The 132930-nt window shown below is 44.5% G+C and overlaps 1 protein-coding gene across 1 annotated transcript; it reads left to right on the top strand.

Moving 5' to 3' along the window:
- The first annotated feature begins 12788 nt into the window (after positions 1 to 12788).
- Positions 12789 to 117123, top strand: LOC311056262 (inactive phospholipase C-like protein 2). Its single transcript, XM_084072747.1, has 6 exons — positions 12789 to 13561; positions 78761 to 81247; positions 91153 to 91356; positions 94192 to 94267; positions 104963 to 105072; positions 115049 to 117123. Exons 1-6 carry the CDS (start codon positions 13244 to 13246, stop codon positions 115553 to 115555), a joined length of 3702 nt encoding a protein of 1233 aa, XP_083928873.1. The 5' UTR covers positions 12789 to 13243; the 3' UTR covers positions 115556 to 117123.
- The last annotated feature ends 15807 nt before the right edge of the window (positions 117124 to 132930 follow it).

Here is a 132930-nt window from a genome sequence, read left to right as displayed (position 1 = left end):
TTTCAATCAATTTGAAATGTGCTGTTCTTAATCACGTGTGCTTTGTAAGGCTTGCCAGTGCAGAGTGCCCTGTCCTGCTGAGATGAATAGGCTCTGTGCATAAATGTAGTCGTGGATTTCCAGAAGGTGGCCTAGCCATTTCCTGTTGGTTCATTTTCCCAAGCTTTGTTTGACTGGCTCAGCAGATTTGACCCAGAGATACATGAAGATGTCATGTGTTTCCTTTTTAAATCTGCTGCTGAGCCAATCAAATGAAGCTATGGGAAAATGAACCGGAACAGGACACGTGAAAAACCTGGGACTACAGATATGAGCAAAGAGCCTAAGGCTTAATCTATGATACTGGATGTGTGTGTGCAGTGCTAATTCTGCTCAATATTTACAGTAAGGTGTGAATTATAATTATGTATCTACTAGGCATTTACCTAGTGTGGTCATTTGTATGAATGGAACTGTAACTGACTGAGCCAACTTCTCTGGGTTAACATACCATTGGCATTGACACAGGCCTGCGTTAATGCATAATGCTTATGAAATAAACTGAAGTCCTTTCTACTTTGTGTGTCCATCCTGTTACATCTACAGTATAGGTAGCCTACTAATTATTTGCCATAGCCTCATTTCTACTTTGTGTGTGTCTGGTTCGTGTCCATCCTGTTACATCTACGGTAGGTGGCCTACTAATTCTTTGCCATAGCCTAAGCCTAGTCTCCCAGTCCTATAGACCCCTTTCAGATCCCCTTGAGAAATCAATTGTGGGGGTCGGTCATCCAATCCATATTACAGATAACAGATAGGGCTTTGTGACCAACTGCTTGGAAGTCTTCATGAATGTTCACTGCCTTGATCAGGTAGCCTAACAGGCTAAATGTGTGTCTAAGTACACTGCATTTCAAGTAGTGCAGACTGCACATCATTTATAAACACAAAGTTAGACAGGCTGACATATTTATTTGAGAGTTTAAATTTAAACCACTTGAGACGAAGTTCAGTCTTTAATCCGTAAACACAAGTTATTTTGGGGATTATTAGAACCTCACTCTGTCTTTGTTATTGCCTTTTACACATTAGAATCATCAGTGTTCATTTAACCCCAAGAGTGTACAAATGGATGGATGTAAATTTAAGTGTTGAGCAAATGCTATTTTCTCCTTGTCTCTGCAAATGAATAAACAAATTATTATCCATTGCCCTTGATCTGGGGAGGGTGTTCTGTCAGGACTCCGCCTGTCACCAGACTGGTCTGCCACACTGGAACACTTTCCTTTGACTGACTGTTATTATTATATTATTTTGGATAAACAAACACCCACATACTGTACACACATGCATACAAACACAGAGAGAAACAGAGAGATCCCTTTTTGTACTTCTCTAGAGGAGGCCCGCCCCTGTATTCCCTGTTCACTCATGAATTGTGTAGCCACACACAGCTCAAACTCCATCATACATTTTGCATAATGACACCACTGTCATCGATCTGATTAGAGACAACAATGACACGACCTACAAAGAGGAAGTCACAACCCAGACATCATGGTGTCAGGATAACAACCTCTATCCTAATGTCAATAATATAAGGAGTTGAACATACAGTAGCTGTATCGCTATGGAAGATGCTGGTCCCACGACTGCAAAGCTCTGGTAAAAACAGTGCAGGATTGAGGTGCCAGCAGGACTTCTGTCTACACCCAGTGGAGTAGCAAGGGTTCCCAAACTTTTCAGGCGGTGACCCCCCAAAATAATGATATTTGAATTGGGGTCCCCCCACCCTGGAGTTGAGGCACTACATTTAGTTTGACTTATCGTTCCACAGATAAATATTGTGAAAATAGCCTAACTACAACCTCACAACGCCTCGTAATGTGAGGCGTTGTGAGCTTGTAGATCGGCTATTTTCACAATGTTTGCCACTTTCTTATGTATTATTTGACAATTTGGCCAATTTGGTGTTAAAAAGGTCAAAGTCATTAAATTGTCTTGTTTTTTTTACTGCTGAGAGACAAAACAATGTTGCACATTAAGCTAATCACCTGGGGACCCTCCAAAACCATTTGGGGACCCCCGGAGTAGGGTGAAGGGTGAAGGCCCAGAGGATAAGGGGTCCCAGAGCAAACGGTACCAGAGCATCGGTACTAGGAAACAAGGCAGCTACTGAACAGCTACGTACACAGAAAGGTGAACGGAAAAGATAAAAGAAAAATAAGATAACTACAAACACTTTGTACGTAAAAGGTTTTGTTACCGGAAAAAATTAAAGGAACCGAGATGATGCCTCTTTTTACCTAAACCTCATTGACACTTTTGTGGACAATAATTCACTACTGTCCATAAATAGAGAACAATATAACGTGCATCTAGAATGCAGTCCATACATTTTATGCTCTGATTGGGCTAAGAGACTGTGGAAAACAAGGGAGGAAGCTGCCAAACTGTACATGCCCTTTTCTCTTTGAGTACAATTAATATTGTATCCTTATTGTAACCCATATGGAATATGGTGTCACTAATTCATAATATTCTGTCATTTTATGGTGTCACTAAATTCATGTTGCTGTCACTAAAGGCATACCTGCCAACCTCAGACAACCATAAGAACACAGACAAAGCTTTGAATGTAAAATAAATGTTTAATTAGTCAGCATTGCTAATACAACTATGTACACTTCCACAGGAGCTTACAGCAAACCTTAAAATGTGCTTACAGTGTTCCACAGAAATAACATCTGACTGCAAAAAAACAGTCAACAGTAATAAAATGCTCATTAGAAAGTTTCCAAACCCCTACAATATTTGTTCATAATCATTACCATTTAGTTAAGGTGAACTTAAAGTGGCTGACAAAAACTTAAGTAGTGCAGTCATAGATTTGATAAATGTACTTTGTGTGTGTGTGTGTGTGTGTGTGTGTGTGTGTGTGTGTGTGTGTGTGTGTGTGTGTGTGTGTGTGTGTGTGTGTGTGTGTGTGTGTGTGTGTGTGTGTGTGTGTGTGTGTGTGTGTGTTAATAAAACACAAAAAGCCAACTTAGATATAGTAATTCAACGCCAATTCACATGTTGACCAGTAGAGGGCACCTCTGCGTTGTCACTCCACTCATTCTTCACTTATCATTCCTAGAGTAAAACTGACAGGGAGAGAGAGCTCCTGCTCGTTTTTGAAATGTAAAGAATTAAGCTACATTTCTGGTCAATTCTTAAGCAGAGTTGCAGAAAAGTACTTCTGTGAGCAGTACACAAGTGCTGCTTGTGAGAGCCCAATTCCTGTGGAGTTTTACCGTGTTATTGTTGATGTTGAGAACTCCAGTAAGTTTGATTGTTTGTGTTTGCCCACATGGAAGCCAATCTTATTGATTACAATAAGTGGATTTTGTCAGAGAACAACACAAACACAAGGTGGCAGATACCATTCAAAAAACAATTGGAGTAATGTGATGTTGTTGTGAAAAGTTGACATGTTACATTTGTGTTTGTCAAAGAGAGGTTTTGCTTATGATTACTGTGTTCAGCCGTAGAACCAGGAACAGTAGAACCGCATTCATGTCATGCTGCTAAAAGGGAACAATCTGCATTTCATGTATTCATTTGATAGTTAAAATAATAATTCATTTCATTTGATGTTGCTTAAAAGTGATTTTATACAGTTCATCATTTAAGCTTAAAAATATAAAAACAATCCTTTAATTGATGTATTCATGTTTCAAAAAGGTGAAGCTGTTAAATGGAGCACAGTGTGTTCAGTTCACACTGTTCAGATCACACACAGTGTGAACTGAACAGTATTCATATCCATGAGTAATGGGTTTAAAATGAGCAACTGATTTCATTGATAAAAGAAAGGTCATGGTAGGCCTACCATATGGAAGAGAAATAACAAAAAAATAGTATTATAACTGATTCTATCCATTCTGCATTGCTATGTGCAGATTGTTTTTTTGTGAACCAGGTTGAAGTCTGGTTTCAAACCAAGCTGAGTGTGATGGCGAGCCTGTCCCACTGTCCCAGTGAGCAACAGTCTGCAGAGGGAGCGTTTGGATGCAGTGTGACCAGGCCAGCTGCATTGGTCCTCAGATTCTGCAGAGTGACTGACTGAACAGATTCACATCAGAGTCGCAAGTATTGAACTGAATCAGGATTGTATGTGATAAACAAATCATAGCCAGCATTCTGTTATACTGTGTGTGTGTGTGTGTGTGTGTGTGTGTGTGTGTGTGTGTGTGTGTGTGTGTGTGTGTGTGTGTGTATACACGGTATACGAGATATATGTAAACCTATATGTCATATATTATCATATGACAAAGGTATTGTATATTTCATTGAGCAGGGTTTAACCACATGAACCCTGTTGCATCCCTATTCAGGGGCGAACATTCAGTGGAAATAGCCATCTACAAGCTCACAATGATTTGCTACACGTTGTGAGCTTGTAGATCAGCTATTTTCGGTGAAAGGATTGAGGGGAAAAGGAGGGGGCATTAGTATAGGCCCTCTGTCCCCTGGGGCTGGGGGACTCCAGTCAATGAACTACTGTGTTCTGTTGTTGTTTTCCTGGGCTTCATCTCCCCAGTTCATTATGTCACCACTAGATGTCACCAAAGTCCAGGGAAATTCAGTTGTCTATAGCTATGGAGCAAGACAGCCTGGGGATGCGATGCAAATAAATGATTATATGAATAGTCAATGTGTCTACAAGTAATCTTACACAGCTTTGATGTGTAAATGAACATTTAGCATTTTTTAAGTGTCTATATTTATTTAAAAATACAGCTCTGTTGTACATTATTTCAGTGTTTACAAACTACCTGTGTACACAGGTCTCACAATCTGCCACTGCTGTTTGCTGGTTTGCTGAAACAATCATTTATAAGACTCCCATAAATCGCTGTGTAAACTATGGGTGACAATATTGCTGTCTGTGGACTACAGCTCAGCATTCAACATCATTGTCCCAGCAAAGCTTAACACAGAGCTCAGAGACCTAGAGCATGTGAGACTGGATGCTAGACTTCCTGTCAAACCAACATCAGGTGGTGAAAATTGGCAGCACATCTGACCCCCTGACCCTCAACACTGGAGCACCCCAGGGATGCGTGCTGAGCCCTGATTACACCCAATGAATGCTCTGATAAATCGCGGGTATAGGTCAGTCAGTATGTCACCTACTTCGCCCCTTTCAATGGTCTGATTCAACGTGATAATGTCCCATTCAATGCATTGATAGCATCCGAATCAGGTGTTTCTACTTCCTGTACACGTATGACCGCACAGCCACACATGACCCCAACACCATCATCAATTATGCGGATCACACGACAGTGATAGGTCGGATTGTCAACAATGACGAGTCTACCTATAGAGATGAGAGCAACTCTTAACGCTTAACATCAAAAAGACCTAGGAGGGGCGCCGCTGGCCTAGCGGTCCAGGCGCATACCACATACGCTGGCAATCCAGCTTGACAGCGTGTCGCAGGTTTGACTCCCGATCCCGACGACCTTTGCTGTGTGTCACCTCCCCATCTCTCTCCCCATTTCCTGTCAGCATACCGTCTTGTCAGATAAAGGCATAAAAAGCCCCAAAAATATCTTTAAAAAAAAAAAGACGAAGGAGATCCTCATCGATGGAGCTGCAGTGGAAAGGAGAGAGGAGGAGCTCAAATGGGAGACACACACCACACACGTGAGGAAAAAGGCTCAGCAGTGACTGTACTGGCTTCGTCGCCTGAAGAAGTTCGGGGGAGGACACAGGATCTGACCTCAGGCAGTACAACAGCTCAGTTGAAGGCTTTCTATCAGTCTGCGTAACGCCCTGATACAGAAACTGTACTGCCCGAGAAAGGAAAAACATAAAGCGAGCGGTGCAATTGGCAAAGCGCATAATGGGAGGCGAGCTCCCCGAGCTCCACGAGCTGTACAAGAAGCGGTGTGTAGTCAAAGCCCAGCGCATCATCAAGGACAAGCACCACCCCAACCACAAACTGTTCAACCCCCTACAACGATGTGGCCGGGCAAAGAGGCCTATACCGCGCAGTATAAGGGCAAGGCATGATCACCGCCTGTCGTCAGGCTGGTCTTAGACTTACTTTTCTTCTTGGGCCTACCTGTGGATTATACCAGGGAGACAGTTACCTTATGGGGACTATGCGGTCGACACGCACTGACACTTACAACTGTCTATTGTTTTTTCTCGCACCTTAACTAACGTCCATAGCATATCATGTACAGTTTATATCTGCTGTTATGCTCACGCACGGCACCTTTATGTCTTACCTCAGGTACTTACCGCAACCTCTTATGTCTTACCTCAGGATGGTGCTTGCACAAAAACGAATTTCACCCACTGTTTTACACCTGTAAACCTTGATTCTGGTACAGGTGTACCATTATGCAATTATGGGCTTTTAAAGGTGTAGTGAAATGAAAAATATGTTTTTCACACTTTTAGAGCATATCCGTGGTCATCATATGGGCATACCTAACAATAGATGCCAAAAAAATGAGAAAAAAACAATTTTTGTGAATTTTCACATCTAAAGTCCCTAAAAAGCCAATCTTAATTACTTCCTGTAAACGAAAACGTGCTGCGTGATGACATAATACAGCCTTCACGAATATAAATGAATCTTGATTACATGCACCTGTTTGATTCCCATAGCTGCACGTTCTTCAAACACAGCTGATTTTAATTACAGAGATACTCCGTTTTGAATCTCATTGAAGATGAGTGTATTACTCATTTTAAACTTCATCTGCACACTAAAATATGTATCTGAAAACATTATAGGTTCGAAATAAGCCAGGTAGTAGCAAACGTGCTTCACTGGCCGTCTCTCTCTCACTTGTAAACAAACACTAGCCGTGTGCCAACACGGCTGAAGTGATTGAGATCCAACGTCCCATAGCCTGAAGGGATGGGACCTTCTGATTGGTTTAGAGTCGTTGAGCCGACGTTTCGGGCTGAACCTTCAAAATAAAATGCCCGAAAATGTCACTTCAGTGCGTCTTTAAGTCCCTATTTTGGTTGTCATTAAGCTTGTTGTCTCCCAGCATGCTTTTGGCTTTGGCAGGCTCCGCCGTCAGCTCATTCTCCATGCCATGCTGTTTTTATTGTCTTAATTAAGTTGTGGCATTGCCTTTAGCCTAATTAACATCTAATTAATCTGCATCATCCAAGTGGTTAGCCTTTCCACTCAAATACTGTCACAGGGAGGTACAAAATCCTCAGTGTTAATTTATCCATTTGCAAATCCCAGATTGGATTGTACACTGAGTTAAATGGACACTGTGGATTTTACTGTGTAAAAGGCAATAACAAAGACGGAGCGAACCATACCAATCCCCAATACAATGCCAATGAATGTCGCAGAAAGCCCTTTGAAGGGCGTTGTGTGAATACTCCCCTCGGAGGGTTTTGTCATGCGAGCAGCCACAGGAAGTGCGGTGACAGAGCATGGGAAGGCACACCCTCACGTCCCCTGGTGTGACCGGATTCAAACTTCCTCAAAAGACATTCCCATTGAAATCAGTTTTTCATCCACCATGAAGCTTTCAACACACTCACACGTCTCTGTTCAGTGCCAGAGGTTCTGAAGGTGCAACCATGGGGACATGCTCTATTTAAATGGGGGACAATGTGACACAGTCTGCCCTTGCAGTCAGTGACTGTTACATTGATTAAAGATGCTGTAAGTTATTTTTGTTGTTGGTTAAAACAAAAAGGTTTTTGTTAAGAAGTTAAAGCTCTGTGTATATTACGATCATTGCCAGTATAGAGTGTTCAGTAAGAGGGGTCTCCGTCTCTCAAGCTCTTTAGTAAACAGAAAATAAATGTTCATGTGGCATACCAAATTCATCCAATCAGGAGAGAGAACCCCACAAAGATAATTGATTAGCTTGTGTTGTACTTATTCTGCTGTCCATTTTTTTAATGCTCATTTATTTTTGGGCGGTGCAACCGCCCCTATATGTTAGGTTTGGACATCGATCCAAATTGCACCCCCCCAACCCTGCGCTGTGATTGGCCACCAGTGTACCCCCCTAACCCTGCACCGTGATTGGCCACCATGACTCTATTCAGGACTGTGATTGGCTTTTTTAAGTGAATCACTTCCATCACTGTGATGACCACTGTTAAATAACAACAGTGACATAGTGCTCCAATTCTACATGCTGTGATTGGCTAGTGAGACACATGATGAAATTAATCTAAAACCACTTTGATGTGACACTAGTATTGTGATTAGCTAGCAAGACACCGCCCACTTCACACTGGGTGTGATTTTTTTCATCACTTTAAGTTTCAGTTGTTTATCCTATCATGTAGCCTATGAGTTCTCTCTCCGGATAAAATAACCCAACCTGAAATGTTATTTTCTGTTTAAGAGCTGGAGAGACAGGGAGACTCGTGTTATTGAACAAACACAATAATTATGCTATATGGGAATATGGAGCTAGTTAACTCTTATTTTGAACAAAGAAGCATCACTCGCTCCACCTTTAAGCACAGAACAAATACATCTTTTAAATAAAACTTGACTCTATAATAACTGATCCTGGGTGTGATGTGAACAAATGGCGAAGGATTGAACACATTGTATTGTAATGGATTTCTACAAGAAAAGGGGCATAATGGTAATAACCTCTGAGCATTTTACCTGCTAACCCTCTCTTCTAGTTCTGAGCGTGTATCCTCTGGTGCTTGGGGTTTTTGAAATTCTCTCTCCTTCATTCACCTTGACTTGATCAATAACCAGGCCTCATCAATACACAGTACAATCCTCAGTGGTAATGTAAATCCATTTGTTACTCTCAGAGCTAAATCATCCATTGTAGCAGGTGTGGGGCTGCTGTGTAGAGATGCCTATGGACTGTACCTGACATCCGTGCAGCAGGAGAGAGAGAGAGAGAGAGACAGAGAGACCTACAGTAGGCCTATAGTAGCACGGCACAGGCTCACATCCTGCCACAGGAAACTACTACCAACCTCAATGTGTTATTTACAGTGAGAGAGCGGCACTGCTTTTCCAGTGTTTTTGGAGTGCTGAGAATGTTCTTTGTCTCTCTCTGTCCCTCTATGCCTCTCTCTCTGTCACTCTATCTCTCTATCTCTCTGTCTCTCTCACTGTCTGTCTTTCTCTCTCTGTCTCCCCCTCTCTATGTATTTTTCCTTAACTGTTACTTTCTCCTGATTCCTTTCTGCTCTTGCAGGCTGTATTTAAAATGGTATATATATATATAGCATTGGTTCTCAAAGTGGGGTCCGGGGACTCCCAGGGGTCCTTGAGGGGGTTCCAGGGGGTCCCCAGCTAAATGATGGATAGGAACCAAATGGACCCTTATGGGTCTGTAACTCTGAGAGTGTCCAAATGGAACCAAATGGACCCTAACGGGTCCATTTGGTTCCATTTGGACACTCTCAGAGTTAAATTAACATAGATTTTACAATATGAATTGGGGTCCCAGAGATATAAATTCCGTTAAATGGGGGTCCGTAGCCTAATGGATGTCAAAGTGAGGGTCCTTTGAAGTTAAAATGGTTGAGAATCACTGCTAGAGAGCCGTAAAAATCTTCTCTTATGGGGGTCCCTGGCTTATCTTTTCAAATGGGGGTCCGCGGGCTAATAAGTGTCAATTTGGGGGTCCTTGACATGAAAAGGTTTGAGAACCACTGATATATAGTGCATTTACATAGCGCATTTATCCAAAACGCCGGATATCTTCCCTGAGCAAAGATCTGTTTTACAGAGCGTGCATGCTGCATATTTGTGGGCAGGCTTGATGAGAGACCCACTGTGTGTGTGTGGTTACATCTTGTGAACCAGTACGTGAGAAGAAGCCCCCCCTGGCCTCCGTCCACGTGGAGCTGGTGTTTGTTTGAGTGTGTGGAGTGTCTGCTCATCACAGGCATTTTTCCACATTGGAGCGAGAGGCGGCCGGGCCGAGGAGGGAGGCATGACTTTTGCTAAATAATTTCTGAGAATGCATAATGCATGACCCTGCGAGGCTGAGGGATAGAGAGAGAGAGAGAGAGAGAGAGAGGAGGAGGGGTATGCTATCTCTCTCCTCATTCTCTTAGACACCCTGTCATAGCTTGCATTCCATTCACATTCCGTCACGTATCACATCCACATATTATGAATATTATTCATACCTCCGACATTCATCCTACGCAGTCAAAATCTGTTTTTTTGTACTCTCTCACGTTGACATTGTCACGATGGGGGCATGGTTTGCTAAACTTGCGGGTGCAAAAGACATACATTCATATGAAATCAAGTCTCATGCTGCCTGATGTATACTTGTATACAACATGAGCTTGTAGATCTGCTATTTTTGGGACGGGACAGCGTTGTAAGCTGAAGCACAGTTTCTTAACGTTGGATCCGGGGATCCGAATGGACCCTTACCATCTATATACATTTGAGAGTGTACAAATGGAACCAAATGGACCCGTAGGGGAATTTTCTGACTCTTCCATACAGTAAAGTATAAAGCATCATTATATGGTTCTAGTGGGAACCAATAAACCCGGCGTTGAGAACCAGTTTGATGGAGTATAAATTAGGCAGAAGAGCGAGCTCGGCTTGGTCTGGCTTTATTTGAACACTATGAGCAGACACTCCAAGCTCACGCTCCCTGCTTCAAATGACTCCTCTCATACAAATGGACTGTAATTTGATTTGCACCCTCAGTGGGATTATAAATGGGGCTATATTATCTCTGGTTATTGCTCATGACTCGTCGTGAACTTGGAACTATTTGCCTGATGGTGTGAGTTGGCTTGACGTATGGGCTGAGTTGAGGGAGTCATCCTACAGTTAACAAAAAAAAAGCCATGGGTTTCCGAGGCTATCCTACAGTAGCCTGCATTACTTTTCTGACTCAGAGATACCCTACCCTTCTAGGAGGAGGTCTATGTCTGTAAGTGAAGTAGTATTGTGTGTGTGTGTGTGTGTGTGTGTGTGTGTGTGTGTGCGTGTGCGTGTGTGCGAGAATGAATGAATGTTACTAATTTTAAATGGTTCTGTTGTCCCAGGCAGTGCTGTGTGTTTTCTTTGTATGTGTTGTCAGTGTCTGTGCTCTGTGTGGGGGCGTATGTGTGGGCGTAGGTTTGGCTGCAATTAACCATCTTGGCTCACCTGTTCCCAGTCTCCTAATTCTCGCCAGTCAACACGCCTGCCTGCCATCAGTTCCTCAGACAGTCTCCAAGTATTTTTAAACCCAGCACTTCACTCCAATCATCCTCGGATCATTGAACAACCTGCTGTGGTAGTAGACGCTTCAGTATTATGGTCTCTCTCTAGTGTTTGTTCTTTATGAACTTCAGTGTTCCCTTGTCATGTGTAGCTCTTATGCTATTCTTGGAGGTTTTTGCCTGTTGGATTTTTGCTTGTATTCATTCTCCTCTGCCTCAGATCTCACTCACCTGCCCACTTGCCTGCCAGTTGCTCGGCTCTGTCTGCCACCTTGCCCCGCTCATTCTCGGTTTGTGTTAAACACCCTTGAACTTCTATTCTGTGTCTGTGTCTGCATTTGGCTCCGTCAGTTCTTGGTATTGTGACATCTTTCTATTTGTTAGATGACATTAATTGCCAACCTAAATATTGGGTGTATAAAGGGGAGGTGCAACAAGTATTGGTGAACAAAATCTTGTGTCCTTGATAAATCATCAAATCCCCCTTTATTTAGAGGGAGAGAAAGGGCAATAAATCTCAACCTCCTCCACAAGCTGATACACAACCTGGCATGGGCTTGAATAGGCCATATAGAGCATAGAAAATTAAGAAATTAAGTGATGCTTACAATGGATGAATGAACACGATAAGCATCAAAACACCTCTCATATCTCAAGGATAATGAGCCCTGTGCCTGCCAATATCGTGGGTACATCCCTAATTGGACTATGGGGAGGGACAGGGACATTTCCCACGACAAGTGCGCATCTTCAGCTGTCACCACTCTCTCATCCTCCCTATGCTCCATAAACTCCCCCTAAACAGACATGTGTGACCTTCCATAGACGAATGAGGTCAATCCCTACTCACTTTCAAAACTGCCCTAAAGATACACCTTCAGGAGGCTGCAATTCAAAAATGGCCCCTGTCCAAGTCCTAACCTACCCCATGTCCTAACCTAACCTACCCCCTCCCCCCCTCTCTCTTTCTTCTTTTGTACATATTTTTCACCCTTCATACCAGTAACCTGTAAACTGATTGTATGACATTCTGTATAGTAGTGTGTATATCTGTCTGTCTCTTATATGTCATCATGATTTGTGTGCATGGGGATCTCATCTTAAACAAGCTAAGTGCTTAATGAGCTATCCAGTTTAGTAGACCTTGTATTGCGAATTTGTACTTCCATGTACTGTTATGTACTGTCATGTACTGTTCTCATGTCTTACTAAATAAAGTACATCAGTCAATCAATCAATCATGTCATCAAACATATGATAGCCTATATATACAAACAATAATAGAGCTCCCTGCGCCTGTCAACATAACTAGGGTTCATATCAAGTTAAATTGAACTGTGTCCTTGAGCTGAATGGACAGCATGCAATGGAGCTGTTTTAAATCTGCACACAGTGACTGAGTCTAATTGACTTCTTCAACTCTGTTGCGTGCGTGTCGTGTCAGTGGCAGCAGCGTCGTGACTCGTGTGCTATTGTGTGCGTGCGTGAGCGCGCGTGTGCACCGGCAAATAATTGTGAAATCTTGCGCGCGCACGGTCTTGAATTTATCCCGCGGATGCACGTGGGGGAGAAGCGCTCGCAATGCATTCACAAGCAGCGAGTGGTCCAGCCGTCCAAGCAACGCGTTCCGTGGAGAGTCACCAGAACTGGACGCAGTTCATAACATGGGCGCTACATGCTGTAGGGAGCTCAAGAGAGACGAAAGTGTGAGCTACCAACAGAAGAGACATTGGTGCTTTTTATCATAAGGCACTGAAAGACAGTATTTCGTCTTAAGGGTTCGTCTGGACGTGCGCGGAAAGCTAATCTGGATCCGGGGACGCCATCTGCTCATTTCACGATCGAGCGGACTGGAAGAGTTTGATCAGCTGCACATTTTCAACCTCGCCGAGCCTCAGGTCCTCATACATGCGCCCTGATGATGTGCTGGTGATGATGAGCCCGTGAAAGCGACCCCTAAACGTCCGCAGACTTAAACGAGTCCTCTGCTTTGAGACAATGGGCAATTACATTGTGGCATTGCCGGTTGTACTGTAACACTGCTGGGTGGATCATGGCAGGGGTACATGCTTCTGAGGCTGTGTCGGGACGGTTTATAGATACTGCCATCGGCGCCCCTCCAGCTCAGGGCGCGACAAACATCGCGATTTTAAACAACGATGCCACCGTGGTGCCGGCGACTGGCACCCGGGCGTACTTGGACGTTTCGACCGCTGCCCTTGGTGCCGGGCACCCGGTCTATGGGGCCGAAGGAGTTTATACCAATGGACGATATAAGGACCACGGCAGCCCCAGGATTGGCGGTAGGAGCCGTGATAATTCTGCTGATCGAAGTCATGGAGGAATAAACACACCTTGCGGCATTATGAAGGTTGGTTGATATAGGCATTCTCTTCTTGAGTGATCAAGGTGACAGACCAAGGGGGTGATGATAACATGCATGCAAAATAATAATAAAAGCTTTGCAACGCAACACTTTGAGTGTTACACCTATATAGCAATTAAATGTTTACTCTTTAATTGACTTACTTTCATTCACAAGAAGTTGGTTTTTAGGTGCTTCTCATGGATGACACACGCCCTTACAAGGAGCAATATTGTTACAAGGATCCAAGTGTCCAGACATGTCTGATAGAGTTATAACAATGTAATGTCAGTGAAGCTGCTGCTGTCTGCCTGATCATTCTGTTCTAGTATGTTGCCAGCTGCTGCTTCTGCCCATTGCACATCAAAGCCGGTGAAATGGGCTAAAGGTCCTCCCAATGGTTTACCTCTAGGCTAGCTATTACACTCCTCTGTAGAAAACTTTGGCAAATTGGCACTAGGCCATGCAGTATTGATATGCCAAAAGTGTGTGTGTGTGTGTGTGTGTGTGTGTGTGTGTGTGTGTGTGTGTGTATATCTGGGTGTGTGTGTGTGTGTGTGTGTGGGTGGGTGCGCGGGCATGTGCGGGGGAGGGGGGTCATGCACACCAAATACTGGTGCGCCTTAGAGTCGAGCCTAAGGTGCCTTGGCACCTTTTTGGTGCCAAAGTACACCTGGCATAGCCAAAAGATCCCAGGGCACACCTATATATATATGTGTTTGTGTGTGTGTGTGTGTGTGTGTGTGGGGGGGGGGGCGGTCATGCACACCTCCAAATACTGGTGCACCTTGGCTTAGACTATAGCCTACCTTTAATTAGTAGCCTCAAGTAATGCTAATTCACACTATAATGCTCATTTGCTCAACCACTTAGAATAATGGTGATGTACACAAAAGTAGCTTAACAGTCTCTCAGGATGTTATATCCGGTTTCTTTACCCTTTATGCATGAGGATGCATTGTCTATTTCATAAGCTGAACAGAAATGACCTTGGATTCCCATTGGTGGTGTTTGAAGTATGTGTAGGTGAGACACACTGGAGAGTGGCATTCTATATCACTGCATGTCACTGTGCCAGTTTGCTAGGCAACCGCCACTTAAACCCAGGAAAATTCTCCCTTTCCCCCATTATTGGATTCCCGGCATGTGTGTGGGTGAACAGACAGCCTGCTGCCTCCCAGAAACGTGTGTGCGCACATGTTGCCTACACATATGCGGTGTGCATGTACCCACATAATGTATGTAGTGCAGTGTGGGGGTGGGACGATAGTCGTTATTATCGTTTATCGTGATTAAAAAACGCTCACAATAATCGTATCGCAGAGATTTTAATTTATCGTGAAATTGTCCTCCATCGGACACTGGGATCAATTCACCTTTGCCGAGCTGCATATCCGGTATCACTTAAACCCTCTATAATTGGTAAAACGGACCTGTAAAGAACATACTGGATACAGTCTTTTTTTCACTCTCTACCAGATCGCTTTGCCAAAAATAGCCGATCTACAAGCTCACAACTGCGAGGCGTTGTGAGCTTGTAGATTGGCTCATTTTGGCAAACGTTCACCCCAGAATATGGATGCTGTGGTTCAAGTGGTTAGCAAAAGTGGCATTTTAAGAGTTTTAAGCATATTTTGATTATCGAGATGATGATATCGATAAATCGCAATTATTTTGGTCACAATAATCGTAACATGAAATGTTCATATCGTCCCATCCCTAGTGCAGAGGTTCTCAAACTTTTATGGATCAGGGCCCACTTGAAAAACTTGAAAGAATTTGTGGCCAACGGCTGCCGTGTAATGGTCTGATGGGTGGATTTGTGTGCTTATTTTAATGGTCAGTCAATCGACTGTGTTCCACCTTGGATCAATGGAACCTACGTAGTATACTTTAAGTTCTTATTTATTGGTATCACTTTTTAATATTAATGGTTATATTATCATTAAAAGTTTTTTGCCAGTTATTTGGGGGCCCAGGTGCAATACCCTTGCGGCCCAGCAGTGGGCCCCCGGCCCACAGGTTGAGAACCAGTGTGGAATGCCCTGGCTTCAGCCCTGAAATCCCTAAATTCTCTTGCAAGATTTAAGAATGACCTCAAATCATGTAATGGCTTCATCTTAACACTAACTTGGTCATAGTTAGATCCCTACCCCGGATAGCTCCATCTGCTTTGGATTCTTCTCTTAGGGTACCTCTTGTCCTATATGTATTGCTCCCAACTCTTTATATTTAAGTATACATGACATGTTCCTATGTTTCATGGTTGTTTGTGCAGTATGTTGCGTGTTGTTGTTTCAAGGTGGACCACAATGGAAACAAGCTACAGCTTTTTTTGTGTATAGTCCAACTGCCAATAAAGTATTCTATCTATCTAGTGATGTAGTGGCAGGAGTATGCAGAGTGTAAAAATGTACCCTTATGAGATATTACTCCGTATTTTCGTATCCTCCAGTTTAGACCATGGGGTTCTTATGCTACCAGTGACTACCTTATTGCTCCCAGTGTTGACCGTGTCTGTTCTTTGGAATCAATATGCCTGTTCTGTGCTTTGGAATATTTGTAGTATCAAACGGGACAGAGGCCACAAGTCCCTCATCTTCCTCCAGAGCGTCCAGTCTAATTCACTCAAGTTTAGAAGAATAATATGACAGGAATGCTTCAGGGGATCAGGCTGTCTAAACATGACTGATCTCAGCTCTTTAAAAGCTGACTGTCTCACTGCCATGTTAGTGTGATCGTATTATTACACACTGCTCTCCTGCGGTGCCTGCTAAGCACAGTGTGCTGGGATATCGTGCCCCTCGTTCAATGTTGCTGTAGTCTTTCTAACGTGATGTCTGATTTATAGGCCTATACTTGCCCTGTGTTGTGTGCCAGAAATGGCCCCACTCCTTTGGGGTGTCTCTTGTCACTGTAGATTTGCACATACGTAAAATTTGTACTCTGCATTTACCCACCCTAACTATTATTTAGGTGCAGTTGGCACGACTAATACAACGGCCACCGATCTACAAGCTCACAACGCGTCGGTGCGGTGTGAGCTTGTAGATCTGCTCTTTTCTGTGTACGACACAGACACACAGCTAATGATGAATTAGGCTTCCGTGTAGACAAACCTCTGTGGATTCAGGGTAGAGACCTGAAAACTCTCCCCATGCACTGAAGCTGGATCCGAGACCAGCTGAAATGGTCCATATGATGCAATGTTCAAGGGTGGCTGTAAGATTGAACAGCTTGAATGACAGCAGTGAAATTCTGGCAGACAACTCATCTACGTGTGTGTGTATGATTGTGTGTGTGTGTGTGTGTGTGTGTGTGTGTGTGTGTGCGCGCGCGCATGTGTCTCTCTCTGAAATTGCACGGAGAGTCGAAGACCCATATGAGTCCGCCATGCTGTCTCTGAAGAATGCATTTAAAAAAGAAATGGAGGATTATAGATACTATGACTAACTTTTCTTTATTATATAAATAGATTTTAGTCATGGAACAATGTTCCCAGTCCAACGTAACCTTGTTAGGGTTCTAGCTGTCCTTTAGGGGTTCATATTAACAGTGTTCCGCCATACCGTGTTCTTAAATGTTTGCCTAAGTGCTCTGACTGCTTACCTTCATGACAGCTTTGTAGAACAGGTTTCTGCTTTCAGTACTGTATATATAATGTCCTGTGCGTGACAAAACCATTTTCAGAAAAAAGGCTATAACAAACGTCTACATCAAAAAGACCAGAGAGATTTTCACAGTTATGCTCGGCACATGGCCAAGGACACTGTTCCATCTCTTTGACCACCTCTGGAAAGGAACATTTTGTATCCCATAGCTGTGACGCCATGAGCACCTTAAGAGAGAAGCCACGGTGAGGAAACTGGGTCATCGTTCATGTAGGTTTAATTCATGTCTCGCTCCATCATAGACCCCGACACTTCAATAGCGAGGGGGTGGTGCTGGTGGGGGTGGTAAATGAGTAATTACATCACTGCATTGCCTCGTTAACTTGCACTACCCTGGGTGGACCCAATGAGAGGAGTCCGTCCCTTAAGTCAGTGCTGCTCAACGTTTTTAATTTCAAGGACCCAATTTGATATAATTCTTTAAGTGATAATTTAACTAATTGAGAGTGTACAAATGGAACAAAAAGGACCTGCACCTTAAGTGGGCATCCGAGCACTTGTCGTCTTATCGTGTCCACAGTGAGGTGTTATCGTGGATAGACTATAAAGTGGCTGGGGGGATGTCGGGGGGTGACTTGCAGTCTTGTTATGTAAGCCTGGACAGCTGTAGGGCCGGCTCCAGTCTGGCTGTCGGGTGTTGGGAGTGCACGCCAACTGCCAGCCAGCGTGCCCGGCGGAGAAGAACAGGATTTGCCTGAAGAATGTGATTATGACAGCCCAGTACATGAATTGCAACTCCTTAGTCCCTCCCTCGTCTCTGTCGTCCTAACGAGGATCGAAGTGAAGATCATGTGCAAGAAGGACAGAAATGTGTGCCTTCATGCATGATTACAGTGTTATGGACCAATTAGCATACGGATCACATGGTCACCAGTCTGTCTTAATGGAGGCCTTTCACACCCCCCTCCCACTTAATCTGTCCGCCCTTGAATGACAGGATAGACAGGAGACAGGAGAGTTTTTAATCTACGGAGCAACTACTGTAGATATGTAGCCAATATTTGGAGTTGCATCTCGACAAGGTAACTACACAACCCAAACCTCTACTAACATTTGTGCTTTAACCCTCAGATAGATTTAAGGCGTCTACACTGACTTAGCCACCTTATTACCTCAAGATTTCACTGAGATAAATGACACAAACACGACGACATGTACTGTATTGTCTGACTCAGTCCTGGGGATTGTGATGAAAGGTACTGTCCGAGGGTGTGTGATAGAAGAGTGTGTGAGGGGAAGATGATGTCACAATTAGAGCTGGACCAATGGCATTCCCGATTTTGGAGAGTCCTAGATCACTGATTATTACGATGTTTTGACAGATATTTTGTAAAAGAAAAAGAGTGCAAAATCTTGAAATCTCTTTCCAAAAGTTTCTATTTGAGAACATTTAACGTATAAGCAAAAAATAAACACTAATAATTTAAGCCCTATTCAAAGATTATTCTGAAAAAAGGTTAAATAATAGCCAATATATTATTGTCCAAAGCGATATATCGGCCAGACTCTATTTTCCATCTGCTGTAAAAATTTAAACAAATAAGCTCCTATGTTTTCATCCTCAGAATTGTTTACTTCCTTATTTACATCTAGGCCATCTATATATAGGGTAATATCGCTTTCATGGAAGGTTATAATACCCTGTTCTACTTGTTTTTAAATAACAGAAGATCCTGTGAGTATAAATAGTAATTTGAGATTTTTTCTTTTTTAAAGCCTTTGTCTCCAGACATGCCTCTGGCTAAATGACGCATTCTACAACATACATGCTACTACAGAATGCAAAATGTCCACAGTAAAAACCTTCTTTCGCCTGAATATCCTGGCCTTTCCCCATCGGGCCAATGACATCCTAAAGAGGCTTATGCAGATCTCTCCGAGGGCGTCTCAGACGAGGCCACAACGTCTGAACCGACTGCCCCTCGATTGATCCCCCATGCCTCGTTACTTATATGACCCGTGGCAATGGAATTCTTTCCCTAATGTGAGTAAGACCCTGACCTGGTGCTGCCCGGATTTAGCTGATCCACCTAAATACAAGCCTCAACTAATAACACTGATTACATGTAGCTGGATCATCTAGCGTGATGAGAATAACAACCGGAGGAGTTCCACGCCTCAGTGCTCATTATCAAAGGCTTTGCGGTGGAAGGTGCATCAGACATTTCTTTCTCTGACCGGTATCACACATTTAATTAAATATACCGGAACTACGATGGGCAAAGTAATCAGTCCCTTTTTTTTTTACTGTGCCCTCAAAAGTAGGCCAATCACAGCTCATGCCACTATATGACGTGATGAAACAGAATGATCACCTCCGGACATAAACAAACACATGATGAACTGTCTGCACAAACAAGAAATGTGTGGTGAATTGAAAGTGAAACTCAAGAAGAGTGTGAAAGTTGTGTCGTACAGTAGTTAATAATATATCCATGTGAAAAAAACAACTAGAAATATCAAGTATTTAAACATCACGGTTGTATGCTTCGGCTTCCACCAACCAGTTGCCTTTTCCATCTCTTTCTGCCCAGAGACTCCAGACTCATGGTATATGTATGATGACTTTGGAGGTCCTTTACCTTTGACCACCTACTTCTGATCAACCGGGCAACCTGTAAACATAATGCTGTTGAAGCACTATTGTGCTTATACACACTTTATTTTAATCTTCATGAATTAAAATGAATTTATGAAGATTACTATTTCCATTTGAAAATAAATATTAGGAAAAGCGACCGACTCCGGATAAGTGGTTGAAGTTGGATGGATATTACGAAAAGGCCTTGACATAAAAGTAGGTTTTCAGAAGGGATTTAAAAGATGACACTTATGGTAACGTACCATTGCTAGCTAAAGATTGGACTGGGAGGCCAGACTCTGTAGCCTTCACTAAATTTCTTAAAATAATCTTGTGTAAGGTTTTCTTAGAAGCCAGGGGTGTTAAATTAATTGGAATATTTGCTTAGCACGCTCTGGAGCATTAACGCCGAATGTGAAAAACTGACCCATTGAATGAACAATTTTATTGTGTGTAGTTTGGGGAATGTGTGCTGGAATGTGTTGAAAAGGAGATAGAAGATGGTGCAAGTCTGTAACCGATGATGTCACCTGGCGCTCACTTGGCTAATACTCTCAAACCGGCTATGTGTGAAATATAAACATTTCAAATAACCCCCATCATATTTGGATCTGTAGCTTGGCTTCATTGCAAGGGTCAACAATTTGAACAATACAATTCACTCACAGTGAATCACATCCTTGTACCCTGCAGCTATTTCCCAACCAAAACTCCAACGAAGACCGATACGATCTTCTTGATAATGATCAAAACAAAACAATAACCATACTTGATTTGATTTATGTTTTTCTTTGCCCCCAACACAATCACAAAATGCTTCTGTATTTCTGTTTGATGTTGCCCTGAAAGGCTATTGCCAGTTCTGCTGTAAAATGCATTTATCTCCTCAAAACATTTCATTACTTGAGGCTGTGTACATTCTACTAGACTCTAGAGCAACTCCCATGCTACTAGTGCCAGTACAGCGAGAGTAGGGAGAGTCTATATTTCCTCCCGCACTCCTGTTTCTTAAGGGGACTCCGCTGCTTTCTAATCCTACCTTGTCCTCTATTCCCTCACTGGATAATGACTTGACCTAAGTGAACAGGAACCTCTATTAGCCATGTGTGAAATTGGGGCCCAGATATAAAGAAGGACTTCTCAATGAGGGACAATTGATTTGACCGGACTTTGGGCCGTGTGTAGGCAGATGCTTATTATCATTCACAAGGACCCATTGGCCTTTACAATATAACAGTTAAAGTAGGATACAATGTTTTTAATATGTGGTCCAGATGTCAGAATGTATTTAGTTATTTAGTAATTTATGTTGTTTGCATTTGTGCAGATAAGCTGTGTTTGGCTCGTCCTAGGTAATTGCATGAGTATTCAGTTGTAGCAGGCTGGATGTTTCCCAGGGTCACTTGGACTATAAGGAGCATGCTGTTGTTGATGGATGAATAGGAAGACATGGCCGTGGCAGCAGCTCCACCAGGCCTGTGTTCTGACATGTTTACTGGAAAATGAACACGCACCACTTCCCTTTCAAATCACATGTCTCTGTGCTGTCTCTGCCTGCTCTGAATGCTGAGACTGTCAGGGAGAGAATGACACAGTTCACGTCCTAGACGGACGTGCTGCATGATAATAACACTTTGAAGTCTTGGAAATGGTTGTCGAACATGGGGAAAATAAATCATGTGTTCATTGTTTTAACATTAGATAAAAGTGGACTGTGCATTGTGTGAGCTGTGAACATATTACCATTTTATATATATATATATATATATAGAATATAAAACCTTATTGATAGCAGTGTTAGGGAGTAATGTTTGCGGAGATACTAGTCACTTAACAACTTAAACCATATACTTCAGTTGCCCAGGGGCCCCCAGGGGTCTATCCCTTCCTTTTTTCCATCACCAAATCTCTTCACTGAAAATAGCGACTCAGTTTGTAGATCTGCTTTTGTCACAGAATATTAGCATTTTTTTGCCAAGTATTCGCCTATTATGACAAAAAAGACATTACTCGACAATTATTACTTTCATGTGCTGCATAATTGCTGACACTGATATCGTCAAAAAAGGGCAATTAATGGCTGGATCAGGCTCTACTGTCAACTGTGCCTCACTATACCAAAAAGTCTCTTCATGGAGAGATTCACGTTGATTTTCACCTTTGCTGACATTCTTAATTTCATTGTCATAAAATGCCATTAGTGTTGACACTGTAGGCATTGACATTTTGCTGGTTAGGTCATTGTTGTCAGATCCAACGTCCTGTGATCTTCGTTGCCAGATATCACAGGAGTGTTGCTAAGACTGTCAGGTGTCAAACATTGTTAATTTTCTCCTGATTTGCCAGAGAAATGCCGTTTTAGTGTCAGAATGTTTGGAAGATATATGGCTTGTGGAAAACGGGTCCAATACGTCTGTGAATATGGGGCGAAAGAATGTGTCATCTTTTGATTCACATCTCCCATTGGAATTAATAGACTCAGGACTTGCCACTGGTTTCCTAAAGGGGTGGGGCACAGTATCTGATACAGATACAGGATTAATTAATTAATTAATTTTATTTGTATTGTGCTTTTGTAGTCAGCCGATAAAACAAGTTAAGCAATCAGAGCTGACGAAGCCCATATCCTTAGGAAAAACACAGGAAATGACTCTAAGATGAATCATGAGGTTCTCATCAGAGTTTGTTTGGAACCAATTTTCGGAACTTACTGTACTGTACCTGACTGTTCTGTTTTATAATTTTCCTTTACCCACATAGTTATTATATACGTAGGCATAATTGATGATTATTATGATAATTATGATGTGTAAATATTTTCTGAAAGCACCAATAGTCATCCCCACAATATTCATTATATTGATATGGTATTTAGTAGTATTTAGTTGATTGCTATTTAGTCAAAACTAGACCGGCGCCCAACCTACTGTGGAACGATGCAAGTTGGAAATGCATGCCCCACCCGGTTATGTAATATCCGTTGTACCCATCTGTCTGTCTGTCTCTGATCTGGAGATCCGCTCATCTGACCGACTTCCCACTCACTCAGCGCTGAACTCTCTCAGGTCCTCTGTTGGACGGATGGTTATCGAGATGGGTGAACTACAGAGGAACACACACACGGACAGACAGACTTACAGAGATTTCACGTATTTATTGTAAGATATTGTGATATTTATTATGTCCATATCACCCAGACATAATTTGAATGGCTTGTATTAGAGTAATAATGCAGTTATTTTCGTTAGAATGAATGGTGTAGCAGTGATTTACTTATACCTAGCAATACCACTACTAAGGTATACAATGCAATACAATTATGTACACAAGAAGACCGGGACAATCTCTGCTAATCAAGTCAGAATTAGACTGGCATAGTCCTTGAAGTCCAATCTGTGGAACGGAGAACAGAAAACTCCCAGCCTGGCCTAGAAGGGGCTTTTTTTGTTTCATTTTGTGCCTCCTTGTCACTCCTCCCACTACCCCCTCTTGATTTGTAACCCTAGTGCCTTGAATTTCAAATCCCTTTCCATTACACCACCAAAGGGACCCCCGTGTTGAAGGTGATCCCACTGAAGGGGCTGCAAGATAGTAAAATGGATGGCTCTGTTTCTCTGGATTCCTTTCATCGCCCAACTTAATTAAAAAGAGTAGAAAGGGTTAGTAGCAGCAGGTAAAAGCAGGTTTTATTTACCCAGTCATGAGGCGACGAGTGTCCACACATCCACACAAATTCATTCCTCTTGTTTCTCCCCAAAGGTGTCTGATGGAGCAGTCTCCTACTTAAGCCTGCTCTGTTTCCAAGTATACAATACAATCTGGAGTGTTAATTTAACTTTCAAACTTTCACAAACTGTGTGTGCATGTGCGTGCGTGCGTGCATGCCAGCCAGATATACACAGTAAGTGACGTTAGTGAAAGAACACATGCACACATGCAGATTGTAAATTTTGTGGGTTCACAGAACATATCATTTCAAGCACTGTAACAACTTTACTCACCAGTTAAGGAACTAAATTGGCTGACTGAAATGCAATAACAACGGAAGGCTAAATCATAAACTAGGAAAACCTAATAATGGAAGACCATAACAGGAAGAAGGAAGTGATGCAAACAGTGGCCCTGCAGACATTTTGGCTGCATTTATATATCAGACATGCCAGGGCTGATTTGCTGCTAGGACAGCATAGAGAGACAGAGAGAGAGTGTGAGTGTGAGAGTGTGCTGTGGAAAAATAAACGTTCTGTGCACCTCGCAACTCAAACAAACACTGACAATCATCGCAATTCACAGATGAGTCCTGCTCCTGTCACACATCACATGATCACAGGGTGACCCTGCTGTAGTCAAGCTGGCTCAGCATCATGACACATCTACATTACTGTGATTCATTGTGTCTGCGTGCATGTGCATCTGTCAATGCGTTTTACATCTGAATCCATGGACTGTACGGGAAATGTGTTGTTTGGCTGATACAGTACAGTAGTTATTGCACCATGTTGATGCATGCACACTACTCTACTGCTGTGGTTCTCTAACACTTTTTCATGTTGACCCATTAAGACCTGAGGCCGATTCTACAAATGCCTCCTAAACAACATTTTTCAAAAATGTAAAAAAAAACTAAAATCTAAAATGACACAGATTGTTTCCTGGGTTTAATGGGTTAAAGACCCACTAATGTATATGTATTTGGCCATGATCCCCCAACTGAAAATATTTTGTACCCCCATAAGAGAAAATGTGTTTAACAATTTTAAGAATGATTCAAAAGTAACTTCGGGACCATGCCGGCGGTCTGGCATGTTTAGCCCTTTGAAATACAACTTGACGTAATGCTGACCATTTTCCAACGCATGCCGTGGTTTTGTTTGATTTTCAAAGAAGCCATTGGATTACTATAATTTCAGTGTGACATGTAAATCAACTTGCAGAGACTTGAAACTTGCTAGAGGTAGGTAATCCAACACACTAAATATCACTGTGTGGTTAACGATGCTCAAACATCCATGAGTTATTAATCGTGCAAAAATGTTGAGCCAACATTAACTCAATTATTCAGGTACGTTTGATAACATCGTAATGCCTTTGAAGAAAAAGGGAATTATTAATGGGAAAATGGTCCCTATGTATGTGCGATAATGGCCAAAGCAGTGAATAGACGATGGCATTCATTGATGGAACGGTCCGTTCTTTTATGAAGTAAGTGTGACACGACCACAGACAGCTTAAATATTTTACACAACCCCAAACAAAATAAACAAACAAACCAAGCTTGAATAATTGTCGAAGGCTGCATTGTTTTATTTGAAGGCCTTGAAGTCAGAGATCTGAGCTGAAGCCTCTGTCTCTCCGGTTTTGCTGTTGGGATGATGTCAATGAATGCCAGTGCTGTGTTCTGTGTTCTGTCTGATTGTCTCTCCAGCACTCTTTATCGCTCTAACCTTGCACAGTGCTCAAACCCAGTCCACCCCGCACTTATCTTCAGACTCTAGAGCAGGATTGACTTCATATATGAGCAGGGATGTGCTGGCCACTGGGAAATTTGGGACAATTCCAGAACGGCCGCGCCATACCAGGCCGGCCGTTAAAAAAAAAAAAAAAAAAAGGGTCTGGGCGGCCCACAAAGTAAATATAACTCATGTAATTGGCCCACTGGCTTGTCTCTCACCTGAAATGGCCAATCCTTGAGTAGCACCGGCCCACATTACCTCCAATATTTTATCATTATTGTACATTTTTCATTGTATATCTTTATTATCAATAATACATTTGTTTATTTTTATTATAAATAAAAATATACTAGTCATCGGTTTGTATTTGGGACCTCGCCGCACGGCCGGAGGCAAAATAAATGAGGGGCCCAGCACGTCCCTGAAGCTGAGTGTCTTGCAATAATATACCATACTAGGTATAATACAAATGACTCTATATTTGAATAAATACAAGGCTCACGCAGGTTCAGATATGATGAGAGTTGGTGCATATGGAGAGGCCTGCTGTCTATTGTACTGTGTATCTGTTTACCACTGTGGTTGATGATAGGCACTGGCACAACAGAGCTTGCCAGGGATTCACAGATGGTGCCATTTTTTTTTTTGCCTTGGCACAGATGGCACAGGATGAGAAGGAAAAAGGTTGGCTTTGTACACTGGCGTCGTGGTGGGTGCATATGAAGGTTGAAGATTATTTTAGATTAAATTCTTTCCCATTTCGCAGGTAGTCCAGCTACTGATTGTTCTGGTCTGCGCGGGTGTTTTGTCAGAAAGTTGAATTTGCAGTTTCTGTGCAGGCACGCTATTTCTCTTGCGTGTAACTTGAAAAATAATCTTATATTGAAATTGGCTTAAGGGGCTGACGGGCTCCATATATGGGCACAAAAGGGGGCATGCCCATATATGGGCATATACTGATGACTTCAGCGATCTCTATATAAGAGCATAAGGGACTGACGGATACAGAGATCTGGTTGGCCAGAGCCACAGAGCCGACCGCTATGCCCAAATATGGTCATATGCATATATGGACAGACTGGATTTCAAACGTGGCAGTTGGTGCACGGAGCGGCAAGGACTCGAGGGAGCGCGGTGCCCATGTTCGGATATGCAGTTGTCCAGAACCGCCGATCCAACCAATATGCCCATATATGGGCATTCCAATATATGGACATATACTGATGACATCAGTACAAGGGACAGTAAAAGGGACAAGGACTGAAAGATACAGAGATCTCCATATCTAACTATATAAATGGCGACCGACTTCCGCACCCTCGGCGGCGACACCCCACAGCTCTGTTATCGAATCAACAACGCACCGCCAGACCACATGTCGCCAACTGACTCGCCACGGCGGCCGCGCTGAATTTACGCCTCGCGTAGGGGACATCTCACTGCTCACTACACCTTTTCCACCGCGCAACATAATTAATTCTACTCACCAAATGTCGGACAAAACGGAAGGGGAGGCAGCTTCGTACCGTTTACCGTGCGCACGACCTCATCACCACAACAGCAGGCAGCCGCTGCGGGGCTTTTTTCCTTTTTTTCCAAACTTATTTTTTGGTCACCATTTTCTCCAGGCACCATTTCTGGTGTAACGTGCGGCAGCATGCGCTGGGTTGCCAGGTTTGCACCATTTCTGGTGTAACGTGCGGCAGCATGCGCTGGGTTGCCAGGTTTGCACAGCCAGCGCCAGAAACAAGCAACCACCTTCATGAAAAAAAAAAAACACCGAAATGGTCCGCAATGTTCCAGGGGTGACCCCGCGCGTCCCAACACTCCACAGGGGGTCAGTGGACCATCAGGGGGTCCGCGGACCCCCTGTGGACCCCCTGAAACATAACAAATATTATTTCTTCAAATTTTTTCCTTTTTCAAAAAACATTTTCCACAGTTTTACTCCGGCGATTTGGGGCCCCCAATATACACACGGCCACGCTGGGCCCCGTGCGCGGCTGGGGTTGAGGGGGGCGTAGCCCCCCTAAACTCTAGTATGGGCATAAAAGGGACACAGGTAGACCCCGAACCTTAAAGCTACAATCCTGAGCTCATTTTTGTTTTATTCTCACACTGTGACTTGCTGGGTTTGTTGCCTATTTGAACTGACAGTTCATTGGGTTGGTGTATTTTCATGCATGTTGTCTCCTGGTGTGTCGGTGTGACTTACTGCAGGTTACAGTGCGTGCACAGGCACGCCGGGCTACCTAGGCATTCCACAGATGCTATAAACTCACGCACGCACGCGCGCGCGCACACACACACACACACACACACACACACACACACACACACACACACACACACACACACACACACACACACACACACACACACACACACACAGCTAAAACAAAGTGCATTATGGACAGTTATCTCCAGTACAGCTTCCTTATCTAACTGTAAATTATTCTGGAAGAGAGAGAGAGAGAGAAGGGGGGAGGGGGGGAGAGGTCTTGGTGGTGAAAGCTCATTATTCTCTCTCTCTCCAGATTCAATATTTTTATTGTACATCTTATATACAGAGTACACAAGGGTAATATTCTTTGCCTCTCGCTCATTAACATAGGGGTGTGTGTGTGTGTGTGTGTGTGTGTGTGTGTGTGTGTGTGTGTGTGTGTGTGTGTGTGTGTGTGTGAGAGCATCTATTCATGTTTGCAAGCACGTATCTGTATGCTGATTCAGCCATCGGGATGTAATATATGAGATATCAGTTTGGGGATTTGTGGTGGTCTTATGCTTTCCTCAGCTTTATGTCTACCATGGGTCCCTGATCCCTATCTACACATCTGTGTATTCATGTTCTCTCCGTTTGTAGAGAGAGAGAGGGAGAGGGAGGGCTCGCGGGAATTATTCCATTTGACTGGAATATGTATGTATTTCTCTTTGTTGTACCTACAATTGTTGAGAGAGAGAGAGAGAGAGAGGGGGGGGGTGTGCAGTATGCAATGTGATACTGAGGAGTGAGGTGGTGAACGGCAGTAAGTTAAAGAGGGAAGCAGGAGAGACAGGGAAGGATACCTGCGTGGCAAATGAATGCTGGCAAATGAATGCTGGCTCAGTGGCTCTGTTCACGGCCCTTAACAAGTACAGTTTAACCACTTACCCACCTACCCGGAATGAATGCCTGTAAATTGTTTTGATATATTATAGCTACTGTATCTACAAGCACACAACGCGTTGCTTATAGTGTAACACTCTGAATTGATTTGAGTATAAAGGAGAATTGATTTGAGTATACAGGGGAATAAGCTGTTCACTAATGGAGAGGTCGTACCCTCCTTCCGACAGTAGGGGGCGCCTAGCTGCAGGGAACTACACTGATACAGTGACATCTAACCCGGAAGTGAATTCCTAGTGATGCTGGTTAGAGGTCATTGTGATTCTGTGCAGCAGAGTGAACCTGTACCCCTTGTCTTCTGTTTTTCAGAAATAAATATAAAAATAATTAAATATGATACAGTGGCTGGTTTATTCCACGTCAGACCTGTAACATATTTTGGTGCCGAAACCCGGGATTCCAGACATCAACTTCAGTAACGAAGTTAACAAGAGGACCAAGATTGTTCGTCTATTACCCTGTCCCATAAAATGGAGCTTGAGGAGCTACAGGAACAGGCCAGTGCTGCATTGGCGAAGCTTCAGAAAGAAGAACTGGTCCAGGTCGGCTTGTGGGCAAAATGCAAGGGACTGGATGCAGCAAAGCAAAGCAGACGGGGCCTTGTTAAGCTGATTGAGGCTACCATTGATGATGTGGCAGAGACGGAGGACGCAGAGGCGGCTCAAGCGTTTATGAAAAACTTACTAAGCACAATAGGAGGCCTCAAGGGCAGTGGGGGAGAACATGAAGAGCTGCTGGAGCTGAGAAAAAGATATGTCAACTTAGAGATGGAGCAACAGAATGCCAGAGCCCAGATGGTGCAACAGATAAAGTCACTCAGTCAGAGGCTGGGCCAGCCTTCGAGCCTGGCAGGCAATAGCACCCCTCAAAGTGAGACCGGACTCGCCCCAGAAGTGACTATAAAGAAGGAGTTTAGGATTTGGGGTCAGATTGGAGAGGAGGGCCAGAAGGAGAGGTTGAGCTACACCAATCTGCTTCACCAGATTAACGGGGGTCTAAAGAAACGCTATAAAGACTCAGAAGTCATCGAAGCAGTAATCCGAGCCATAAGCCCTGGCCTATCATTGCGGAGCATGCTGGAGTCTAAGAGCGACCTCACAATCCCAAAGTTAAAGACTGTGTTGAAGGGCCATTTCAAAGTGGAAAGCCCCTCTGACCTATATCATCAGCTGATCAACCTCCTGCAAGAACCGAAAGAGACAGCCCAAAGTTTCCTCTTCAGAGCCATTGAACTCAAAGACCGTCTCCTTGCCTCCACAGATGAAGAAGGGGAAGAACAGTATGGAGCAGAACTGATCCAAAAGAAATTCCTCAGGTCAGTGTACACTGGACTGCAAAGTGAGTCACTGAAATTTGATATGAAGAATGTGCTTGAGTACACCACATCAACAGATGAAGAATTGATTGAACAACTGAACCTGTCTTCACGGTTGGAGGAGGAAAGGAGACATAAGTTTAAGAAAACCGTCCACATGAGGACGGCAGCTGCCAGTGAGCTGCAAACAGACCTGAAGATCAATTCCAGTCCCATCCAATCAGGAGGGGATGGACAACAGTCAGAGTCCCCACAGCGAAGTACTGTGGTGGTGAAGGGAAAAGTTGTAACAGAGAAGCGAGGAGAGTCTGCAAACAAAGATGTGGTGCACGAGTTGAGAGCTGAGATGGCAGAGATTCGAGAGCTGCTAAAAGACTGTATGGGGCAACGTGGCACATCCCAGCCAGGGCAACTGATGAGAAGAAGGCAGACTAGGGCTTGTGAGACATGTACGACACAGGGAAGGATGGACTCATGTGAGCACTGTTTCAGGTGTGGAGAAACGGGGCACTTCTCATGGGGGTGTCGTCAGTCCAGGTCGAACCAGGGAAACTGAAGAGGACTGCTGAGAAGGGGAGACCTGCAGTCCAGAACACATTCCCTATGAGAGCACAAGCTACAAAAGCAAAGCAGGAAGGGGATTTGGGCCTCGAAATACACCAAGAACAAATCGAGACTCTGAAGATAGGCTTCCTGAACCCTAAGAGTCAAGCTACATTAGTGGATGTGGTAGGAAAGAGATGCATGGTGCACTGTTGGTTTGACAACACCCCAGTAACGGCCTGGTGGGACACTGGCGCTCAAGCATGTATGGTGAATGAGCATTGGAGACAGACATTTCTCCCGCACACTCAAGTCAGACCCCTCAGTGATTTGTTGGGACCAGTGAAACTTAGTGGGTTAGCTGTAAACCAAACTCAGATACCTTTTAGTGGGTGGGTGGGTGGCCAAACTGAAAATTCCCCTAAAGCCAGAAAAGTACCCATTCTAGTAAGCCCTGACCCCCATGTGGCTGAAGACCCCATTATTGGGTTTAATGTGATAGAGTGCATACTGAGAGAGGGGGTAACACCAGAGCTAATCACCACCCTTGGAGCAGCCTTCACCCTGGAGCCAAAAGAGGTAGAAAAATTGGCAGAAGTACTCGTCTCCTCAGGAGAAAAACATGAACATACACCAGTGAAAGTGGGAAATGTATGCATCAAAATACCACCGGGGGAACTGGCCATTGTGAAGGGCCGCACCCACGCTGGAATATTAGAAGAGGAAAAGGTGATGCTTTTTGTACCAAATGGTGGACTAGACTGGCCTGAGGGGCTAAGCAGTGGAGAGATGCTTGTCACACTACAGAGGGGAAAGTCATCACGTATCAGAATTCCAGTGATGAATGCTACAAAACACACACTGACATTAGACAGGAGGATGCAAGTGGGCCACTTAGAGCCAGTGAGCGGATTATACCCTGCCTTGCGCAGCACTTTTGTGGTCAGTGATGATAAAGAGACAGACAGAGAGAGGCCTCCACCAGCTATCAGTCGTGACAAAGAAGAGACCGGAGACGACAAGCTCCCAGAAGGAAAATGGGACCCTCCAGTTCAACTAGACCACCTGCCTGAGGAGGAGCAGGTGAAAGCACGGCAGTTGCTAAGGGAAGAATGTAAGGCATTTTCACTTCATGAGCATGACATTGGAAGTATTCCCTCATTGAAGATGCATATTACTCTCCATGATCCCACCCCTGTGAAAAGAACATACATGTCGATCCCTAAGCCTCTTCATCAGGAAGTAAAGCAGTATTTGCGTGACCTGTTGGATAGGGGGTGGATCCAAAAGTCTAGATCACCTTACTCCTCTCCAGTGGTGGTAGTTAGAAAAAAAGATGGAGGACTACGACTCTGTTGTGATTACAGAGAGTTAAATAAGAAGTCTGTTCCAGACAGACATCCAATCCCCAGAATCCAGGACTTAATTGATAGCCTGTGTGGGAGTTCCTGGTATTCAGTTTTGGACCAGGGGAAGGCTTATCACCAGGGTTTCATGGCAGAGGAGAGCCGCCCATTAACGGCATTCATCACACCCTGGGGCCTGTTTGAGTGGACCCGGATACCCTTTGGGTTAAGTTCTTCACCTGCAGAATTCCAGAGAGCCATGGAGGAATGCCTTGAGGGGGTGAGAGATGACGTCTGTCTACCCTATTTGGATGACAACCTGGTCCATAGTCGCTCCTTTGATGAACATTTGAACCACATCCGCCTGGTCTTACAGTGCTATCAGAAGTATGGCATTAAACTCACTGCCAAGAAATGTGAAATGTTCAGGAGGAGTGTTAGGTTTCTAGGCAGGATAGTATCAGAACGGGGCTACACAATGGATCCAGCAGACATTGAGCCGGTGCTGGCTTTGAAAGAAAAGAGACCTGCCACCGTGGGAGAGTTGAGAAAAGTATTAGGCTTTTTGTCATACTACCGGCCATACATAAAGAACTTTTCACGCCGTGCTAGAACCCTGTATGGTCTGTTGTGTCAACCAAGTGATGTAGGCATGAGGACCTTAGCAGCAGCTCCAAGGGAACCCCTGCGTGGAAAGCAAGGTACCAAAAAGAAACGCCACAGCCAGCTGACCAGTAGTACCCCCATATGCTGGACAGAGGAACACCAGCTGGCATTGGAGGAATTAGTTGACTGTTTGACCAATCCTCCAGTGCTGGGCTACCCAGATTTCTCCCAGCCATTTGTACTGCACTGTGACGCCTCCCAGGAGGGTTTAGGGGCCGTATTATACCAGAGACAAAACGGTAACATGGTGGTGATTGGCTATGGGTCAAGAACCTTGAGTCCAGCTGAGAAGAATTACCACCTGCACTCGGGGAAATTGGAATTCCTCGCAATGAAGTGGGCAATATGCGAGCGTTTCAAAGATTACCTGTACCATGCCACGTCATTCACAGTTTATACGGATAATAATCCGTTGACTTACGTCTTAACCTCTGCTAAACTGAATGCGACCGGCCACCGCTGGGTGGCAGAACTGGCTGACTACAATTTCAACATCAAATACCGCCCTGGCCGTGTGAACAGCGATGCTGATGGCCTTTCCCGTATGCCTCTGCAAATTGAGAAATGGGATGAGGAATACACAGAAGACACTCAAGTGAAGGCGGTGAGTGCTGCGCTGGAGGGAGTGTCAGTACAGGCGGAGACCCTCACTACGTGGATCAGCCCAGTAATACTAGATACTTTGGGTGGTGACCCAGTCTGCCCAACATTGTCACAAATCCCTACAAAACAGCTAAAGACTGCTCAGGAAAAAGATGAAGTCATTGGTCGGGCCCTGTGGTACCTCAAAAGAGGCCAACCACCCACAAATGCTGAGAGGAGAAGAGAACACAGAGAGGTGGGCATCCTTCTGAGAGAGTGGAAGAAGCTTCACCTTGATACTAACGGAATCCTTTACCGTCAGACCTCCAGAAGACGTCAGCTGGTGCTACCTCGGGAGTTCCACCTCTGTGTCTACAAGGAGCTGCATGAGGAGATGGGGCACCTGGGAAATGAGAGGACTATGTCACTAGTAAGAGAGAGATTCTTTTGGCCCCAAATGCAGAGTGATGTGGAGCATTATGTGACTGAAGTCTGTGAGTGCCTTAAGCGCAGGAAGCCAAATAAGCCCACCCGAGCCCCACTAACAACAATCAAGACAACTTACCCTTTTGAGTTGGTATCAATTGACTTTTTGCACCTAGAGCCATCCAAACAGGGCTATGAATACATCTTAGTGATCATGGATCACTACACAAGGTTCACCCAGGCTTATGCCACAAAGAATAAATCTTCAAAAACAGTGGCTGAAAAATTGTTTGAGGACTTTGTGCTAAAATATGGATATCCGACTCGTTTTCACCATGACCAAGGACGCGAATTCAATAACAAACTGATGGCAAGATTACATGAACTGTGTGGCATCCAAAATTCCAAGACCACACCGTATCACCCCCAAGGGAATGGGCAGGTGGAACGGTTCAATCGGACTTTGCTGTCAATGTTGCGGTGCCTACCTGAAGACCAGAAAAGAGATTGGCGGAAAACCCTCCCCAAAGTCGTGCATGCCTATAATTGCACAAAACATGAGGCCACCGGGTACTCCCCCTTTTATCTACTTTTCGGGCGCTCCCCAAGGCTTCCAATTGATTTAATGTTCAACCTGAATCCAGATAACTCAGAGAACACATATGATGAGTATGTGCAAAGATGGAGAGAGCAAATGACTGAAGCCTACCAGATCGCATCCAGAGCAGTAGAAAAACATGCTGAAAGGGGGAAAAGCCATTATGACAGAAAAGTGTATGGCACAGACCTACAGCCGGGAAGCAGAGTCCTCATCAGAAACCTCAGTGAGCGGGGTGGCCCAGGTAAACTAAGATCCCATTGGGAAGACAAAATACATATTGTTGTGGGCAAGAAAAATGAAGACAGTCCGGTCTTTGAGATTCGACCGGAGGATGGAAAAGGAAGGAACAGGATAGTTCACAGAAATCTCCTTTTGCCTTGCGACTCACTCCCATTGAGTCAAGCGGTTGATGCAAAGAAAAGACAGAACCAAATAAGACACCCCCAGCAAAGAAACTCTACAGCTTATCAGGGACAAGATGATTCAGATGAGGAGTATGAAGGTGTTCTTATTCCTGTGATTTCAGCAGGGAAAGAAAACAGTTCAACGGCAGCTATGCTAAATGACAGAAATATGGACAGCAGGCCCGAAGCTAATGGGGGGTTAACGGGAGCAGAAGCGGAATCCACAAGTGAGCCCGAGCAGGAGGAGGACAGCCTAACACCAGCCCAAGAATCAACAGTGTCTGACCAAGAATCTTCAGATGGGGAAGAACAGGACAGCTCCACTGATTCAGGGGACAGCCAGGATCAGAGGCTGTATCCTACAAGGAATAGGAGAGCACCGTTGACCTTGACCTATGACAGTTTGGGACAGCCATCCCTGAGTCATCGAGGTGCAGGGGTACAGAGTTTGAAAGTATCCTGCCACCAGATTGCAGCGAGTCATGGATTTTGGAGACCATGGCTGCTATAGAGACTATGAAAAACATGATGAAAAAGACTGTTGTACTGACAACTGATTCACACAGTCACTCCTCACCACAGAGACTCTAGCGTATTTGAGACTGTGAATGACTGTAAGAAAAAAAAAAAAAGAGAAAACCAATGTAAAACCCAGCGTGACTGAGAAGGGTATGAAAAAAAAAAAGATTGTGATATGTTTTTTTTCTTCTCTAGTGGGGGAGGGTGTAACACTCTGAATTGATTTGAGTATAAAGGAGAATTGATTTGAGTATACAGGGGAATAAGCTGTTCACTAATGGAGAGGTCGTACCCTCCTTCCGACAGTAGGGGGCGCCTAGCTGCAGGGAACTACACTGATACAGTGACATCTAACCCGGAAGTGAATTCCTAGTGATGCTGGTTAGAGGTCATTGTGATTCTGTGCAGCAGAGTGAACCTGTACCCCTTGTCTTCTGTTTTTCAGAAATAAATATAAAAATAATTAAATATGATACAGTGGCTGGTTTATTCCACGTCAGACCTGTAACAATAGCAGTAGTTCTCAAACGTTTTCATGTCAAGGACACCCCAAAATGATATGTATTTGGCCGCGGACCCCCATCTGAAAATGTTTTTTTTTGCTAGGGACCCCCTGAAGAGAAGATTTGTGTATATATAAAAAAAAAAACACTTTCAAGATTTGTCAAAAATGTTAAAAATAGCAGATGTGCAAGAAAGAAAACTGTAGAAACTGTAGAAAAATTACAGTATTTCTTTCGTTAGAACCTCGTTAGTACCAGGAATACTGTGTCAGTTCCATTGATCCAAGCCAGAACACAATCAATGTATTGATCATTAAGATAAACATGCTCTGAAAATGCACGGCGGGCCCACCCATCTGGCCACTTTTGGCTGCCGTGCTGCTAAGTGGTCAGACGAGTGGGCCGCCAATTGCTTTTGACATTTTCAAGTGGGCATCTCTCATTCAGAAAAAAAGTTCAGAACCACACTGACTGCTCTAGACTTTGTAAACTGTTCCTGTGTTGGCTCTGTACTTGGACCGCTTTTTTCCCCATCAACACCAAAATCTCTTGGCCCAAAAATAGCCGATCTACAAGCTAAACGCGATGCGTTGTGAGCTTTGTTTGTGAGCTTCATTTTGTGTTGCCACCCCCCCCCCCCTCCCAGAATATGGACGCTGGGGATGGGGTTCAAGTGGTTAACACCATTGCCTATTTCCAGTCAGCTTGACCAGAGTAGGTCAGCCGGTGTTTGCTGGGACAAACTGAGCACAGCGTGGCCCAGTTTGAAAACAGCAGCAGCCAGGTGTAACCAGTTCAACCCTGAGAGTGTACAAACGGAAGGTTCCATTTGGTTCCATTTGTACACTCTCACTCAGGATTTTACAGTGTGCGTGTGAAGTGCATACTTGACTTTTATTTGTATGTGCACGTTGCGTGTGCTTATATACATATACATTTTTGTGTGTGTGTGTGCATGTAAAGTTCACGTACTTGTGGAAGATACAGAATGTAATGCACGCACATACTCACATTCACACTGTGTGTGTGTGTGTGTATGTGTGTACCGGTATGTTGAATGTGAAGGCAACCACCACCGGCCAGCATTTGCGGTTTACCAGCCCTCAACAACCCACCATGTTAGAAGTCGTAGGGTCACATGTCGACCAAGGCATGTGACCCTTGAAGACATGAAGTGTGTTTGTGTTTTTATGCAATTTTGTGCCGATATCACTTTGTGACGATAATTTATTAAAACATTTTTTGAAAATAGCCTATCTACAAGCTCATAATGCATTTTGCTATTTTATTTATCTATTTTTGGAAGTATGCAATAGAGCTTAAGTGATTAAAATAAGGAAAAGACAACACTCATGCCATATCGCAGGCGAAGTCTAGTAGTCTCATATCACAATATTAATATAATGGCCTATCATTATATTGCCCAGCCATAGTTTACGTGCAGATGTCTGCCTCCGACACAGTTTTCAGTCTGAGGGCATGCAAGCTCAGTCATGCCGGCGACGATTGGCCTGCCCTGGGATGAATTGGGTTGCACTGTAAGTAACAAACACACAGATCAATTCCCAGACTGCTCTGGCAAGCGCTAAAACACACCAGGACAGAGGGGAGGACGCGGAGGTGTGAGAACTAAGAAAAAAAAGAGAGACAGAGACAGCGAGCGGGGGCAAGAGAGACTGCGCCAGATGAACAAAGTGAGGGATGGAATTTGGAAGGGGAGAAGGAGCGAGAGAGAGGACACGGCACTTTGCAGCGATAGGCCATTAGCACCTTCAGTTGGCTTCAGCCTAAATGGACATGGACAGCCATCTGTACCAAGCAGAAATTGCACTTATATAAGGAGGACTCTGTGAATGCTTGTTTACCGTTAGAGATTGTTACGACCGTTAAGACTGCACGTGTTTTTCCAATTCACGTGCAACCAGTTCTTAACTAATCAGACTTTATTGTCACATCACAGGTTTACAAGTGTAAAGTGGGTGCAAGCTCCATCATTTTTGTTATTTTCAGAAAGAGAAAAAGAAAAGAGGGGGGGAGAAAAGAAAAACGTGAAGAAGAGGCAAAAAACGTGACACTGAAATTGTGTCACAAAGGTGTGTGTGTGTGTGTGTGTGTGTGTGTGTGTGTGTGTGTGTGTGTGTGTGTGTGTGCGCGCGCGTCTGTGCTAGACGAGTATGTGTGTTTGTTTATATTGAAACGGCTCAGTGAACTAGTTGTACGAGCTCTTGTTTTATTTGATCTTGTTTATTCGATACACTGATTTGTTTTAGCTCTTGCTCATTTGATTTTCCTATTTGTCTCATCTGTTTAAGAAAGTAGGTAGCTGACATATTGCATTTTTACCTTAGCGCTAGGTATACTCTTAGTTGTTTGTTTTAGAGGAGAATGCACTTAAGACTTCTGGTGATTAGTAGTTTTATTCCCTACCCATGTTGAATGCACTTATTGTAAGTCGCTTTGGATAAAAGCGTCTGCTAAATGACTGTAATGTAATGTAATGTGATGTACCTACGACCAGGGCCGGCCGCTGCTATAAGCAATATAAGCGGTCGCTTAGGGCCACAACCTCTTTTTTTAATTTTTAATTTTTTTTAAATTTACTTTCATATTGCAATTATGTCATGTATCTCCTATCCAACAACTAGCGTTATTATTTTAATATTCAATAAAAAGGATTTTATAATAGATAAAGATAAAAATATCTTGCTTAGGGCCACGAAAATCCTAGGGCCGGCCCTGCCTACGACGTGGATGTGCTAAAACAAAAAGATAAACGAGCTGGCCAGATATATGGAGAATCGAGATGACTGGAAACGCCGATGGGGGGCTCGTCTTGGGACGACGTAGAGAGAACCTAATACCATCGGTTTGATGGCCCTTGACATGAATATATTTGAGGACCACTGGATTAGAGGACATTGTGTAGAATGCATGCATTTGCTGGCACAAGCATCTTAAGAGATACATGTTTCCTGTGAAGAGCAGATGAAGGGCATATATGTTCTCAGACGAGAGACGACTCACTCACAATCCCGGAGGGCAGAATAGGGAAATACAGGAGAAGCTTCAGGTGAAATCAGGACAGAGGTAAACACAGGGAGGCGGAGGTAAGTGGGGGACAAAACAAAACAAGAAGAGACAGAAAATAAATAGCAAGTGAGTTAGACACTGGTAACATATTCCCATCTAAAATTATATACAATATCTGTATTGCAATTGCCAGATGTAAACATCACTTCTGTGCAGTATACTGTAGCTTCTCATAGTGTCAGCTATGGGATTATAATACTGTATATGCATCTGCCCCAGCTCTCACTATAATTTGAAATTATAATGACTATATAATGAATTAATTAATTAATGAAAAAAGAGAATTGTAGTACTGTAGGTACACAAATAATGTTTTTTTGTGTTGCAATTTGCAGGTCACTCCAAATAAGAGCATCTGCTAAATGCCTGTTGATGACCCTGTGCTTGTGTAGTTGCACAATGTGTTCTTCAGGTTAGTTCCTCAATATAACCTTGACTAAACTGAGTTCAGCGCTTTCTTGCAACATCAGTGTCGCAAGTTTGAAAATGTTCTTTTCTCGTTTGAAGTCAGGGATAAAACAGGGATAAAAGAGGCTGTCTGGTTCAAGTTGCTATTTGGTTCAAGTTGGTGTGCGGATCATTGTGCTCTAATCTAGCCTGCGTGCTTTAAGGGTGTGCCCATCACAGAATTTAGATTGCAGTTGACAATGGCCATAATAAAACAGCGTAATCATGTGTAACTGTTGTAATTAAGATGTTGCCTATATTAATCAATATTTATACCATCTTGCGAAGTGATCTCTGTATTCTTTGCATCTGTGGATTTGCCATTGAAAGTCAATGTAGATAGGCCATTCATTATTTAAAAACTAAATAATATTCTTTGAGGCTGGAGCTAATAATTCTTGAAGACAAAAAAACTGCAAACATCAGAAAACATTTACTTTCATCAGGAGTTTAAAAACACGTGTCATCATCTGTTCGTCATATGACTTCAAATAACTTCTCATTTTTGTGTTTATCAACTTACCCATGACAAAGAAACAGACACGGTCGCTGCATGGCCGTGTTCTCCAGCTCTGTTTGTGGACGTGTGCACCACAAAGTCTGGCCCGGTGTGAACACGAAGTGCTGCTCAAATCCATTCTGCGTGTGCTCTTCTTACAGGGGAACTCCGAATCCACCGCATATGAGTCTCATTATGGGCTCATGATGGTGCTTATATGATTTTGTTTGCATTTACTGTCTATCACTGTCTGTCAGCTGTTTATTAAAACATAAGCAGAGGAAGAGCTCTTACAGTATAGAGCACGTTGATGGCGTTCAGGGAGTACCATATCAGTGCCAGCATTCACTTCCTTTATTTTTTTTTATCAGCGTTATTAAAGTCATCTGCTGTTGTTTAGCTGTTTCCACCGGCAGTGTTTTCCTGACAGAGACTATTCCGAGAAGGAATCGTTTCAATGTTAGTCACGATCAACAATTGGAAACAGAGTTTCCATATCAGCAGATAGTTTCATCGAAACACACACACACAGGCAGCCACACTCACACGCACGCGCACACACACACACACACACACACACACACACACACACACACACACACACACACACACACACACACACACACTCACACTCACACTCACACTCACACACACACGTCTCTTGACTCATGTGTCACTGTGAATATTAAGCATTTAATTGTTTCTTAAATATAGTCTGTTTTTTTTTTAAACATGATGAATAAACATAAACATGAACTTGAACACTATGCACACGTTGTCAAGGGCAACAGACAGTATACTGTGATATTATACTGTAATGATTGTAATAGAGGTTTGTCACTGGAAAATGAGTGCAACGTGACAGTCCCCTTTGTTCCCCCCCATCTCTCACCCCCATTAGGACAGTGTTGGCTTAAGCTTGTAGATCGGCTCTTTTTGGCTGATGCCATGTTGACAGACCATAGCAGGCAGCAGTTCAGTCGACATCCATTTTCCTTCATATTTTCATTGCTCTTCGGATGCATGCCTCAACACGTCAACGAGCGTGTTGATCAACATTTCAACAGCGACTCTGTGGCAGATATTATGCTGCATCGTTCTTTTTGGGTAGCCTTGTATTTTTTGTACCTGCCAGTGAGAACGCATCAAGAGAGAGCGAGAGAGAGACAGCCATTTCATAACCACTCCTTATTGACGGAAGAGAGGTTCCACTTCATGATTATTTTATAATATTTGCTCACTAGCTTTTGGCGTGTGCGTGCGTGTGCGCGTGTGCATGTGCGTGTGCGTGTGTTCCAGCATTGTTGGCAGCAGTGTTCATAGATGAGTCAAGAGATACAGCCGTGGACGTTCAGAGAGGAGTCTGGAGTATTCCAGGAAATGATGGAGCCTAGTAAACAAGCAGAGCAGAGAGCTGGTGGTTTAATACCAGGTAACAAAAGGCCCACATCTTTCAGTGCATGTGATTGGACTAGTTCTCTTCAGGTAATTGCTATGCTCATGGTCATAGAAGCCCCGCTCTGGGATAGATTGAAGTCCCCCAGTTGTCCCCCTTTTTTCCCCCCAGGCGGTGTGTGCGCATGCATGTGCGTGTGCACGTGTAGTTGTTTACCATTGTTGGTTATGTGGCTGTGGGGATGATTCTGTGTGTGTGTGTGTGTGTGTGTGTGTGTGTGTGTGTGTGTGTGTGTGTGTGTGTGTGTGTGTGTGTGTGTGTGTGTGTGTGTGTGTGTGTGTGTGTGTGTGTGTGTGTGTGTGTGTGTGTGTGTGTGTGTGTGTGTGTGTGTGCGTGTCTATGCTAGACGAGTATGTGTGTTTGTTTATATTGAAACGGCTCAGTGATGCTGACAGCCAACCCCTGTGGAGCAGCCACTCTCCCTACCTGCCGCTTTCACTTTGTGTGTGTGTGTGTGTGTGTGTCAGTCCAACCTCTGGCACACAATGTCACCACAGGGACCAAGCTGCTGTCACAGAGAGTGGAGGACAACACAGGAAGGAAGGACACAGGAAGGGAAGGACAGAGGAGGAGAGGATAGAGGGAGGATGTAGAAAAAGGGGAGGTTGATCCACTGTTTTAAGCGGAGGTATTGTTTGCTGGGGGAGATTGTTTATTTTGTCTTCTTGATGGACCTGAAATAGCTGGGTGGGAAAATGGACAACTTGATTGTTTTCTTTTCTTTTTTGGATATTTCTTTGGCTTTTTCTGCCTTTATTTGTTAGTATGCAGTGTAGACTGACAGGAAATGGGGGAGAGAGAGATGGGGAGTGACAGGCAGCAAAAAGTCGTCAGGATCGAGATTCGAACCCGCGACTCGCTGTCAGGATGCATTAGCAGCCTAGGTACCCGGACCACTACACCAGCCGTCCGGGGCCAACTTCGACATGATTAAAGCAATATGCATTTACAACCAGACAACCGACGTAGTAGGAGTGCGCTCAAGGTGAAAGCTGAAGTTGCAGGACAGTGTTCAGGAGGTGGAATAGGAACGGTTGGTCAGCTAAATTCTGAATTTGGCTATTTAATGCAATAACTCACTCCAGGCCATTGTATGTTGTCATTCTATCACAGCTAACCTCCATATCTGCATTTATAATGGTGACCGAATGTGGTAACCAATAAACAGTCTGACTGCCCAGTGCCTGCATGCACAGGCAATTGGAATGCAACGTTTGCATTTAGATTTTTGTTTTCTTTCATCACAGCCTGTCCACCTTCGCCGTTTTGGATATACCGGCATAGAAATCTCGCCAAACGTCATTACCCCTTTGATGCTGTTTGAAGATTTAAAACTACACCTTTTTCCCTGACACCAGTCATCAAACGGCCCATATTGGTGTTCGCCCCCCACACCCCCTGAGTTCATCAATTTAGTCTTTCTGCAGCTATGTGTGTCATCCTTTTAAGGTGAACGTCTCCCTGGAGACGTTTCTCTCTATCTCGTCCATTAAGCCTCCACGAACATTGAAGTTCACCTTCAATGTTGTGGGTTTGACCTTGACCCCGCAGTTAGTTGGAAACCCTCGTGTTTTTTTTCTCAGCCACAGAGTGATATTGAGCTGTACAAGCCATGGTTTATGGTTATTATATCACACCTACTGTATCACCCAAGCAGTCAATGTGTGCTTTGACCAACCCGTTTTATAAACACCATTAGTAGGCCTGTCACACTTATTACATAATCGTCTAATTGCAATTATTTGATATAATCGCAATCATTTTGCATAATCGTCATTGTTTCTGTCTAATTGTAATTGTTTCCGTGTTGAAAAATGTTCATACATTTTAAAACATTTTACATGTTGTAAGCTTGTAGATCAGCTATTTACACTATTTCAACCTTTTTTTGATAATATAAAATTATTAAATATGTCAGTAGTTTCTAAAAGGCAAACCGAAATTACATTCATATTCATATATTACATTTGTAATGGTGACAGCAGGGCCGGACTTACTGTTGGGCTAGGATGGGCTGTAGCCCAGGGGCCCCCAACTGGGCACAAAAGTAAAGTGACCCTACCGAATTAACCAAATTAAAGTAACAAAAACCCGAAATAAAAGAAGAAAAAAAAAACTATAAATCCAGCCCTGGGTGACAGCCCTAACCGTTAGATCAGGAGGTAACTGCACAGCCATCAGTTTTACGTGGCAAGCGGCGATGCCAGCCGCTGCAGCGTTGTGGAACACAGACGGGCAGGCTAAGCAGAGTGCACTTCCTCCGTGCGCACCGTGCATCATGCACGGTGCATGTGCATGCGTGCATCATGCACGGTGCATGTGCATGCGTGCATGCATTTGCAGGTGGAAGTGGAGAGGATGTGTTAGTGCACTGTATAGTATGCACATGCTGTATGTGTGCGCGCGCTGAGGAAGAATTACACATTGTACTATATTGTTACTGGTTGTCTATATCTAACCTTTATATTTAACCATCACTTATAGTACTTATAATACATTATGATATGACATGATATTGTGTAGCTTGTATAAGAGCCAAGATGTCTCCGCTAATAGGCCTGATAGCTAACGTTTTGTTACAGCCTGTCTTGTTATATGGCTCAGCTTGTCCTTGTAGCAGGCTAGAGTATAACTATGGTCTGATCCCTGAGCTTGTTGGCAGAATTACAGTACCTTACCGATCCGTGTCAGACTGTGTGTCTGACGTGCTTCTCCCCATGAGACCGTGTACATTAAATCACATCCATCACCACGGAGAATGATTTCTCCGACTCCTCGTGCCTCGTCAATTACGGATTGATCCAGAATTCCACGACAACGGCCACAGACATGCAATATATATATATATATATATATATATATATATATATATATATATATACTGTGTATATATATATATATGTATTATAATATGCAGTCATTATTTTACACTTGGGCTATTTTTGAAAAATCGTGAAAATGTGTGCAAATCTTTTAATATATATATTGTTTTGAAGCAAACATTTTTAACTCAAATCTAGCTTCTGGGGGGTCCCTGGAACAAAATATTTTGAGATGGGGGGTTGGCGGCCAAATACGTATAATTATAATATGCAGTCGCACATGCACATGCCATGTGCCGAAATTGTTATTAATGCCCTCCTCTGCTCTCTCTGCACTTGAATTTGTCCTTGTAAGAGGATGCTCCTCTCCTTTCTCCCCTCCTCTCCTGCTCCTCTCTCCTCTTCTGCCCCCCACCCCCACCCCGCCCATCCTCTACTCTGCCCCATCCCTCCCGTATCCCTGCTGGGCTTGCCAGATGAGTGAGAGGAGTACGTTGGAGAAGAACAGGATCACATTTCCCAGAGTCAACGCTTGCAGAGGCGATATAAGAACCCCAGCAGCCACAGTGTAGCTATTAGTCATGAGCATCCACCTAGCCCTGGCTGTGCGAAGGCCATGCATGCACCTCTCCACAGCTCTGGGTATTGATTTCCAGACTGACAGGATTTGTGATTGCACGCCAATGCCAGAGTGTGTTTGTCTGCCACTGCTTTGTATGTCCCCCCTCTCTCTCCGTATGTTATGGCTGTCATGTATGTGTTGCCATTAGCGTGTGAGTTGGCGCGGGTCGATCGCTACATCCCTTATTGATGGAGGTCCTGACTGGAAATAAATTGGAATGTGGGTTATTGACCCGTCCCTTTTGGTCTGGTCAGTCCACTTAGCAGTCTGTAATATGCACCATCATGTCACTCAGCGTGATTGCGGGGGGGAGGACTGTGTGCAAATTGTCGTAGTTTCAGCTATAGGGCTGCTGGGCGATTAACTGGAAATATATCAGAACCGTTAAATTGATATATAGAACCGATAACCAACTTAATCTTGCTCTCGAATAATCGAGAAGCAGGTTTTTATTTTTTATTTCTATTTATAACGAATTGACACAGGTACTAGGTAGTCTTTTCTTTTCTAGTTACGTTTACCATCTTTACTAGCTTCATTTACATTATAGTTCAGAGGTATAGTTACATCTTTACATATTTACATGACCAGTTCAGAGGTAGTTACATCATTACTGATTGGGCGTTTCATTTACTAGTCACATTGACAGTACTAGTTAAGATTGAAGCACTATTACAGCTTTGCTCTCACATTTTAAGGTCTTACTCATTGTTTCTCACAGGCGGGGTAAACCAGACGGAAAGGCAGTCCAACGTTTATAGTAAATGGGGCTTGAATTGGTTCATTTTGGGTCACTTGCCACCTCATTGGATTTTGGGCCCTGTAATTGGTGTTTGGGTAGGCATCCTTTCAGTTGGGTTTTCAGACGGAACGGTCACAGAATCAGGCTTTGTCTAGGTTACTTTGAAAGCATGACAGAAAGTGAAAAAGGAAGTGGAGTGCTTTTTCGTCTACCTACTTTAAAAAGCAGAACTTGAATCACCACTTTAAAAGTGTCAAGTCAAGTGTTCAGTTGCGTGCGTGCGTGCGTGCGTGCGTGCGTGCGTGCGTGCGTGCGTGCGTGCGTGCGTGCGTGCGTGCCTGTCTGGCTGTCTGGCTCGCTGGCTGTCTGATTTTTAGAAAGTGCTGGGTGGACTGCAGGCCTTATTATAGCTGGTGAGGAGTTGTGGTGACTATAATAACCCTAACTCACAGAAGATGTGTGTGTGTGTGTGTGTGTGTGTGTGTGTGTGTGTGTGTGTGTGTGTGTGTGTGTGTGTGTGTGTGTGTGTGTGTGTGTGTGTGTGTGTGTGTGTGTGTGTGTGTGTGTGTGTGTGTGTGTGTGTCCGTGTACAGTATGCACTGAGGCTAAAGACACCCCTTGGCCATAGTCCAGTGACCCAGTGATGTGGTGTTGTGCAGGCTTTGTTGAATCCCTCAATTTAAATAAGTAACATCGTGCACACATGTCGACCCAGCATACTGTATACAGAGAGAGAGAGAGAGAGACAAGACAGACAGACAGACAGACAGACAGACAGACAGACAGACAGACAGGAGTGCCCTCTGAGCTCTGTGCTCTAGTTGAAGAAATTATTTTCCAAGCGTCCGAAAATACCAAAAATGGCTGAAGACTAGGTTATGGTAAAATGTGATGGTTGTCGCTTGTTTGGTGATGTACATAGCGTTATCAAGCACAGCTTTTTGCAATAACAGGTATATTATTCATTCACTTTACATTTTATTTTTTATAATTCAACGTTGGCTAACATACATACATGTAATTTGGGCTTATATCTGTTTCCCATCTTGACACTCTTTGGCTAATGCAATTCTCATTTGCAAATTGCAAAATAATTCGCACTGCCTCGCTCTGATGAAAGCGCTCTGATTGCACGGCGGAGCGTCAGAGTGGAAAAAAGGCACCCATAGATAATGAAAGAGAAACAGAGCACTGAGAGTCTGGGAGTAGTGCTGTATCTGGGGCTGCATGGGAGCCAAAAATCAATTCACGTACGAATTGCAATTCTTATCATCTATGATTCAAATACATTTTTTAAAAACCTCTTCTTTATCATTTCAGTTTTCTCCTCAGCAGCTTGCCTAACAGTGTTAATTTTGACAGCTAATTTTGATTTAGTCTTAGTCTTTTGAATAACACACCATTTAGTTTTAATCCTATTTAGTCTTCTGAAAATTGTTTAGTCTTAGTCTTAGTCTTTTGAATAACACACCATTTAGTTTTAGTACTATTTTAGTCTTTTGAAAATTGTTTAGTCTTAGTCTAGTCTAGTCGACTAAATATCAAAACCTTAAGTTTTTTAGTCTTTTAGTCTTAGTCTTAGTCAAAAACAATTACACTGCAGCATATTCTGATTTAGTCTTAGTCTTAGTCTTTTGAATAACACACCATTTAGTTGTAGTCCTATTTTAGTCTTCTGAAAATTGTTTAGTCTTAGTCTAGTCTAGTCGACTAAAAATCAAAAACCTTAGTCTTTTAGTCTTTTAGTCTTAGTCGACAAAATTAACACTGTTGCCTAAGCCTATAACTTTGAGTTTGGTAACAGCATCTTTTTCTTTATCTTGTCAGTGAGAACTGAGCAATACTAAAAACTTTATTTGTGCAAGTTTAGCATGAAGTAGATCCTGAAATCCTAATGTATGAATGAATCATGACCCAAACTTAAGAATCTGAATGGAGTTGTGAGATACAGTAAGATTCACACCCCTACTGTATACCATTACACCTCCCTGTTGCTTGGCACTTTAGTGCTGCGTTTAACCACTTGAACCCTAGACTTAGTAAATTGGACCTGAGATGGCTCTGTAATGAGACCGTTTTTTCTCCTGTCTACACTGAAACTGCTGATGTACGTACTAGCTCACAACGCATCGCAACGTGACGCGTTTTGAGCTTGTAGATCTGCTATTTTTGGCTAATGTTCCTGGGGTTCAAGTGGTTGAGTCTCGTCCGGTCCTTCACTGAAGCAACACCATACCGCGGTACAGCGGTGTGTGATAGTGCTGGACTCGCCAATCCAATGGAGAGGTCAACATGTACAGTAGCAGTACCTGGAGAGAGAACCTCAGTGGGTTTTATCTATGCTGCTGCAGTGCTTGTGCCCTAGCCATACGGTCAGTGGTGTAAAAAGTACTCAAATTATTTACTTAAGTAAAAGTATCAATGCTGCGATATAGAAATACTCTGTTACAAGTAAAAGTCCAGAATAAAAAAATGACTTGAGTGAAAGTACAAAAGTATTGGCAACAAAATGTACTTGAAGTACCAAAAGTAAAAGTACTTAAATGTTTGAAAATAGCAGATCTACAAGCTCACAACGCGTCTGCTTTGTACGCGTTGTACTTGAGTACAGTACTTAGTAAATGTACTATGTACTTAGTTACTTTCCACCACTGCATATATACGGTAGAATTGCCCCATGGGTTAGAAAGCGGACACACACCACCACACACCTACCTCACAGCAAGCTATCCATTGATTGATTTTTATTTTGTATTTTGCATTATGAAGGCATGTGGGAAGAGATAAAACAGGGGGAGTCATTGTGGTCCCTGTGTGCAGGAATTGTATCTACTACGGATCAGGTGTCCTTCAGACGGCCTCTGCAGCGCACAGGGGACTCTGTGTACCAGACAGACACTTTGATGGCTGCTGATGCAGTACAGTAACTCAGCTCCATTTACTTCCAGTGAACTGAACATCTCACATTCCTCCCGTTCATATCTTTTTTCCCCCTTTTTGTTTCATGTCTCTATGCTAATGACGTCGTAATGCATCATTTGCACATATATAAAAGCCTCAGCGATGCGTGCACATAAGATACTCTTTTTAACACTGAGCAGCAGCACATCTGGAGGGCTTATATTAAATGTTTCTTGGACCACATGATAGTGAACTGGTCATTTAATTGGCCCTGAAAATGCGGTACATTAAATTCATGAAATGTTGTAATGATGTGAATTGTTACTACTACTAATACTACTAGTAGTAGTACTACTACTACTACTACAGTATAACTCTGTAGTAGTACAATTACTATTCTGCCATTACTAATTATACTATTACTCATACTAATAACTGTAACAATTAGGGGTGTGCCGATATATCGTCCCACGATATATCGCGATACGTTTTCGCGACGATATGTATCGTTTTGGGGAAAAAAAATATTGTTTTTGAAAAAAAAAAATTTTTTTTTTTTTCTTTTTTTTTTTACAATCATAATAATCAGGCATGCAAACGGCCCCGAAGTGAAAAGAGTGACAACATGTTTTTTTTTCGGGTCAGGTGTCATACTATTTGGATTCAAAACGGCTATTGTAGCTGAAAAGCTATAAGTTTGCATGTCTGAATAATGCAAAAACAGAATTATTTGTTTGCATTTTCTTTTTTTCTCCTCCATATACTTTCATAATAAAAAAAGTGCGTATCGTATCGAAATCGTATCGAAGTTGTGAGCCAAATATCGTATCGTATCGTTTCGTGAAATTAGTGTAAATTACTGTTTTACCGTTAGTCTAGTTTTAGTCGACTAAATATCATCAGATTTAGTCGACTAAAGTCGCGCTATTTTGGCTGTGCCTTGATGGCGTCGTAATGGCTGATACGCTTGGTTGCATGCTGAAAATAGCCGATCTACAAGCTTGTAGATCTGCTATTTTCAGAGCGCAACACCCAAGCGCAACCAAACATAACATGACTTGTCTTTTAGTTGTATTGGATCTCTTCTCCACTAGTCCCTCCCTAACATTTTAGTCTAGTTTTTATTTGTTGACGAAATTGTCAATATATTTAGTCTTAGTTTTTGTCATCGTAGCTTGGTTTGTATATAGTTTTTATTACGTTTACGTCAGTGAAAAAAGGTAGTCGACGAACATTTTTCGTCATAGTTTTAGTCGACGAAATCAACACTGAAAGCAAAAAAAAAATGAAAAAACATAAAAACAACTGATTATTACAGCTGAATAATACAATTAATAATAATAATATGATTGCTAGCTGGTGTTGGCAAGAGTCTAAATCTGCTATCAATGTGTCTGTCTGTCTGTCTGTCTGTCTGTCTGTCTGTCAGTCAGTTCCAATGTACAAGACCTCATTTGGTCTTTCTGTCTTTTCAGTGAAAAACTATTTGTCCACTGATCTCAAACTAGAGACTGATGGCAATGTTTTTAACAGAGGACTCAAATTATGGTTGGGGAAAAAAACAGTGAGATGAATAGATGTTGGACTGATATATTGTTGTGATCATGTTGCCTCTGTTTGTGTAGTTTATGTATGTTGCATTCAAGATCACTCTGGGATATTGACTGATTTTGCGGATATGAAATCATTATTACAAAGTATAGCTGTATAGGTACTATTGAGAGGGGGTTGGGCGAGACATAGAAGGTGATAGCCCTTGTCTTTTTGGGTCAAGCATTCCTCCTCCTCTTGGCCCTCAGCTGCTGACCTTCTTTGAGTGTAAATTAACAAATGAAAAGCATTGTAGGGTCGCTAGGCAACCGGGCCATTACATTGCTCCTGCCATGTCTCTCGCCTTTTCAATTAAAGAGAACGGCTGGATATGAATATACACAAGCACAGTAACACATCCGTTCTGATGATAAATCCACGGATAGTTCTTTTGTCACCCGAATGAAAAATGAATGATCTTGGGGACTGAAGATTTGTGTCCTCTTTATCTAAATCAGAACCATGGAAAGTGCAAGCGCAGGAAAACTACATTGCTCTACGTTGTTTTCGGTTGGAATGGAAGTGACAATGATTTGTCACTCTCACACCCTGCCTAATTGCCCATATGTTTCTCCTTTATTCCATGAAATGGAACACCTCATTGTCAGTGGATCTCCCTGGCATATATCCCTGGCTACCCAATCAATCAATCAATCAATCAATTTCAGTCCTGTCACATGACAGGCAAGCCATCACATCCAAGAACAGGGATGCACAGAATTTTGCAATAATTAGTGCAATTTCTTTGTTTCTAAGAAAAGAAAAACACTTGTTAAGTTGTGTTGTATTTTGTTTTAGTATAAAATACACCATTGCACAATTAGCTGTGTGCAGCTTATTTAACTGATTGTTCAGCAGTTTCTCAAAAGCAACTTGGGTTGATTGATAGTCTAGAATAAATGCCACCATTATTCTGAGTTATGAATGCCTTCTTGCCATACTGTACACGCAGGGATTTTTTAAATTAATATCTGAGCAAATATTGGAGTTACTCGCAGAAGCTATACACCCATATCTCCACTCATAAAAGGTATATTCAGCACAGCTAGTTTCTGGGACTACTTAATGGGTTAAGAAAAAGAAGACAGTGTAACAGTGTGCTGTGAATTGTTATCCGTTGCATGAAATGAATGTGCTTTTATTCATTTCGCCTATCACATCTGTAATGCCAATTTCTGTCCTGCAGACTTCTCAAAACTCTTTGATGAGATGCAATGCAATCCCACTGCATCAACAACAGAGTGGAAAAACAGGCAGAAATAACCATGAGTCTCTCTCAGCCACAATCCTCTCAGGACAGCGCTGCACTGCTTCCACAATCTCAACCAGCTTTCAAACACACTCAGTAAACTCTCATTAGGTGTGTGTGCGTGTGCATGTGCGCGCAAGTGTGTGTGTGTGTGTGTGTGTTTGGGCGTGGGCCATCTTTTCAACAGTTGCTTCTTTCAGTAGCTTAATTGGAGCATGATGTGTCAAAATCAGGGATTGTTTGCTAGCCATGCCACACAAAAACAGACGATTCAAGCAAACCTAATACTGTGAAACTCTGTGAAACACAAATGAGCGCGCACGCTCGCAGCCGCGCACGCAACCTGTCATCCAGTATAGCCACAGAGCAAAGAAAATGAACTTTTTCACTGTTAGCTACTGTAGCTAACAGCAGCTTACACAGACTGTATAGTACGTGCTACAATGTCAAATGAGAAGGAAGAAGCTGCTGTGGAATTTTGGGGCGAGCTGAAGACCATTACGTTCTGTTGGTGCTGTGTGGTGTCTCCCTCTCCTCCCCGTGACAAGTTTACAGCGCTATACAAAGCACTACCAGGCCCCTTCATCCCCTCCCAGTGAGAGCAGTGCTAGCAGAACCACATCTCTGGTGTTTATGGGAGGGCCTGTCCTGGCCAGTCCCTCAGCTCCCCCTATCATTATGCTGCTCTGTGGGGAGCTTCCCGGCCGGTCGCATAGAGACAGCGGCGCAGATTGACGGTTTTGCCCCCACTTACACTTTTACACTGACTGAAGGCTGCTTTATACTTTAGCTGCACAACGGTGTCACTCGCCGAAAATAGCAAAATCTCCATAAGCTCATAGATCGGCTATTTCCGGTGCACAACACCGGTGCACGACCAAGTATAAATTTACCCCCTGGTATCAATAACACCCTGGATTGCACCGTGTGTGTGTGTGTGTGTGTGTGTGTGTGTGTGTGTGTGTGTGTGTGTGTGTGTGTGTGTGTGTGTGTGTGTGTGTGTGTGTGTGTGTGTGTGTGTGTGTGTGTGTGTGTGTGTGTGTGTGTGTGTGTGTGTGTGTGCGCGCGCGCCTGCGTGTGTGTTCCATACAGTACTGTATGTGTTTGTGTGATGTGCTTTTCAGCGACAGGATATAAAACAGAGCAAATAAACATTGATGGCAAGTCCTAGTTAAAAGGCTATAAGTGAAACCCAGAGACACAAAGCCAGCGTTGCTCACACCTCGTCAGCAGCGACCGCACGTTGGCATTCGCATGGGGCATTTATTATTTCCTACAAAATTGCAAAAAAAAAAAAAACATGGAGTGGCTGCGTTGCTGCTGCGTGGGAGTGTAGAAAGGGCATGGAGGTACACTGGGGGCCAATACAGCTGTCCAGGCTAAAGCACCTAAAGCGCTGGGGGGGTTGTTGTACGAGAGAGAACGACAGCACAAAATGCTATTAACGCGGTCAACATCTTTCACTGTGACTCTGTTTATGTCAGGATAAATTAGGTGGCAAAGCCTGTGTGTGTGTGTGTGTGTGTGTGTGTGAATGCAGTATATGAAATTCCAGTGTGACTTAAAAAGGGGTAAAAAACGATATGATTCCAGTGCACAGGGTTCGGTGTCGACAGTCTTTCTCTAAAACGAATGATTATTTTTCTCCCTCCCCGCTTAGTGAACTCTGCGTTTCAAGGGCAATCTGCTGCGCGGCGTGTGAGTGCAGGTGGGGATGCTACAAGGGCACGCGCCTCCTCTTTCTCATCCATCTGTTCCTTTCCGTCCGCTCCTCCCTTCTCTGCAGACTCCTTCTCACGGTGCAGCAGTGAGAGGCCATGTCTCTCCCTGTCTGTAAGATATAGTGTCAGTTTGATCAGAAATGGATCCCTTGTGATAAAGCGTGTTTTACTTTTCTCACCATCTGTGGTGCCGGAGGTTGTTCAACGGCTTAAACCCTATACTTACAGTATAGTTGACCGGAGTCCCCCCAGGCTCTATATTAGGCCCCCTCCTGTTTTTCCCTACACTGAATATATTGAAAATTGTTACAACCGACGCATCGTAAGCTTGGAGATTAGCTATTTCATCCAAATGTTCCCCCCCTAGAATAGGGATGTATACAGCTCATGTAGAGCCTGGTAAACCGCGAACCGGGGAGGGTTTACCAGGCTTAGGGTTCATGTGGTTAATTATTGAGCCACGCGATTTGGAAAGCTCCGCTTTCATTTCCCGTACATGCAGAGGGCACTGCTTTGATTTAACAGGCTGCATCCCGTGGCCGCCCTGCTGCCCCTGATTTACTACAGTCATTACAGATAACAGCAATGTCAGCGCTGGCTGCACTGGCCCACATATGCACTGCACACTGAACCGTAACATGACTGGAACATTGCAGCAAAGTGGTAAGGCGAGCGAGGGGAAACCTTTCAAACGCTGTCGCACGTGGTGGTGTTACAACCGGGGGGAACGAGGTACAACTGAAGTGTGCAGGAAATGTAGTGAAGATCTACCGTCGCTGTGCGTCTATATCTGTGTGTCTGTCTGGGGCAGGAGGAGGGCACCTCAAGGGCGAGGAAGCATGCACACGCACACACACTTCAATGGGCATAAGCACGCATACGGAGGCAGACGCGTTAACGTGTGCGTGTATATAGAGACATGCACACGTGCGCGCACACGCACGATACAACGCAAATGCTCAGCAGATAATCTGATCAAACACAAGGGAGACAGAAAAAGACAGCTCGCTTGCCTAATCCTATGAGATTGTCATCAGAGAGCAAACATTATGGTAAAACAGGAGCAGGAGGAGACGCTATGGGTTCACCTTCAAGAAAAACAAAGACGTATTGTACAACATGTCCTCACACACAACAATCCTGCACCCGTCGCAGGTGGCAAACAAACTATTTCTATTGAAATTCAGAATGATTTGCTACGTTCTGCGACTAACGACTTAATCTGCATAGCCTCATTTCTGCTTGGATTCCTTTGTGCGCTGCATGCGCTTTAGGCACGTCAATCAAAACGAAGGGCGACAGGTTTCGAACCCAGATAGCAATCGACTGCCAATTTCTGCTATATGAGTAATTAAAATTCATCATGGATGACCTTTCTACAAAGGAGCTAATGCACATCTACCACACCACAAACCTGTCTGTGGCAGATAGCAATGGAACGATGAACAGGGACATTAAATGACAACAAAAAAAAAAATCCTTTTTACTTGAACTTTTTATACATCACCATATGATGACGTCATGGTGGTGAGTGATGGATCCTAATGCAATTTCCCAGGCTAATGGAGTTCAGAGGAGGTTGCCGAGATAATTTGAGAAACATGAGAAATAGCTCTGTGTGCGTATGATGTAGAGACTGCTGCTCCAGTGAAGATACGCATTCCAGTTTTTACACCTTTTTGATGCGCGCTATGGAATGACCTTCATGGGCTAAAGTTTATAAAAACACTGCTGTGTCCATTTCCCATGGCCCAGGATGCAGGTCCCATGTCTGACCTCCTCAATAGGCTCTATGCACAGCAGCCATTTTGGAGAAAAATTGGGCCTCTTCTGACTTCCTTCACAGGTGTTACCAATGATAAAAATGAAGGCTCTGTTCCATTCTGGTCAAACAGAGTCAGGGTGCTGATATTGTGCATGTTGGCTCACTAGAAATACTAGTGGGTCTCAAAGTGTGGTCCAGGGACCCTCATGGTTGCTTGAGAGGGTGTAACTCTGAGAGTGTACGAATGGAACCAAATGGACCCTCCCGGGTCCATTTGGTTCCATTTGTACACTCTCAGAGTTATAGGGGTCCTTGAAATTAAACAGTTGGAGAACCACTGTGCTACACTAAATGGAACAGAGCCTTCATTAGTGTCATTGGTAACACCTGTGAAGGAAGTCAGAATTTTTCTCCAATATGGCTGCTGTGCATAGAGCCTATTATAATACAACACATCTCAGGATGGCTAACTGCAAGCCCCTTGATATCAATAAATAATGCAGGGTTCAAAGAAGATGATATCTCTTCAGGTATGACCTTGTGGAAAGTGGAGAAACAATGCAAATGTAATGAGGTTCTCTGGATTCTGCCATTTCTTCTGCCGAACCCTCCCTCCCACCAGCGAAACCCAGAGCAGTAAACCTTGATCCGGGGAAATCCCTTTACATGAATTTATAACTAGCCATATGTATTCATGAAGGTCAATCCCACTGCAAGAGTACTGGCCTCAGACCAACAACACAGAGAGGCAGGGGAGGGACACACCAAGATGGACAGAGTGACTACTAAGAGATACTGTAGATCTGCTTAGCTCTGTTGAGACAACACAGGGACTTTTACAGGCTGTAATTTGTCTCTTAAACTTAGCATATTGCAAACATGTACCCAATGTGACAGTAATTGTGTTGCATTCTCTTATGGCACTCCTCCTTAAGACCTGGGACGCATCTGTGTCATGTTTAGATTTAAGCTAAAAAAGCATTATTTTACACTTTGGCTATTTTAGAAAAATTGCTAAAATGTGTGCAAAGCGAACATTTTGTAACTCAAATCTTTGCTTCTGGGGGTCCCTCGAACAACATATTTTGAGATGGCCTTAATGGGTTCATGATAGACAAGTTGACTTAATGTATACAAACCGAGTTGAGTTCAAACTGAAAGTAAGCCCACCATGGTCACTACTAGCGCCCCATCCCTCCACCCATTCCCCTCTGGTCACCCCAAAGCTCTGTCCTGTATAGTGAACGACCGCGTATAGTCTTGATTTTTAACTAGAATAAAAAAGCCAAGGTGACATTAGCGTTGTCGAGGAAAAAGGACAGTTGACTTGTTGTCCTAACTAGGACGTTGGCGGGTCATAATTTGACCCTTTCAATGGCTTTCTAGTTACTGGAGTCCCTGGAGCAGCTTGTCTGTCCGCTGGCTAACTAACTGCTCACCCCCCACGCCATGGGGATTCCATTCGTTGATCCCGTCCTCTTCATCGACGACGTGTGCATGTGTCCGTGCCATCGCCACTCAAGCTTAGTTTAACATGGTAGCCGTGGGCTCTCTTGGTGAAACTGGGCCATTGGTTGCGTTGACACAGACCACGATATCATCTTGGGGGTTTCTTACATCATCTTAGCGAGCCCGCCTCCTCGCCCACACGTCGTCCACACTCCCCTCCTGCTGTTTGGAAGTCTCCGAGGGAATCCTGACCCCCCTCGTGAAGGATAAGAGTAGGCTAAAAATAGGACCTGTCGCTCTCTGCAGTTTCTTCCCCCCCCCCTTGTGTAGGTCCCAGTGGGCTGATGGAGGGGAGCCTCATTCCTTAGTACCCTCTTGTCTTTCCGTGTATATACGTTCGTTCTTCTGTAACTGCATGTTATAGGTCCACCTGGCTCTGCTTGCTGCAGTGCAGTGGTGATTTTGACAGCAAATTTTGATTTAGTTTTAGTCATAGTCTTTTTGAATACAATTCCATTTAGTTTTGGTCATATTTCAGTCATCTGAAATGTTTTAGTTTTTGTCTAGTTTTAGTCGACTAAATCTACAGTTGATTTAGTCGACTAAAATGTGTTTTGGCGGTGCCTTGATGGCATCGTAATGGCTGATTTTACACTTGGTTGCGCTCTGAAAATAGCCAATCTACAAGCTCACAACACGTCGCAGTGCGACGCGTTGTGAGCTTGTAGATCAGCTATTTTCAGAGCGCAACACTCGAGCGCAACCAAACATAAAATGGCTTGTCTTTTAGTCCTACTGGATCTCTTCTCCACTAGTTCCCTCCCTAACATTTTAGTCTAGTTTTTATTTGTTGACGAAATTGTCAATATATTTAGTCTCAGTTTTAGTCATCGTAGCTTGGTTTTTAATTCGTTTTTATTTAGTTTTCGTCAGTGTAAAAAGGTAGTCGACGAACATTTTTTGTCATAGTTTTAGTCGACGAAATCAACACTGCTGCAGTGGAAGTCAGTATCTGGAGATTCTGGACGGTCACCTTCACTGTGGTTCTCTTTTGCAAACCGGGCCGCATCGCTCCAGTGTCATCCGCCCCTACATTCATTCTATATTTACATGCATGGATATAAATACAGTATACCCACATGCACGCACGCACACACACACACACACACACACACGCACGCACGCACACACGCACGCACGCACGCACGCACGCACGCACGCACACACGCACGCACGCACACACGCACGCGCGCGCGCACACACGCTCACTCTCCTCTTGCCTTGCCAGCTCAGACGTGTCCTACATTTGTCTCTGCTACCGGGAGAAGAAAAGACAAACGGATGTAGCTGTAATTCATACCAGCCGCAATAGTGATACACCCCCCAGCATGCAGTAGCTCAATATAACTGAATCTTCTGTAAGGACATACCAAGATAGGAGCTAGGATATCACTTAATATGCCAACGGGAGTACTTTAGACGGCTAGCTATAGTTCCATAGACTTTAATGTTCTCGCCACAGGCCCAGGCCGTTATATAAAAAATACAAATTCCGCCGACTCTAAACAAGCCTTAACCAACAAGTTTGACTTGTTGAAATCGTTATGGAGATTAGTCTGAACAGGGCCACAAGTATAGTCTGTCAAGAATGAGTCACAAAGACTTCTGACAGAGCTCTAGTACCGCACGGGGCTGATCATCATCACCACAGATCGAAGCTAGGTGGGCGCGCGATTGCACGTCAGAGTTATATACTGTCTGTTCCCTCCTGACGCTCGAGCGGGTTGCGAGCGTTGCTATGCCAGGCTCTCGGCGAGACAGAAGGAGCCCGGGCGAGGAGCAGTGCTCTCAGAGGGGTATTTATAGAGTTGAGTGGGCTTTTGCGGGTGCAGGCGTGGAATGTGTCAGTGGGAGAACGCATCATTCATCAATGCCTGCTTTAGAGCTGTATTCTTATTTTGGCAAATGCACATGGAATGAAGACGAAGTGATTTTTTTAGGGAGAAAACACGACGCCCACACAGGGTCCTCTACACACCTACACACACAGGTTTACTGAGCAGAGATGTGAAGACATCAATGTGGAGTTTTGGAACGGTTCAAAACACAGGGGCAGGCCTGTGCAGAGCTAGGATGAGAGTGTGTGTGTGTGTGTTTGTATTACTATACTTGCGAGGACCAAGTATAGTAGAATTTGAAGAAATCTACATTGTGAGGACCGTTTTCCTGGTCCTCACAAGACAAATGGTTGTTTTATAGTTTAAAAAAACATTTTTAGAGATACGTTTTCAATTAGAAAACGGCAGTGTCGTGCACCGAAAAACAGCCGATCTATAAGCTCACAACGCGTCGCAGCGCGACGCGTTGTGAGCTTGTAGATCTGCTGTTTTTCGGCTTTAAGCTTACGGTTAAAAATGGCAAAATATATATATTTTTAAATGACATTCATAAAATGGCTGTCCTAAAGCGTTGATGTCCTCACAAGTATAGTAATGCGAACCTGTGTCTGTGTGTGCGCACATTTGCAGATTTACAGAGAGATAGTATAGGATGATGGGACTCTTCTGGGTCAGTGTTGCAGGAGGTATAAACATTGATTACAGAGCTCACACAGCAAGTTCCACCACTATGAAACAATGACCTAAAAAAATTGGGGGAAAAGAGACCAGTATGCCAAGGACATACTGACGCCGCATTGTGTGTGTGCGTGCGTGCATGCACATGCGCAAGTGTGTGTGTGTGTGTGTGCGTATGTGTATATGTGTGTGCATGCACATCCGGGGCGCGCGTACACACACACACACACACACACACACACACACACACACACACACACACACACACACACACACACCATGTGGCATATACACTATGTGGCACAGCTGTCAGACTGCAGCGCAGACCTCCTCATCTCTCCAGTCTCCCCCTTTTTGGGAGCAGAGGAGCAGAATGGAGGTGTCCTGTCCTATCCTGCAGTGGTGGTGGTGCATAACTCTCTGGTGGCGAGCAGGGGGCACCTCTCCTCTCCTCCCGTCCCGTCCCCGCCGTGCAGCTGCAATGCAGACTGCAGTCAAGGTTACTTCAGTGACAGGCTGAAGGATGGAGGGCGAACCAGCAGGCAGGAAAATCACAGGCAAGGCCCGCAAGCTTCGGAAACTCACAACAAGCCCTTGATACGGATAACCATCTAACTTAAGCCTTTAAGACCGGGAACGCATCCGTGTGTCACTTTTAGATTTCTTTGGGCTATTCAAAAATAGCAGATCTACAAGCTCATAGCGCGGCACCGAGTGCCGCGCTATGAGCTTGTAGATCTGCTATTTTATTTAAATCATGAAAATGTGTGCAAATATTCGATTTTCTTTTTTTTTTTAAGCGGATTTGCAACTCAAATCTTTGCTTCCCTGGAACTAAACATTTTACAAATATCAGATCTACAAGCTCATAGTACGGCACTCAGTGCCACGCTATGAGCTTGTAGATCTGATATTTTTGAATAGCCAAAGAAATCTTAAAAATGACACACAGATGCGTTCCCGGTCTTAATGGGTTAAGCCCGATTCATGCTTCGTCACACGACGGTGTCGCAACGTAGCCGACCTACAAGCCCGCGTTGTGAGCTTGTAGGACGGCTGTTTTCGACAGCCTAATGTTTTTATTTCATTTAACCTTTATTTAAGCAAGATTAAGAACAAATTCTTATTTACAACTGCGGCCCGGGCAATAGACTGCCTGCCACACATCCTCTTGCCACCTCACCTCCTGCCAAGCTGAGGCCGCCAGCCTCACAACTTGTGGGTGAGGTTTGGAAGACGAGGCGTAGCGTGGTTTCATCGTATAGAAGATGCGACGCTTCGTCTCCCTTTCTTTGCGTTTGTAATCTTCTGGCAGGCCGTCATTTCAACCTGAACGTCTTATCTCGCGTGGCGGAGGCTAAACGCCGTGTAGATCTGTGGCAAGGGACTGGCGGGTGACATTTGCTGTTAATCAGCTTCCTGTTCATGCAACGCCAGCCCCACTCCCACACACCCCCCCCCCCTTCTGTTTGTGATAAAGATGTCAGTCTCTCAGCCACTCTGACTGAGTACCAAGTGTGTGTGTCCACAGACAATTGACTGCTTTGTTTGTTCAGGCCAACGTGTGTGTGTGTGTGTGTGTGTGTGTGTGTGTGGTGGGGGGGGGTGGGGGGGTATTCATATTTACTGTGTCATCTGTGGATCTTGCAGAGGGCACACATGTGGCAGCAGGGTCTTGAACCACATCCAAGCTACAACATCCTCGCTTCCTGTAACAAAGTGAGTCGCGGACGCCAAAGTGGCTGTTTGCGGGCACTGAGAGGAAACAGGAGAGGATGTCCAGGCAGCATTCCCGCTGTGTGTGTGTGTGTGTGTGTGTGTTTACTGTATGTCTGAGTGGGTCCGGGAGCATGGTTGGTGGGGTGGGCATGTTTAATGTTTATACTACTGTATGTGTGTATGTGTGCCTAAGCAAATTCCCCTGGTCTCCCTCCTCTCCACGGCCGATGATGATTCATTGTGAGTGGGTTCAAAGCAGCTGCCTGTCAGGCGGTACTGAGGCTGGGATGGATCGTGTCCAGAACCCTAGCAGCATCCCTATTCTGGGCATGTAATAATAAGGTGGACGTTGTTCTTTTTTATAACTTTGTGTTTATTGAGGATACTTCAAACAGTTACATTTATCAATTTTTCCAATGAAATAAAACAAAACAAATCATAGAACAGACATTTACAAGAACTTAGGCAAACAAAACAAAAAAAACAAAACAGAAAATATATTTACCTATTACCTTTTTAGACCTTTGTGGGGGTGCACATTAACCTCATTTTCTTACGTCATCACATCCCTTCCCTTAAGATTATGTATATTATCCATTTTTCCCATCTTTTTTCATAGAGATCTTCCCTTATTTTCAGTTTGAATGTCAATTTTTCCATGTCCTGAATATTGTCCACTATATTTCTCCACTGTGTATAGTCCGGTGCGTCAGTCTTGAGCCAGTTCCTGGTGATAGCCTTTTTCCCAGCCGCTAGGAGGATTTTGACTAGATAACAGTCTCCTGGATGTACAATTCCCTCCATATGACCCAAATACATTACAAGACAAGAATGGGGAATTTCATAGCCTAAAACCTCACATATTATTGAGTGCAGAGTTTCCCAAAAAGGCTGGATTTTCGTACAGCTCCAGAAGACGTGTGTATGATTGGAGTCAGAGTTTCCGCAGTTTCTCCAGCATAGCTGTTGATTCTTAATTTGTTTGCTTTTAATCTGGGGTGTGATAAAATACCGGATTTGGTTCTTCCATATGAATTCCCTCCATCCCTTTGACTGCGTTGTTGTCTGATGCATTTCCCACATACCATACCACGTCTCCTCCGGAATCTCCTCACCCAATTCTTTTTCCCATTTACTCTTAACATATATTGTTGAGCATTTTTTGGATTCCATCAAGGTGGACGTTGTTCAGTGAAAATAGGCTAACATTCTGCGAAAATGGACAATCTACAAGCTCACAACACGATGCGTTGCAACGCGACAGACAGACAGACAGATAGGTAGGTTGGTGTTAATCCAGCAGTGTCAACTCTTTAGGCCCTGTTTAGACGACAAAAGAAAACGGCAAAATAAATATCAGATGTGCCTTCCGTTTAGACGACAATGGCATTTTCGGGGGTTGAAACCGCAACAAAGTGAAACCCCCCTTCCATAGTTGAAATCTTTGAACGCACTCCTCCTCGCATCTCTGTGTAAAGATGCAATACGGAGGGAACGGCAAAACGTGTGACGTCATGGCTCACGTTGGCGCACGCCGCATATGCTCTTATATCGATGCAAACAAACAGCTGTGATAGGAAGTAGAACGGAAGTGGTTCTACACATGCGTGACTGCCTGGTCTGTCTGGCAGCGCGTCTCACCACCACCTAGCCACCTGGCATGCACACTACAGCGTTTTCAATCCCTGTTGCGTCTCTGTGTAAACGAAGAATAAAAAGTGAGAACGCAACGGCACTTTGTCGTTTTCGTTACCGTGTAAACGTGGCCTTATACCCTTCCATCAGCCCTCGTGCGGCACAGGACAGAACAAACATAGTCGCCTTCCTACAGCGTCTTGTGCGGGGAAAATACTCTATATGAGGCTGTCAAGCAATGAATATTCTATGTTCTAATATATTTTCGTATTATCAGAGAGACAAACTTTGACTCGGTAGAACCGACACTGAACACATTGAATCACACTACAAGGTCACTGAACCCATTCAATCCGGGGAACGCATCTCGTGTCATTTTAGATGTATTTGGATATTTAAAAATAGCAGATAGCTTTCATGACTTTTGAAAAAATCATGAAAATGTGTGCAATTAATTTTTTTTTTTTTTTTTTTTAAGTGAACATTTGTAACTCAAATCTTTGCTTCTGGGCGTCCCTGGAACTAAATATTTTACAAATGTTTGCTTTAAAAAATATAAATTCCAAGATTTGCACACATTTTCACGATTTTTTTTTTGAATAGCCAAAGAAATCTTAAAATGACACAGATGATGCTTTCCCGGTCTTAAAGGGTTAAATTGATAACAGGTCAAGCTGAAACAGGTGATCCATTGCATGGCAGACACTTTACAACGAGACTTGACCGAAGAAGCGATGTAAAAACTTACATGGAATATTCCTCACTGTAAAACGTCCTTGTTGTCACATTGAATAGATTGGTTTGATGATTATAATTATGTTTCATGTCACGGCAAAGATTGCTCCATCACATTGCTCTGAGCGATGCATTTCCGCTCTCTGGACAAGTCTGGGCTTATATAAAAACCATAATATTACATAAGATTATCAAAAGGATGTTCTAGAATAAGATATGAGTGTGAAGCATTCGTTTGATCTCGCAAGAGAACACGTTTCTCAGCACCAACCATGAGGAGGAGAGAGACAGAGAAAGAGACATCTCTGCTCTTTAACCCATTAAGACCTGAGGCCGATTCTAAAAACAGTTTTTTGAAAAAAAATCAAAAAGATATTTTTTCACGATTTTTCAAAAATAGCAGATCTACAAGCTCATAGCGCTGCACTTGGTGCCGCGCTATGAGCTTGTATATCTGCTATTTTTGAATAGCCAAAGAAATCTTAAAATGACACAGATGCGTTCCTGGTCTTAATGGGTTAAAGTGAAGTTGTACTGCATACGATATTTTATATTAAAAATAATATAATATTCGAATGGTTTGAATCTATGTGGGTTTTTTTTTTTACCACCATATTCTGCGGGGAACATTAGCCAAAAGCTCACGTTGGGTCTGACTCTGTAGATCGGCTATTTTTGGCGAATAGATTTGGTGTAGACTGAAAAAGCGGTCAAAGTACAGTTGTAACTCCAGTTGTCTAAGACTACAGGGGTTAAGTAGTTAATATTAATCGTCATTCTTTATACCAATTTTTGACAGGCCCAAGTCTCACACCAGCAGCGACATTCGACGCAAGGCGTCTCTGTGTCGCTGTGTCCTACACACCTGATTCCCTGTTGCTTGCAGACAGTTTGTAGGCGTTATAATGTAGTTCTGAGGACGTGGAATCTACAGTAAAAGGACAATGGCGACATGAGAAACTGGGAGGCATGCGATAATCCGACAGACCTTTTCTCCGACTATGTGGCATCCGCGTGCGGTTAGGGTTAGGGTGCGGGTTTGGTTCGGGTTTAGTATTGAAACGTCGGAGCGCTGCACTGTCGGAGGAATGCGCTGTCGGACTAACGTACTGCACCCTGAGAAACTACCCGGATCTCTATTTCCCATATACTTTATCCTATAATACATTGCACAAACCAAAACCCATAATTTCCCCGTGTCACTGTGTCGGAATAAACACAAAAACAACATATCAATGTCACTAACAACACAAGCCACAACGCGCACAATTACTTCACGCAGTCCGTAGGCCACTTCTCACTGCTCAGCACACATCTGCCCCCTCGAAGCATAATTAATTGCGGCCAACACAAACTCACAACATTACGGTCGGCCATGTTGTTCCTTAGCGTCATCGCTGACCACCGCCCAGCGAGACCCAAACACCGCGAGGCGGACAACATTTCGTGTACACCACTTTTGTTACCTTATATTTCCTCCGAGGTGGAAAGACTGGGGACGCGAGGTTAGTTCCCTTTAGCTGTCAGCACGCTGTGTGTGTGTGTGTGTGTGTGTTTGTGTGTGTGTGTGGACTACTGCACGCTTTTGTGGGTCTTTGCGAAATCCCGAAGTGGAGTTCATTGGTCATTGGAACGGTGATGCACGTCACCCCTTTGTCAAGTGGGTATTTTCAAACCCTGGAATGGATTTAGGGGAGCATCAGAGTGTTTGTGTTGGAGCGCCTCAGTGCGGCTGCAGAGTTCATGTGCAACCTCTTGCATGCGATGTTTCGTGGGGGTCCAAAAGGGTCCGCGATGTTTGCCGGGGGTCCCGACACTCCCAGGGGACCCGGGGGTTAGTATTGTACAACACAAAATTGATGAATTTCACATTTAGCTCGCAAGTCGCCCAGTGTATCCCAGTTGTATCATTGAAATGTCTTCTTTGTCGCTTGTTGTTAGTGTTGGTGTGAGTTGGTTGCCAACCGTCCGTGGAAATAAGGAACCGTCCCTTGTTTGGAAACAGGGACACACTTTGTTCCTTAATTTGCGGAATCAATGAATGACACACATCTTCATTCAAACAGCTCATACTGTAATACAGGTTGTAACCTCTTAAACCCTCTAGACCAGGGATGTCAAACATACGGCCCGCGGGCCGGATCAGGCCCGCTAACTAGTTTAATCCGGCCCGCGAGATGATTTTGCAAAGATTAAAAAAAAATAAAAAAAATAAAAATGTTTTAATTGTTTTTTGGCCAAGTCTACACCTGCAACCACACGTAACTTCCACTTTCCTCTTCTTCTTCCTCGTCTTTGTATTGGTATTGTTTGTGTTGGAGCGCCTCAGTGCGGCTGCAGAGTTCATGTGCAACCTCTTCCAGAGAGAGATAGAGACACTAGAAACTCTGCTGGAGACACAAAACAAACTGTGTAGACTTGGCCCTTTGAAATAAAATGTATATTGGCACTAAAAAAAAATAAAAAATCTTAACGGTTATCGATTAATTAATCGGTAAGGCCTAACGGTAGGTAAACGGTAATAAAATGTCTCCATTTGGCCATTCCCTATTTGTGAAGTTTACATTTTCTGAATGTGCTTGTACTAACTAAGACTAAGTAAAGTAAAAAAAGAAAACTATCTGAAGTTGTTGTTATTGTTATCATTAGTTATTATGCCATGATTTTACCGGTCCGGCCCTCTGGCCCTCTGGCCCTCCTCCATGTGGCCCCTGAGCTAAAATGAGTTTGACATCCCTGCTCTAGACATAGTAAACTGGACTGGGGTGGCACGGCAATTTCGTTCCCTCCAGAATATGGATGCTGGGGTTCAAGTGATTAATAATACACAAAAACTGTAGATATATACAGTACAGTGAGATTTGATCATTTTCTGAGCATCCCTAAATGTCCGTACAAAATAAGGGACGCCCGGCCGGGTACCTAGTGTGAGTGTAGGGTAAGAGTGAGAAAACCTTTTGAGGAAATGTGAAAAGAATGTGATGAGGTGGGCAAACGGAGGAAAGGAAATGGAATCCTTTCGAGGTAAAACAAATTAAAGTTTCTCTTCTGAGAACAGAGGAGAGAAGGAGACAGGGTGCCGTTCATGATGTTTAAGATGCAGTTGACATAAACCGTTGTTACTCTCCGCAAGTTGCCTCAGTTGCACTGACACTGCAAAAATCCAGAGCGTTAATTCCGGATTTCACAGTATCGGCACTGTTGCATATAGATTTGTGCTTACCGGTAGTTAGCTAGATAATGATGCGTAACGAGAGTAAATATTGACCTAGCCAGTGGATACGGTGCTACAGTATAAGGCAATTTAGTAGTTAGAAAAGATTCCCGACTTTATGCCCAGAATCAGGGTTCACTGGAGACTATCTGACACAGGACATGCGGTTTAGGGACAACAATGTCTCTCTCTGTTTCTCCCTCTCTCTGTCTCTCTTTCTCTCTTTCCTTCCCTCCCTCCCTCCGGTCCCCCCTTTTCTCTCTCTCTTTCTCTTTCTCGGTACCCCCCCCCCCCTCCCTCCCCCCCTCCCCCTCCCTTCCACATACAAAGGATTATACTGTTATTTTTCAATGCAGCTTGAGCTTTGCCACCCACACAGCCAGATAATCAGTGAGAGTGAGCGGAGGGGACGATGAGAGTCGGAAGTGGTTAGAGGACAGGGGCCTGCGGTAGACAGGACATGAACCCATAGCGTCCCTATTCTAGCCCATTAAGACCTGGAACGCATCTGTGTCATTTTTTGATTTGAGCTAAAAAAAGCATTATTTTACACTTTGGCTATTCAAAAATAGCAGATCTACCAGCTCGTAGCGCAGCACTCGCTACTTGCTACGAACATTTTCAAAAACTTGAAAATGTGTGCAAATCTTTGAATATATATATTTTTAAAGCGAATATTTGTAACTCAAATCTTTGCTTCTGGGGGTCCCTGGAACAACATATTTTGAGATGGGGGTCCGCCGCCAAATACAAATAATTTTGGGGGTCCTTGTTGACATCAAAAAGTTTAAGCACCACTGATATAGAAACATATGTTTTTTACTGATTTAGAAGACATTTGTAATTTCGGCTTCAGGTCTTAATGGGCTAGGGTGAACATAGATAAAAATAGATGATCTTCTACAAGCTCAACGCGTTGTGTCGTGAGATTGTGCTGTGTATAGGATATTTTTGGCAAAAAATAATTGGTGTGTAGAGGGAGAAAGGAGCGTACCTACTATAGAGCCCTGTGGGACTCCGACCAACTAATTCTATAGGGTTGAAGCGGTTAGAGAGCACAGCCGAGGAAGCTTGGTGACTAACCAACAGGAAGTGACCTCATAGCACAGGCAGACACACCAACACATAGTCTCGCGTAGCCAGACAACTATTCCACAATCTCCGAATGGTATATAGAGTCTGGAACTACCTCCCGAAAATATTCACGAAAATATATTTAAAAATATCTTTGGATTTAATGTTTTAGTTTCCATTTCTGCTAAGCAGCAAGCTAAATGTACTTAGATGATTTTTAGGATAAATTTGCGCGACTGTAAAGACGAAACGGAAGTGGGGAGGAGGCTTCACATCCACTTTATATTTTAATCATGATCAGAGCTTCTGACGAGTCCCAGACTGTATGACCGGAAAATTGTGGGACTACACCAACACCCATGCAATCGCAGACAGACACGTGTACTTAAACACACACCTGCTTGGTTTCATGTGCACACACTATACGTATGTGGGTGTACGTATAGGGGTGTAACAATAATCAATCCCTGTGCGATGAAAAGTAAAGTGTAAAATAAAAAAAAGTGGTTTTAGATTAATGGAAGAAGTAATGGAATAATCGATAGTTGTGGCCCTAACGCACGCATGCACGCGCGCACACACATACATACAGTACACGCACACAGAGGCAAACACGTGCATTGACACAGGTATGTGCTGGAAATAATTGGCCCCATCGGAGATGCACAGAGATGGAAAGTAAGGAGGCAGCCGACAGGGGGGACAGTCAGTCATGGGAGAGTTAGTCATTGGAGGAGGAGGTGATATCGCGTGTGTGTGTGTGTGTGTGTGTGTGTGTGTGTGTGTGTGTGTGCGTGCGCGCGCATACGTACCGTACAGTAATGTGCAGTGAATTCAGACGGTATGATTTATGAGTATACCCCTGCCTACCCTGATGGTGCTCAAGTGTCAGCGTGCCACACGTATTGAATGGCTTCATGGCTGCTAGTGAAAATAAATGGAGCCTTTTTACATTATAACCGCCGTCTTCAGAACCGCCCGTCCGCTTCCTTTCTTTTACTTTCTTTTATTTATTTTTTATCGGACTCAGGCGCTCATAATAGCACTGGCCACCATTCTCTCCTTCTGTAATTAGTGCATTGTTTGGCTCCTTTCGGCTCCTTTAAAGTTCTCCTGGGGATTTTCACTCATCACCGGAGCGTAGACACTATTAGACAGAGGGTTAACAGCAGAATGGGGCTTTATTTTCAAGGCACAGATGGAGCACAATGGACCGCCTGGATTAAAGCAAACTCATACATTTGCGCGCACGCATAAACGCACGCACGTACGTACACACACACACACACACACACACATTCTCTCTCTCTCTTATTTTCTCCCTTTCTAGCTCTTTCTCTCTTGTTCTGGCGTCTCTCTTTTTGCCCCTCCGTCTCTCCAACAAGGACAGTGTTGAATCTCAGTATCTCTCCCTCTTCCCCTGTTTACACACTATTCAAAAATAGCAGATCTACAAGCTCATAGCGCGGCACCGAGTGCCGCGCTATGAGCTTGTAGATCTGCTATTTTTGAAAAAAAAACTTGAAAATGTGTGCAAATCTTTGAATATACATATATTTTTAAAGCGAACATTTGTAACTCAAATCTTTGCTTCTGGGGGGGGTCCCTGGAACAACATATTTTGAGATGGGGCGGGTCCGCCACCAAATACAAATAATTTTGAATAAATAAGCGTTGTGGAGGAGGTAGGCCTATACTGTGGTGCCTGGAGGGTCTACACTACAGAGCCTGGTCCTGGTGACCTTAACACCAGTCCATGCTCACTTGGCGCGCGCGTGCGTGTGTGTGTGTGTGTGTGTGTTTGCAAGTATGTTTTTCTATTTGATGCATCGGTGTGGGCATGTGATGGCAGATGTAGCATAGCCTTGACTGACTGTCTGGCGGTGTCAGTGTGTGTGTATGACGTGCATGTGTGTGTGTACTTTGTGTGCGTTTGTGTGTGTTGAGCCCCTCTCACCCCCCCCCCCCCCCCCCCCCCCCCCCATGACTCACCGGCGTGGCGTGAACGTCACGGACTCGCTCCTCCGTTCCACTTCTCTCCCTGTTAACCCGCGCGGCGCCCCCGCTGCCTCGCTCACCCATCTGCGACCTGCAGATCGGTGTTTTAGCTCCACGGGGGCGAGAGAACAAACAGCAGAGGCTTGACTTCTCTCAGCATCGTTTTTTACTGCGGGGCGATAAGAACGGTGGAAAGCAGTTGTCAGTGGCAGGCAGCCATGTAAGTAGCGTTGAATAGATCCGCCCTGACAGAGGAGGGGGGCCGCCGGCGGTTGAATGGACTGACTGGTACAGTACTGTATGTCCAGAGTCCCACAGGAAGAGATAGCAGGCCACAACTCATCATCGTGTGTGTGTGTGTGTGTGTGTGTGTGTGTGTGTGTGTGTGTGTGTGTGTGCGCGCGCCGCTCAGTAGCAAACAGATCCAGCTCGGTCAGCACTCTGGGCCCTTTTTTTCTCCAAATAGTTTTTCAACACTTGACAGCAGACCAGTGTCCAAATAAGCCCCCCTTATTAACGACGTGGCTCCTTGTAGGAGGCTGTCTATAAGAGGTCGGGCTGTGTGTGTGTCTGTGCGTTTGTACGGAGCTAATCTACTGGACCAAGCAGCGCCAAAGTTCTTGTGCACACTGCCAGTGGGTCACACTTTCTTTTTTTCTCACATATTTTTCATATATTTTTTAACTATTTCACTATTTAAAAAAAAAAATCACACCTGTGTGAAGGTAGCGGCACCTTTGATACATTTTGTCATAGATATGTGTTTCAATATTAATATCTAAACCAATCAGACCAATCAGAACCTTGACGGGCCTGACCAATCAGAACCTTGACGGGCCTGACCAATCAGAACGTTGACGGACCTGACCAATCAGAACCTCGACGGGCCTGACCAATCAGAACGTTGACGGACCTGACCAATCAGAACCTTGGCGGGCCTGACCAATCAGAACGTTGACAGACCTGATCAATCAGAACGTTGACGGAAAAGCCAGGTATAGAGCAGGACCGCTCTATACTATGTATAGAGCGGCGCCAGCGCCGCTAAAAACTAGGGCGATGCCCATTGGGAACGCATGTCCCTTTGTTATGCTATACCCATTGTACCTTTGATTGATTGAATATTTTATTAGGCAAAAGAATGTAAAACAACACATTTACATTTAAAATACTTTGTCTAACAGGTCCGTTCATAAAAGTCCTTGCGGACTTGTTTCCAATGAGGGCCTTGGTATTCAATTCATAGACATATATAGTGGCACCACAGTTCGAATATCATTACACAAAGAAATAAAAAATAAAACAGCAAAAAATTATATATATATATATATATATATACACATATATACATATATATATATATATATATATATATATATATACACATATATATATATATATATATATATATATATATATATATATATATATATATATATACATATATATATATATATATATATATATATATATATATATATATATATATATATATATATCGGCTGTCTAACGGGAAAAATGGTACTACCTCCTCTTTTGGCCTCCTGAAAGGTGATTTTTTTAAGGCTCTTTTAAATGAGCCCAGCGAACTGCATTTTTTGAGGGATGGGGTTAGACCATTCCAAACCTGGGTGACAGTGCTGTAGAAGGAGAATTTGCCCATGTTTGTTTTATGGGTGGGTGGTACCAAATTGTTGTTTGCACTCCCTCTGGTATTGTGACTGTGGGTGTCACTAACCTTTTGGAGGTATTTACTCAGATATGCGGGAATAGGGGGCATATCGGGCAAATTTTCATTTACAATTTTGAAGGCCATTCCCATTTTTAGTTGTTTAACCCTGTCTTCCACCCTGAGCCAGCCTAGGCTGGCAAAATGGGTGGGAGAAAGGTGGGTCATGGGCCCCAATCCGAGGAGTAGCCGAATCAGTTTGTTTTGGGAGGTTTGAAGCTTAGTCTTCAGTGACACTGAGGTGTTGGAGTACCAGGAGGTGCTAGCATAGTCAAAATGTGGTTGAATCAGGGCCCCTGAGAGGGTCCTGAGGGCCTGAGGGTTGACAAAAGAGGAAACTCTGCCCATAAATTTGGTTCTCTGGTTTACTATTTTGACCACCTTTGTCCCCATGCTTTCACCTGACAGGTATTTGTCGAGAATACAACCCAAATAGGTAATCTCTTCTTTGCTAGAGATAATTGTGCCATCGACTTTGACCTTGAAATCATTTACATCCATCTGTCTGAGGGAATGTTTGGCCCCAAAGAGAATGGATTCAGTTTTCCCAAGGTTACCTATTGTCACAGTATTTATTACAATACCCGTTAGAGGCCAGTCTATTGTTTTTATTGATCTCTACTCTCTCCCTCTCTTCCCCCTTGCCCCCCCCCCCTTCTTCTTCCCTTTCTCTTATGGAAATGACAAAACGTTTTACCAAAACTAATTTCACCCACTGTTTTATACCCGTGAACCTGTGATGTGACAATAAAGTTGATAAAAGGAAGACAAACAGACAGACAGACAGACAGACCACGCCGTTCCCATGCACATCCCAAGATCCACAGGATTAGATTTGTATTTCCTGCGAGGGACTTTGTGCTTGTTTTTAAACTGCGTTGTTTTTCAAAACTCTTCTGAACGTTGTGCTCCTCGAAAGGCATTGTAAATAGATTGTTATATTATTATTTACGTTAGCCCTCACTCTGTTTATGCTGCCGTGAGCTACGAGGTTGTGTGTGTGTGTGTGTGTGTGTGTGTGTGTGTGTGTGTGTGTGTGTGTGTGTGTGTGTGTGTGTGTGTGTGTGTGTGTGTGTGTGTGTGTGTGTGTGTGTGTGTGTGTGTGTGTGTGTGTGTGTGTGTGTGTGTGTGTGTGTGTGTGTGTGTGTGTGAATGAATGGCCGGGGGGTGAGTTGTTTACGCCGTCATGTAAGCACACACGGAGGAGAGGAGCAGGGTTTGTGGATTTGGATTTGTGCTCCGAGACCCCTGCTGCAAGTAGAGGTCAGTCAGTGAGCGGAGGAAGGTCCTTGGGGGGGATCCTTTGGAAGTGCTAGCATGCCCCACACACACACACACACACACACACACACACACACAGGGCATGCCATAATGTATAGGTCAGGTGAAACTTGTACTAATTGTTTCCCTCAAGTCGGTTTGTAGTGTTGAACTGCTCATGGGGGGCGCGGCATCGTGTGTGAAGGGGGTTGATAAGGTGAGAGAGAGAGAGAGAGGGCGTGATGTGATTGGTTCATATAGTACACACACACAGGGACCCTGTCTGTCTCACGGCCTGCCTGTGCTCATCAGCTTCACTCTTCCACCAGCGAGTCTTTGACCCTGCCTGGGGCGGCCGGCGCCAAAACACAGCAGGGGGGGAAGTGGTTACAAAAATACCCCATCACCCTGGCAACAGCGGCAAACGGGGCAAGAGGCAGGCACGCGCGCGCACGCACGCACTCACCCACGCGCACACACACACACACACACACACACACACACACACACACACACACACACACACACACACACACACACACACACACGCTGGCAGGAAAGACCCCTGAGGGTGTGAGAGAATGGAGAAGTGGGAGGCGTCATGGATCAGAGGGAAAATATCGAGGATGCGGTGAGGAGAACGAGAGAAAGAATAGAACAGAAGCAAAATGATGATTTGGGAAGTGGGTTGTGTGGGAAGTGATGTACAGTATGTGTGAGTGGGAATGAGAAAACTTTCAAGATGACACTTGACACTGTACACACATTATGACTGATAAAGGCTGTTGTTTTTGTTTTGTTTTGCTGTGATTTTTTTTATACTTGCCCAAAAGGACCAATACTGTAGAATTGACCGGCTTGAATGATTGCTCCTATTAGTCCAGGTCACCATCCCTGCTACTTCCAGGTTAGAAATCAATGAGTAGGATTGGTGTTCGGCGGTGTGTCGGGAAATGAACTGTCTCGCTCTCTTCCACGGAGACGTGCAACGCTGCTTTGTTGTCCATGTGCCTCCTTGAATCTGATTGAGAAGCCAGCCAAAAGCATTGTTTTACACTTTGGGCTATTCAAAAATAGCAGATATACAAGCTCATAGCGCGGCACCGAGTGCCGCGCTACGAGCTTGTAGATCTGCTATTTTTGAAAAATCGAGAAAATCTGTGCAAATCTTTGAATATATATATATATTTTAAAGAGAACATTTGTAACTCAAATCTTTGCTTCTGGGGATCCCCGGAACAAAATGTTTTGAGATGGGGGTCCACGGCCAAATACATATACATTTTGGGGGTCCTTGACATGAAAAAGTTTGAAAACCACTGACATAGCAACATAGGATTTAGAAGACATTTAGTAGAATCGGAACCTCTGGCCTTAATGGTTTAAACCTGACTCCTACCACGAGCAGCAGATCTACAATATCTCACAATATGTTGTGATGTGCACGGTGTGAGCTTGTGGATCTGATTTTTTTGGGGTACGCGACGACGCCGGTTAGCAACCAAGCATAAATCAGGCATTGTTGTCCTGCTGAATGCACCGGCTAATTGTAACAGCATGCTAATGAAGCAGATGATTACCCTCGTGCCCTTTGACCTTTTCTGGTCACAGCGCTTCCCCCTAAAGAAAGCCTGGAAGCAATCACTCCTGACCAGAGACAACTGGTGGCGTCCCCCAGAAACCCCCCCCCCCCCCCCCCTTCTAGCCTGCTTTCTGTCTCACACATCCTTATCGGGTTGATTCTCTACAAAAAAAGACCCAGAAGAAGACAGGAAAGGAAAGTTTGTCATTTTGTCCTGGTGTTGAAATTAGATAGTCGTTTTTCTGTCACATGGGAGGTTAAAGGGGCGTATGAGATTAACCTTAGCTTCTGGAGGTCCCTGGAACAACATATTTTGAGATGGGGGTCCGCGACCAAATACATATCATTTTTGGGGGTCCTTGACATGGAAAAGTTGGAGCACCACTGATATTATACCAACATAAACCGTTTTTCCAAAAAAACGTTTGTAGAAAGAATATTCAAAGATTTGCACAAATGTTCACGATTTACAAAAATAGCAGATCCACAAGCTCATAGCGCGGCACTCGGTGCCGCGCTATGAGCTTGTAGATCTGCTATTTTTGAATAGCCCAAATAAATCTAAAAAATGAAACACAGATGCGTTCCCGGTCTTAATGGGTTAAAGAGCTTGGGACGGGGTTTTGAAATGTGATCTCATGATTATGGCCTAATACTGTACCAGATTCATTACCTAAGCACTATGATGGGCAAAGGGTGCAGATTTAGAAGGAAATGGGAGTGCCGGCCGGGGCCCGCTGTGCATTGTGGCCGCGTGGATGCGCCGGCGGTTCGTCTCCGTCTTCCACCGTTTGAAGTGGTCGACGACACATTCTCTTCACCCTCAGATTAACTCTGTGAGAAGAGTATAGGGTTATAGCCTATTCCAGCTGAACCAACAAACAGACCGTAGCCTCGTCCTGGGTCCTGGAGGTGGTTCATGTATTAACATGCACGGCTGGCTTTTTGGAGCCGGCTCACACAACAACTGGATGCAAATGCCAAGTATTTCTTGGAAAAGCGAAGGAGAGAAAAATAAACCCGTTTCGCATCAGAATTCTTTATGGCACAGTCCCTGCGTTGCAACGTCTCGCGTCCCGACTGTCAATTTGAACTCTCGATGGTCTGTCTTTACTCGGACAGAGTTCATTTGACACGCTGAAATGTTGCTGTTTGTGGGTTCATGCCGAGGGTCCACATGCCTGTTCAATGTGAATCCAGGCCTCGTTTTGATCACCTGCTGAGCGGGCCTTTTTGATCTGGGTGGTCCAAACACTGCACCTCATCCGGGCCGGAGTCCACTGAAAACAGGCCAGTGGTGTAAAGTAACTAAGTACATTTACTTAAGTACTGTACTTAAGTAGCATTTTGAGATATTTGTACTTTACTTGAGTATTTCCAATTTCCAATACTTTTACTTCTACTCCACTACATCTTAGAGGCAAATATTGTACTTTTACTCCACTACAATTATTTGAAAACTTTAGTTACTTTGCAGATAGAAATTATTACATTTTAAAACATACATTAACCACTTTAGCCCTATTTTATACATAGGCCGATCTATCTTGTAGATTTGCTATTTTCAAACATTTTGGTACTTTTACTTTTGGTACTTTAAGTACATTTTGATGCCAATACTTTTATTCAAGTCAATGTTTAATTCTGGACTTTTACTTGTAACATAGTATTTCTATATTGCAGTATTAGTACTTTTACTTAAGTAAAGAATTTGAGTACCTTTTCCACCACTGTTCTAGGCCAACCAAATCTGTTCATTCAGACTCTTTACATCCACAGCAGAATGCTTTGTACTGTACCTCCTTTGAGATTATGTTTAATCTCAAAGGAGTTACAGTACAAAGCATTCTGCTGTGTGTGTATATATATACACACACACACACACACACACACACACACACACACACACACACAGTATATGTATATCATATATATATTCTGTCTCTTTTTTTTTCATTCGACATGATTAAATGGACTTTGGAGGACTTGGGAATCCATGCATCTGGAATGAGGGGATTTGATGGTCCCCCTGTAAGAAAGAGGATCTGTAGGTCATCCGGCAAGGGCAAAGCAGGAGAGTGATGATTGTGTCATTTCCCAGGCTTTGCGTCAAGTGGCGCTCATTAATCGGCCCGGTGTCTGCCTCTGGGCTGTCACTAGGAAGATGAATGGCCCCTGAGGTGTTTCACTGTGGCTGAAGCTGAACCACGCTCTGGGGAGATCCATCAGCCCATGTGTATAGGCAGACATTTGTCCAGCGAAGGAGACATATGCACACATGCACTGCCATGACTCTCTAGGACCCCTCTGCACGTTAGATCAGGGATGTGCACAGATAGACTCTAGGTGGTGCTAGAGCACCTGCCCTTTGCCCTCTTGACCAGAAGTGCCCTTTTGAAAAAAAGAAAAACGTTTTTTTTTTCTCTTCAGTTTACAGCAGGGGTCTTCAACAGGGGGTCCGGGACCCCTAGGGGGTCCTCAGAGTTACTACAGGGGGTCCGCCAAATCTTTATGTGATATGATTTTTCTTTTTACCATAACCACTCGAAACCTAGCATCCCTTTTCTGGGGAGAACTTTAGCCAAAAATAGCAGATCTACAAGCCCACAACGCCTCGCGCTGCGAGGCGTTGTGGGCTTGTAGATCGGTTATTTTTGGCAAAGAGGTATAGGTGTAGAGGGAAAAAAGAGCAGACCAAGTCAACAAAAAAAAGTATAATTTACTTGAGCACCTGCCCCTCAATGCACGCCACTGCGCTAGATCTTCGTTTCGTTTTAGGCAAAGCAAAAAAAAAAGAAGAAAAAAATGGCGGACAGGCATGGAGGCAGTAGGGCAGTTTGGACTAAGTGGCTTTACTCGAAATCCATCTTGACGTAAGAGACTTTGCCAAAGTAATGAAGCATTACCACTGGTGATTCACCAGTGGTGAATTATTGGAGTATTATGTCTGATTCTGTACACAAATGCCTTTTAAGATTTTTTTTTTGGGGGGCTTTTATGCCTTTATTTGGACAGGACAGTAGGCTGACTGGAAATGGGGAGAGAGAATGGGGGGGGGGACATACAGCAAAGGTCGTCCGGAACGGGAGTCGAACCCGTAATGTCATGCTGGATTACCAGCTTACTGTATGTGGTTTGCGCCTGGACCGCTAGGCCAGCGGACGCCCCACACAAATGCCTTTTGAATGTGAATTTGTCTTCTAATATTTGACAGAGAAAAAAGTTGAATGGCTTGCACTGTATGACTCATAATTCCAAAAAACTGTGCCGTTTGTCTGATCTTTCAATATAGGTTCGTTTTTAAATCATACAAAGAATATTATGTTATGAAACAAGTACATGTTCCAACAATAAACCAGGCCAACATCATCCAAGCCAAGACTATGTAGCTATCCAGAGTAATGCTTGATTTATACTTGGTTGCGTGCCATGTTGCGCACCAAAAATAGCAGATCTACAAGCTCACAAACATCACACCACGCAAAAATCATCCTTAATGTGCAGAAGTAGGGCAGAATAGGCTCTATGCACAGCAGCCATATTGGAAAGAAATTGGGCCTCTTCTTACTTCCTTCACATGTGTTACCAATGATACTAATGAAGGCTCTGTTCCATTCTGGTCAGGGTGCTGATATTGTGCATGTTGGCTCACTAGAAACACTCCATTTTGGTTCCCAAATGGCCCCTTATGGTGGGTGTGTAACTCTGAGAGTGTACAAATGGAACCAAATGGACCCTTACGGGTCCATTTGGTTCCATTTGTACACTCTCAGAGTTATGGGGGTTCTTGAAAATAAGACAACCACTGTGCCACACTAAATGGAACAGAGCATATCATTGGTAACACCTGTGAAGGAAGTAAGGAAGGGGCCCAATTCATTCCCAATATGGCTGCTGTGCATAGAGCCTATTGCGTATCGTTCTGCCAGCATGTCTTGAAGAACCTCTGTCAGCTACAGTTCATCCACAGACACAGCCCACAGCAGGTGTAATGGAGAGTCTCCTTTACTATGTTCACGAATGACTTCTTCAGATTAGGCTTTTAAGAGAGAGAAAAAGGGGGGCCGAACAGAACGTCACGTATCAGGAAATGACTAAGAAATGCATGTATTTATAGCAGGTTACCCACGAGATGAATATTTAACTAGCAAATCTCATTTGCAGTTGTAAGGCAATGTGGAATTCAGGGTTTTTTAGGCCCTTTTACTTTGTTTGAGAAATGAACCCATCGTGACTCGGGCCAAACCGAAGTGGTAAGCGCCGCTTCTTTCCCTATCATTACTGTGAGCGGTGCTCTTCTAAAAAAGATCCAGACTTCATATGGCATTCATTATATTACCATTTGTCTAGGAGGGAAAAAAACACGGGAGTACACTGGCTTCAACGAATCATGATGTTACACAACAACTCATAATAACCTGGGATATGTCGAATAATTAGACAATGAGGAATGCGTTTTAAAACAAGGACATGGTGATTATCTCCAAATAGGAGCACGGTCCCAGCAGTACAGTAACATTCTGAGGATTGGTTAACACTTTAAGACCGGGAAAGCATCATTTGTGTCATTTTAAGATTTCTTTGGCTATTCAAAAATAGCAGATATACAAGCTCATAGCACGGCACCGAGTGCTGCGCTATGAACTTGTATATCTGCTATTTTTGAAAAATCTTGAGAATTTGTGCAAATCTGTAACTCAAATTGTATTGCTTCTGGGGAATTCTACAAATGTCTTCTAAATCCTAACAGTTTAAAAAATATATATGTATCAGTGGTTCTTAAACTTTTTCATGTCAAGGACCACCCACAATTATATGTATTTGGCCGCGGACCCCCATCTGAAAATATTTTGTTCCAGGGACCCCCAGAAGCAAAGATTTCAGTTAAAAATGTAGATATATATTCAAAGATTTGCACACATTTTCACGATTTGTTTTAAAAGAAATAGCAGATCTACAAGCTCATAGCACGGCACGCTATTTTTGAATAGCCAAAGAAATCTAAAAATGACACAGATGTGTTCCCTTCCCGGTCTTAATGGGTTAACTGAATTAAACATTGGAGGATTTTACTGCGTAGTCAACGTAGGCTGGTGGATGGGGGAATCAACAGGCCCACAGAGGTGACAGGTGGTAGATACAGGCTGTCGGGGCTGTGTGTGTGTGTGTTGTTCAGTGGCTCAGCACAGTTCAGTTAAGGAGCAAGTAAATCATCCCCATTCAGCTGCAGGACGGGCTGTGTTTGGATTTGAGGATTTGTTTTAGGGTCTGGCGTGTACACATCCATCAGGGTGCAAAGCCCCCTTTGTTGATGAAGGCATGCTCTGTTCTTTGTCTCACTGATTTTTTTTCTTTCTCTGCTGCTTATGTAATCATAGCTTGAATGCCTCCTCGTCAGTCTGTTTTATGTGTTTCTGTTCAGATGCACAAAGTGTAACCTACCCCTCTCTCTCTCTTTGTCTCTTTCTTTCTTTCTCTCTCTCTAACTCTCTCTCTCTCTCTCTCTCTCTCTCTCTCTCTCTCTCTCTCTCTCTCTCTCTCTCTCTATCTCTAGGATGGCTCCAAGCAGAGGCAAGTGAGGAAGAAGACGGTCTCCTTCAGCTCGATGCCAAATGACCGCAAGATCAACAGCACGGCCGCCTGCATGGCTTTCATGATGGAGGGCTGTGAGATGAAGAAGGTGCGCTCCAACTCCCGCATGTACAACCGCTACTTCCTCCTGGACCCAGACATGCGCTGGCTGCGCTGGGAGCCCTCCAAGAAGGACTCGGAGAAGGCCAAACTGGAGATCAAGAGCATCAAGGAGGTCCGTCTGGGAAAGAAGACGCCGGTGCTGCGTAGCAACGGCCTCTCGGACCAGTTCCCCGACGAGTGCGCCTTCTCCATCATCTATGGTGACAACTACGAGTCTCTGGACCTGGTGGCCAGCACGGCGGACGTGGTCAGCACATGGGTGATGGGCCTGAGGTATCTGGTGTCGTATGGCCGGCACGCTGTGGACGTGGTGGAGCCCAGCCAGCCGAGCCTGAGAACCTCCTGGATCGGTTCGGTGTTTGAGCTGGCAGATATGGAGAAGGAGGGACACATAGACCTGTTCAGGGCCACCCAGATCGTCAAGGGCCTCAATCCTGGGATGAAAGAGTCGCGGATAGAACTGAAGTTCAAGGAGCTCCAGAAAGCCAAGGACCAGTATGGAGAGGACATCAACATGGATACGTTTGTGGAGGCATACTGCGAGCTATGCACGCGGCCTGAGATCTTCTTCCTGCTGGTGCAGTTCTCCAGGAACAAGGAGTACCTGGACAGCAAAGACCTGATGATGTTCATGGAGGTGGAGCAGGGCGTGGAGGGGGTGACGGAGGACATGTGCAGGGACATGGTTCAGAGGTTCGAGCCGTCCTCTGAGGGCCGCGAGAGGGCCTACCTCTCCATCGACGGGTTCACACACTACCTCCTCTCCTCCGAGTGCCACATATTTGACCCCCAGCACAAGCGTGTGTGTCAGGACATGACCCAGCCCCTGTCCCACTACTACATCAACGCCTCACACAACGCCTCCCTCTTGGAGGACCACTTCTGGGGCTCCTCGGACATCAGCAGCTACATCCGAGCCCTGCGGATGGGCTGTCGCAGCCTGGAGGTCATCGTGTGGGACGGCCCGGATAACGAGCCCGTGGTGTACGTGGGCAGTTCCGTAGCCTCCCAGCTCGCCTTTTCCAAGGTCCTGGACATTATAAACCAATACGCGTTCGAGAGCTCCGAGTATCCGCTGATCCTCTGCCTGGTGACCCACTGTTGTATCCCCCAGCAGAGGGTCATGGCCCAGCACATGAAGAAGATCCTCGGGGACAAGCTGTATATCGACCCCCCCAACAAAGAGGAGCACTACCTGCCCTCCCCAGAGAAACTCAAGGGTAAAATCCTCCTGAAGGGGAAGAGGCTGCCCCCCAGCTGCACCGACTCTGAGGGGGAGGTGACGGACGAGGAGGAGGGGTTGGAGATGTCCAGGAGAGTGGGGGCCGACGAGAAGGACCAGTTTAATGGCCTGGCCTGTAAGAGACTCAGGCTGTGTAAAGAACTGTCTGACCTCGTGTCTCTCTGCAAGTCCATCCAATTCAGGGACTTTGAAACCTCTAAGAGGGATCAGAAGCACTGGGAGATCAGCTCCTTCAATGAGGTAGACGCAAACCGGTTTGCCAATGAGTTCCCAGAGGATTTTGTCTGTTACAACAAGCGCTTCCTCTCCAGGATATATCCCACGCCCATGCGGATCGACGCCAGCAACATGAACCCCCAGGACTTCTGGAAGTGTGGCTGCCAGATCGTGGCCATGAACTACCAGACCCCGGGGCTGATGATGGACCTGAACCTGGGTTGGTTCAGGCAGAACGGGAACTGTGGCTACGTGCTGCGGCCGGCCATCATGCGGGAGGAGGTGTCATATTTCAGCGCCAACGCCCGGGACTCCCTGCCCGGCGTGTCGGCCCAGCTCCTTCACATCAAAGTCATCAGCGGGCAGAACTTGCCCAAGCCCCGCGGCTCCGCCGCCAAGGGCGACGTGGTGGAACCCTACATCTACGTGGAGATCCACGGCATCCCCGCCGACTGTGCCGAGCAGAGGACTAAGACTGTGTCTCAGAATGGCGACAACCCGATTTTCGAAGAGAGCTTTGAGTTCCAGATCAACCTGCCCGAACTGGCCGCGATGCGCTTCGTGGTGCTGGATGACGACTACATCGGAGACGAGTTCATCGGCCAGTACACCATCCCCTTCGAGTGCCTCCAGCCCGGCTACAGGCATGTCCCCCTGCAGTCCTTGACCGGGGAGTTCCTGCCCAACACCACTCTGTTTGTCCACGTAGCCATCACTAACAGGCGGGGTGGGGGCAAGGCCCACAAGAGGGGTTTGTCGGTGAGGAAAGGCAGGAAGGCTCGGGAGTACACCTCCACCAAAACCACAGGGATCAAGGTTGTGGATGAGCTCTTCAGGGCTTCCACCCAACCCATCCGGGAGGCCACAGACCTCCGTGAGAATGTGCAGGTAAGGACCTGGATAGTTTTTCTATGTTTTTTTGGTAGTGGTTCCTAAAGCAGCGGTATCTTGCCCATGATGCATTGCGAGAACAGGTGGAGACGAGCAGAGCTGGGCTATGTACAGTACAAGCAGGTATAACGTTAAAAAAAATTAGGCATAACATTAGAGATGGTTAAATGTAGGTATTATGGTTAAAATGTGTATTGGCAGGTTAGGGCTGGTTAACTTTCGGTATAGGTTTGACGTGGTGGCAGTCAGGGTAAGGATCTGGGAGGGTGGTTAGCCAAAGAGATTGTGAGACCTCAAACACCTGGATTCAGAGCTCAGAGAAATTGGGTTCTGGTTCCTTTGTCAATTATTGCTTTATATAGATCAGATAGCAGAGAGACAGGAAACTCAGAGCAGAGATTGGGAAAGACATGCAACGCGTCTCCATCCGAAATTGCATTTTCACTATAGTAAGTAGTATAGGTCTCAAGTAGTTAAACTGAAAAGCAATTATGAATATAGCATGGCACATAAATCCAGTACAATCTAAATTAAAATCATGTTCTAAAACACTTTTAATTATGAATCAACCTTTGAATAAATTGCTTTATTTAACCAAAACTACAATAGCTTGAGCTTGGAGTCAGCAGCTCATGTTGTTATTCATATCGTATTCATTAAGATATGCGATGAAATGCAGTGCAAAACATTTTATTTGCTGAAAAAGACATTAATAAGGACTGAGAAAACGAATTGATAATAATGTCGGCTTGTTGTCTGTGTTTACACTTCAGTGAATAGTGACAAAACGTTTTAGTTGCTGAGAGCCCTTCTCATTTTACTGCTGTTACACATAAAACCATGTCATTAATTATGCTCTGTTAATACAGTATCTTGTAGGGGAGAGGGACACTAAAGGGACAATGTTGTACACTTAAGGAGGTTTACGTGTAATCATTAATGAGGTAGAATTGTCACATAGAGGAGAGGTCTATGTTGCTAGGCACTTGGTGTTATTCTGTAAGACTCCGTAGATGCAAAGCACCATGGGAGATTGGTATATCCTCTATTGCAGGTTTGTATCGATTTATTTCTTGAGTCATTCTCTCTCTGTTTGGCTTGCCATTTCAGTTGCAGTGACTGAAGGACATGATATGAAGCTTGTCTCAGCTGCTCTTTTCTATTAGCATTATGTTACTCAGTATACATGCCTCTGCATATCACCAGCTCTCTGTTTTTTGGTCTGGCAGACCCTTACGTTGTCTGACAGCTTTCATATTAGAGTGCATTTGCTCCATGCTTTGAACTTTATTAGCTGTCTGAGCTGTTGACACAGCTCCATCGCACGGAGCTATTTAGCTCCATCAACAATGTTGCCTATCTCAGCGTGTTTCCTTAATAAAATATCCGCCAGCATTAAACTATGCAAACATGGAGCATAGGGCAAATTGTGAGGTTTGTTTGTTTTTTGTTTTTTTTTGTTATTTCCCCCCTATTTTACTATTATATTGGAGAGACAGCAATGTTATATTGTTTTCTGTTTTCCCTTTTGTCTTTTCCCTTATAGTTGTCTTTACGTTCTTTACTGAAACATAATAGAGATCAGATTGTTCCATGTGGGGTTTTAAATAGTAAGCTCGTCCTCAATTAACTGGCGGCGATTCAGGATGCACTGCATGCAAGAGGAGAGATCAGACAGAATTTCAAGTCCAAGCTTCGTGGTTGTGTCAACACCCTGACGCCTAATTTATGCTCAAGTCGCACGACAGTGTCACACACTGAAAACAGCAGAGCTACAAGCTCACAATGTGTTCCATCAGCGACGCGTTGTGAACTTGTAGACCGGCTATTTTCAGCACGTGACACCGTCGTGCGACAAAGCATGAATTGGGCTTAACCCATTAAGACCAGGAACACATCCGTTTCATTTTTAAGATTTCTTTGGCTATTAAAGAATAGCAGATATACAAGCTTATAGCATGGCACCGAGTGTCGCGCTATGAGCTACGGTATTCTTTGACAAATCAATCTAAAGTGACAGATTTGTTCCCGGTCTTAATGGGTTAACACTGTGCCAGGAGGATTTTCTGTTCTAATGAGTACTTCTGCAGCAGCTATGGTTCCCCTCTGAACCTCACAAGCACATTTTCTCCCGGGGTTAATGTAATGATTTGTTATCTACCACATTCTCAGTAATTCTAATGTCTAAATGCTCTAACGCCCATTACCCAGGGTAGATTGGCTGTGAATTGTTATAGGTCTCTCCAAGGACTGTGAAAGCCATTATATTGAGGGTGCTAACAAAAGCAAGATGTGTGGTATTGTTAAAGTGTTGAGCAAGCTTAAAACTAGGCCAATATTGCATGCACGGGGGGGGGGGGGGGGGGCTATTCCTTAGATACTTGAAGCTAATAAAATACACTTTACAGTGTATATATTCCATATCCAGGTCAACTACCCTGATCTATCAGCCTGTCTTCAGTAGAAATTTGCCAATACGATATTTTCCTTCACTATACCGATTCCGATACCTATTCGGACAATATTGAGTACCGATCCGATACCACTGATACGTGATATCGGATCGGCATAGACTTCGACAGTACCTGATCCAGCATTTTAGGCCGGTTTCGGAGATATTTATGATACTGGTATCGTCACAGCTTCATTCCAGAGAGAGCTTCTGCAGAGAGCTTGCTGTGGTTGTTTCCTCTGTCTACTAAGTTCAGTCTAATGGCAGGGCAAACAGAAGGCCAGGCCAAACTAAATAAGTGGTGATGTGATTAGAGATCCTGTGGCATGTTGTCATACATTTCTCAGTTGTTGAAATAGGCATGCATTTAAAAAAAAAAAAAAAGGACATCTGTTTTTTTCCGCCCAAGACCCAGATACATAGAGATTTGTTTTCGTTCCGGAGGTAATATTGATCCCATGATTATTTTAGAGGGAGTAAGCCTCAGTGGTCTCAGGTACAAGAATATTCTTTTTCAATTCCCATATAGCTTCTTCAGTGCATGAGTCATCATAATATCCAGTTAAAAAGCAAGACACGAATGTGGCTAATTGTGACGCTCATCCAGTCTAAGACGGTCTAATCTAACACATCCTAACTATGACTGATATCCAATCAAATCACTTCAGCTAAGTATGGAAATAATCACAGACGAGCTATGTGTCACAGCTGACACTGGCGCAACCAAGTATAAATCAGGCTTAATCAGTTCAGCAGATCTGAACCATCTCTCGCTGGTGATGAATAACCCTACAGTATATGGGGGACGAAATTTGAACGATTAGGCGCAAGATACAGTAGCATTGAGGTATTCTGTTTTTCGTTTTGTTTAGTTTTTCCCATGTCGACAAAGCACCTTGCCTCCAACTGTCTCATTTCCATCAGGTTTGAAATATAAATTCCCCTTAGTGAAATAAAGAGACAAAACAGGAGAGAGGGGAATGATTTAAAGAAGATAAATGAAGGTTCACTGGAAAACGAAAGAGAGGCCTCCAGCCTATCAGTGCGATAAATAGAGGGGCGTCAAGCACTTGTAGAAGCCAGCTGTGTTGAGCAATGGTAAAATTCTTTACTTAAGTAAAAATACCAATACTGCAATATAGAAGTACTCTGTTACAAGTAAAAGTCCAGAATTAAAAAAATACTTGAGTTTGAGTACAAAAGTATTGGCATCAAAATGTACCAAAAGTAAAAGTACTAAAATATTAGATAATAGCAGATCTACAAGCTCACAACGCGTCGCGATGCGATACGACGCGTTTATACCTAGGCTATTTTCAAATAGCCTAGGTATAAAATAGGGCTGAAGTGGTTAATGTATGTTTCATAATATAATAATTTATATCTGAAAAGTAACTAAAGTTTTCAAATAAGTACAATATTTGCCTTTGAGATGTATTGGAATTGGAGTAGAATTTAAAGTATTGGATATTGGAAATACTCATAAAGTACAAATACCTCAAAAAAGTACTTGAGTAAATGAACTTAGTTACTTTACACCACTGAGTGCGATAAATAGAGGGGTGTCAAGCACTTGTAGAAGCCAGCTGTGTTGAGCCATGGTGTGTGTCTGATCTGTTATAGGGCAGGCCCAAGCTAGCAGGCGACAGACGGGCCACACAGTCCCTGGTGGGCGGTGGTGAGGGACGGTCACCTCCCACAGGGCCACGGCCACTTTGTACAGTAGGCCTGCTTTGGCAGTTTGTTCACTTCCTTCCTTGCTCAACACAGAATGAGAGCCTCCTCCAAGATAGGCAGTGAATCACACAGGGAAGAAAAAGCTGAACAGAATGGACATTGCCATGGCCCGGACGGCCGGCGTAGTGTAGCGGTCCGGGCACAGCGCGCCGCGGGTTCGAATCCCGATCCCGACCGACCTTTGCTGCGTGTCACTTCCCATCTCTCTCTTTCCCCATTTCCTGTCAGTCTACTGTATCGATCTATCTAATAAAAAGGCAGACGCCCCCCCCCCGGAAAAAAAAATGGACATTGTTGCCGTGCAGAAAATGTGCATTGTTAATTAGCGCACGCACCTTCTGTAACACCGTAAATTAAAGCCCTACTTCGTCATACAAGTGTCACGCAAGAGTAGTGAAAATAGCTTTGTTCGGTCAGAGGGGCCTCCCCAGCTCTTTAGTAAACAGAATATAGTACATTTTCAGATAGGTGACACATTTATGCCAATCAGGAGAGAGCACTGGAAATGCATTTTCTGTTAATAAAGAGCTGGAGATACATGGGAGACTCCTTATATGGACAGGACACTCTATAGTAACGAGAACATGGACCCATTTTGCAATTATTTGAGTAATTGCAAATCACTTACCCTACCTTTAATATCAACGCGTTGCTGTTTTGAAATGTAGACCTAGAAAAAATGCAAAGATTTTCCAGAAATGTTCAACAAATGATAGTGAAAATGGCGGATCTGCAAGCTCACAACGCGGCTGACTTATATAGGCCATTTTCACTATTTAAAAATAGTTGTTCATTCATAATGTCTGGACCTGGAAATGTAGTGGAGTCAATGTACAATGTCTTTGAAATCAAATGTAATGGAGTGACCGTCATAAGTATCAAAAAATCTAATACTCAAGTAAAGAACAGCTATACTCAAAGAATGAACTTGGTTACTGTCCACCACTGCCAGATGGACTCTGTAGAAGTGGTGCTGTTTGCAGGAAGGCTGGCAGGCCAGAGTTTTACTTGTTCTATGAATGCATGCCAGCATAGGCCTTGTCTCATTCACTTCAACTCAATGCCGTGCACCAGAGAGAGAGAGAGAGAGTGAGAGAAAGAGGGATAGAAACAAAAGTGGCAGTGTAACCGGACACACAGTTCTCATTTGGGGAACGCTGGGAAGGCCTGGGGTCGGTGGTTTGGGGGGAGGGGGAGGGGGAGGTAATTAAAAACACAAGCCTCCAGTTAGGGGTTGTACAGCCAGGGCCTGAATACACTGTAGCTTTTATTGCGCAACAATAATTGAACACTCATACACAAGCTTGCTTATGGACAGAACTACACACATACAACACAATAAACAAAAGAAAAGAAAAGACGCGCATACGCGCGCAGTCGCACACACACGCACGCACACACGCTAAACCAAGGCTGAACCCCATGGTCTAACCCAGGGGTCTTCAACAGGGGGTCCGGGACCCCTAGGGGGTCCTCAGAGCTACTATAGGGGGTCCGCCAAATCTTTGTGTGATAGGATTTAGTTTTTTTTACATTAACCACTTGAACCCTAGAATTCCTTTTCTGAGGGGAACATTAGCCGAAAATAGCAGATCTACAAGCTCTCAACGCCTCGCAGCGCGAGGCGTTGAGAGCTTGTAGATCGGCTATTTTTGGCTTTAGGTGTAGAGGTGAAAAAAGAGCAGACTAAGTAAAAAAAAAAAACGTATTCATTTGAAACACAATTTTATACAGTATAGAGTAGGGGGTCCCTGCTTCATCTCTCTCTGAGCTAGGGGGTCCTTGGCCTGAAAACGTTGAAGACCCCCATGGTCTAACCTCACCTATTCAAGCTCTAATCTTCCACCCAATGACTGCTTTTCTCTGTGTGTCTGCACTCGGTGGTCTGCTGGGTGTTAACGGCTGTGGCTGAGGCTCTGCATACAGATGCTGGCCATGTCCCCTGGCTCCCCTCGCTGTCTCCAGGAAGGTCGGGCCCCGCAGTGACAGCACATCCTCTGGGGTGGATGGGTGGGTTGGGTGGGGGGTAGGGGGCGGTTGGGTATTTCTGCTAGGAGGCCGGAGGTCCAGCCCAGAGAGACAGGCCTTTCCCACACTGTAGAGTGTGGACTGATTCCCAAATACCAACGCCAGCTCTCTCTCTCTCTCTCTCTTTCTTTCTCTAAATTGTTTTTGTCGCCCTCTCTCATTCTGTCTCCTTTTCTTTCCCAGCTGCTCCCTACCCACTCTCCGTCATTTACTGCTCTCTCTCTCTCTCTCACTCTCTCCATGTCTTCCCTTCCAGCTCTCTCTCTCTCTCTCTCTCTCTCTCTCTCTCTCCATGTCTCTCTCTGTCTCTGTCTCTCTTTCTCTCTTTCTCTCTCTCTATCTCTCTCTCCCTCTCTCCTGCCTTTGTCTTATTTTTCCCTTCATCATGTCTCATCTTTTGCTGGTTCACTTGTTCTTTCTCTTTCCAGTTTCATCTTTCAACAAAGAGCAATCTGGGCTCGGATGAAAGACATCCCGTCTTTCATCCGTCAGCCCAGACTGCTCTTTGTTTTCCTCCTCCTGCTCCCTTGTTCCTTCTCCCTCTCCTTCTCTCCCTCCATCTCTCTCTCTCTCTCTCTCCATCTCTCTCTCTCTCTCTCTCTCTCTCTCTCTCATTTGCCATACTGATTATACTGTGGAAAACAGTGGTCTTGATTTGGGGCTCAGATTCCCATGGCGGCACAATAATGCAGAACTGTACTGAAAGAGGCAGCCTCAGAGGACTAGGGCCTTAAGCCTGGAACCCAGACTAGAACTACAGACTCTGGTGTGGGGTCCGGATGGGCTCAAGGGAACACTGCACAAGGGAAGACATGCTATGAAGAGACAGGATGGAACATATGGAACATAGGTGGAAGGTTTTGAGAGACAGGAGGAAAGGTTTCATTGGCCAAGTAGATATGCACATACAGTATTGGTAATTTGTCCTCTGTATTATTTAACCAATCATAATTATTAGGAGCAGTTGGCAGCTACTGAATATCATTTAGGGCAGGGGTCCAGAGGTGCCGCAGAATACTTTGATAATATTTGAAATTCATCAATATCACTTCAGTTAAACCACTTACAGTATACCCTCTATGCTTAGTAAAACAGACCTGAGTTGCACTGTACTTGATGAGTTATTTTGCCACGTGAGCTTGTAGATCGGCTATTTTTGGTCAACGTTCCCCCCCAGACTAGGGATGCTTGGGTTTAAGTGGTTAAACGTCAAGTATAAAGGTATTTTCAGTCTGTTCTAATGGAAAGGGATATTCCTCCGTGTCATACTGTATCGTAGGGGGAAAGATTTGCATATTTACGTAGCGTAATATGACCATAAGATTCAAAAAAATGTACAGTGTAATTTCAGGGGTGCCGTGGATGAAAACGTTATTTACAGGGGTGCCCTGAGTCAAAAACGTTTGAGAACCACTGATTTAGGGGTTCTGTGTCTTGCTCAAGGACACTGGGATGTGATGCCAAGGACAGCCAGGATCGAGCCGGGAAACGTAGCCTCTGCCATCCCAGTGTATACAGCATTGGTTCTCAAAGTGAGGTCCGGGGACCCCCAGGGGTACTTGAGGGGATACCAGGGGGTCCCCAGCTAAATGATGGGTAGGAACCAAATGGACCCTTATGGGTCTGTAACTCTGAGAGCGTACAAATGGAACCTCTCAGAGTTACATTAACATTGATTTTACAATATGAATTGGGGTCCCAGAGGTATAAATGCCATTAAATGGGGTCCGTAGCCTTAATGCATGTCAAACTGGGAGTCCTTGAAATTAAAATGGTTGAGAATCACTGGAAAAATCTCCTCTTATGGGGGTCCCTTGCATATCTTTTCAAATGGGGGTCTGCGGGCTAATAAGTGTCAATTTGGGGGTCCTTGACATGAAAAAGTTTGAGAACCACTGGTATACAGACATACAGGGATTGTGTGATTGACCTGAGTGAGGCAGAAACAGAAGTACAAGAGCGCGATGGGGGAGGCAAGAGAGAGAAAAGCATGAAAAGAAGAGGAGACAGAGGAATCGTGAGTAACGGGACTGGATGTGCTGCAGTGCCTGCCATAGGCTGTGGTCAGATGTTTGGGTTCAGAGCCTTATCGGAGCTGTTGAATGACGTCATGATCAACTGCTAGATATACTCTCACTAAAGACAAACACATCATGACACTATCTTATCTGTCTCTGCTCTGAGGAGAGTATCAGCATCAGGTTCTTCCTCAAGGTCATTATACGGCGGTCAAAGTGTTTGCCAACTGAACGCACACTGCAGTTTGCCTTTAGGAACATTGATCGTGGCGTATTGACAGGACAGTGTTTGGACAGGATAGAGGACACACAGACGTTAGTCTATAAGTACTGCAGACTGAAATATGTTCTGATTACACACCTTCCATTGTGAATCAATATCTACGAATGCTCTTGTAGAGAGAAATACCCCCAAACCTTACACTGTCAGTGGTGGGAAAAGTACTCAGATGTTTTACTTAAGTAAAAGTATCAATACTGCAATGTAGAAGTACTCTGTTACAACTGAATTAAAAGTATTGTAAAAGTATTGGTATCAAAATGTACTTAAAGTACCAAAAGTAGTAAGTACTAAAATGTTTGAAAATAGAGATCTACAAGCTCACAGCGCGTCGCGATGCGACGCGCTGTGAGCTTGTAGATCTCTATTTTCAAATAGCCTATGTATAAAATAGGGCTAAAGTGGTTAATTTATGTTTTATAATGTAATAACTTATATCTGCAAAGTAACTATAGTAAATCTAATCTATCTATCTATCTAACTATATAAATGGCGACCGACTTCCGCACCCTCGGTGGCGACACCCCACAGCTCTGTTATCGAATAAACAACGCACCGCCAGACCACATGTCGCCAACTGACTCGCCACGGCGGCCGCGCTGAATTTACGCCTCGCGTAGGGGACATCTCACTGCTCACTACACCTTTTCCACCACGCAACATAATTAATTCTACTCACCAAATGTCGGACAAAACGGACGGGGAGGCAGCTTCGTACCGTTTACCCTGCGCACGACCTCATCACCACAACAGCACGCAGCCGCTGCGGGGGTTTTTTCCTTTTTTTCCAAACTTTTTTTTTGGTCACCATTTTCTCCAGGTGCGGCAGCATGCGCTGGGTTGCCAGGTTTGCACAGCCAGCGCCAGAAACAAGCAACCACCTTCATGAAAAAAAAAAAAACACCGAAATGGTCCGCAATGTTCCAGGGGTGTCCCCGCGCGTCCCAACACTCCACAGGGGGTCAGTGGACCATCAGGGGGTCCGCGGACCCCCTGAGGACCCCCTGAAACATAACAAATATTATTTCTTCAAATTTTTTCCTTTTTCAAAAAAACTTTTCCACAGTTTTACTCCGGCGATTTGGGTCCCCCAATATACACACGGCCACGCTGGGCCCCGTGCGCGGCTGGGGTTGAGGGGGGCGTAGCCCCCCGAAACTCTAGTAGTAAATAATTGTAGTGGAGTAAAAGTACAATATTTGCCTCTGAGATGTAGTGGAGTAGAAGTAAAAAATATTGGAAATTGGAAATACTCAAGTAAAGTACAAATACCTCAAAATTGTACTTAAGTACAGTACTTTAGTAAATGTACTTAGTTACTTTCCACCACTGTATAACACTGTACATTATTAATGATGTATTGCACATGTGTGTGTTTACCTCTTAGAATGCCATGGTGTCCTTCAAGGAGCTATGTGGCCTGACCCCAGCAGCCAACATGAAGCAGTGTATCCTGACGGTGTCTACGTGGCTGATGAACAGTGAGAGAAGCCTGAGGGTGACGGTGGACCTCAGTGAGACCTACCCCACCATGGAAGCAGAGGGTCCTGTTCCAGAGCTACTGCGCAAAGTCCTCAATGCGTACGACATGGTAAAGCCACCAGAACACGCAAAATTAGTATAGATTAGAGCAGTGGTTTTCAACCTTTTTTGCGTCAAGGACCCCCAAATTGACACACATTAGCCCAGGGACCCCCATTTGAAAAGATATGCCAGGGACTCAACCATTTTGATTCCTTGGGGGTCCCAATCTACACAGTAGTATCATCATCAGTGTTCATTTAACTCTGAGAGTGTACAAATGGAACCAAATGGACCCGTCAGGGTCCATTTGGTTCCATTTGTACACTCTCAGAGTTACAGACATATAAGGGTCAATTTGGTTCCTAATTATTAATTTTGCTGGGGACCCCCTGGAACCCCCTCAAGGACCACTGGTGGTCCCCGGACCACTGGTTGAAAACCACTGGTATAGAGCCCAACCGATAGCAGAGTTTTCGGTCCGATGCTGATCATGATTTTGGAGAGTCCAAGACCACCGATTACTAGGGGTTTGCCGACATATCGTCCCGCGATATATCGCGATACGTTTTCGTGACGATATGTATCGTTTTGGCGTTTTCTTTTCTTTTTTTTACTGTTTTTTGTTGCAATAATAATAATGCAAAAAGTATTTGTTTGCATTTGCTTCCATATATTTTCATAATAAAAAAGTGCCATATATTGATTGTATCGATATCGTGAGCCCAATATCGTGTATCGTATCGTATCGTGAAATTAGTGTATCTACCGATTACCAACGTTTTGTAAGAAATTCAATAAACTCCCGACCCCCCCCCCCCCCCCCCCCCCCGCTCCCACACGCACGCACGCACGCACGCGCACACACACCTACACCAAACTTCCGAAGCGCCTTATATATACTTAATGAGATTTGGACGATAATGCTCTCATATTGCTGTTTTTTATCATCCCGCTAAATACCTTCCCCCGGTTGGGACGGAGCACACGATAAAATGCCAAACCACTCAACCATCGTAGTGTGATAACATTGCCTTCCCTGTGGTGCTGTGATAAGCACTTCCTGCTCTGTGCAGTGTTCCATGCTTAACTGTTTAGCTGATGTGCTCACATAAATAAATCAGGACGAGGGCCCGTTACACTGTAAGATACTGAGTGTTCATTTAACTCAAACGGATACATGAACACTGAGGCTTTTTCTGTGTATAGAGATGGTTAACTGGCTCCTTGCATATTTATTAGTTATAGCGTAGCCAGCATTTCACAAAGCACGGTGAGCCATGTTATAATTTAAACATGTGCCGTTTGAGAACGGCTACTAATGAGATGTTTCTGCAATTTAATAACTGCATAACTTCCACCGTTCAATATCCTGGCTCGTGCCTCAGAACAAATAACACTGTATTTTATTACTTTATATTCAGTACGACACAACAATAGCGGAGCTAAACATATTCTATACGGCAACCTATATAGCCTGTGCCGAGCTTGGGTCAGTAAGCTCGAATATTTATGTGTTAGCTTTCCAAAACCTTATCCCCACTGGCGCACAGCCCCGCTCCACAGGAACAGAGGCTGCAGTGTGCGTCTGCATACGTACGGCTGAAGGACTGCGTGACCTAGCTGCCAACACCATGCACTATACTGTATAACGTCAGTATGTCTGCAGCCAACGTGTCCTCAGGCAGCCCCACGTGGGCTGCAGTCACTCAGGCATTCTGACCGTCCTGTGAACTGAGCGTCAGCACATTGGAACTCTGCGGTCAGCCGCCCCAAGAGACCCAGCCTGGGCAAGTCGAACGGCAGCCCGCAAACCTGCTTCAAGCACCAGAATGCTTGCATGTGCAACGCTCGCTCACACACACACACACACACACACACACACACACACACACACACACACACACACACACACACACACACACACACACACAGGTACTGTTGGCCAAGAGCATCGACTTCATTAAGTCTAATTCTGTCACGTCTCGCCAAAAATCGAACTTTTTATTTGATTGAAAAGGGTTGTTTTCACCAAGTGACAGCATCATGCAAGAAAGTCTAAATGAGGCTTTTAACCACCCTGTATACATCTATGACCTGGGTCTTCCAGGGGTCTGTACTTGGCCCCTCAAACACCAAATCTCTTCGCCGAAAATAGCAATACAATCTCACTAGGCGGCGCGTTATGAGCTTGTAGATCGGCCAATTTCCACAAATGTTCACCTATTTTCCACAAACGTTTGCCTATTATGACATTCCCAGAGTAGGGATGATGGGGTTCATGTGATTAACCTCCTCCTGACTACTGACTATTGGGCCGGAGGGTCCACCTGCTCCTCCTCATTGTGTGGGGAGGAGGTTCAGAGACTAAACACAAGGAGTGGGAGCGGGTTTGATTCTATGTAGGGCAGAAAATAGAAGAACCGCTGTTCTCCCACGTCTTATCTCTACGTATTTTTAGATGGCCTTTGCAGCAAATTGAAATGTTTATTTTGTGTTGTCAGCTGTGTGCTGTATTTTATTTATGCGACAACGTAAGGTTAAACAACTATGCACAGAGAAGGACACTTAACATGGCCTGTGATCCCTGTATTCTCAAACCTCGTCACTTCCTTGTACTTTGTCTATTACGTTTCTCAAGGAGAAATCATGAATTCATTTTACTTACTTACTCCTCTTCGTCCCCCTATGGGACATAAGACTTCAATGAGTTAATTAATTTTACTCATTCCCTATTGGTATATCCTATGGGTGTTCCCCATGTATCCCAGTAGTGTGTCTGTTTTACCTTTACCTTCTGCCCTAATTTCCTGTGCATCCCACAGCAGATTATGTATGTTTGACTTAACATACTCCAGCGGACAATGGCACAAACATAACCCATCCTGTGTTCTCTGTCCTTCAGATGATCCAGACCAGCAGAACGCTCATCGAGTCGGCCGATGTGGTCTACTGCAAGCTCACGCAAGCACAGCGGGCAGGTAAGCTCTGTTGAGAGAGAGAGAGAGAGAGAGATGGGAGGGGAGCCTTGCACGTGCACGTGCAAACTTCAAAGCTGCTCATGCACTGCAAAAGTTAGTAGTTATGTCTGTCTGCTACATTGGATCCATTGGAACACAGTTTATTTTTTAAATATCCTGAAAAGTAATGGGTTTGGACGTACACCAACACTACAGTATATAAGCTTTCATTCTATCTCCTGTCTTGATAGATTGTACTCTATCAGGACAGGAGATGCATCAACCTGCAGGACTCAATCATCTGCCTCTTGTCCATGTGTATTCTATATGGTTCTAGAACAGCTCCGTCATCAGCATCATTGGTGTCCTGTGTGATTCGTGTCGTCAGAATAGCCCATTCATCAGTGAGTCAGCCCAGGGTAGTCATCATGTCGTAGAGAGGGAGAATACAATCAGCCTCCCGGATAAAGAGCTGTCAGAGACGGGATCCAGGGAGCGTAAACATCCTTTCACAGAGGGATAGGCGAGAGCTGAAAGGGCTTGACGGCAGTGAAAGGATGGAGAAATGAAGGGCAGCGCCTAGGATGAAAGCAGCCTTGTGTCTATTGGATTTCCGAATGAGAATTATATAGTTTCTCAAGGTATTTGTGCACATACGAAGAGGTTGGTGCACTGTGCTGAACATCATAAAATATGAAACATTATTTACACAGTAGGTTAGTATTATATAGATAAATATGAAAATATGAAATATGAAAAAAACTCATTATACAATAGCAGCAGTAGTAGCAGTAGCAGAAATGAAGATAAATATTTCATGTCCATATTTCATTTTTATGTTTTTTTTCAAATAAATGCATGCCCTATTTTATATTTTGCCGTATTACAGTGTCTCGAAAAGAAATAGTGAAAATAGCCGATCTACAGGCTCTTGTTGTGAGCTTGTAGATATGCTATTTGTGCTATTTTGGAAAATCTTTGGAAACCCCTCCCCTCCCCCCCAAAATAAATAAGGACACCGGGATGATATTGGTTAAGTCTATCTATTTAAAGCTGCAATCGTTATCTTTTTTCGTTAATACAAGGTTATTATAACCAATCTGTGTGGTAGAGTATGTTAAGACAATATAACTAACAACTGCGGTGGTTGGAGGTGGTCTCCATGCTCTTCTATTGAGACATTTAGATCCTGTGGTGGTCGGGTAGGACCAGTAGCCTACTGGTTGACAAGAGATATTGCATGAAACTTGAACGGAAATAACTTGCACATCCGTTACCTATTGGTGAGCTAAAATGGTCGAAGACAACTGACGTAGTTAACCTACTATGCTAACCACAAGATAACATTAACCAACCAACAACCCACCGGGTTCTGCCTCGTCTCCTAGCAACGTGAGAGCATTTGAATGAAACCGTCTATAATTGACCATAATAAGATCATTAGTAGAAAAAGGGCTCCAAATTGGGGGTCCTGTGGTTTGCTTTCTGCAGTCTGTCTTGCATTGAGCACTAATTGCTGCTCATCTGCCTAGCTTCTCTACCGCTCAATGGTAGCCCTCCTGCAGACTGAGCCAATTAGAATCAGAATATTCAGATCAGCAGAGGATGATGGATGACAAAATGCATCATGTTCATCATGCTTGTTTACCGCAGTCTAGCCCTGCAGGCAACGGTGGCCATAAGAACCGAAGACTAAGACAAATGAAAGATTATGTACAGGTCAGTACATACTCAGGCAACGCAACTTCTGTTTCCTGTTACAGAAGTCAATGTAAACAAAGCCAGTGATTTATAGTTCACGCTTTGGCACATGGGACTGAGTTAGTCATTGGTGTGGTGTGGACGGTGTGTGTGTGTGTGTGTGTGTGTGTGTGTGTGTGTGTGTGTGTGTGTGTGTGTGTGTGTGTGTGTGTGTGTGTGTGTGTGTGTGTGTGTGTGTGTGTGTGTGTGTGTGTGTGTGTGTGTGTGTGTGTGTGTGTGTGTGTGTGTGTGTGTGTGTGAGCGCCAAGATGACGGCAGGAGTAAACGCTGGTGCTCCAGCCAAAATTCCATCTTAAAACACACCCGTCATAACTGCCGCCGTCAATGCAGGGAAGAAAGGTTACTAGTATGGATGTTACCAGATTGCTGTTTGCAATGTGCCTCATAGCGGTGATAAAGTCGGCCTTTAAAGCAGCTGTGTTCGACCCCTCGCCAAAACATCCAACGGGGAGAGAGAGCACCTGGACAACAATAGGCTGCCCATTTGATTTGTATATGGAACTTGTTTTACATCAAAACGTATGAAATATGAGCCTTTGGAACGTATTATGGCCTTGGGATATAACTGTCAACTTATTGTCCTTGAGTCTGGGCCATGTTCACAAACTTGTGCTCCGTGGACTGCAATTGGGAGGATTGCAAAAGACAAATGCAAAAAAGATAATACTAATACTTATAATAAGTAAATACTGTTCTATCTAAGCTATCATAGGCAGTCTGTCTATCTGGAGAAGACGATGTTTCATATATCCTAGTAGCTAAGGGGGAGAAGAAAAATAAATAAATAATCATCTGTCACTTTCTGTATATAGTAAGTCATAAATGTGTTATCTTTTTTCCTCTGTGTGTTAATAAGCATGAGCAGCAGCTGTATCTGGTTTGACCGTAATGTGACCTTCTGATCTGTGTGTGTGTGTGTGTGTGTGTGTGTGTGTGCACGTGCGTTCGTGCGTGCGTGTGTGTGTCTGTCTGTCTGTCTGTGTGTGCGCCTGTGCATCCTGGGTGTGCTGTTTGTGTTTTGTAGTTACTGTATGTTTTAATTGTGAAGTGCCAAATGGATTGGCGATGAAAATGAGCTGTAAGCTAATTCTGGTAACCGGCAACAAATGGAAAGATTCATGTGTAACATTGTACATGATCCCTTACAAATAATACATAAGAATTGTTTTGTATATGAGGGAGAAAGAGACTGCAGAAAGAAACTAAGACGTCTGTCCCACGGACTTGTACCCATCCAGTGTGTCAGAGTAGATCAGGCGTATGCCCTGTCTCCCCATGGGGGAGAGCTGGATTCATGTTGTGCATTGTGTGCCATTCCCCTGGGAGGGGAGGCTGGATGTTGGGGCTTGAATGAAAGGGCACTCCCCTCTCCTTGGAGCAGGAAGCCACAGGGAGCTTCCTCTGTGCCGAACAGAGCCCAGACCCCACGCAGGCACAGCCACACACAGCCGTGTGTCAGTGTTTTGATGTTGGAAGGGTGAACTTAAGGGTTAACTTATGTATGACATTGGGGTAGGGGAGCTGGAGTGACAGAAGAGATCCACGGCGGGCCTCAACTGCATGCCAAGCATACTGTAGCACTTCAACTGACACCCGATCTCACCCCCTCCCCTCCCCTGCCCCCAAAAAGACTCTGATATGCCTCGAATCCCAACCTCTGCCTAGAACCAGAATTAGAATCAACTTTATTGTCACAGCACAGGTTTACGGGTGTAAAACAGTGGGTGAAATTTGTTTTTGTGCACGTACCATCCTTTTTCCATAAAAAGAGATGAAGAGATGAAAAGAGGGGCGATCAAGTGGAAGAGAACACATAGTATATCTATCCAGTGTGGTACCCGAGGTTGAGCATAAGGTGTGAGCAGATATATACTGTACAGTACATGATATCAGTGGTGGAAAGTAACTAAATACATTTACTTAAGTACTGTATTTAAGTAAGATTTTTTGAGGTATTTGTACTTTACTTGGGTATTTAAATTTTCCAATACTTTTACTTCTACTCCACTACATCTCAGAGGCAAATATTGTACTTTTACTCCACTACAATTATTATTTGCATTACATTATAAAACATACTGTACATGAACCACTTTAGCCCTATTTTATACCTAGGCCATTTGAAAATAGCCGATCTACAAGCTCACAGCGTGTCGCATCGCGACGCGTTGTGGCGTGTAGATCTGCTATTTTCAAATATTTTAGTACTTTTACTTTTGGTACCTTAAGTATATTTTGATGCCAATACTTTTGTACTTTTACTCAAGTAAATTTTGAATTCTGGATTTTGACTTGTAACAGAGTATTTATATATTGCAGTATTGGTACTTTTACTTAAGTAAAACCTTTGAGTACTTTTTCCACCACTGCATGATATGGACGTGCTTAGCTGCCATCTCTGCTGTACGCACTGCATGTCTCCTGCCTGCAGATCCAGACCCATGCTGTTGGACACAGAGGGTGTTTGTGTACGAAGTCACGACTCACGCCTGAGTTATACTTAGCTGCATGCCGGCATTGTGCACCGAAAATAGCAGATCTACAAGTGTACAACGTGTTGCAGCACGACACGTTGTAAGCTTGTAGATGTGCTATATTACTTGTTTGTGACATGATACACAACCAAGTATAACTCAGGCTTTAGGTGGAAAACATAAATGGGAAAATGGATACTGTGTGTAGTTTTTTTTTTCTTCCATCTGATCTGACGCAGTCCCAGATAGACACAGATGTCATGCCTTTGTCCCCAAGGCACTGGAGCAGAGGGACAGGTGTGTGTGTGTGTGTGCGTGTGCGTGTGTGTGCGCGTGCGTGTGTGTTGCTCACATAATCCATTAACATTTTTAGACATTAAACCAGTTCATTGCGGTAGTGAACAAAATTGGTGTCCCCACTTTGATGCAAATGTGTGACAGAGAGACGGAGAGAGAAAGATGTGTTTGCAATGATATCTATTCTATTGAATATTAAAAAAGAATATAAGCAATATATATATATACCTTGTGTGTCCCGCAGGGTAAATTCAGTTTAAGCTTCAGGTGATGGCTGCCCAGATGGTTCTTCTTTGACTTCAAACATATTGTTTGGGCCTGGATGCGAACATGGGACCTTCTGTTTCCCAGATGGCCTCTCAACCCATTCAGCTACAGTATGGCCGCATTGGGCTGCTAAGGGATGCGATGGACTGTTAGCAAAGAGAACTTGGAAAATGTGTCTCTTTGTGTCTGTCTGTCTGTCTGTCTGTCTGTCTGTCTGTGTGTTGAGTGTGTGTACATGCATGTTTACGCGTGCGCATGTGCATCTGCTGCTCTTGGCTCAGTGTGATTGGACACTCACATGAGCCATTACGTCATCATCTTCGGCCGGTAGGTGTTTTGCTAGAGCATACTGTAGTCACACAATGATTGACCAGACACTAGTATCAGAACTACTGTAAGGCCAAAAGCGGCAGATTCACCATCCCCGCTATAAAGATGAGTGACTTTAAACGTACTTACTTACTTACTCCTCTTCGTCCCCTATGGGACATACAGTAAGAGCGCTCTCCATTGCATTCGGTCCCTGGCAGCATGTTGCGCCTCTCCCCATGACAGGTTCATCTGTTCCAGGTCTTGAGTCACAGTTCTGCGGCAGGTTGTTTTGGGTCTCCCAAGTTTTCTTTTGCCTGGTGGTGTCCATCTTACGGCCACCTTTGTGATGCGGTCCTGCTGTTTCACCCCGAGTGTGACGTGAGAGCAAAATGTCCACCGTGTGGATATGGTCAATAGGGCTATCACGGTCATGACATTTTAGTGGCCGGTTAATTGTCTTACAAATAATTGCGATGAATGATTTAATTGTGTTTTTGGTATTGAACATTGGAACTTAAACATTTAATCATTAAATAAAAAAAATTGAAACATAAATCTGTTTGCCTTTTAGGCTTTGTAAACAAAAATTGTATTTGTTTTTAAATGATGGAAATATCAGATCTACAAGCTCACAACGTGTCGCGGTCAACGTGTCACATTGTGTGTCACACACGTTCTGAGCCTGTGGATCTGCTGTTTCCACTGTTTTTGAAAATGCACGAAGATTTTTCAACAGATTAATTCATACGGATAAATGGAAATGATTCTGACGATTATGCAAAAATGATCGCGACTATCTCAAATAACTGCGATCAGGCGATGATGCAATTACTGTAACTGGCCTATAACGGCCAATTGGAACAATGGCAAACGGAACTACGGCGCTAAAAAAACGCTTTGGCCCTGCTCCCCTGTCGTCTCCGTTACCATGGTTCTCACTTTGTCAACAGCCCCACCCCTCCCCTCCGCTCCATTTATGCCCAATCATTATTGCAGCTAATCAGTTTAATTTGGCCAGTGGTGCTGACGTGTTGATGAGGATGGAGAGGTGCTGGATGAGCCCCACTCCGTCGCCCCCACCCCCGGGGACTATAGATGGCTCGCAATCACACACCGCTAATGGGGGACCAGAACCACAGCTGGGATGCACACTTTGGCACCTCCAGCTGCTACTGATGGGCATGATTGTGCGTGTGTGTTGTTTTTGTATGTTTGTATTTGCCTGTATCTGTATGTACATATTAGCTGTATTTGTGTGTCTGTATCTTTGTATTTTATGTATTTGTTTTATTTGTGTGTGCATGCATGTGCATTATTGGTTTGCGTCTGCATGGCCATATAAGGACCACTTCACCCATGTTCAACCTATCTTCATATAATTGGTCCTTAATCCCTCAGACACAATGTCACAGAGTTAACAAGCTCATGAACTGAGCAAACCTGCCCTTAAAGGAGCAGTTCACCCAAAAAAAATCTTATTTTCTATCAATTTTCAATCAATTCTACACACCCCATGAAGCCTTGAATTCATGGAGATTTTTTTGTTTTTGTCGCATTCCTAAGCCAAAAATGTTATGACCGGTGGAGGAAACTGAAAGAGTCTCCATTGAGTCTCCTACCAGAGAAAAAAAAATCTCAATCATTTCAAGGCTTCGTTGGGTTTGTAGAAAATAAGTCATTATTTGGGTGAACTACTCCTTTAAGGTGGACTGACTTAAAGGAGTAGTTCACCCAAAAATATACTTATTTCCTATCAATTACACACCCCTTGAAGCCTTGAATTCATGGACATTTTTTTGTTTTTGTCACATTCCTAAGCCAATAATTTGATGATAATAATAAAGGTGCTTATGTATCCGGTGGGAGACACAAAGGAGACTCTTTGTGTCTCCTACTGGATAGACTGCTGGTAATTACATTTTTGTCTTAGGAATGCGACAAATACAGCAAAGTCTCCATTAATACAAGGCTTCATGGGGTGTGTAATTGATTGTAAATAAGTCATTTTTGGGGTGAACTACTCCTTTGAGGTAGACCAGTAATGTCTCAACGAGGTGCCGTCACATTACTCATACCAATATCAAATATCTCCATTATACAACTATAAAGTAAAATGTTATATTGTTGGTTAATAATAGATAAATGTTTCATTGTTACTTCAACATTTAACACACAATAATAACACACAATTTGACATACATTGTGGGTGGTATTGGAAATGAATATGGTATTGAAACGCATATGACAGGGTTGGAACATGAAAAACTAAAACGACAGGCATTTAAATACGTTTTTGCATCTTCAAATGGATCAAAACTAGAGGAATAGCTACATAAATAATGTCTGGGAAAGTAATGTATCATCATATCTCAGGACAGAGAAGGTAGATTCATAATGATTCGTAACAGATATTTTTGAGCTGCAGCAGATTTGGGTTCAGCATCCCCTATTACCCCTAAAAACTAATTTGCCTTCAGGGTTAAGATTTTTTAAATCTGACCACATGTAGACTAATATCCATTGTTTCCATGGTTTCTTGACACTCAAACCTAAATTGTTCTATAGACCAGGGGTCTTCAATGTTTTCAGGCCAAGGACCCCCTAGCTGAGAGAGAGATGGAGCAGGGACCCCCTCTATTTTTTATAAAATTGTGTTTCAGATTAAACTTTTTTCGTTTACTTGGTCTGTTCTTTTTACACCAAACCTCTTTGCCAAAAAATAGCCGATCTACAAGGCGTTGTGAGCTTGTAGATCGGCTATTTTTTGGCCAAAGTTTTCCTCAGAAAAAGGGATGCTACGGTTCAAGTGGTTAAGGTAAAAAAAAAAATCATACCACACAAAGATTTGGCGGACCCCCTGTAGTAACTCTGAGGACCCCCTAGGGGTCCCGGACCCCCTGTTGAAGACCCCTGCTATAGACCCTTATCTTCAAAGCAGAAGTGAAAACAAAACTTTTGCATCAATTTGAAATGACTAGTAGGGGGATATCTCTAAGATCCCTCTCTTTTTCGACTGTATTAGACTTACTCTTGCTCTTTCTTTTCATTCATTGTTAGCGCTCGCCATTTGAGCTGGAAAATCCCGCTCCCTATTGTTTGCAATAATGACACCCCGCTTGCGTTCTCCTTCTGCAACCCTTGAGAATAACCCTTTGAATCAGTGAAGCTCCGCTCCGACTGTGGAGACTTCACCTCACACCCTCCCTTGTCCAATAAATTGCTTTCATCATTTCTGTTCGTCTGCTCTTTTTTTGTTCCGTAAAAGACAAAAACACAAAAGCAAATTGAGATTCTATTTGTTTTCATTATTTACTTAGGATTCAATCTATTATACTTACTCTTTCTCTCCACTGTCACTGCCTTTCTCTTCGTACTGTATTTGGAGGGATAGAAAATCGTTACCGCTGCAGTGGTCATTACATGCAATTCTAAGCCTTTTTTTTGTTGTGCACACAAGCAAGCGTGTGTGCATGGCTGATGTGCATGCCTCTTCCCTCTTGTCTCAGTCCAAGCATTGACAGCCCTGTGCTGTTTATCACACAGTCCCCCCACCCCAAACACGCACGCACGCACGCCTGCACGCACGCACACAAACCATGTGATTCATTCTCCACGGGGGCCAGATTTTGTTTAGGAACTTAAAATTTAACCCACATTAACCCATTAAGACCTGAGGCTACAAATGCCTTCTAAACCTATGTATCAGTGGTTCTCAAACTTCATATAAAAAAATGTTTTTTTAATTTTGCCGCCGACCCCATCTCAAAATGTTTTGTTCCAGGGACCTCCAGAAGCAAAGATTTGAGTAAAACATCTTTGCTTTAAGAATATTCAAAGATTTGCACAATTTTACAAGATTTTTCAAAAATAGCAGATCTACAAGCTCGATATACAAGCACGGCTTGTACATCTACTATTTTGCAGCAGATGCTTTCCCTGTTTCAATGGATTAAGTGACAGTAAGTAACAGCGAGTATGTAGCCTTGGGGGGGCAGCAATCCTTAATAATTTGGAAATTAAAAGCTGTGTGTGACAAGCCGTCTCCAGCTAATTCCATCTCATGCGCACAGCTCTACACCTGCCTCCCTCCCCAGTTCCACGCCAATATAGCCCACTTCTGCTCGGTTCTTCTCTGCACCAGCAGCAGCCCATTAACTGTGCCCGATTACATGATGAGATCAGCCTAAACCGTGTTAACATAACTCTCTGGCTCTGAGATGGCTATTCTGCGATGCTGTCTACGGGAATATCATTATAGAGGAATAGCAGGAAATTATGTTTTTGGTCTTTATACTGGGTATAGTCTTCTGATGATGCAAGCTCGGTCACACAACGGTGTCGCTCAGCATGAGTCTCAAGCTATACGACGCATCACGTCAGTTTAGAGTGGCTCATCTCATCTCATCTGTCTTGGTAACTGGTGGAGATTGCTCACTCCCATGTGGGAGTGAGCAATTTCTTCACTCCCACAGGCCTGTTTTTGAGCATATTAAATATACTATTTGGAAATACTAATAGGGAGTGTCAAATGTATAATTAGGTTGCATTAATGTTCACAAGGCAACATTTCTTTGCCCATATTTCAACAGTGCATCAAGCATGAGGCCGTTCACATAGAATAATAAAACCTAGTACAGTAAGTAGTGCTACTGTTAGTATTGAAGAGGAGTTTTATAAGCAGGGAAGCCAGACCGCCAACTGAGAGCCGTGAAGAACAATTGTTGACTTGTTAGATATTCTCAGCGGGGCTCTGGATATCAGCTCCGGATATCAACGAATATATTGAGAGACAACTAAATTGCTCTGCTTTTCCCTTATTATGCTTATGAGTCATGGATGTAATGTCCTACATCATAACCAATCCATTGTGTGTGTGTGTGTGTGTGTGTGTGTGTGTGTGTGTGTGTGTGTGTGTGTGTGTGTGTGTGTGTGTGTGTGTGTGTGTGTGTGTGTGTGTGTGTGTGTGTGTGTGTGTGTGTGTGTGTGTGTGTGTGTGTGTGCGCGTGCGGAGAACGCTGTTAGAACAACAGCATAAAGGTTTCTTGTTGGAGTGGGAGGCAATGTACCTGCTGGGCTAGACAGAAATAGAGTGGCATAGTTTCACAACAAGTCCTCTTAAGTGGAGCACAGAACATGGGGGGATGAACATCTTGCATCTAAGGTGAGAGTTGCTATTTGGTATTCAGCTGTGTTGCTTACACATTACACTTTAGGGTCTTGTGTATTGACCAAAGCTGGTCAATTGGCAGGCTGAGACTATATACAGCCTCACAGGAGTGTGTTCTCAAAGCCACAAGGATTAGAGATGGTCTACCGAGGCTAAATGAGCCAGAGCTTACTGTTAGATTAATTAGAGGCCAACCTTCATTGCAGAACCTCAATTTCACCCCCATTTGTAATGCCGCACGATGGCTGGTGAGCTGTCACTGTGGCTGCAGAGACAGTCATTGACGGTGCACCCAGATAACTGCAGGATATCTTTTACTTTGCAGACATTGTTTTGTGATTCTTCTTGGGGGGAATACAAATTTACTGATCTTGACCTTGCGCTGCACACTGTTCGATTCATTCATTTTCACATACAGTATGTCTGTGTTCTTTCCAGGGCTGGACTTTCATGAGGACCTGCACCGCATCGGAGCCAAGGAAGGCCTGAAGGGCCGAAAACTTCAGAAGGCCATGGAGAGCTATGCTTGGAACATCACTGTGCTCAAGGTTAGATCTGCCTCACTTACAGGATTAAATAGACTCACAGAATCACACCAGCTACATCAGTTTTCGCAAGGACATTTCAATGTTATTGATATGATTGCAGTAGAAACAAAAAACGCAAGCACACTCAGTCTGTATAATGCAATTTGCCGGGTGCACAGCTCACAAAGATTCACAACAAGACAATAATAGCCAGCACCCCGTGTCCGTGTATGCCATCCGTGCCTCTATGAAATAAAAGTACCAGAAGGACTTCTGAGTGCTGGCTATTATTTTCTTACAATGATTGAAAACAAATTTCAATCTGGTTTCTTGACACTTGAACCTAGATTGTTCTATAGACCCTTCTTCTTCAAAGTAGAAGAGAAAACTAAACTTTTGCATCAATTTGAAATAACTAGTAGGGGGATATTCTAAGATCCCTCTCTTTCTCGACTGTATCAGACTTTCTCTTGCTCTTTCTCTTTGCATTCATTGTTAGCGCTCGCCATTTGAGCAGGAAAATCCCGCTCCCTATTGTTTGCAATAATGACACTTCGCTTGCGTTCTCCTTCTGTAACTTCGTAAGCACGGCTCACAAAGATTCACAATAAGATAATAATAGCCAGCACTGCGCATCCGTGTATGCTGTCCGTGCGTCTATGAATTAAAAGTACCAGAAGGGCTTCAGATTGCTGGCTATTATTTTCTTACAATGTTATTGATTGTTATCAGCAGGTGAGGTTGTATTAAATAGTGCCATCCCCGGTGGCCTAGCCAGGATTTTCATTTTGGGGGGGGGGGCTCAACACGGACCGATTGAAAAATAGCTATTGCACCGTAATACAAGAAATAGAAACGTGAATGAAATAGGCTACAATATACAACTCATTTCAATGTATGGTTTTCATTACAAAAATGATGAACAGTTAGGCATGGCTATTGCAGACAAATGATTAATTCTCAAAGAAGCACAATAGGTTAGACAGCATTACAGGCAGATAAATACGAACATGATGTCCTGCACAAATTATAGAGTCATGTCTAAATTGCGATTACAACAGCAAGCACATTGATTGCCTAGATCGAGTTAACTCGATTTGAGAATCCATCACTTGCTTGCCTAGATCGAATTAACTCGATTTTAGCAAAAAAAAAAAATTTACATTTTTTTTTTAATTTTGACCCAAAGACCAAGGAGATATGATTTTTCGAAGATTTAGACTCCTATCCACTTCCTTGTTAACTTAAAACTTAAAAATTCTGAATCTCAGCTCCTGAGTACTTTTTTTTTTTCAATGAAAAATCTCTTGGCATAAAACTGCAAAAAATCTGAAAAAAGTCTGGCAGTGAATAACAAATCAAATAATGTTCAAACATATGCAACCAAAAGTCCACGTCCTCCTCCATCGATTATATCTAGGTATGCATGAGACAATGGGGCGGGCTTGCCCTTTAAAATGCATGCAGTTTGTGATGCTCCAACAGTGGACATGTTTGGAGGAGTTGTTGGGGGAAGGTGACTTGCTGCCCGTGTGCAAGTCCATCTATTGTCGGGTTATTATAATTATTGCCCCAGCTTCAGCTGTGGGGCAAGGGCTCAGCTGGGCGGGCAGTTGCCCGCGTTGCCCAGCACTGGCTACGTTTCTGGCCACCCCCCCTCTGGACAAGTATTTCTGAACCGTACTATTGTTGAGAATATACTGCATCTTAAGGCAGCACTATACGACTTATAAAGTCGTCGGGGAGTCATCAGATCGTTATGCATTTCACACTACAAGAGTCTCTTTATTGAAATCGGCTGTCATAATATCGTTGTGATTTTCACACTATACGATTGATGGCCAACAAGGGATCACACACCACAAGAGTTCACCAGGATGCGATCCAGACCGATACATTTAGTTTTTTATTCCAATCTATTTTACATTAGGCTACATTATATTATCGCCTCACCGACGTCTGTCTGTTCACGAAAGCGCGCAAGGTTCCCGTGATATGTGCGCGAAAGCGAGACAGGACGCTAAAGATTTTCATTAAATAATTACATTACAATTGTCTCTCTGCGCCTCTCTCACACACGCACGCACGCACGCACGCACGCACGCACGCACGCACGCACGCACGCACGCACGCACGCACGCACGCACGCACGAACGCACGCACGCACGCACGCACACACACACACACACACACACAGCGCCAAAAAGGTCCCCGACAGCATAATCGGACCAAATATCTTGCTGTGTGTAGTTGCCCTTAAGAAAGACTCTTGGGGCTAATTGCATTTGCTTCCTCTCTAATCCCTAAATCTCTTAATTAATACTCTCAGCTACGGTTTTATTTATGTGCTTAGCTAACTAACATGATAAGACATTATAGGATTGTGTACAGTTGTTTGTAGAAACACAGACTCTGGAGATGCCTGTGTGCATACAAGAGAAGATGACTTTAGGATGCTCTCAGCAATAAAGTATTGTTTTTGCCTGCCCATGATGCAGGCATGTGATGATAAGATAAGGTTACTCTGTGTATCCATGAGTCATTATAACCTCCAGGCTGAAGGCAGGGGTGGAGAGATCATGTTTTCAACCCCCCCCCCCCCCCCCCCCCGTGTGTGTGTGTGTGTGTGTGTGTGTGTGTGCGTGCGTGTGCGTGCGTGCTTGTGGGTAACTAATCTCACAAACTACTACAGCGTCAAATGTGTTGTGCACGCTGCCAGTAGGCCAAGGAACTTTGTTCCCAAATGTTGCTATACACGGTATTGTCACTGACAACTATATTATTTTTTGTAATCTCACTCACTCGTTTAAGACTCACCATACCTCCAGGGTAAGGGATACTTGTCCGCGAGGCTGTGGAGTGCAAATAACTAATTGGGCGCAAGCCGTTCCTCTGGCGTATGGGATCTACTGCTAATCCAAGACCTCTGTTTTACAATTTGTCAGAGAGAGGGAGAAAGAGAGGTACACCAACACTGTCATGGTGACGTGGTCTCATTGGTCAAGTTTATAAAGTTTGCTACCTGTCTCTCTACCACACAGCGCAGTACACCGATGACATGCGTGCACTGCACGCGCACACACCGCACACAGACCAGGGCTGCCAACCCTCCTGGATTCTGCAGGAGTCTCCTTTGCTTACTAATGTGCATGCAATCATACAGAGATATTCACTTTTAAATAATGAATGGTTATTATTAAAGATGGGTCTTACATTGCTTCAGTCCAAATCAAATCAATTTCTGTACGCATCTGTGTCACTTAGATTTATTTGGCTATTCAAAAATAGCAGATATACAAGCTCATAGCGCGGCACCGAGTGCCACGCTATGAGCATGTAGATCTGCTATTTTTTTTTAATATCTTGAAACTTTTTTTTTTTTTTTTTTTTTCAAAACACGCTTTTATTAAACATTTTTAAGAATCAATTAATGGGTTAATGGTTGACATTTCTAAATGTACCCATCATTTTCTAATGCTAGTAAAGCAAGCCTGATAAAAGTATCAAACTCCCAAAATTCACCAGAACACAGGAAATGACATCTACTCTGTTCAGTGCCCCCAGCCAGTTGGCAGGCCTGACACAGACACAGAGGGAGACACAGAGACCGTAGCCTGCTAAACCATCCCGGTGGCGTGAATTCACATTATCATGTGTTCTTCTGCAGACCGTTCCGGCCCCAAGCGCTGGGTGGGCGTTTTGCAGAAACCAAAAAGTGGAAGAGACAATCAGCGTCTGTCAATCACAGGCCCCTGAGCGAAGATGCTGTTTGGCTCTAAAACCTTTTGTTTTCTGCAACAACAACAAAAAAGAAGAAACGACCGGGATGGTTTACCAGGCTACAGAGACCACGTCGCTGCACCTAACTTAACACACCAGACAGAGATGCAATTTCACTTTACAGCGTCAGTATTAGCCTATTATTGGGACATGCCTGGTGGAGATTTGTGCTCCTCTGAGCGCCCCTTTCCAGTTATCTTTGGTATTGCTGGGATGAATAAAACACAATGTGGTGCTCAGTTAGGAGCGTACACTGCATTTGTAATTGCCTGATAAGCCCACTAAGGACAGAACATCCGGTGTCCATCCGGTGTTCATACGCGTACCGTTTGGGTACTTGGTTATAATATGCTTTCTTTTCTTTTCTTTTCTTTTCTTTTCTTTTCTTTTCTTTTCTTTTCTTTTCTTTTCTTTTCTTTTCTTTCTGGCTTAGCCACCAGGTGGGCTCAAATGATTTTGTGGAGTAGTATAAACTAGAACCTAATGTGACCAAACAGTTTCCCACTCTGTAGTTATCAGATTTGCTGTACTCTATTCCTCTTATCAGTTCCTCACATGTCGTTGGCAGGATTTAATTATGTGTCCCTGCTGCTTCTGTGTCACATATAACTCGTCATAACATGTTTATTGTGTTCTGTTTTGTCACTCCCACTACCTTAGGGAGCCATGCTCTCAGTGGATTAAATAGTCTATTCTGTTCTATTGTACAGTAACTGGCTAGTTAGAGCACCGGTGGTCTTTCAACATATAGACATGTCAGACTCGTGTTGCGGTGTGCATAAACTGCTCGCTTTACCGGCTATTTTTACTAACTAAATGCTCCAGCAGATACAAAGTGTCACTGATGTGCATCAAGTTAGACCACATGATCACATTGGATAATTAATGAAATGAATCATTTCAACCGCATGACAATGGCTGACTTAAATGAGGAAAATGCTACATATCCCTCATTATATCATATGTATCAAACACCACCCGATCTACTATGAACACGCTCACGCACGCAAACACACACATACACACACACACACACGCACGCACAAGATGTTAACATGCCTCCTTAATTCTGTCGAGCTGACTTGTTGCACAATCTTTAATGTGCTCTTACAGTGAAGACATGAAATTAATGTTGGTTGTACACAGGTGACGGCACAGTGTTATATCATTTGATGGCAGCGCCAACTCTCCACACGTTAATATCTCATCAACCATCGCATAACGGTCTTCACCTGTAAATGAACCACTGTCCTTTCACTGACAGTGAAAGAGAAGTTCAATGAGTTTGTGTGTGTGTGTCACGTTACTTCTTGTCTCTGAAGTGAAGCCAGACTTTTTTGGGAGTTAGTTAGAATGTGTTGGTGGATGTGAGGGCACTCCGGATGCACGAACAGTCATCTGACACTGCAATAATGATTGCGCAACTACAGGGCGGCGCTCTGTGGATTCGTCTACATCTGCAATCTTCCTCTGATTATTTCTGTGGATCCTAACATTCCTAGAATCAGTAAAGCTATTTTACTGATTCGTCTCTCACTCTCTAGTTGTATAGAGGTGCAATAATGTTGTTCATCCTCCCGTCTGCACTGGTTTATTTCTCTCTCCCTTTATCTCCCTCTGCCACTTCTCAAACCTTTTGGTGCTGTCCACTTTAAAGCTATGGATACAGCATTGCCGTCACTTTAAGTTTTCCTCTGTGTCGAGTCTGGGGCCTATTAGCAATAACCACTTATTTTCTCCCTCCATTTTGGACTCAACCTTTAGCCTCTGGAGCAGATTAGGTATCAATCCTTTCAAAGATCTCTATGATAGGGGTATTTCTTCTAGCTTCGGCTCTTTATATCTAAGAGTGTGCCGCGTTCAAATTTGTTCCATTATCTTCAGGTCCGTCACTTTGTGCATACAAAGTTTGAGTCCTTTCCCAGGCCCCCTCAAGAATCATTATGGGAGAGCCTTTTTAAGCTGTCTCCTACTCAGGGGGGGCTTATATCTGAAAACACCATGACTTTGAACAGTGGCACAGTCTCCGAGACAAAGAACAGATGGGTAGGGGAACTGGCAGATGACTGGTGAGAAGTGGCTTTAGATGTGTGTGCTCCTGTGATCCTGCCAAAGGTTGGGCACAGAGTCAGCTTTATTAAAACTAAACTTAAAGCTTGCCTGATTCTGATCCCAAATGTTATCATTGTGGTAGTCTACAGGCAGACCTCTCACATGTGTTCTGGTCTTGCCCAGATTGTTTTTCTATTTTTGATGTATTCTCAACATTGTTCAATAACAGTTTATATACTCCCCATTATCTGCAGGATATGTGATTGTTGGTGCTCCATTTTCTTTCTTTTCTTTTCTAAGAATAGGTCAGTGTAGAGACACAGGAAAACAAGGGCAGAGAGAGATGAGACATGCCATGAAAAATGAGGTTGGATTTGAACCCGGATCTTCGCACTTACAAGCAACATATGGTTTGTGCACTAACGGAGCCACCAGGCATCCCTGGTGCTCCATTTTCATCTCATCATCGCCTCGCCTACCCTATGAAATCAATTAGCACAGAGTGCAGAATCTCCCTTGGTAGATAGGATAAGGAAGAGTGGCGTTTGAGATCATGTTTGTTATTAAAAATGTGCACTTAAGGATCATGGCTTGCGCACATCTACAGTATGTAATGTTATGTATGTACTGTGCTTTGCCTACGCAATGTTAATTCGACTCCGAGAGGGAGAAAAAGGACCAGGAATTAACACATTTTTCTGTGTAGCACTAACAACAGCATGCGATGCAGCCAGATTATTATCTTAATTAAGATTTAGCACAATCTGTAGCACTGGGAGAATTAAATGCTTAAACACTGCAACAGGTGGACACACAAATCTAATCCCCCATGTCTTTTAGCATTTCAACCACCCTCTTTCTAACCAGCCATTCACTTGCCAAACAAACGCACACAGTAATATCCATACTGCTTCGATCCCTAAACCCACCCACCCCTCCCCCACTCTCTTTCTCCATCCCCCTAATTGATTTGGAGGGATGGGCAGATTGGGCACACAGACTCCTCCTCGCCCTCTGTCTTAATCTGTGCATGACTCTGAACATTTGGTGAGAGCTTGTCGCCTGTTTGCCAATGCTGGCAGCTTCACCTGTCAAGACCCCCCCCCCCCCCCCAGCCCCAGCTTTCTCTGCTGGAAGGTGAGGCAACAGAGAGGAGAGGAGAGAAAGAGTGTGTGTGTGTGTGTGTGTGTGTGTGTGTGTGTGTGTGTGTGTGTGTGTGTGTGTGTGTGTGTGTGTGTGTGTGTGTGTGTGTGTGTGTGTGTGTGTGTGTGTGTGTGTGCGTGCGTGCGTGCGTGCGTGCGTGCGTGCGTGCGTGCGCGTGCGTGCGCTCGTCTTATCTCTTCTTTTCCTTTGACAGATGAGCTCAGATCAGTGCCATCACTGAATACGTGTTTCTGTTCATTTCATATGCTGATGCCTTGAGTCGAATTAGCACGCGAGACAGTGACGAAAGGCAATGCTTAACTGGTAACCAACAGAAAATGGTGCATTCTTATAATATAATAATGTACTGTATACAGAAACACAAAAGGCTCTGATAAAAAAAACAAAAAAAACACCACATTGTCCTTTTTACACAAGTACATTCCATTCTGTGTCGAACCGCTAACCACTTTAGTTTCTGGTAGACATTGTTCTGCTCGCGTTGTGAATCACACAGCTGTTCGGAGCATTATTCACTGGACCCTGAGAATGAGGACTGTAATTCTAGAGACATGGGCTGTACTACAGTAGGTGTATTCCCCTCTATTCTCACCCAGACTATACCCAGACTATTCTCTTAGTCTGGGACTCGACATGGACTAGAGTTTGGTCAATAGATGAGAGCTCTAATGTTCATGGATTCTGTGTTTGGGTGAAAGGTCAAATGAAGATGGATCTCGGACTGGCTCTTGCTCCAATATTCCCGTCAATACCCCTGTGTTCATTTAACTCTGGAGAGTGTAAAGTAGGGTGCATTTGGGTCCATCTTTACGTTCTTAGTGATAAATGAACGCAGAGGACTGTGCTTTGTACCTTAAGCCTGGGTTATGCTTATGTTGTGTGCGGGTGTCGTGTACCGAAAATAACGGATCTCCAGCACACAACGCGTCGTGCGGCGCATTGTCAGCTTGTAGGTGGGCTATTTTCAGTGCACGACCGGCGTGCAACTAAGTATAAATCATTATTACCTTTATGATAACCTGATGAATGCTGTAGGTGCGTAGACTGGCACATATCCCTTTAAAACGTATTTAATAAAGCAGCATGGGCTGAATTTGACAGACAATCAAAAGAAAAGGAGTGGTTTTAATGAGGACTTAGCTATGGGATTTGCTGTCAACCCTGGCCAAGACTGGCCCCCTGTGGGTGGTCGTATGCCAACTGCGAGTGGGAACGCACAAGAATCCCAGGCCACCGTGATTTGGCCCTGGTACCACATGACAGTGCTCCTGCTGGCTTAGATTTGGGGCTGATGAGTCATATCTTACATAATTGTCTTTTCCGACAAATTACTTATTCATGGCTTTGTGTGGCGTGCTGTGGCAGTTAAGGTACAAGGCCACTTGCAATGCATCACCTGCGAGTGCCGTGGCGCAAACATTCTGTGCTGGGCAGTACCCTCATCAAATCCTGAAATAGAGCAATCTTGGCAGCCATCTGAACCAGAATTATTCCCAAAAATCTGAATTATTTTTTACTGTCTGAGTGTCTGGTATGTTTGCACATGAGAGGAATGTATCTCTTTGAGGTTGGTGCGCCTCACTGAATAACAAAAGTATTAAGAAATATTTGTGCAGTAAGTTGTCCAAAAACAATTCGCAATAGAGAGAGACTGATATGGGCAACATGGGTAGATGGATAAATATGAATTATTGCACAATGTTGTATCTCTTGACTGAAGGTGGCTTTTGGAAGAGGTGCCATCTTGTGTGAGAGGAGATTTTTCTTTCTCTGTGCTGGAGCAGCACAGGTCTATGGATCCACAGATGTTCTATCAGCACTTAACTCCTCTTCACATTCAGTCTTCAGTCTGGTGATCCTAATGTTAGAATACATCTGACAGAAACATCTGGCCGTTTTGGCCCTCGGCTGTATGGCCGGTGACTGCAAGTCAGACGAAGTCTGTGATGGATTTCAGCGGTAGAAGGGAGACATACATCATAGCGGATGAGTTGATGAATTGAATACATAGGACCACAATGGAAAGCTTTAACGTCTTACTGTAGGCACATGCTGTTTACATTTCTGACTAATACAGTATTCAATCAATCAATCAAGTTGCTTAATGTTGCTTTGTGAAGAAGATGTGAGTGTAATGGTAGTGAGAAGGAGGTGGAGAAAGATACATTCAGATAAATGGGAGGGATTGTGGCGAGGATAAGCGAACATGAAAAGTTCTAAGTGGGTGTGAAATTGCAGGAAACATGTCAAGTCGTCTAGACTCTAGATAGGTTTGCATTATGGAAGATGGCAAACGGGAATGACGATGGAAAAAAAAGAATCACTTTTCTCTTCACAGAAGAATAACTGCCACGTAGTGATGGGCACATTTACAGCTCATAGAATAGGTAACAGTGAGGACGATAACGGCATGGCTGTCATGGCCAGCTCGGCTTCTCCGACCGCCACCTCAGAGAGGAAGGCAGCCATGGAAACTGCCCAGACTGACTTTACGGCCCCATAAAGCAGGATGCCTGCCCTGACCACTTCCTCTCCATATGGCTGGGTTGCATCTGGTCTGTCCCTTAATGAAGAGCAGAAATATAGTGTAAGATTATCACCGCATGAGATCTCTATTTACCAGCTGACACACATGACCAACTGTCAAACTACCAGAAGGCTCACTGAAACAAAAGGTTTTATTGAGCAGCTCTCTGCTGCCCTCTTCTGACAAATGTAAGTTATTGCATTGAGAATACAAGACTATTGGATCACCTACTCTACATTATGTGTACTGGAAGTGTATTTCCAGATGGGTGAGAGTGTGGAAATGTAACTGTGCGTCCCTTTTCCCCTATAATTTTCATAAAACCACCAATGGTTGTGTATTTGATGCAGCTGTTTGCTGCTTCTCTTTCTCTCTCTGTCCATCACTTCAACCTATCCATTCCTCTGACTGTGTGTGTCTGTCTGTCTGTATCTGTCTCTTTTTTACGCTCTTTTTTTCTCCACTCTCTCTCAGGGCCAGGCAGACCTGCTGAAACATGCTAAGAGCGAGGCATTGGACACCCTGCGTCAGATCCACTGTGCAGCTCAGTCCTGTGGCCTCAGTAAGAACGGAGCAGCTTCCCCACAGCTACAGCACCAGCCTCCTCCTCCGCCTCCTCCCCCCCCTCCTCCTCCTCCTCCTTACCAGCAACAGCCACAGCAAACCCAGCTACCATCTCAGCCTCAAGTCCAGGTCCAGACCCAGGCTCACATCCAGGCCCTGGCTCATCCACAGCAGCCGCCCCTGCAGCACTCCCAACCTCAGTCTCAACCCCAAACATTACCTCAGGCATACCTTCATGTCCAGCCCCAGCCTCAGTCCCAGATTCCAGTTCCCCCACTGGCTCAAGCCGCCCCTCAGCCTGCGGCTTTCCTGCAAACCCAGCAGTTCCATCACCAGGCCCAGCAGCCCAAGGCCGCAGGTCCCCAGGAAACTATTCCTGAGGAGCTGGTCGGTAACCATCCTGTTGGATCCTGCTGACCCGCAGCCTGTACCCACAGAGCATCCCACCCGCTGAGAGACAGAGAGAGGCAGATGAAGGAAGAAGAGGAGAGGGAGAAGGCAAGCATGGCTGAAAGGGAGAGGCAGATCGAGGAAGTAAGGGAGAGAGTAAAGGAGATGATGGCCACAAAGAAAGCAAGGAGAGTTAGGAGCGAGACGCGTGTCTGAGGGCGATGTTTTTGTTGCGTCTGTGGCAAGAGCATGGCGGCCAAAGCAGAGAAGAGAAAAGACTGACCTCGCATTCCCCTCACAAACAGCTCTAGAGCACTGGACCTTACAGACTGTAATACCTGTAGCTTGAAAAGGGAGGTAACTCCTATTTGAGCCAGTAGGCTCTGGTCTCTTCTCTCTTCTCTGGTCTTTCGCTCTCTCTCGACTGGTTTGACCGTGAGTCTTTGTTCAGGCGTTGGGCAGCCAGTCAGTGAGTCTCTAGTGTCTCTAGTCTCTCTCTGGGCGTTGGTGGTTACACAAAGTCCACAAATACTCTAGCTCTGTGGGTACAGGTTTTACTGCACATTGACATTTCATACCCGTAGATGTTTGCTGTTGGATTTCCCCAGAACTCCTCGGCATCAAGCTTTTGTTTCTTTGTGCTCACCCTTCACTTCCTGCCTTTTCCATGTGAGACGCATAACGTTACATGCGGACCTTTGCCCCTCTTCTCCACTGAGGCGGTCATTTTTAAGTGCACACAAGGTAGAGGAGACTGACACAACTTAGGTATCTGTGTAGCCATCGTAGATGACCATTACAGTACAAATTGTGGAGCACACACAACACAACACAACCTGCAAGTCTGAATGCTCTCTCGAATAACCTTGCACATCTTCACAGTGTCATTCCGTAGGATTTGAGTTCATCTTAATGGTGATTTAAACTTAGTTGCATGTCGTGTCGCACATCGAAAATCTATAAGCTCACAACGCATCGTTGAGCGACACATTGTGAGCTTGTAGAATGGCAATTTTCGGTATGCAACCAAGTATAAATCAAGGCTTATACTCTTCACTCCTGGACTCTGTCCGTAGTGTTTCTTTATTTCCTTCCCAGGGGCTGTGTGTGCGTGATGTTGAGTTGAGTCAGTGTTTTGGTCCCCAGGGTGGAGCTAGTCCACGCTGAGTGGCAGAGTGTATACCAGCCAATCACAACTAGAACATTCTACCCCTCCTTAGAAACCAAGGGTCCAGGGTCAATGTTCACATGGTACTGCTGATAAACACCTACACAGAAAAAGAGGCAACGTAAATATAGATGTATATGTACGTATGTAAAATGTCTGAAGGAAACATGTATTGCTATTAATAATTCTTGCAGATACAAACAATAATATTATCATTGTTGTTAGTTATATTGATATCATTATTATTTTATAAACTTTACTTCTGCGTAAACAGCAAATTGATAACTATCGTTTAGTGGTGCAGATCAGGTGTGTACAAACTGGGATAGGAATTACGGGTTAGCACCGTCCACAACTTGGGGTGGGTGGGTTGGTAGTTCAAAGTTTCACTTCTAAGTGAGTGTGGATTCTGTTAGAGCTCTTTTAAGTGGCCCATTAAAACTGGCTTCATTGTTAATCCTGTCTCCTCTTTTTCTTTTCACTTATAATGTTACAACAGAACCTGTGGGTCACAACAGCGTTATGAGCTTGTAGATGTGCTATTTTTTACATTATGTGTCTGTGGAACTGAGTCAAACAAAATGTAATGCCTCAACTCTAGGGGGGACTGAAAATTATATGATTATTTTGGGGGGTCGCAGCTTCAAAAGATTGAGAACCAATGGTGTAGAATACACATGAACCCTCATTAGAATGACTTTTGACTGAGACTCAAATTAGAAACAGTGTGTGATTTTTTACTTTTGACATCTGGCCAAAAAGTAGTTAGTGAAAGTTCCAGATAAGTGTCCTGGTGATGGATCCCTGTCAGGTAACTAATTAAGGGATGACAGACCAGACACAAACCCTTCAAATGAACAGAAACAGGAACATTATTTATGTAATGTTTGTGGTCACTTTGATGTCCAGGTAAACTTTGGCTGCTGTAGACAAATATTAAATCAGTGGTTGTGTGGTTTTCTGCAAGCTTCAATTGATTCATGGAATACTTTATTAACAAGTTAGGAAACAAGCCCCGGGGGGCTTGTTTTCATTGTAGTCCATAGAGCACTGTCATTTTAGTTGTTGCTATATATATATAGCATCAATATATATATACTGTATAACTAGTTTTTAATTCTTTGAATACATTTTTCCCCCCTGAAACTTAGGTTAGTATTTAGAAGGATTTTTTAGAATCGGCCTCAGGTCTAAATGGGATAGTTGACTACTCTGTTTAATCACAATTTTTGCCTGGTCTTTAATTGGCACCTGCAGCAGTACCTCAGGGCTCTGTGTGGGGAGTATACTTTATCTTGACTTCTGTGCGAAATCAATAGACCAAATCATCATGACATCACTACAAACAAAAGGAAGCCTGCAGTGCATTGGAGCAGTATTATTCATTAACCTAATCTTCTAAACCAACCTTCTTCGCCTAATTTCTGGAAGCACAGGATACTTATGATTGATTATTAGAAATATATTATTTAATTCTAAATATCCACCGGTTGACAAAGAGACCTAGCTAATGTTTAAAACAGAAGGAGGGAGCGCTGCCTCTTGGTAGGAACAAAAAACAAAGTTCTGCTTGTGGTGACGCAGACTGCAGTCAGACTGCTGTCCTGTTTCGGGAAGAGGACAGAAGAGGGCGCTGAAGAGCCGTAGGGCCAGGCTGGCTTCACCCTATTTTATTTACTCCACTGCGCCCTCTAACGATCTGGTCAATGGTCATTTAAATTGACCAGATCTGTAGAGTGCACAGTGGAGTAAATAAATGAATTTCCATCTGGCGGACATATTTTATTTTCTGCCCAAAAGGTGTATTATACAGAGAAGGTGGGGTGCTGAGAGGCTTCCCACCATGGAGAATAGACTGTCAACAACACAGTGAGTAGTGAAGGTGAGTAGTGAAGTAGTTTTGTTTATTGTTTACTAAAGACTGGCAGAGCATTAGAGAGAACTCACTAACACTCTGGACCAGGGAGCTTCACCCCCATAGCACGGCCTGCCTGATTGAACAGAAAGAAGAGACAGCGTTGGGAACGTCGTCATGTGGGTAGCCTACATTGGACTGCATGGTCTGGACTGGGACTGTTTTCAAACGTTAGTAGATTTTTCCACAAGTTTCCTAGGGGTTGTGGGCATCACTTCCTGTCGATTTGATTGGACTGGATGGATTGGATTTGATGGGATTTGATTGGATCAAATTGACAGGAAGTGATGCCCACAACGCCCAACTTGTGGATGCAGTGGTATTTCACAGTTCACTTTATATATGTTATTTTAACGTCTACTCAGGCTTTGGAGTGCACCCAGACAGTTTTTAAGTTGCTTGATTCAGATATATTTGGTATTCAAACTTTTTCCTCCGGTGCGTTGTCCTCTTAAAACATTAGACATTTGGAAAGTGAAGGGTCCCACTCACTCACACATGACATGTCATATCAGTCACCAGAACCAGGGACATACAGTATTGTTTTCAATGAGTCGAATATGGTTACAATAGTTTTATATAGCAATTGGTTGTGTGTCTGATAAATCAAATATCGAAATATTGAATCAAACAGCTTAGTAACTGTCTAGTGCACACAAAAGCCAGAGTAAACGCTATGACCTCAGAAGTGTTTTAAAGAGAAATAGCCTACCTTTAAGTGCCTCGATGTTTCGGCAGTAATGGCTCGGTAATTCTCAATAGACTTATCAGCCGTTGTGGGGGGGTTAAGATTCTGGCCCGGTCAACGTGGTTAGAATTCACCATACGCCAGTGGTACAGGCTGCCCTCTAGTGGCACAAAACTAAAACTAAAACATCAGTGATCAGTGAGAATAAAGGTTTACGCTACTACTTACGCTGTTTGCCTCTTTCTTATATTATTTGACAATTTGGCCAATTAAAGGTAGGGTAAGTGATATGTTTGGGTATTTTTTGTTTTGTTTTGTTAAAAAAGGTTAAAGTACGATAGTAATTATTGCTACAGAGCGTTTGTTTGGTCACAGGGGTCTCTCCAGCTCAAACAGAATATAGTACATTTTCAGGTAGGTGACACAATTTAAGCCAATCAGGAGAGAGCACTGGAAATGTATTTTCTGTTTAATATTAAAAATAGCTATTTTACACGTATTTTAACAAAAGCAAATCACTTACCCTACCTTTAATGTTAGACCATTTTTTATAGTTTGTTGATTATTTTTGATGCAGTGATAGTGTTTTTCCTTTCTCTCTTACTTTTTTGGGGGTATTTAAAAAGGTCTTTAAAGTCCTTAAATTGTCACTTCTCTGACATCTGGTAAAATTTAGTAAAAATACTAAAATAGCTAAAATACAGAAAATTAATGGTCATTAAGTTCATAAGGTATAATTTCTAATTTCATGATATAAATACATATTTTGGGTTATAATTGATTTCATGTAAGGTTAAAAATGTAAAACATGATGTGATTAAAATTTCTGGGGTGGAACAAAAGTTCCCTGTCTGTCAGTAGCACTACACCAGACTAGCCCTGAAATACTGTCATACCATGACAGTCATGGAGCCCAGAGTTCCTGATTTTTGATTTTCTTTTACATTGCCAACTCTCACATGTACATAAACGTTCAGGTTTCAAACATAAAGTGCTTACCCAAGTGCCACGGATGTTACAAGGTGATCCGTACCACGATAAGTACCCGTATCTCCCGTATTGTTCAATAAAAAGCATTTTAATGCCATCGCCGGCCATTTTCTTTCTTTTTTTTGGTAATATATCAGTGTAATACACCTCCCAACCATTAGTGTCGCATAGTTGAAAGCAACGGACGAAATTTGGAGAAAATGGCTGGCGATCGGATTAAAATACTTTTTATTGAACAATACGGGAGATACAGTAAGTTTATCGTGGTACGGATCACCTTGTAACATCCGTGGCACTTAGTTAAGCACTTTATATTTGAAATCTGAACGTTTATGTAGATGTGAGAGTTTGCAATGTAACATTTAACTTAATTTAATGTAAATTGAAAACCAGAACCATAGCTACACATCGGACCCTTATTGATTGACGCATGATTGCATGTCATTGCTGACAGGTGGTGCAAACAAACCTGGTCGACTATGCTCTGTTAACATGCAGTTTATTGTGATATCGCGCTGCTAAAGTTATTTAAGACGTCTGAAACCAAGGACAAACGGTCAAAAAGACATTCTAAGGACTTTAACAAACCAAAGAACGAAGAACCTCTTTTCCACACAACAGGCCAATGAGGTATTCTGTTTTGATCTCACTTTGATGTTGCCGCTGTGTTTGATGGACACTCATCACATTTCTCCATGTCATTGTATTTTTTATTTATGTATGCTTTGGTCTATGTACTGTGCAAGTTGTTGATTGTGTGCTTTTTTTTTTTTTACTCCACTACATTTATTTGAAAACTTTAGTTACTAGTTACTTTGATTATTATTACAAAACATACATTAACCACTTCAGCTCTGTATACATTTTGGCCATTTGAAAATAGCCCATCTACAAACTCACAATGCATTGTGAGCTTGTAGATCTGCTAAATTCAAAAGATTTCTATGCATTTGAAAACTTGAAATGGGACATTCTGCATGAGTACATTTACTTTTGGTATTTTAAGTACATGTCTCTCTCTCTCTCTCTCTCTCCAGCTTCCATGTCTGTCTCTCTCTCTCTCTCTCTCTCTCTCTCTCTCTCTCTCCAGCATCCATGTCTCTCTCCAGTATCCATCTCTCTCTCTCTCTCTATCTCTCTCTCTCTCTCTCTCTCTCTCTCTCTCTCTCTCTCTCTCTCTCTCTCTCTCTCTCTCTCTCTCTCTTTTGTACTTTTACTAAAGTAAATGTTAAAAAGTCCCAGAGACACTGCCAGGCGCGCTCCCAAAGCGCGTGCATGAGCGCACCCCGCAGGCACAGAACGGGAGCGCGGGCGCACCTGTCAATCACTAGTGACTCTGTTTCACTGTGCCTGCAGAGGAGTTTGTCTCCCCCGCGACGGACTCTTTCTAGTATTATTATATACTCCTTTCTAATACTATATCCTTAACCTGTGTGCGTCATTGAACAACCGTGAGTTGTGCTTTATGTTTGATATATGTTTCACCATTATTATGGCTGGCATATTCTGTTTTAGTGTAACTTTGTGCCACTGTTTGTGCCATTTAATCTCTGTGGACTGACGCTATTTTTGGTTGATTGTTAGGTTAATTCCTGTCATTATAGTTTACCTACATTTACCTATAATCTGCCTACATGCATAATTTATGTGTATTTATGTGTTTGGACACAGAGGGAGTTTGTAATGTCCTTACTGTAGCTCCATGCACGGATGCTCTGCTCAATTAATCACTTGTTGCTAACACCTGGCTGCAATAGGCCTCGTTAAGGGTCCCCTTTGATGTTGCTGCTGTGTATGTGATTACCCTGTTTAGCTTATTGACCCATTTGCCTGTGTTTTGTTTCATCATGTTTGTGACTGATGCCATGTTTAGTGCAGTATGCAGAACTGACTGTATGTACTCCTGATTTATTTCAGACCACACACACCCAATACCTGTACCTGTGCTATCTGTATGCTGCCCTTTATTAAGCCTTCAGTAAATGGTTTAAACTCCCAAGTGCCTCCTTGTGTTCTGACCGACACTCCAGAGCGAGTACTGACTTTACTATTACCAGCACCTATCCCTTTCCTTCAGTAAATTTAGAATCCCAGACTTTTACTTTTAACAGAGTATTTCTATATTGCAGTATTGATACTTTTACTTAAAGTTGTACAGTGCAAATTAAAAAAAAACGATTTTTAGCAGCCTCTGCTGGTCATTACTGTCACTACAGGCCGTTTGTTTATTACTGCCAGAATTCCATTCGTTTTCACCGGAAGACGGAAGTGTTTCAAAAAGCGTTCTTTTCATTGTTTTATACGATCTGTGGATCGTTTCTCTTAGCCAGTGGAGCTTTAGTTACCGTGAGCTGTGTTTTCTTTTGCTGTTGTTTTTCGTTCTTCAAATCATACAATCTCTTAAAATCAGCGTGAGTTTCCTTTTTGTTAATAGCGTGGTAGTTCCTGGCCAAACAGGAAAACGGCGCGGTAGTTACTGGCCAAACAGGAACCCGGTGAATTTCCGCTTACATTTTCCGGCCAGATGACGTCATTTTCGAGGGAAAGTCAACCCCGACAGCGTTCAATAGAAAATATATTAATAAAAGGCTTTCGGGGGTGAAATTCATGGAGTGGGTGTTGTGAGACATTTGCCACTCACAAAAGATATACAATTTAACTTTAGTTTTACTGAAAACGTTACCTAGTATTACTTTAAGTAAAAAATGTGAGTACTTTTCCGACCCAGGCCCGGTTACAGCCAGTAGTACTAGGGTGGGCAGGCAGAAATGTTAGGTGGGCGACCCCTTAGGTGCGCAGCCGGATTTTTCCCCCCCGAAATGCATAGAACATCTATCTATCTATCATATCAGGTGTTACCTTTTGTCTGACCTCTACTCTGAAACCTGCCTGGCTTGGTTGAACCTGCCAGGGGTATGACCCCTGCCGGTATAGACCCCAGGGTCATGGAGGCACACAAGCCTCCCCACCACAGCAAGGTAGCAACACAGGGGTGTCTGTCTGTCTGTCTGTCTGTCTGTCTGTCTGTCTGTCTGTCTGTCTGTCTGTCTGTCTATCTATCTATCTATCTATCTATCTATCTATCTATCTATCTATCTATCTATCTATCTATCTATCTATCTATCTATCTATCTATCTATCTATCTATCTATCTATCTATCTATCTATCTACATCTCACCCTGTCTGTCTGTCTGTCTCACCATATCATGTCTGTGTCTGCTTCGCCATATCATGTCATGGCTCTGTCGAGGATGTTAAGCAGGGATCTTTTGAGAGACAGAGAGGGGGTGACTGATGGTGGGGTTATCAGAATCTGTATTTTCTAAATTTTGGGGGGTCAAAACCCCCCGAAATGCATAGAAAACTATGCATTATACCCGTAACAATACAAACACATTGGTCTTACGCCTGCATTAGGCTACTACATCACACTTACTGTAACATGGTTGTAACAAGTTCTATTCAGACCATAATCACAAGGAAATTCAATGCAATGCTTCAGCCATACGTCAGATATGTATTGTCTACGTATGTATGTTTTGCAGTTTGATATTGGCAGTTGTTTGCAAAATGTGAAAAAGTAAATAATTAAAGTATGCTTTGGAAAAGGGTATGAAATAAGTAGGCTATACATGATGATTTGAACCTCCAAAATGTACCCTTCACCTTATTGTTTATGCCATAATGACATCCACAGGCTTTATAGCAATTGTTCAAATGAGGCCTTAAATGTGAAATGTTCAACAAGCATGTTCAAATCGGATACAGGATAGGTGGGCACTAGGGACATCTGGGCACCTTGATGTACAATTGTCTATTTTGTACAAAATGTTGAAAAAATACATGATGTGAACATGCACGGTACATCATTAATAGACTTGATGTTATCCTTCACGGTACACGCACGCACGCACACACGCACACAGAGGGAGTGCAGCCTACCTGCTGCAGCAGCCGCAGGGGGAGGAGGAGAGGACACAGCTCATTCTTTCAGAATACCCACATAGTTTTGGGGCCATGAAGCACGTTGGCTGTTATGCTTTTGTAGCTCAGTCCGTGTCTAACTAACAGTGATGCTATGCTCATTTGAGAAGTGGTTGCTCTCTATTTTAATGACGTGACACGCACGTCGCTTAACACCTACAGTACAGGTCACACAATGGACAATTGATATGCATATAGGCTAATTCCTATGTTAATGTACCTGGCGTGAGTCGGGAGCCTTTGTAAACTTTGATGAAGTGTGAATTTAAAGTAGTTTTAAATCCATGCGTGTGCCTGCGCGTCCCCCTGGCCAAATAAGTGGTTGCTCGGCGTGCAACCCCGTCCACTGAGCATTGCACCCCTGCTAACTAACTATAAGCTAGTATGATATACTACCTCACATGCAGCAACTTATTTTCGGTAGAGCAATGTTAGATGCATGCACCTTTATTGTGTTTCGACGGCTGAGCATGTCTGTACTCTGTGCCGTCGGCATGTTATGAAACCTCCCTGTGACATACAGTAGTCTGGTCCATAGTGTTAGAGTTCTAACATGTTATAAACCTCCCTGTGACGTACAGTAGCTCTGGTCCATAGTGTTAGAGGGAGTTGGTGCTAAAGAGTTGTGTCGTACGGACACAAGGACTGAGGTGCAGAAGGCTCTGAAACATCTCCACTCACGGGGCTTAACACAGTTTTTCTTCCCACAAACAAAATAGAGCGCCGAAGTCTGACGTCACTGCCAGTAGAGGGCCAGTAGACGGCGCTGTTCCAGGGTTCGTGGCTTTATTTTTTGTGTTGAAATCCCCATTTGGGAATCTTAGATCACGTCATATAAGAACTGCGTTCCAAACATAAACACACCACTCTGGCGTTTTTGTCAGGGGGGTGGCTGAGAAAGAAGTAAGGAAGAGGCCCAATTCATTCCCAATATGGCTGCTGTGCATAGAGCCTATTGCAGTATTGAAGTGTGTGTGTGTGTGTGTGTGTGTGTGTTAGTGAGGCGCGGGTTGACCCGTAACCCGCGGGACCCGCGGGTCAAGTCAGAATTTCGGAGGCAATTATGCGGCCTGCGGGTCAGCCGCTCTCACACGCAAAAAAAAATCAAAAAATCACATGCTCTTGTTTTGTCTTTATTCCTAATAAGAATAATAACAATAAAACAGTTTGAATACACTTGGGGATTATTTTCTAACCATGATTTTACAGAATAAAAAAAAGGTCGCGGGGCGGGTTGAGCCATATATTTATATATGGGTTCGCGGGGCGGGTTGAGGCGGGTTGGGTTCCGTCGCGGGGCGGGGCGGGTCATGAAAAAACCCGACCCGCGCATCACTAGTGTGTGTGTGTATATATTAGTAGAGTGAAAGAAGAGCGTACCAAATGCACTCTTTACAGGTCCGTTTTATCAAGTATAGAGGGTTAAGACAAGTGGTACTGGATTTGACGCTCAACAAAAGCTAATTAATCCTTGTGGATAACGGAGGACAATTTCACAATAAATTAAAACTCTGCGATAACGATTATTGTGAGTGTTTTTAATGATGTGATGTGAACAAGTATCGCCCCATCCCTAGTTGTGACAGGATACAGTATGCATATTGCCTCACTTCCACTATATACATGTATATGTATATTGCATAAACTTGTGTTGCTGATTAAAGCTTTTCATAGATGTTGGTTTCATGTTAATATGTATTTTCAGAGATTTAACCACTTAAACCATCAACACTAAGTAAACGTTCACTCTGTACTTAGTCTGCTCTTTTCCCCCTATCTTTGTCGAAAATAGCCGATCTACAAGCTCACAAAGCCTCGCAGCGCACAACGGCGTTGTAGATCGGCTATTTTCGGCTAATGTTCCCCTCAGAATAGGGATGCTAGCCAGGTTTAGAGTGGTTAATGTAAAAACGAAAATCCTATCACACAAAGATTTGGCGGACCCCCTGTAGTAACTCCGAGGACCCCCTGTTGAAGACCTGCTCTAATGTGTTGTAACTATGCACATATATGTGTCTGTGCGCCGATGGATGCCTGTTGATGCTGTGTTTGCCACAACCTTGTACGGCACTTTGCTCAGCTTCTGTTGTTTATTAAATGTGCTCTATAAATAAAGTTTGATTCCATATACTAGGCTGTGTATGTTGTGACAGGATACAATCTAAGTATATATCTGGCTCTTGGTCACTTGAATTAATATTTGTTTCTTACTTTATTTCTCAGAGTGGAGACGGACTGTGCCGATGTTGTTCTTGTGCCATAAATGCCCAGATGACTGAGGCTCTCACCTACAGTATAACACCCTCCCAGACACCAGAAGACTGAGGTTCTCACCTACAGTATAACACCCTCCCAGACACCAGGCTGACTGAGGTTCTCACCTACAATATAACACCCTCCCAGACACCAGAATGACTGAGGTTCTCACTGGTTCTTGCGCTTCGTGCATACAGTACAGTATGTGCCGCTACGCTGCGATCGGTCGGGTTCTTGCGTGGTATTTGCGCATATCAGTATAGTATGTGCCGCTACGCTGCAATCGTTGGTCGGGTTCTTGCACGGTATTTGCGCATATCAGTACAGTATGTGCCGTTACGCTGCGATCGGTCTGTCGGGTTCTTAAGCAGTATTGTCGCGCATATCAGTACATTATGTGCCGCCACGCTGCGATCGGTCGGGTCTTTGCTACGGTATTGTCGCGCATATCAGTACAGGATGTGCCGTCACGATGCGATCGGTCGGGTCCTTGCTGCGGTATTGTCGCGCATTTCAATACCGTATGTGCCGTCACGCTGCGATCGGTCGGGTTTTTGCTAAGGTATTGTCGCGCATATCAATACAGTATGTGCCGTCGCGCTGCAATCGGTAGGGTCCTTGCGCCGGTATTGTGGCGCATGTCAGTAAAGTATGCGCCGTCACGCTACGCTGCGGTCGTCGTCGGTCGGGTCCTTGCGCCGGTATTGTGGCGCATGTCAGTACAGTATTCGCTGTCACGCTACGCTGCATGTCAGTACAGTATGCGCCGTCACGCTATGCTGCGATCGTCGCCGTTCGGGTCCTTGCGCCGGTATTTTGACGCATGTCAGTACAGTATGCGCCGTCACGCTACGCTGCGATCGTCGTCGGTCGTGTCCTTGCGCCGGTATTGTGGCGCATGTCAGTATAGTATGCGCCGTCACGATACGCTGCGAACGTCGTCGGTCGGGTCCTTGCGCCGGTATCGTGGCGCATGTCATTACAGTATGCGCCGTCACGCTACGCTGCGATCGTCGTCGGTCGATTGGATCCTTGCGCCGGTATTGTGGCACATGTCAGTACAGTATGCGCCGTCACCTACGCTGCGATCGTCGTCGGTCGGGTCCTTGCGCCGGTATTGTGGCGCATGTCAGTACAGTATGCGCCGTCACGCTACGCTGCGATCGTCGTCGGTGGGTTGGATCCTTGCGCCGGTATTGTGGCGCATGTCAGTACAGTATGCGTCGTCACGCTACGCTGCGATCGTCGTCGGTCGGGTCCTTGCGCCGGTATTGTGGCGCATGTCAGTACAGTATGCGCTGTCACGCTACGCTGCATATCAGTACAGTATGCGTCATCACGCTACGCTGCGATCGTCGTCGTTCGGGTCGTTTTCTGCCGTATTGTGGCGCATATCAGTACATTATGTGCCGTCACGCTATTGCGCCGTCGTCGGTCGGGTCGTTTGTGCGTCCGTACGCCTAGCCCCGGTCATGGACGCGTCGAACACTTGTTTGGCGACGTGTCGACACTCGCGTCGACCACTTGTTGGCGACGTGTGCTGTCCTGTGGCCGGGGCTGGGCGTACGGACGCGCAAACGACCCGACCGATGACGGCGCAATAGCGTGACGGCACATACTGTACTGATATGCGCCACAATCAGTATCAGTACAGTATGTGCCGTCGTCGGTCGGGTCGTTTGCTGCCGTATTGTGGCGCATATCAGTACATTATGTGCCGTCACGCTATTGCGCCGTCGTCGGTCGGGTCGTTTGCGCGTCCGTACGCCTAGCCCCGGTCATGGACGCGTCGAACACTTGTTTGGCGACGTGTCGACACTCGCGTCGACCACTTGTTGGCGACGTGTGCTGTCCTGTGGCCGGGGCTGGGCGTACGGACGCGCAAACGACCCGACCGACGACGGCGCAATAGCGTGACGGCACATACTGGACTGATAGGCGCCACAATCAGTATCAGTACAGTATGTGCCGTCGTCGGTCGGGTCGTTTGCTGCCGTATTGTGGCGCATATCAGTACATTATGTGCCGTCACGCTATTGCGCCGTCGTCGGTCGGGTCGTTTGCGCGTCCGTACGCCTAGCCCCGGTCATGGACGCGTCGAACACTTGTTTGGCGACGTGTCGACACTCGCGTCGACCACTTGTTGGCGACGTGTGCTGTCCTGTGGCCGGGGCTGGGCGTACGGACGCGCAAACGACCCGACCGACGACGCCGCAATAGCGTGACGGCACATACTGTACTGATATGCGCCACAATCAGTATCAGTACAGTATGTGCCGTCGTCGGTCGGGTCGTTTGCTGCCGTATTGTGGCGCATATCAGTACATTATGTGCCGTCACGCTATTGCGCCGTCGTCGGTCGGGTCGTTTGCGCGTCCGTACGCCTAGCCTCGGTCATGGACGCGTCGAACACTTGTTTGGCGACGTGTCGACACTCGCGTCGACCACTTGTTGGCGACGTGTGCTGTCCTGTGGCCGGGGCTGGGCGTACGAACGCGCAAACGACCCGACCGACGACGGCGCAATAGCGTGACGGAACAAACTGTACTGATATGCGCCACAATCAGTATCAGTACAGTATGTGCCGTCGTCGGTCGGGTCGTTTGCTGCCGTATTGTGTCGCATATCAGTACATTATGTGCCGTCACGCTATTGCGCCGTCGTCGGTCGGGTCGTTTGCGCGTCCGTACGCCTAGCCCCGGTCATGGACGCGTCGAACACTTGTTTGGCGACGTGTCGACACTCGCGTCGACCACTTGTTGGCGACGTGTGCTGTCCTGTGGCCGGGGCTGGGCGTACGGACGCGCAAACGACCCGACCGACGACGGCGCAATAGCGTGACGGCACATACTGTACTGATATGCGCCACAATCAGTATCAGTACAGTATGTGCCGTCGTCGGTCGGGTCGTTTGCTGCCGTATTGTGGCGCATATCAGTACATTTTGTGCCGTCACGCTATTGCGCCGTCGTCGGTCGGGTCGTTTGCGCGTCCGTACGCCTAGCCCCGGTCATGGACGCGTCGAACACTTGTTTGGCGACGTGTCGACACTCGCGTCGACCACTTGTTGGCGACGTGTGCTGTCCTGTGGCCGGGGCTGGGCGTACGGACGCGCAAACGACCCGACCGACGAAGGCGCAATAGCGTGACGGCACATACTGTACTGATATGCGCCACAATCAGTATCAGTACAGTATGTGCCGTCGTCGGTCGGGTCGTTTGCTGCCGTATTGTGGCGCATATCAGTACATTATGTGCCGTCACGCTATTGCGCCGTCGTCGGTCGGGTCGTTTGCGCGTCCGTACGCCTAGCCCCGGTCATGGACGCGTCGAACACTTGTTTGGCGACGTGTCGACACTCGCGTCGACCACTTGTTGGCGACGTGTGCTGTCCTGTGGCCGGGGCTGGGCGTACGGACGCGCAAACGACCCGACCGACGACGGCGCAATAGCGTGACGGCACATACTGTACTGATATGCGCCACAATCAGTATCAGTACAGTATGTGCCGTCGTCGGTCGGGTCGTTTGCTGCCGTATTGTGGCGCATATCAGTACATTATGTGCCGTCACGCTATTGCGCCGTCGTCGGTCGGGTCGTTTGCGCGTCCGTACGCCTAGCCCCGGTCATGGACGCGTCGAACACTTGTTTGGCGACGTGTCGACACTCGCGTCGACCACTCGTTGGCGACGCGTGCTGTCCTGTGGCCGGGGCTGGGCGTACGGACGCGCAAACGACCCGACCGACGACGGCGCAATAGCGTGACGGCACATACTGTACTGATATGCGCCACAATCAGTATCAGTACAGTATGTGCCGTCGTCGGTCGGGTCGTTTGCTGCCGTATTGTGGCGCATATCAGTACATTATGTGCCGTCACGCTATTGCGCCGTCGTCGGTCGGGTCGTTTGCGCGTCCGTACGCCTAGCCTCGGTCATGGACGCGTCGAACACTTGTTTGGCGACGTGTCGACACTCGCGTCGACCACTTGTTGGCGACGTGTGCTGTCCTGTGGCCGGGGCTGGGCGTACGAACGCGCAAACGACCCGACCGACGACGGCGCAATAGCGTGACGGCACATACTGTACTGATATGCGCCACAATCAGTATCAGTACAGTATGTGCCGTCGTCGGTCGGGTCGTTTGCTGCCGTATTGTGTCGCATATCAGTACATTATGTGCCGTCACGCTATTGCGCCGTCGTCGGTCGGGTCGTTTGCGCGTCCGTACGCCTAGCCCCGGTCATGGACGCGTCGAACACTTGTTTGGCGACGTGTCGACACTCGCGTCGACCACTTGTTGGCGACGTGTGCTGTCCTGTGGCCGGGGCTGGGCGTACGGACGCGCAAACGACCCGACCGACGACGGCGCAATAGCGTGACGGCACATACTGTACTGATATGCGCCACAATCAGTATCAGTACAGTATGTGCCGTCGTCGGTCGGGTCGTTTGCTGCCGTATTGTGGCGCATATCAGTACATTTTGTGCCGTCACGCTATTGCGCCGTCGTCGGTCGGGTCGTTTGCGCGTCCGTACGCCTAGCCCCGGTCATGGACGCGTCGAACACTTGTTTGGCGACGTGTCGACACTCGCGTCGACCACTTGTTGGCGACGTGTGCTGTCCTGTGGCCGGGGCTGGGCGTACGGACGCGCAAACGACCCGACCGACGACGGCGCAATAGCGTGACGGCACATACTGTACTGATATGCGCCACAATCAGTATCAGTACAGTATGTGCCGTCGTCGGTCGGGTCGTTTGCTGCCGTATTGTGGCGCATATCAGTACATTATGTGCCGTCACGCTATTGCGCCGTCGTCGGTCGGGTCGTTTGCGCGTCTGTACGCCTAGCCCCGGTCATGGACGCGTCGAACACTTGTTTGGCGACGTGTCGACACTCGCGTCGACCACTTGTTGGCGACGTGTGCTGTCCTGTGGCCGGGGCTGGGCGTACGCATGTCAGTACAGTATGCGCCGTCACGATACGCTGCAATCGTCATCGGTCGGGTCCTTGCGCCGGTATTGTGGCGCATGTCAGTACAGTATGCGCCGTCACGCTACGCTGCGATCGTCGTCGGTCGGTTGGATCCTTTCGCCGGTATTGTGGCGAATATCAGTACAGTATGCGCCGTCACGCTACGCTGCGATCGTCGTCGGTCGGTTGGATCCTTGCGCCGGTATTGTGGCGCATGTCAGTACAGTATGCGCCGTCACACTACGCTGCGATCGTTGTCGGTCGGTCGGTTGGATCCTTGCGCCGGTATTGTGGCGAATGTCAGTACAGTATGCACCGTCACGCTGCAATCGTCGTCGGTCGGTTGGATCCTTGCGCCGGTATTGTGGCGCATGTCAGTACAGTATGCGCCGTCACGCTACGCTGCGATCGTCGTCGGTCGGGTCCTTGCGCCGGTATTGTGGCGCATGTCAGTACAGTATGCGCCGTCACGCTACGCTGCGATCGTCGTCGGTCGGTTGGATCCTTTTGCCGGTATTGTGGCGAATGTCAGTACAGTATGCGCCGTCACGCTACGCTGCGATCGTCGTCGGTCGGTTGGATCCTTGCGCCGGAATTGTGCCGCATGTCAGTACAGCATGCGCCGTCACGCTACGCTGCAATCGTCATCGGTCGGGTCCTTGTGCCGATATTGTGGCGCATGTCAGTACAGTATGCGCCGTCACGCTACGCTGCGATCGTTGTCGGTCGGTTGGATCCTTTCGCCGGTATTGTGGTGTATGTCAGTACAGTATGTGCCATCACGCTACGCTGCGATCGTCGTCGGTCGGGTCCTTGCGCTGGTATTGTGGCGCATGTCAGTACAGTATGCGCTGTCACGCTGCATGTCAGTACAGTATGCGCCGTCACGCTACGCTGCGATCGTCGTCGGTCGGTTCTTTGCGCCGGTATTGTGCCTTATGTTAGTACAGTATGCGCCGTCACGATACGCTGCGATCGTCGTTGGTCGGGTCCTTGCGCCGGTATTGTGGCGCATGTCAGTACAGTATGCGCCGTCACGCTACGCTGCGATCGTCGTCGGTCGGTTAGATCCTTGCACAGGTATTGTGGCGCATGTCAGTACAGTATGCGCCGTCACGCTACGCTAAGATCGTCGTCGGTCGGGTCCTTGCACCGGTATTGTGGCGCATGTCAGTACAGTATGAGCTGTCACGCTGCATGTCAGTACAGTATGCGCTGTCACGCTACGCTGCGATCGTCGTCGGTCGGGTCTTTGCGCCGGTATTGTGCCTTATGTTAGTACAGTATGCGCCGTCACGATACGCTGCGATCGTCGTTGGTCGGGTCCTTGCGCCGGTATTGTGGCGCATGTCAGTACAGTATGCGCCGTCACGCTACGCTGCGATCGTCGTCGGTCGGTTGGATCCTTGCGCCGGTATTGTGGC

Source organism: Gymnoscopelus microlampas (assembly GCF_963454915.1).
Source record: "Gymnoscopelus microlampas genome assembly, chromosome: 11".
Classification (NCBI taxonomy): domain Eukaryota; kingdom Metazoa; phylum Chordata; class Actinopteri; order Myctophiformes; family Myctophidae; genus Gymnoscopelus; species Gymnoscopelus microlampas.
The sequence above is the reverse complement of the archived record's forward strand: the minus strand, read 5'-3'. Positions and strand labels throughout refer to the sequence as shown.

Excerpts from the sequence above, each read along its gene's own strand:
- LOC311056262 (XM_084072747.1), top strand. The coding sequence starts at position 13,244 with ATGGCAGGGGTACATGCTTCTGAGGCTGTGTCGGGACGGTTTATAGAT. Across the intron at positions 81,248-91,152 it reads ACCTCCGTGAGAATGTGCAG|AATGCCATGGTGTCCTTCAA; the intron begins GTAAGGACCTGG and ends TTTACCTCTTAG. Across the intron at positions 94,268-104,962 it reads CACGCAAGCACAGCGGGCAG|GGCTGGACTTTCATGAGGAC; the intron begins GTAAGCTCTGTT and ends TGTTCTTTCCAG.